At 41.0% G+C, this 144,179-nt stretch overlaps 2 protein-coding genes across 3 annotated transcripts; both read left to right on the top strand.

Moving 5' to 3' along the window:
- The first annotated feature begins 39,525 nt into the window (after positions 1 to 39,525).
- Positions 39,526 to 116,430, top strand: Kpna3 (karyopherin subunit alpha 3). Of its 2 annotated transcripts, none has more exons than XM_021657986.2 (17): positions 39,526 to 39,883; positions 70,176 to 70,220; positions 96,819 to 96,908; positions 97,092 to 97,121; positions 97,209 to 97,261; positions 97,386 to 97,481; positions 101,427 to 101,512; positions 103,874 to 103,960; positions 104,321 to 104,490; positions 105,483 to 105,527; positions 107,641 to 107,772; positions 108,864 to 108,992; positions 110,724 to 110,828; positions 110,925 to 110,996; positions 111,154 to 111,316; positions 113,385 to 113,479; positions 113,896 to 116,430. In XM_021657986.2, the coding sequence occupies exons 1-17, from the start codon at positions 39,815 to 39,817 to the stop codon at positions 113,992 to 113,994; spliced, it is 1,566 nt and encodes a 521-aa protein (XP_021513661.1). In that variant the 5' UTR covers positions 39,526 to 39,814; the 3' UTR covers positions 113,995 to 116,430. The 2 variants fall into 2 exon arrangements, with proteins under 2 accessions (XP_021513661.1, XP_021513660.1); XM_021657985.2 differs by lacking the exon at positions 39,526 to 39,883 and adding an exon at positions 64,399 to 64,502.
- A 4,584-nt stretch (positions 116,431 to 121,014) lies between these two features.
- Positions 121,015 to 141,700, top strand: Ebpl (EBP like). The gene is made up of 4 exons (XM_021657984.2): positions 121,015 to 121,235; positions 136,460 to 136,529; positions 140,206 to 140,344; positions 141,055 to 141,700. Exons 1-4 carry the CDS (start codon positions 121,065 to 121,067, stop codon positions 141,293 to 141,295), a joined length of 621 nt encoding a protein of 206 aa, XP_021513659.1. The 5' UTR covers positions 121,015 to 121,064; the 3' UTR covers positions 141,296 to 141,700.
- The last annotated feature ends 2,479 nt before the right edge of the window (positions 141,701 to 144,179 follow it).

The following is a 144,179-nucleotide window of genomic DNA, read 5'->3' as shown; positions in this document are numbered from 1 at the left end:
GTTAGTCCCATCAGTGGACCTGGTCACCAGGACGCTTCCTTCAGAGGTGAGATCATAAAAGATAAATACAAGTTGGTCAGTTTGTGCAGGGAACATTTCAGGCAGAGAAAACAGCTTGAGCAAATTCTAACAGGAGACAAAAAGGGTAGAACCTGAGGGAAACTTTACCGTGGTCTTAGTATAATACAATGGTGTATGGGGTCGGGGGTGGGGAAGAGTCTTTTCCCTCTTCTTGGAGCCACCTGTAATCTCACATAGAAAGAGCTAGAACACAAATGGGGAAAAAGGAGATAATCTTGAGATTTAGAGACTAGAGGAGAGGAGCAAATGCCAAGCTGAGGGCCCACAACTGCCCAGCTTCTGCCTTTGTCACACAAGGCTGCGAGATCTGTGGTGGTGAAGGAGATTACCTTTTCACTCATGTAGCCAGGAAGTTGATTGCATGTGTGAAACTCTTGACTTCTCAATGCAGGCCATCAACCGAAACAAACTGTGTATGCTCAGTCCAGCCCCTGGGATGCCAGCTGGCACCCTCAGCTTGACCTGCTCAGGCCCCTCTGGTGTATGACAGCATTTTTTTCTCCTCTCTTCTCTGAACCAACACCTTCCAGTGGGGGCCAGGCTGTGGGGGTGGGAATAGTGGGGACAAAGCTGGATGTGGAAGGGTTAAAAGGTTGGGAACAGTTCTCTTCAAAAGCTTTGATTTCATGCAGGTTAATACCACTGTTGACTCTGTGCCAGAATTTCCAATGACAGATTCTGAGTGCAAAAAGGGTGACCACAGCTCCTTGAGAGGGCCAAGTGCTAGGTGGGTGAACGAACTAGTTACTGTAATACTTAAGCATGTTTTTATCTTGTAGCTGGATTTGTGATTGCTTCCATAGCACTCTCGTACCACTGAGTTTAATTTCAATGCTTTTCCCTCAAATCTCTTGACTTGTAGCATTGACAAAACCCATATTTATTGGGAAAAATTTGCATTTGTTAAATTGCTTGTGGTAAAAAATATTTGTTCACTTAAAATGATTGCCACTGTGGTGTTTTCTAGAAAGTTGTATTTGCTCAAGCCTTGCCATTACTTTGTGCTCAATATGACTCACTGATTTAGTAGAAAGAAATTGAGCCAATATGGAGACCTTACAGTGTCTCATTTGATTACAAAGTATCTGAAAGCCTTTCTTCCACACAGAGGTAACTTTCCAGAGGAAAGAAAGTTGGTGGTTTCAGTAACTTACCTTTAAATCACAAACTAAACTCAGTATAAGGTAGTTTTTGCAGCCTTGGGGAAGAAAAGATTGCTGGAGAAGAAGTAAGAGAGGTTCCCAACATCATGTAAACTGGTGATACACATACCCTGGCAACATGCCTGTCATTCCAACACTTGGGAGTGAGGGTGGAGGTTTGGGTATTCATAGTCATCCTAAACTACATAGTGAGTTTGAGAATAGCCTGGGCTACATGAAGCTCTTGCTCAAAACACACAAGCACACATGTAGTTTTGGGTTCTTTAAAAACTCAATTATACCCTAAAGAAGCTAAGCAAGAAGGAGGACCCTGGGTAAGATGCTCAATCCTCATTCAGAAAGGCAAATGGGATGAGCATAGGAAGAGGGAGAAAACAGGGAACAGGATAGGAACCTACCACAGAGGGACTCTGAAAGGCTCTACCCAGCAGGGTATCAAAGCAGAGGCTGAGACTCGTAGCCAAACTTTGGTCAGAGTGCAGGGAATCTTATGAAAGAAGGAGGAGATAGAAAGACCTGGAGTGCCACAAGGTGACCGACAGAACCAAAACAATCTGGGCACAGGGGTCTTTTCTGAGACTGATACTCCAAACAAGGACCATGCATGGCGATAACCTAGAACCCCTGCACAGATGTAGGCCATGGCAGCTCAGTGTCCAAATGGGTTCCCCAGTAATGGGAACAGGGATTGTCTCAGACATGAACTCTGTGGCTGGCTCTTTGATCACCTCCCCCTGAGGTGGAGGAGGGGTGGGGAGCAGCCTGACCAGGCCACAGAGGAAGACAATGAAGCCAGTCCTGATGAGACCTGATAGACTAGTGTCAGATGAAAGGGGAGGAGGATCTTCCCTATCAGTGGACTGGGGGAGGGGCATAGGAGGAGAGAAAGGAGGCAGGGCAGAATTGGGAAGGGATGAGGGAGGGACTACAGCTGAGATACAAAGTGGATAAATTGTAATAAATAAAAATATCAAAAAAACTCAGTTATGCTATGTGATCAGGTTTTGTTTTTATCCTACATGTGGGATTTTAGTTTGTCCTTTAGTTTGTCTATAGCTGATAATTGCCTGTGTAGGGATGTGGTTTTTGCCAGTTGGAGTTAGTTGAATTCTGAGGACCCTGAGGGGTATAACTCTGTGAGCCCAGAGAGAGAACAGGTGGTGGCTTGGAGGAGGCAGAAGGAGAAAATGCTTTGAGAACACTTTGAAGAAAGAAGACTGCTTGCTGTGTTTGCTGGTTACCTGGACTGCTGGATATCCTGATGACTGAGATTGGTATTGCCCCCCAAAAACCCAATGACCCTACCCAGCCAGAAGAAGTAAAGAGGGCTATATCCCCTTTCATTTCCAACCTTCTTTCTCTCCTACCTACAGATGGGGGGTTGGAAGGCAGGTAGAGGCTTTAGGAACCCAAAATAAAGTAGAGTTTAAAAATAGTGTCTACTCACACACATAAGGAAGGAGCATGAAGCAGAGTCATTGGGAACACTATGTCAAGGGCACATGGGAGACCCAAACAACTCTACGCATGCCTCACATTCTCCTGGCCCGTCTTGTGCGTGTGTGTGTGTGTGTGTGTGTGTGTGTGTGTGTGTGTGTGGTGTGTTTTGAGACAGGATTTCTCTGTGTAGCCTTGGCTGTCCTGGACTTGCTTTGTAGACCAGGCTGGCCTCAAAAACACAGAGATCTGCCTGTCTCTGCCTCCCTAAGTGCTAGGATTACAGCATGCATGCCTGGCTTTCCTGGCAAGAAAGAAAAATTCTAGCATTGCTATGGCAACCAATTATGCTGATACCCTGTTAAGTAGCCATTTCTTCAAAGAGAAAATTTTCTCCTTGAATTTCCGGGCTCAAAGGAGCCTAACAGGTTTACGTAAGTAGTAATAACAGCTGGGAGAGGGGTTCTGATCCATAAGCAAGCCTGCAAGTTGTACGGGGAGCTCAGGGACACAGTTTTTCTCAGTTGTCACCATGCTGTGGTGGCCTCTTCATTAATCGAGTCATAAACACTCCCATAACTGACCTCAGCAAATTCACTCATTCATTAAGCTAGAGTTGGATGGAATAATTTCTTCAGTCTGTTGTTGGTGCCCTGTCTGGAGTATATAGATACTGGTTCATACCTGCCCTGGAAAAGACATGCAACATACCTCATCAGTTCCTTCCTTTGGCTGCACACTTAATTTTTAGATTCTGCAGAGCCACTCAGAGATTCATGAAACCTTGGAAATACTTGGAAGTTACTGCTCTGTCATGGTTTGGATAGGAAATGTCCTTCCCTAAAGGCTCATGTGTTGAAGGCTTTGTCCTAGCTGGTGGCAATCTTGAGTGGTAAGAGGATCCTGAGGGAACTGAGCTTATAGCTGAAGAGAAGTAATTCACTAGGGACAGAACTTTGAAAGACAAATCTTGTCCATAGACTTTATTTTCTCTCTTGCCTTCTAGCTATTACTGCCTCACTCTAGGCCCAAGAGGTCCAGTTAGCATCCCACCGGGAATATAAGTAGCACCCTATAATTTAAACAGAGAATTTATTTCAAAAAATAGTTACTTATATGATAGAAGATGTGGATCCCACCAAGGTCAGATAAAGCACAGCTACAAGTGAGTGACATCTCTAGGCAGTAGACACAAGGACAGAGGTGACATCACCAGAGTCTAAAGAATGAGTTACATGTTGGAATCAGAATTCAACTGTAAAACAAAAGCTGGAGCCAGGGCAGGAGTGTGTGTGTGTGTGTGTGTGTGTGTGTGTGTGTGCCTGTGTGTGTATGTGTGTGTGTCTGTGAGTGCATGTGTATCTCTGTGTGTGTGTGGGGAGGGTGTCTGTGTATCTGTGTGTGCACATATGAACGCTGCCTTCATGCCTGCCAGTGCCTCCGCTGGCTGAATCCAGTCATCCATTGGTGGGGCTTTTCAGGGATCAGCATTTGTGGTAGGGCACAGAGCAGAGGGAGGGAAAGGAAGGCTGATGGGTAGCATGGAAGCAGGTATAGGGAAAGGAAGCAGAAGAAGCCAAGGTGGCACAGCGGAGGATAGCTTTGAGTTTTAAAATAGGTTTTGTAAGATGTAAAGAGCCTTTCCAGTGACAACACACACTTCATCAGCTGACAAAGCCGCAGCAATCATGAGCATATATAGTGCTTGGATCTTAGTTTTTATGTTACTCTTTGAAAAAAGAAGAAGACGAAGAAAAAAAAAAGAGAAGAGAGGAGAGGGTAAAAAGGGCTTCTTGGGGAAATTGTTAATTTTTTAAGGTCTTCTCAGGAAATATGCAAGATAGGCTGGTACATCCCCATAATGGTTTGATTATGTCAGAAGGACACAGGAGCCACTGGAAGAGCTCTAGTGGCCAGCGAGAAAAAAACTTTGAGCAATAAAATCAATAAAGTAGTGGGGAATAAGGCAGAGAGTCGCACCAGAATGCGCAGTGTGCCCCTCTGGCCTAGGCAGACACACATTCACCACATGCACATATGCCACACTCACACACTTACTTGCCAACACATATACATTTAAAATATTTTTAAAAGCAAAGCATAAAATAAACACTTTAAGAAATATCAATGCCCTTAAGTACAAAAACAAAACAAAACAAAACAAATTGTCATAGACAAGAAGAGCATCGGGGGACATGACAGCAAATGCAGTGTGGCTCCAGGAATAAAAGCCAAGACATTAGGTAACAGTCACACAAAGCTGAGTACAATACAGATGCCAGTGAAAAATAATACACAAATATCACCTCACTGTCCCAAATGTACCATGCCATGTCAGGAATTAAAAATGCAAGATATGGTGTCATATGCTTTGAATCCCAGCACCAGGGAGGCAGAGACAGACAGAACTCTGTGAGTTTAAGGCCAGCCTGGTCTATGCAGTGAGTTCCAGGACATCCAAGAATACACAGTGAGACCCTCTTTCAAAAATCAAACAAAATATAAGAAGCTGGCATGATGGCATATGTCTCAAATGCCAGCATTTGTGAGATGAGTCAAGAGGATGGCCTAGAGTTCAAGGTCAGCCTGGGCTATATAATGAGTTCTATATATTCTCACTATTGCTATTTAGAGTAACTTCAGCTTGGCAGTTTTGGCTTAGGCTATTCACAAAGCCTGAGGAACATGCCACAAAATCACCAAAACAGCAGTAATGAGAATAGAATGAGAAAAATGAAAATGAGTCAACACAAGGAACTAATACTTTTGGACACCGTATATCATTATCCTAACATGTCATGAATAAATGGATGCACATAGCAATAACCAAAGTTTGTTAAGAGAATGGATGCTCTTAAGACAAATAATTGGTCTGACACGTAACAAAGAAGTCTTAACCTTGATGGTTCTACCAGAGCATAGACAGACACACCTAACTGTGGCTCAAGAGCGCGCCACCCGGGTACAAGTAGTATACATTCAGGAATACTGGAAAAGTAATAATGCTGCTGCAGTGGTGAGTGTTAATTGTCAATGACAGAATCTAGAAATACCTGAAAGAGAAGCCTCTGGGCAAGCCTGGGAGGGGTCATGTTGACTCTGTGGGAAGGTCCATCTTAGCTGTGTGAGATCATCCCCTAGCAGGGGAACGCCACCTAACGTCTTTCATTATTAGTTTCCAGTTTAGAGTCTGGGAACTTACTTTGAAAATGTCCCATGAGGGTTTCCCTTTGATGAAATGTGGCTGGGGGGTGGGCAGGGGTCACCTTGTTGTAAGATCTCTGTCCTATAATCACAGGGCTGGTCTTGTTATGTGAGGGTCACCAAAGACAATCTCCATCTGAGAGAGGGCTGGACACTGTCTTCATGTTATTAGATTAGCTTAAAAGATCATACGATTTAGTAAAAAGGGGAAGAAGAGACAAATCTTTCTTGTAGAATTCCAGACAGTTACGTAGGCATTTTGCACTATGGACACAGAGTAACTCCTACCCTCTAAGTGTACACTGTACAGTGACCTCTTTCCAGTGAGTGTGGAAGAGGGTAGAGATAACTTTTGTAGGCTTGCTTTTTATCTATGTTATTTGGGTTTCTCATACCTCTACCTCCCTACCAACCTCCCCAACACTAGGTAGGAGAGAAAGAAGATTAGAAGGGAAAGGGGATGTGGACCTCTTTAGACTTAGTTCCTTGGGGCAATTCCAATCATTGTAGTCAGTCCAGCTAGCAGTCAAACTGACAAGCTGACAAGCAAACCAGCAAAAAGCAAATGCAACAGCAGCCTTCTTCCTCCTCGGACTCTTCTTCCTCTCAGTGCTCTGGCATCTATACCCTCCCAAAGTCTTCACAATTAGACTATCTGCAGCTGGCAAAGATCACGCCCCTCTCTGAGCAATCACAGTTAACAGCTGTGGACAAACTAAAAATAGCTCTTTATCGCACGCTTGGGATTAAAACAAAAACATATTTACATATCATAACTGAGATTTTAAATAAACCAAAACTTCCATTACAAACTTTACTGTGGAGAAATCCGACTAACACCACCTAGGCACACACCCAAGGCCAGTGTCAACAGTCACAAGTCACATTTGTATGTACATTTGCTAGGCTGTGGTAGAAATAGCATTTTGAATCTGTGACCTTCTCTCACCAACCCCGTAAGTCCTGCCTAAACATAAGACGATTTCCAAAGGACTACCAGCAGAGAACTACTCTGCCAAAGACCTAACTATCTAACCAAGTGCATCTCAAAACTGCCCTATCAAAACAAGCACAGTCTAAGAAACTTAAACATCCAGGAGAAACCAAGTGACAAGAAGATTAAGTGTAACGTCTTCTAGGTAGAGGCTGGCAAGTTGGCTCAGTAGTTAAGAGCATTTGTTGTTCTTGCAAGGGACCCAGGTCTGATTCCCAGTACCCACATGGAGGCTTGCCACTTCCTCACCACCAAGCCTCACCAGGCATGCATGTGGTGCACAGACATACATGCAGGCAAAGTACTCATGTGAGTAAAATAGATCTAAAACAGAAAGCTAAACAAAACAAAACAAACAAAAAATAATATCTTGTAGAGGCCAGAGAGATGGCTCAGTGGTTAGAGCACTGGCTGCTCTACTAGAGGACCTGGGTTCAATTCCCAGCAACCACTTGGCATCTCACAACTGTCTGTAACTCCAGTTCCAGGGACTCTGACACCCTCACACAGACATACATGCATGCAAAACACCAACACACATAAAATAAAAATAAATTATATATGTACTTTAAAAAATGTAATGTCTTCTAGACCAGAAAAGAAGCGTGACCATTAGTGTTGATTGTCAACTTGACAACAAACCTCTGGACATATCTGAGAGATTAGGATAGCCTCTGTGCACGTCTGTGAAGGGTTATCTTGGAAAGACCCTAAAAATAGGCAGCATAATTCCCTATACTGGGCTTCTGGGCTGCATAGAAAAGAGAAAGTTATCTGGACAAATGTTTCCTGACAGAAGACGCCATGTAACCAGTGGCCTCAAGTTTCTGCTGCCATAACTCTGCCAAAGCAAACCCTTCCTTTCACAAGTTGTTTTTGTCAGGTACAAGACTAAGGAAGTCTGCACCAAGCAGAGATCTCAATCATGATGATCAACTCTGGTTTACTAAGTATAAATACAGCCTGTTTGTATGAGGTAATCACAGAGCCAGCTAGATGAGGCTGTCTGGGGACTCTCTCTTCTATCTTTGCAATTTTCCTAAATTGAAAATCTAAATTATAAATCTAAAACTGTCTTTAAAGTAAAGTTAGCAAGATGGTTCAATGGGTAAAGGTTCTGTAAATGCCAAGTAAATGCAGTAAATGCCAAGCCTGCTGATCCCAGAACCCACACGGTGGAAGCAGACAGCCACCTCTTGAAAGTTGTGTATAACAACAGCCACCAAGCAAATCCAGAGAACCATAAAGACATACTTTAAAAACCTGTACTCCCCCATATTGGAAAATCTAAAGTAATGGATACTTTTATTGATAGGTAACAATTAACTGAGCTAAATCAAGATCAAATAATTAATTTGAATAGACCTATAATTTCTAATGAAATAGAAATAGTTTATTAAAGTCTCCCAACTGGAAAAAAAAAAAAAAAAAGCCCAGGGCCACATGGCTTTAGCACAGAATTCTACTATACTTTCAATGAAGTTAATGCCAAAACTACTAAAATTATTCCACAAAATAGAAACAGAAAGAATATTGCCAAGTTCCTTTTGTGAGGCCAACAGTTACTCTGATATGAAAACCATATAAAGACTCAACAAAGAAAGAGACCAATTTTCCTTATTAATATGATGCAAAAATACCCAATAAAATGCTTGCAAACTAAATCCAAGAACACATCAAAAAGATCATCCACACGGCTGGGATACAGAGTTAATAAAATGTAACTGATAAGAAAAAAATAAAATAAAAAAAAAGATCACCCATCATAATCAAGTAGGCTTCATCCCAGAGAAGCAGGGATGGTTCAATATACGAAAATCAGTAAATGCAATCCACTATATAAACAAAATGAAAGAAAAAAAACACATGATGATCTCAGTAAATGCAGAAAAGGCCTTTGGCAAAATTCAGCACCCCTTCATGGTAAAAGTCCTGGAAAGATTAGGGATACAAGGACCATACCTCAACATAATAAAGGTAATATATAGCAAGCCTATTGCCAACATCAAATTAAATGGAGAGGAACTCAAAGCAATTCCACTAAAATCAGAGTCCACTCTTCATACCTATTCAATATATTATTTGAAGTCTTAGCTAGAGCAATAAGACAACAGGAGAAGATCAAGGGGATACAAGTTGGAAAGGAAGAAGACAAAGTATCTTTGTTTGTAGATGATGTGATACTACATTATGAGTGACCCTAAAAATTCCACCAGGGGAACTTGTATAGCTGATAAACACTTTCAGCAAAGCAGCTGAATACAAAATTAATTCATAAATATCAGTAGCTCTCATATATACAAATGACAAATGGACTGAGAAAGAAATCAGGGAAACAATTGCTTTCACAAATAATATAAAATATCTTGGGGTGACTGTAATCAAGTAAATGAAAAATTGGTATGATGAAAACTCTAAGTCTTTGGGAAGATATCAGAAGATAGAAAGATCTCCCATGCTCATGGATTGGTAAGATTAACAGTAAAAATAGCCATCCTATCAAAAGCAATCGACAGATTCAATGCAATCTCCATGAAAATTCCAACACAATTCTTCATAGACTTTGAAAGGACAATTCTCAGCTTCATATGGAAAAAAAAAAGACCTAGGATTCCAGCTGGTCTCTGCTTACTATGTGGGCTCTTCTTTTCCCACCCTTTATCCCCCAGGTTTCACCCCCTATTACTAGATAAAAGAGAAAGAAGAATAGAGGGGAGGGAGAGAAACAGAAATCCTTAAATCTAATTTCATTCTTGCTGTTTCTTCTTGGAGCGTGACTACCAACAAACTGCGAACAATGCCTCTGAACAGCCCCTACTGGAGCTCTAGCTTTACACCCTCTGGCAAGCTTCTAGAATTTCAAACATCACACAATCACAGAAATCAGCAGCTTGAAAACCACGCCTCTGCTAGAGCACAAGGCAAATCATAGTCAGCTGCTGCAGACAGTCCAAAGCAGCCCCATATCTGCATACCTGGGATTAAAACGAAACCATGTTCTTATAACATTTTTGTATTTTTTAAAGAAAACAAAATTCAGGGCTGGAGAGATGGCTCAGCAGTTAAGAGCATTGGCTGCTCTTCCAGAGTCCTGAGTTCAATTCCCAGAAACCACATGGTGGCTCCCAGCCATATATAATGAGATCTAGTACCCTGTTCTGGCATGCAGGCAGAACACTGTATACATAATAAATAAATAAACCTTTAAAAAATTCCAGAATTATCACTCCAAAAGATTCTAAACAATAAAAGAACTACTGGAGGTCTCACCATTCCTGATTTCAAGCTGCACTACAGAAATATAGTAATAAAAATAAACACATGGTATTGGCATAAAAACAGAAACATGTATAGATGCATGAACTTTTTATTTAAAAAAGCCAGAAATATACACAATAATAATGATAATAAATACATGGTATTGGCATAAAAACAGACACTATCGATCAATAGATAAATTTCTCAGAAAATTGGGAAATCTACTTCAGGATCCAGCTATACCACTCTTGGGCATACACCCAAAGGACTCTATCCTACCACAAGGAAACTTGCTCAACCACTTTCATTGATGCTCTATTCATAACAGCCAGAAACTGAAAAAAAATCTAGCTGTCCCTCAACAGAAGAATAAAGAAAATGTGGTACATTTACACAATGGAGTATTAGTTAAAAAAAAAAAAAGATATCATGAAATTTGCAGGCAAACGGATGGAACTAGGAAAAAAGTCATCCTGAGTGAGGTAATCCATATCCAGAAAGAGAAATATGGTATGTATTTGCTCATATGTGGATATTAGCCATTAAATAAATGATAATCTACCTAACAAACTAGACTCAGAGAGGGAATAGAAGAAGGGACTGGGGTGAGGCATATGTATATCCCTGAGAAGAGGAAATAGACTGGGACAAGTGGTGATGGAAACAGGATAATCAGGTGGGGAGGAAGGAGAGTTGGGTTGAGGGAAGGAATGTAGAGAAAGACAGCTGGAATTGAGGGGTATTTGAGGGATGATATGGAAACCCAGTGCCTTGGAAACTACCTAAAATATGTGAAGGCGATCCTTATGAAGTCTAATAAAGAGGCTATGGAGTCTCAGCTGGCCATCTTTTGTCACCAATGAGGCTTTTGGTACCAGGAATGTGTTCCATATATTTGAGTTGTTGGCCAAGGGAGTCCCATTAAAATCCCTAAACAAACCAGGATGTTGGTAAGACAAAGGGTTGCTCTCCTCAAACTGACAGTGGGGCCCCATTGCCAAGGACAACACCCCATAACTCATTGAACATGGAGAAGTTGAGCTGGTGCCCATATGGAGCTGTCAGCCCTACATCTAGTGTCTTTGATGCAGGCTACCAAAAAGGAAATATAAACACCAACCCAGTCACAGAAACTTTGATTTACAATCTGTCCCACCTGCAAAATATGCTTGGGCAGTGGTGGCACAAGGGCTTGTGCGGGTAGCCAACCATTGTCTGATTTGACTTAACTCTCTCCCCACAAGACAGAACTGATACCCAACACTACTTGTGTGACCAAGAACAAGAGTCTAGATAGCATAGAGACCTAGGGTAAAACCAAACACTATTGGTCTAAAAAAGGAAAGTATCAATAAAATGACCCATAATGATATTTTGTTATACTCATAGATCATCATCTTACCCAGTCACCATCATAGAGGCTTCCTTCTGCAGCAGATGGGAACAGAATGCAGAGACCCACAGCCAGACAATGTGCAGAGGTTGGGGGTGGGGGTGTCAGTCCTTGGAACACACAGCCCTAAATGGGATGTCACCATCAAATCACTCCCCACAGAGCTCAGGGAAACCCTCGGAAGTAGACATGGAAAGACTGTAAGAGTCAGAGCGGATGGAGGACACCAAGAGAACAAGGCTCTCTGAATCAATGAAGCAAGGCTCATGTGAACTCACAGAGACTGAAGCAATAAGCTCAGGGCCCACACTGGTCTGTACCAGGTCTTCTGCACATATATTATTGTTTTCAGCTAGCATTTTTATGAGACTTACTCAAAAGTCCCATAAAAATGGGTCTCAGATTTTTGTGCCTGTTCTTGGGGCTCTTTTTCTTATGTTGGGTTGCCTTGTCCAGCCTCAATGTAATGGTTTTTGCTTTATCTTATTACATTTTTATTTTGTTCTGTTTGGTTTTGGTTGTTATGTCTTAGAACTCTGTTCTCTTCTTTTCTTTTTTTTTTTTTGTTTTTGTTTTTGTTTTTGAGACAGGGTTTCTCTGTGTAGCCTTGCCTGTACTGGGCTCACCCTGTAGACAGGGCTGGCCTCAAACACTCACAGAGATCTGCCTGCCTCCATCCCACTGCATACTGGGATTACAGGCTTAACCCTGTTCTTTTCTAAAGAAAGACAGAAAGGGAGTGGATCTGGAGGGGAGAGAAGGTGGGAGGAACTGGTAGGAATAGAGGCAGGGGAAACTGTAATCCAGATATATGTATGAAAAAAAATCTACTTTCAATAAAAGGCAAACAATGAAAATGAGAGAGAGGTCTTATGCCCTGCACAGGCGTGTTGTAGTGCTGTGTGCATCAAACCCTACCCCCAAAATCAATAGATAAATGCAGTGAAATGTTTTATTTTAAATATTTAAAAACTTACTTTTATTTTTTAAAGAAAATGTTCACTTAAGAAGAAAAACTAATTTTTTAAAATAATAGCTGTCCCACTGCAAAATAAGTTTACAACCAGTCAATGGGAGAGAATGCAATTTCTCTGCAGGTTCAGCTGGGGAAGGGGAACCACTTTAGTTTAGCTGCTGAGGAATTCTTCCTGGGGACGGGGGAATTTGAAGATCCTCTTAAGGCCTGACTGAGAAGATGGAAATCAGATTATGGTAGCTGTGATTATTTTAATGAGGACAGCTTCTATAGATTCATATATTTGAACACATTGGCGGAAATGTTTCAGGAAGATTAAGAAGTATATCTTTGTTGCAGGAGGTGTGCCACCGGGACAGGGCTTCCATGTTTTAAAAGCCCACACTTTTAAAAGCTGTCTCTTTGCTATCTGCTTGCACATCAAGATGTGCACTCTCAGCTTTTCCTGCTGGCGTGCCTTTGCTCTGCCATCATGCACTCTAACCCTCTAAAAATGTAAGCTCCATTCTAGCACATTCTTTTATAAGTTGCCTCAGCTATATTGTTTTGTTGCAGCAATATAAAAGTAACTAAGACAGCAGCACAGCCTATAATCCAAGAACTCAGGATGCTGAGGCAGGAGAACTCAGAGGCCACCTTTCCTAGAGAGTGAGACACTGTCTCAGTATAACAAAGCCACCAAAAATTGAGTCTCCCACTCCCCACCCCTTAGTTTGGGTCCCTGTAGTTTTGCAGCCCTTATGCTCAAGGGGCAAGGGATAGACTAAAAGAGCAATTTGTCTGAACCCACCCATATCCACCTGTTAACCATTTGGCCTTCTACATTTCCTTTAAGCTATGCCCCTTGGTTCTGTTATAGAGAGGCTGGGGTGATCAAGAGTTGGGGACAATGGGATATAGCATGAATATGAGGCATAAGGCTTAATGAAGGAAGGGTACCAACTGCCAGAGCGGAAGAGGGACAAAATGTAGGGGAGGGTCAGGCCTGGCTATGAGGGCCAGGGGTTCCTGAGGGTACATCCCCAGCCCAAACAGCCTTACTCCATTGAAGCCCATCCTGTGTCGCCTGTCTTTAGCTCCAAGGTAGGCAACATGTGAGAGGTGGCTGCCCAGACTGAAGGCATGCCTCTTACTCCCAAAGACGGGAGTCTCTGCCATGGTGAGAGTATTCCCTGCAGATCGAAGAGACCATACTCTGCTCACTCTAGGCCAAGTCAGAAAGTCACCTGCCAGAACCAAAGGCCAGCAAAATCACCCCAGAAAAACATTGTCCTGGATTTGTTATATTGTTTGTGCTTTGCTTTAAAAGAAATTGATGTGTAGATGGGAATTCATTTTGATAGATAATAGAAAAACGTACTGCCTTCTGTCCAGTGGTCTGTGTGTGGTCCAGCCAGCAGCATGGGAGGCAGCTGCTCAATATTCTGCCTGACAATGCCTGCTGTTGTAAGGGTTCCTGCTGGCCTTTTCCTCAGCCTCCTTAACCTACTGGGGTCCAGGGCATTTGAATGAGCTAGTACTCTCTATGTGATGCTTTGAGACAGGGTCTCTCACTGAACTTGGAGCTGACTAATTCAGCTAGCCAGGCTGGCCAGGAAGCCTCAGTGGTCTTCCTCCCCTTCTCTCTCCTCCAAGCTCCAGGGTTACAGATGTATGTGGCTGTACATGGCTTTTTATTAGGTGCTGGAGGTCCAAACTCAGATCCTCATGTTAGCATGTCTAACACTTTGCCAAACTGAGCCATGTAATCCCCTCCCTCCTTGACCTTTGAGTATTTAAATTTAGTCATGTTTCCTGACTTAGGGGGTTTTTATAGGATATGGCTGTTTGCCAAAGGAATTGAAAAACAGTGGGCTTAGGTCATCGTAGTCATGCTATCCATTCTATGTTATATGCTGTGGTAGGCCCTAATGATGTGTCTTTGAATAAAATGACAAAAATCTCTGCTCCACCAAGGTAAACAAAACACAAAACAACACCAAGAAACAAGCGAGCTGCACAGCATGCACGTGTACTTTGTGCACTGGGTTATTTTCTTGTGACTAAGTTAAGAGAGGAAGGTAGGTTCACACTGCCTCACCGCTGAAGAAGGGACACTGTCCCTGGTGGCAGAGAAGGCGTGGCAGAGGCAGTTGAGGTAGCTGATCACATTGCATTTGCTGCCATTAAACTGAGAAGCTAAACAGAAATGCTGTTGTTTGGCTCAGAGTGTCATTTTTATTCATTTCAGGGCCCCGGCTCACGCAATGGCACCAATCTATATTCAAAGTGGGTTTTCTATGCCTAGACAAAATGTTCTGGAAGACCCTCACACGGACATGCCTAGAGATGTGGTCCCTCAGTGACTGCAAATCCAGTCAGATTGATAATAGTGATTAAGCTGCCATGATGGGTAACCTCCACAGAGAAAACTGGGAAGGGAAGGCGGGAAGAGGAGATTGGAGGGCAGGAGTTCTGTTGACATTATTGGCTAGGGTGCCCCACCAGACAGGTGGTATTCAGATAACGACCTGAAGCCTGTGAGAAACTGAGCCGGCTGTATCTAGGGACAGAGGAAACCGATGGGAGAGTTGCCTTCTGTGTTCTTTAGAAGGGCAGAACAAGCAGAGACAGGACCCACAGTACGGTGGAAAAGGAGGAGCAGGAGATGAGACCAGACAGGCCAGTTCCTCCTGGGAGCAGTAGCTACCCCATCACCAGCCTGTGCTCAAAATGTCATTCATCACTCAAGGGAAACAGGGCTTCCTTGGGTAATCAGAGATTATAGTGCTTCAGCAAGAATGGACACTTTTGTCCTACTGAAAAGCGAGGATGCTTTACAGCATCCAGCTGTCTCCAGAAGCCTTCAGTTAGGAGCCAATGGAAAGAGACTCCCACTGTTCAAAGATGGAATAATTTGAGCATCTGCAAAGGATCGAAATAAATCAAATATGTTAAAATCCGTGAGTTTATAATTATATCGGGGGAAAAACCCTCTCATAGGTCACCTTTACAGGTTGCTAGGGAACCAACTCATTTCCCTGAAAACCAACTTAAAAAGGGAAAGAAACAAGCATTTGTCTTTTCTACATGAGCGGTATTTTGGGGTAGCTAAACTGTTGTTGCGGGAAAGGTCTTCTTTTAGAAACAGTGCAGCTAGCAGATGAAGGAGGAATGGGAGGGGGACGAGGAGGCCATGATTCTGCCATCATAGCAGCAACGGAGCAGAGAGATGTCAATAGCAAACAAAATCACAACATGCTGACAGTGGCTCTATGCTGGGTGGATCAAGCTGGCAAGACCTAAGCCCACTGACTGACTTTAACATCACAAAGGCGAGACAAACAAATATGTGCTTCTGATGGGACACATCGGAAGGTCAGACTGCCACCATCTCTGAAGTGGAAAATCAAACCTAATGGATCAAAGTTCTAGACCTAATTGAACATTTCAGGAAATATAGGGCTTAGATAAATGTGTTGAGTGGCATCATAGGGTTGCAATCAGCAAAATCTAGAATGTGGAAACTCAACAGGACAAATGACCCAGTTTCTTCAACAAATAAATTAGAAAGAAAAGGAAAAGGAGCCAGGAAAGCTTGCAATGAAAAGAGACCCAGGTGACATGATTAGCAGCCTGCAGCGAGTGTGGATCGAACTAAAAAAAAAAAAAAAAAAGACAAGGGAGATGGCTCAGTAAAAAGTGTGGCTCACAAATACAAGGGCCTAAATTCCATCCCCAGCACCCATGGAAAAAGTGGAGTGTGGCAGTGTGGCAGTAAGCCCAGTGCTGTGAGGGAGGACACAGCCTGGGGGGCTTGGTGATCAGCTAGCTAACCAATCACCAAATTCCAGGTTCAGTGAAAGACCCTGTCTCAAAAATAATAAAAAACAGGGAAATTTTTATACATTAACTGGGTATTTGTAATATTAAGGCAGTCTTTGGCATGATAATGATATTGTGGTGATGTTTCTAGCATAGTCCTTGGTCTTAGAGATACCATTCCAAAGTATGTGTGAAAGAAATGAAATGACACCTTCTCAAAATGCTCCAGTGAGGCGACGGGGGGGGGGGGGAGAGTAAGGGTTGGGAGGGATGGGAGAAGCAGGGTTTCCATAGCTGATAACTGTTGAAGTTAGTGACAGCTGGAAACATTATTTTTTTCTATTTTGTACATAACTGAAATGTTGCATAAATGTAAAGTTAGCAAAAAGAAATAGTAGCAGGTGGAAGGAGTCAACAGTACACAGGAATCAGAGAGAAAGCTTTCCTATGACAAATCACAGAAATGGTCCTTGTCTTCCAACTTTGGGGTTTAGCAGATAGGTCATCTTTTACTACTACAGCTGGCTTTTCTCTTGGTAGCTTTTAATTGAAGGTAGATGCTACAAGAACAGTTTTAGGAAAGGTAGTATTTCTTCCATAGGCAGAAAGCTGAGCTGCATGGATTTGTCTTAGAGTCTGATTTGTTCAAGTGTAAGTGAATTCTTCAGGTCTCTTCTCAATGACCAAGTGTTGTCTGATAACACTTTTCCTGGAGACATTCTACACATACATCTACTTGCTTCAGATGGGGAGCCCACGACAGACCAAGGTATGGATATCACTAAATTCCCACTTGATGAAACAGTAAGTTTTACTGGGGTTACTTACAGAAGTGTGGGGGAGGGGTTACTTACTGGAGCAGAAATGACTCGAAGACAGCTTCATCACCAAAGCCCGCCCCAGCATGGGTGACAACTCACAAAAGCTGGGAACCTGGAGCACACTGCACAGCCTGCAGGCAGTTCAGCAGGTTGGAGAATTTCTTTTCCAAGTGACTCAGTTGATCTAAACCTCTTTTGGGCAAATTGGCTGGTTTCTGTTTGCTTTTTCCAGGCTGACTGGACTCAGAGTCTTCTTTGCATCTTGGCTTGTCTGAGAGTGACTCTCACCCCCTTCATTACTTACTCTGGGAGGGTAAGACCTAGTGAATCTCATCAGTTTCAGGGACCTTCTGGAGCTATTTTGAGTCCTATATATCTCTGCTCACAGAGCATCCCTGCAGGATGGAATGTTTCAGCCACAGAGGTAAATGTTACATCCTGCCAAGGCGTTGGATGAAGCCATGAGACAGTCATTCAGGGCTTCTGTGTCATTCTTCTCCTTCCTGTCTGTACTGCCTGATTGTGTGTCAGCTTGACACATGCTACAGTTATCAGGGAGAAAGAAGCTTCAGTTGAGGAAATGCCTCCACAAGAGCCAGCTATAAGGCATTTTCTCAATTTGTGGTAATGGAGGAGGGCCCAGCCCATGGTGAGTGGTGCCATCCCTGAGCTGGCCATCTTGGGTTCTATAAGAAAGAAGGATGGGCTGGCATGGTGGAGCATACCGGTAATCCCAGCTCTCAGGGTGGCAGAGGCAAGTGGAACTCTGTGAGTCCAAGGCCAGCCTGATCTACAAAGTGAGACCAGGACAGCCAAGGCTATATAAAGAAACCCTGTCTTGAAAAAAAGGAAGGAAGGAAGGAAGGAAGGAAGGAAGGAAGGAAGGAAGGAAGGAAGGAAAAAAGCAAGCCATGGAGAACAAGCCAGTTAGCAGCACCCCTCCATGGCCTCTGCATCAGCTCCTGCCTCCAGGTTCCTACCCTGCTTGAGTTCTTTTCCTGACTTCCTTGAGTGGAGTGATGAACTGAATAAACCCCTTCCTCTCCAACTTGTTTTTTGGTCTTGGTATTTCATTGCAGCGATAGAAGCCCTACTTAAAACATTCGTCTAGCTTCCTGACTGGATATCTCTTCTTTCCAGGAGCAGCTACTTGCACAGACAGGTAAGCTGTCCATAGTACAATCCCAGAGGACTGTAGGATGGCACCTCCTGGATTTGCGTAGCCCAGCAGCACCCAACAGGAGCCCGGTCTTTTTGTGCCATGTCTGTGTTTGGACCCCCTCAGTCCTCATTAAGGCAAGACCCTGGCTTTAGTCCCTGGTAAGATTAGTGGAAAACAATGGTTTTCAACGGCAGGTCTTCAAATTTGTCTTGTGTTTCTAAAACTGTTTTCTTTAATAGCGGAATTTCGATATTAGAATATGTTGACAAACCACTTGCAAAATTCAGAAATTTAACAAAACGAAAAATTCATTCCTGGTCTAGTATATGAAAAGAATGGGCCTGTGTTCCCTTGTACTTTGGGGTTCCTTCCGTCTAGCACCTTTATTACCACTTGAAGTCTATCACCGGCTGTGGAAAACAGGACACCTGAGTGACCTCTTATCACTGGCTGCCACAGTCCATCTATGAAGGCAAGAAAAGGAGCAGGTGCCACGATGCCGACCAGCTGTCAGCTGCCCTCAGCTGCCTCCAAGTGTGGACAATGCTTATTCCATGAGGCACAACAAGGCTCTGCTTGGGAGCCTTAGCACCAGCAGCTGGAACCCCTGACTGTCTGAAAAGCAAGGTGCTCTAATATTGATAGGAAGTGTTCCCCACAAAGGCTGATATATTAAGGACAGGTGCTGCTGTTTGGGGAGAACGGGAAGCTTTAGGGGATAAGATGTAGACAGAAGAAGCAGGTCAGTCAGTGAGGATCTTTGGGGATACCTGCTAGCCTTCTCCAGCCTGCTTTCTGTTCACCATAACGTGAACAGGCTGTTTCACCCCATGCCCCTGCTATGAGAGCTTTCCTAGTTGTATAGGGCCAGGAGACCATGCACAACAAGCTCTGAAACGACAGCCCTTCTTCTGTTGAGTTGTTTCTTTGGGGTGTTTTTCATGGATTGGAGGTCTTTCTGGCACCTCTGCATCTCTGTGAAATTAGATTACTTCCTCTCCCACCATGTGGTGTTGTTCTCAGAATCAAGTTATCTGGACAGGGAGGAAGTGGGCTTGTCCTTTCAACTAATTAGCGGTCCAAGGAATTTTCATCTGAGGGAGGGAATCCTCACATGTTCACCAAATTTTGGCAAGTCCCTGGAAATCATACATATAATATAATATAATATAATATAATATAATATAATATAATATAATATAATATAATATTGTTTGTTTGTATACAATTTTCTGGAAAAATGATCCACCATTTGACACATGTAAAGAATCCAGGAAACATCTTTTTTAAAAACTCACAATGAGCATTGCAATAGTCTGGGCTCTCCAGAGGAGCAGAGCTAGGCATATTGGAAGAATTGTCTCACATGGGTAGAAAGACCGGCAAGTCCCTCAGAGTGGGCCAGCAGTACGGAGACCCAGGAAGAGCCAATGCTGCTGTCCAAACTCAGAGGCCACCAGACTGGAAAACTCCCTTTCCCAGGGATGGTAGGTCAATCTGAGTTTTTCCTAAGCCTTGGGCTGACTGAGCAAGATGCCCTCATTAGGGAGGACTGGATATGTGCTTATTCTAGTCTACCAACTTAAACATCAGTCCCATCCAGATAACTTCACAGAGACATTCAGAATATGGTTGGCCATGCATTTGGATAGTCTAGCTAAGTTGGTATAAAACCATGTCTTAGAACCATTCATGCAAACAGGTAGAGATTAAAAACTACCATTTTAAGGAAATTTCACCTCTCCCATGTCCCCAGAACATCTTCATCACTTGCAGGGGCTCTAAGTCAGGTCCCCCCTCCCTAGCTTGTTTACCCTTGTGATATGTAGATGAAATTAAATCACTTTCTTCTTGTAACTTTCTTGCATCCCACACTGATATAATTGGGGCAAGGATTCTTAACACAGCTTTAGTAAATGTTAATATTAAAGCATTATAAGTCTCTGGATGGTGAGGTCTACCCACGGCCCTCTGTGCTCCACTTCCTCTGTGCACCACACCCCCCAATTCCCAGGCCTGTGCCATTTTTCCAGACCCACCCTGATCTGAGGGCCCAGAGACTAGGACAGATAAGGGAACAGCAGGAAAACCAAAGGATTGCAGCCATCTGGAACCACAGTCTCTACCTACAACCCCAGAGACCTACTAACATCAGAGATTACAAGGCCTGCTAATACCAGAGTCAACCAAATGGCTAGAGGTCAGTGCAAGAATACAAGCAACAAAACCCAGGGCCATATGACACCATAGAAACCCAGCTATCCTGCCACAGCAAGCCCTGAGGATACTATCACACCAGAAGAACAAGAAAATGACCTTAAATCTAAGTTATGAAAACAATAGAATCCTTAAAAGAAGAAAACAAACCCCTCAATGAAATTCAGAAAAATACAAACAGGTGAAGAAATTCAATAAGTCACTTAAAGAAATACAGGAAAGTACAACCAAACAAAAGAAGGAAATAATAAAACTGTCCAGTACCTAACAATAGAAATAGAAGCAATAAAGAAAACGCAAGCTGAGGCAATCCTGGAGATGGAAAACCCAGGGGAGAGAACAAGCATCAATAACAGAAGAGATGGATGAAAGAGAGAATCTCAGATGTAGAAGACATGATTACAGAAATCAATACATCAGTCAAAGAAAATGTTAAATCTAAAAAGTTCCTGACACAAACACACAAGTAATCTGGGACAATATGAAAAGACCAAACCTAAGAATAATAGGAATAAAAGAAGGAGAAGACTCCAAGCTCCAAGGCCCAGAAAAATATTTTCAGCAAAATCATAGAAGAAAACTTCCCCAACCTAAAGAAAGAGATGCCTATGAACATATAGGAAACCTACAGAGTACCAAACAGATTGGACCAGAAAAAAAAATTCTCCTGTCACATAATAATCAAAACACTAAATGTACAGAACAAAGAAAGAATATTGAAAGCTGCAAGAAAAAAAATGCCAAGTCACATATAAAGGCAGACCTATCAGAATTACAAATTACACCTTTTCTGACTTCTCACCAGAAACTCTAAAAGGAAGAAGGCCTTGGGCAGATGTCTTGCCAAGAGATATCTTACTAAGAGGCCACAGATGTAAGCCCTGACTACTGTACCCAGCAAAACTTTTAATCGCCATACATGGAGAAAACAAGATATAACAAATTTAAACAATACCTATCCACAAATCCAGCCCTACAGAAGATACTACAGGGAAAACTCCAACTGCAGGAGGCTAGTCACACCCAGGAAAATACAGGAAATAAATAACCCCACAGCAGAAAAACCAAAAGAGGGGAAGCAACACACACACACACACACACACACACACACACCTACCACTAACATAAAAACAACAGGAATTAACTACTACTGGTCATTAATATCTCTCAATATCAATGGCCTCAACTCTCCAGTAAAAAGACAGAGACTAACAGAATGGATGCAAAAATAGGGTCCATCATTCTGCTGCATACAAGAAACATACCTCAGCAATGAAGGCAATCATTACCTCAGAGTAAAGGGCTAGAAAAAGGGTTTTCAAGCAAACTGACTCAAGAAGCAAGCTGGGTAGCCATTCTAATATCTCGTAAAAAAGACTTTCAACCAAAAATAATCGAAAGAGATGGGGAAGGACACTTCATACTCATCAAAGGAAAAATGCACCAAGATGGTGTCTCAATTCTGAATGTCTACACCCCAAATGCAAGGACACCTACATTCGTAAAAGAAACATTACCAAAGTTTAAATCACACATCGAACCCCATATGTTAAAGTGGGAGAAAGACTTCAACACTCCATTCTCACTGATAGACAGATCATCGCGACAGAAATTAAATGGAGAAATAAAGTAACTAACAGACATCATGAATCAAATGGACCTAACAGCTATCTACAGAACATTCCATGCAAACAAAAATTAATATACATTCTTCTCAGCACCTCATGGAACCTTCTTTAAAAGTGACCACATACTCTGACACAAAGCAAACCTCAACAAATACAAGAAAATTGAAGTGACACCTTGTATTCTATCAGATCACCATGGATTAGAGCTAGACTTCAACAACAACAGAACAACAACTCTCTTTTTTATTGACAACTAGGTCAAGGAGGAAATAAAGGAAGAAATGAAAGACATTCTAGAATTCAATGAAAATGAAGGCACAACATACCCAAGCTTATGAGACACAATGAAAGCAATGCTAAGAGGAAAATTCATAGCACAAAAATAGAGAGCACTCATACTAGCAAGTTAACAGCTCACTTGAAAGCTCTAGAAAAAGATGAAGAAGCCTACACACTCAAGAGGAGTTGACAGCAGGAAATAACCAAATTCAGGGTTGAAATTAATAACCTAGAAACAAAGAGAGCAATACAAAGAACCAACAAACTAAGAGCTGGTTCTTTCAGAAAATCAACTAGATAGACAAACCCCTAGCCAAACTAAATGAAAGAAAGAGGGAAAGTATCCAAATTAGTAAAATCAGAAATGAAAAAGAGATATAACAACAGACACTGAGGAAATCCAAAGAATCACTAGATCACACTTCAAAAACCTGTAAGCCACAAAATTGGAAAATCTAAATGAAATGGATGATTTTCTTGATAGATACCACTTACCAAAGTTAAATCAAGATCAGTTTAACAATTTAAATAGAGCTATAACTCCTAAGGAAATAGAAGCAGTCATCAAACGCCTCCCAAACAAAAAGAGCCCTGGGCCAAATGGTTTTAGCATAGAATTCAACCAGACTTTCAAAGAACAATACTTTTCAAACTATTCCATAAAATATAAACAGAAGGAACATTGCCAAACTCATTCTATGAGGCCACAGTCACCCTGATACCTAAATCACACAAAGATCCAACAAAGAAAAAGAATTCCAGACCAATTATGAACATTGATGCAAAAATACTCAACACAATACTTGCTAACTGAATCCAGGAACACGTAAAAAAAGTCATCCACCATGATCAAGTAGTCTTCATCCAAGAAATGTAGGGATAGTTCAACAAATGATAATCAATCAACGTAATCCACCATATCAACAAACTGAAAGACAGAATTACGTGATATCTCATTAGATGCTCAAAAGACATTCGACAAAATCTAACCCCTTCATGTTTAAAATCTTGGAGAGATCAGGTATTCAAGGCACTTACCTAAACACAAAAGCTATATACAGCAAGCCAATAGCCAACATCAGGTTAAATGGAGAGAAACTTAAAGCATTCCCACTAACATTAGGAACAAAACAGGCTGCCCACTCTCATTATATCTCTTCAATATAGTGCTTGAAGTTCTATTTAGAGCAATAAGACAAGTAAAGGAGATCAAGGAGATACAAATTGGAAGGGAAGAAGTCAAAGTATCACCATTTGCACATGGTATGATAGTATACATGAGTGACCCCTAAGATTCTACCAGAGAACTCCTACAACTGATAAACACCTTCAGTAAAGTATCTGGACACAAAATTAATTAAAAAAAGTCAGTAATCCTCTTTTATACAAGGAACAAAAGGACTGAGGAAGAAATTAGAGAAACAACACCCATCACAATAGCCATAAATAAGATAAAATATCTGGGTGTAACTCTAGCCAAGCAAGTAAAAGACCTATATGACAAGAACTTCAAGTCTTTGAAGAAAGAAATCAAAGAAGATTTTAGAAGATGGAAAGATCTCCCATCTCATGGATTGTGGATCAGTAGGATTAAACAGTAAAAACGACCATCCTGCCAAAAGTCATCTACAGATTCAGTGCAATTCCCATCAAAATCCAACATAATTCTTTAAAATCTGAGAAGAGCAGCCATTAACTTCATATGGAAAAATAAAAGACCCAGGATAGCTAAAACAATTCTGTACAATAAAAGAACTTCTGGCAGTATCAACATTCCTGATTTAAAGCTATACTACAGAGCAATAGTAATAAAAACTGCAAGATATTGGCATAGAAACAGACAGATTGATCAACAGAACCAAACTGAAGTCCCAGAAATAATCCACACTCCTACAGGCACTTGATTTTTCAATAAAGAAGCCAAAATCACACAATGGAAAAACAGAAAGTATCTTCAACAAAATGGTGCTGTTCTAACTTGATGTCTGCCTGTAGAAAAATGCAAATAGACCCATATTTATCACCCTGTACGAAACTCAAGTCCAAGTGGGACAAAACCTTGACATAAAGCCAGAGACTCTAAATCTATTAGAAGACAATGTGGGGGAAAGTCTGGAACACATTGGCATAGAAGACAACTTCCTGAACAGACCATCAACAGCACAGGCTCTGAGAGCAACAATAAATGGGAACATGAAACTGAGAAGCTTCTGCAATGCACGGGCACTGTCAGTAGAACAAAATGGTAGACTATAGACGGGAAAAGATTTTCACCAGACAGAGGGCTAATATTCAAAATATACAAAGAACATAAGAAATTAAACATCAACAAATCAAAAATCCAATTTAAAAATGGGGTACAGAGCTAAACTGAGAATTCACAACATAGGAATCTTGAATGGACAAGAGCACTTAAAGAAATGTTCAATGTCCTTAGTCATCAGAGAAATGCAAATTAAAACAACCCCAAGATTCCATCTTACACCAATCAGAATGGCTAAGATCAAAAACTCAAGTGATAACACATGCTGGCAAGGATGTGGAGAAAGAGGAACATTTCTCCATTGTTGGTGGGAGTGCAAACTTGTACAACCACTGTGGAAATTAGTCTGATGCTTTCTCAGAAAACTAGAATAGCCATACTTTAAGATACAGCTATACCAAACCTAGGCATACACATGAAAGATGCTCCATCATACAACAAGGACATTTGCTCATCTATGTGCATAGCAGCTTCATTCTTAACAGCCAGAAACTGGTAACAAGCTAGTAGTCCCTCAACCAAAGAAACTGATACATTTATACAATGGAATACTACTCGGCTATTATAAGTAAGGAAATCATGAAATTTGCAGGCAAATGTCTGGAACTAGAAAAGATCATCCTGAAAGAAACACATGGTATGTACTCATTTGTAAGTGGATATTAGACCTATAGTACAGGATAACCATACTACAATCCACAGACACAAAGAAGCTAAGTAACAAGAAAGGCACAAGGGACGGTGCCAGAATGTCACTCAGAAAGGGAAATCGAAGAGAAAGCAGAAGTGGATGAAGAAAGGGAACTGGAAAGGAGATTGAATGGGGAGGGAAACAAAGGTGGGATCAGATGTGGGGAGAATAGGGGTGGGAGGTGACAGGGCTTAAACAAGAAGGGAAATTGAAGGGGTGGCCATCTCTTTATCAAGCTGGAGGCCTGTGACAGGGTATGCTCCTGGGATTTGGGTGTGACTCTAGCCAAGACTCCCAATGGGGGGGGGAGGTGACATAAAAACTGAAGTCACCACCTCCTAGCCAGTCAAGACTAGTGAAGGGAGGGGAAACAACAACTCACTGACAAAAGCTTTGATCCAAAAATTATCCTGCCTACAAGAAATGCAGGGATAAAGAGGGAACAGAGATTGAGGCAATGTCCAACCAATGATTGGCCTAACCTGAGACCCACCCCATGGTAGAGAGCCAGCCCCTGACATTATTAGTGATGCTCTGCTATGCTTGAAGACAGGGAGGCTCCAGCCAGCAGTGGATGGAGACAGATGCTGGGACTTGCAGCCAAACATGGGGAGGAGCTCCAGGGATCCTGTGGAAAGATAGAAGGACCTGGAGTGGACAGGAACCTCACAAGAAGACCAACAGAGACAACTGACCCAGTCCCATGGGGGCATAAAGAGACCTAGACATCAACTAAGGAGCATGCATGGTCTGGAACTAGGCCCCTGCACATATGTGACTGATGGGCATCTTGGTCTTCATATGGGTTGCCTGGAGAGTTGAGTGGGGGTGCTGTTTCTAAGATGGACTCTATTGCCTGCTTTTGGATCACTTCCTTCCCTGGCCTCAGTGGAGGAGGATATGCTCAGTCCTGATGTGAATTTATGTGCTGGGGAAGGACGATATGGGTAGAGGGGAGCTCCTCTTTTCTAGGGGGAAAGAGAGAGGGGAAAGGAGAGTAAGGGAGAGGGGGAACTGGGAGAGAGGTGGAAGGGGCACCCTTGGAATGTAAATAAACTGAAATAAAATAAAAATTTTAAAAGGTCTCTGGGTAATTTTAGAAATTTACAAATAGCTCAGAAATGTTCTTTACTCAAAACTTTGTCTTACCTTGAACAAACAGTGCAATTGGCAAAACGCTATTGTGGCATGTTCATACTAAGGCCTGTTTCTAGTATTCATCCTGAAGGATTTCCCCAACAGACGAACTCAGTAGACCTCACAGCTTGCACCTCATGGCTTTGCAACTCTCTGCAGTGAGGAAACTGCTGTGGGCTCAGGCCACAGTGTGAGCGCACCGCTCTGCTGTAACCCACTAACATTAAATCACCAGGTTGGCCTCTGACATAATCTGATTGGCCTGCTCTTTGATCACCTCCCCCTGGAGGGGAGCAGCCTTACCAGGCCATAGTAGAGGACAATGCAGCCACTTTTGATGTGAACTGATAGACTAAGATCAGAAAGGAGAGGAGAACCTCCCCTATCAGTGGACTTGGGGAGTCGCATGCATGCAGAGGGAGGAGGGAGGGTGGGATTGGGAGGGGAGGAGAGAAGAGTTTATGGGGGGATGCAGAATGAATAAAGTGTAATTGATGAAAAATTAATAAAAAAAAAATCACCAGGTTGGCCTGGAGTCACAAGTTTCCCTGTCCAGACCACCACCTAACTTGGAATTCCCATGCTTTCTCTGAGAACACTCATGCACAGAAGTCAGAGGCACAGAAGTCAGAGACAGCTTCCTCCTCCTGGTTATTTTGAAGCCTTTGAGTTCTGCTGTGCCCTATCTCTTTCCTGGTTTTGTCCTCATTTCCCTTTACTTCACATACATGAAGGCTGATGGTTTAGAGTTGAAGATCTTCCCTCTCCTCCTTTAAACAGGATGATTTGACCTCTGCAGGAAAAGGCTTTCTGCCCAGCATCCTGCAGTGGCCTCTGCCAAGTTGTCCCGGCCACACCTCACCGCTGCTAAACAGACTGGCAACACTGCGTTAATATCAAATGAGATTTTGCAGGTTGTATCTCACTGTGTTCAGTAGTATTCCTGAACCTGGCGGTGCAACGGCCAAACAGCAGTTTTTCCTCAGGTCCTGGTCCTCACACCTGACTCCGGAGCCTGTGACGAATGTGATACTGCTGCTTGCCAACACCTGCTTTCTTGTTTGACCACAGACTTCCCCAAGCTTCATGCAAAAGAAATCAGTAGATTATATTGAGCTATAAAGAAAAATTAAATTACAAACTTTGCAGATCAATGGATAGAACAAGAACAGATTGTATCGAGTGAGGTAACCTAGACCCAGAAAGACAACACTAAGTGTTCTTCCTCATCGGAAGTTCCTAGCTCCAAATCTTCAGATAGGGTACATATCCTGGAGTAGCTACTGAAACTAGGGAAGTAACGAGGGATCATTGCTGGGACAGTAGGGTGGGGAGGACAATAGCAGCGTACAAGTTACCTGATCAGGGATATGAGACAAAAGGGGGGTTCTAATTAGGGATTGGAGGAGGATAAAAACAGGAGGGAAGAGGGTGAAATACGTTAAGGATGTCTGAAAAAGTCGTAAGAAATAGTACCATTAACTATCTTAAAAAAGCCTAAAATAAAAATAATTCTATGTATAAATATACACACATAATTTAAATGAACTTTTCTCATCTGGGCTGACAATGCTTCCTTCAAGAGACATAGAGCAGCTAAAACAAAAACAAAAACAAACAAACAAACAAAACAACAAACTTCGACATCAGGCATGAGAAGCCTTCTTTTGAATTGTTGGTCAGGGTTTTCCAAGAGACTCCCCCAAACTACAAGTTATTGGTATTGCCCTTAATGACCAGCATGGCACAATAACTCTAAGGGTGTGGTAGTGGCATGCATACCTTGGGGGTAACCAATAGCTCTCTAATTGGACTTAAGGTCTGCCCAACAAGAGGGAAACCATGACCAGTGCTGGAAACCTAGCTAATTAGCTAGTGAAGTCATGCATTCTGGAAGAGAACCCACATCCCCACTTTACTAAACAAACACAATCCCTAACATCCTATAAACATTTGTCCTTATTCCCACAAATAAGTGTAAGCCTTGTCAGGGAAATGTCTCTTTGCAACAGAGACTACTACAGAAAACCACAACTAACCAAAATGCAGAGTCCAGTCTCAATAGCTATATCTACAAAACTACTTCTGTACCTAAGGCTCAGGGAACATTTTGGAAGAGGGGACAGAAAGATTGAAAGAGCCAGAAGATGAGAAAGATTGCTGTGAGTTCCTGTTTTCTAGTAATGTCAGAAGTTATGCCCATACATTCTTATCACTGTGGTTGCCTAAACATGAGCTGAACAAGGACAACAGATATGCTAATATGGATGGGTGAAGAGCCCATAAGGCCTCAACCCTACACAAAGAACTATAAGCAACTAAGGGATGCTGAGAGTGAGAGAAAGACAGTCTTCCCCAAGAAAGAGCACACCAATTGGTTATCCAATACCAAATGGTCAGCACTGCAAACATACAGTAACATTCATACAGACTGAATAGGTAGATTGTATTTCTGTATTTAAGAATATGTATGTCTGTACACATACATATATGTATGTAACAACAATTAAGGAAAAGAGAGGCTTTGAATTTGAAAGAGAACAAAGAGGAGTATATGGGAAGGTTTGGAGGGATGAAAAAGGAAGGGAAAAATGATGTGATTATATTCCAATTTTAAAAAGTAAAGAAGGCTGGGCATAGTGGTGCACACCTTTAATCCCAGCACTCTGGGGGGCAGAGGCAGGCAGATTTCTGTAAGTACAAGGCCAGCCTGATCTACAAAGTGAGTCCAGGAATCAAAGGCTACAACTGAGAAACCCTGTCTCAAAAATAAATAAATAAATAAGTAAAGAAAAATATTTTTTAAAAATGAAGTTAATTTAAGAAATTAGTAGATTAAATTAAAGCCTGATTAAAAAAAAAAAAGACAATTGCTTCAGCCCAAAATCACTCTTTTACTGTCTACAGCATGTCCTTCTGGTGTGTCTGACTGTTAGGGCCCCCAGGATCTTTCTCTGCGGAGGGCAGGAAGATGCCAGGGAAAGGGTTGTACTGAGCAGCAAGGGCCTCAAATTCACTGTGCATCAGTTTCCCAGGGGACCCTGTGCCTAGAAGGTTGGTATTTGCGTAACTGTGAGCAGGGCTCTATGAACTGGAGTTTCTACCTGGCAATGCTGCCTGGACAGCTCCAGTGGCCAGTGGACTATGTCGATCGTTTCCATGTTCCAGTGAAGTTACAGAGAATCCAGTCCAGTGAGCAGAGTAGGGTGGCATATACTTCCTAATCTGTTTCCTTCACTAATACATTATTACAGCTCAAATGCTAGACACACCAAATTAAAAAAATATATATATTTTATTTTATTTTTGTGTGAAAGTATGTATCTATACCATGTGCATTCCTGGTAGAGGTCAGAAGAAGGAACAGAACATAATTAATGTAAGCTTTAAATTACATAATATATGTAAGTTACTATATTATCTGAAATAACATACATCAAGCCATGAGCAACCACTGCTTCATAAAACAGGCTCAAAAAAATACTGAAACTGCCATTCCCCAACCCCCAAACCATCTTAAGAGGCAATATTCCAAGCCCCTCCCCTTATCCCTTACCCTGCCTTATCTGATGGAGTTTCTGAATTCCTGCTAGCTCTTTCATCATGACTCAGGATTCTTGTTTTGAACCTGTGTGACTGCGCTGTCCACAAACTTAAGATGACCTAATGTGGGGCTTTCCTGATATCTACCCTCTTGCCCCTAGCATGCCCACAGCCTCTGGTCACATGCTCATAATAGCACTTAACACATCGAGGCAAAAATATTTGTTTATCAAACCCTTTGGCCTGAGACCCCTTGCTGTGGCAGGTATCTGCTGCAGAGGGACACCGTCTATGTCCTCCTTGATGGCTTCATAACCAACGCTTGACATTTTATGCTAATTCATCCAGACAGACATGGGCATGTGTCTGCTGCTGAGTGCTGAAAGTGCTGATCTATTTTAGCTTTCCAAGACAGCCAAGGACACAAATTGCATTCCTCTTTAGGCCTGAGGATGAGTTTTAGTTACCACAAGGTCGGGAAAGTATCCCCTTTCTGGTGTAGTTTCAGCCCATTCTTTTTTCTTTTGGCCATTGATAAGGTTGGTTTGTTTTAATTGCAGGGTCATTGAATCCAGGCAGCCTGTGTACAAATAGTCATCTACAATCTACTAGGTGTGTGTGTGTGTGTGTGTGTGTGTGTGTGTGTGTGTGTGTGTTGTGTTTGCAGATGAGTGTGTATGAACATATGGAGACCAGATGTTAGCATATGATGTCTTCCTAAATTACTCTCCACTTCATTTTTGAGACCGATTCTCTTACTGAATTTGGGCCTTCTTGATTCCACTAGACTAGCTGGCCATCAGCTCCAGGAATCCTCTTGCCTTCACCTCCCTCCCCAGCTCTGGGATTATAGGTACATCACTGTGCCAGGCATTTGGTGGTGTTGTTTGTTTTTATTGTTTTGTTTCCTTAATGTGGGTTTTGAGGGGTAAATTCAGGTCCTCATGCTTGTGCACCAAGCACTGTCTAGCTGTTCAGAGTTCATTATTTGGTTGGTTTTTGTTTTTAAGACAGAAACTAGGTAGCCTTGGCTGGCCTGGAACTCTCTATGTAGATTAGGCTGACCTCAAATCACAGAGATCCACCTGCCTTTGTTTCCTTAGTGCTGGGGTTAAAGACGTGCAACACCAGAGCCAGGACTCCTTAATACCTTAACACTTCAAGTACCTCTGCTCCATGGGTCTTCTGTATGGGATAATTCTCAGCCCAATAGATTGCTCTAGTTCATCTCTGATGCCATGATAAAAAATCTTGACAAGAAGCAGCATAATGCAGGCAGGTGCCTTCCTCTCTCTTCTATTGCTGTGAAAAGACATAATGGCCATAGAAACTCTTACTAAAGAAATCTTTTAATTGAAAGCTTGCTTACAGTTTCAGAAGGTGAATTGGTGATCATCATAGCACATGATCATCATGCTGGGGAACATTGTGGCATGTGGGCTGCCATGATGCCAGAGAAGTAGCTGAGAGTTACATCTTGATCCACTGGCAGCCGGCAGAGAGCAGGCCTAGTGACTCGTCTCTTCGAACAAAGCCACACCTCCTAATCCTCCCAGGCAGCTTATGGACCAGAGACCAAGCATGCAAGTATGTGAGCCTATGAGGGTCAACCAACCTCACTCAGAACACTCCAAAGGGCTTATATGGCTCGTAATTCCAGGTTACCGTACATTATTTTGGAGGCATTAAGGCAGGAACTTAAACCCCCAGCCACACCACATCCATAGTCAACAGCGAAGCTTGAATAAACACATCTTTGCTTGCTTGCTCTTGGCTCTCTTTTACATTTTTATATTGTTCAGGACCTCTGTCTAGGGAAAGGTGCTGCCACAGTGGGTTAGGCCTTACAACATCAATTATCAGTCAAGACACTCTCCCCGTAGACATGCCCAAAAGCCAACCTGATCTAGATAATTCCTCATTAAGGCTCTCTTAGGTTGTGTCAAGTTGAAGGTAAAATTCACCAATACACAGACTATATGTGCAGAAATGGTGGGAAAGGCATTTCTGGGTCTCCTATTAGGAAAGAGTGCTGGTATCTTCTGCCTTGATCCCACAGGAGTTGCAGGAAGGGATGGATTCTATGAAGCCTTCCTGAAAAATTCTGTTGGTTGCTATTGACCTACCTTGAAGAGCATGTCTGAATGACAGATGGACATTTTCCCTTGCAGAGCGTAGAAGTCTGTAGCTGCTCCATGTGGTAGAGAGTGACAGTTCATATTTATGCTTTGAATGTGGGCACTGAACTAGAGGCATTATTTTTGGAAAGTTATGAAAACTCTAGAATGTGGGCCCTAGCTGGCAGATATTTGCCACAAGAGGAAGGTGTTTGAAGGTTATCTTTAGCCCCTAGATACTGTCTTTCTTGCTGCTTCCTGATGTATAGATACGTGAAGAGCTTCTGCCACAGGCTCCATTGGCTCTAAACTGGGCTATCCCACCCTTCCCTGCAAAGATCCACTAAAATCCACTGAAACTGTGATCCTAATCAGTCTTCTATCACGTATTTTGGTCACAGCAGGCAAAAGTGTCTATTATTATTCCCTTTCCAGCAGGTATTCTCTCTTCAACTTTCATCCTTCTGGCCAGAACCCAATTCTCCACCCTAGAACTAAACAATGCCATAATAATAATTACATTATTATTATTATTATTATTTTTATTTTTATTATTATTTTATGAGCATGTAGCCCAACTCCAGTTGATGAATTTATATGTACAACTTTTGTAATGTTTCTGGGAAAGATTTTTCTGTGTTGGGAAGGGGGTTAAGGAGACATGTAGTCCTTCCTCCCTTTAGATGTATGTATATGTGAACATAATTTTTATAGCTATGACAATACTCCTGTGATCATGAGGAACAACTCTAAGGATAAGAACTGGCTGGAGAAAGTGTACTGGTTAGTTTTTGTCAACTTGACACAAGTTATAATCATCTGGGAAGAAGGAATCTCAGCTGAGAAATCACCTTCATCAACTGTCCTACAGGCAAGTCTCTCTGCCTCTGTTTCTGAATTTCTTCCTGTGCTGGCTAGTTTTATGTCAATTCGACACAAGCTAGAGTTATCAGAACAGAAGGAAACTCAAGTGAGAAAATGTCTCCATAAGATACAACTGTAAGGCATTTTCTTAATCAGTGATTGATGGGGGAGGGCCCAGCCTATTTTGGGTGGTACCATCCCTGGGTTTGTGGTCCTAAGTTCTATTAGAAAGGAGGCTGAGCAAGGCAAAATGAGCAAGCCAGTAAGTAGCACCACTCCATGGACTCTGCAGCAGCAGAGTTTGAATTCTTCTTCTGGCTTTCTTCAGTGATGGACTACAACGTTAAAGTGTAAGCCAAATAAACCCTTTCCTCTCCGAGTTGCTTTGGTCACAGTGTTTCAACACAACAATAGTAACCCTCACTAAGACACTCTCTTTATGTGTGCATGTCTTGGTCCAGGATGTGTTGCTTAAAGTTTGGTATGTTGGAACAAAATTTTAATGCTAGCAACTAGGGAGGCATTTCTTCAATTAATATATCTTCTTCTCAGGTGACTCCTATGTTGTGGCAAGCTGGCAATAAAAACTAACCAGGCTGGTATGTGTCTGCTTGCTTTCCTTTCTACCACAAACATTTTGTGTCTTGGGGTTGGGGAGGAAATCCTCCCGTAGCCATCTTGAATATGAAAATACACAGAAACAGAAGCAAAGCCTTGACTCAGGGGATGGCAGACCATCTACATGTGACTTTAGCAGTTCTATGAGCTTCTTATCATGAGCGTTAGGTCACTTATGATTTCTCTTGTTTGTTTGCTTGAGGTGGGGACCATCATAAGGGTTGATTGGATCTGCCCTTCTTTTGGTGCTGGCTACTGGCATTCTCAAATAGAGTGTGTCCTGCTTCTGGGCATGCTAGTTGAGCACTTGATCCACAGTGTTCTTACCCTTCCCTCCCAGCTTTTGATGCTGATCTGAAGGAATGGATAAGTTGACAGATAACTTATATGGGTTTTCTTTCTGAGCTAAATGTGAGTGGGAGGTGGGGGGGCAGTGGTATGAGTTTTTGCCTCAGTGCTCTGAAAATCAAACCTAGACAGCTGACAGATTTCCTCTATGTGAGTACAGATATTTGCTAAACATGTTCCAGAATTAAATGTCAGGAATGTTTAGGGAGTCAAGAATCTTCTGGGTCAATTAACGGACTTAAGCATGGAATCTAAAGCTTCTCTGAGACAATTCATTTTCCTCTCATAGAAGAAAGAAACAAAAGTTTGTAGATACTCTATTATCATTCAATTAATCAACTCATTAACCTTAAAAAAAAAAAAAGCAGTCTTGTACCACAGCATAGCCTGGCCCCAAAGTCATGATCTTTCTGCCTCCACTACCAGGGAGTGGGATTGCAGCCATGTACCACCATGCCCAATTTGTAAGACATTTTAAATGTAATTTAGTGTGTGTGTGTCCAACAGAGTCTGCTGAACAGCGAGGGTCTGAAGATAAGGTTCATGTCTAATTTGAATCTCAACAGTTTCATATAGAATACCTTTTATTTATTCTTTATGTGTATAAACAATGAATCTTTATCTATCGTAGCAACTCTCCCCCCTTACTGCCTGCAAGCACCCCCAATACCTCACCCTGCTTCATGTCTTCTCTGTCTCTCTTTAAAACAAAACAAGACACTGAATCTGGTTGCTGCCTCCTTTTGGAATGTTGGCTTGATCTTGTACAGGTAGCCACAGCTGCAGTGAGTTCATGGGTATAGTGATCATATCATGTCCAGAAGGCAGCATTTCGAAGAAGTTTTCAACATCTAGCTCTTAAAAATTTCTTCTCCTTATCTTCAGTGTTCCATTTAGGTATGAACACTCAACAGTCATTTACTCTTAGCACTTGGACCAGTAATGAGTCTTTGCATTATTTGCTAATCACTGAAGAGAGAAGCTGTACTGGCAAAGGCCAAGGACAGCCACTAGTTTATATGTATAAATATAAATATGTAGAAGGCACTTTGACAACATGTCCATCTAGCAAGACAACACTAGTATGTTTTCCTCTGGGGCCTTTGACCAGATTCATGTGCCAAGTACCTGTAGGGCAAGCAGAGAGTCTGTGAGAACGTCCACAGCTCTGCTGCCCAGCATGGCGGACGAAATAATATGGAGGATAGTGAGCACTTGAGATGAATGGAGGATCTTTGAGGAAAAATTTAATCTTAGCTAATTTAAACATATTTAGCCATAGGTAGATAATAGCTGCCCTTGGAGACTGCATAGATGGTCCCACTTCCTGGTTTTTAACTGATCTGACATGAGGCATATCTGACCAAAGAGGGAAGAGTAGCCAGAGAAAAAAAGTAACATTTTATCCTCATCAAAGTCATTTAAGCTGCATAATTTAAAAGGAGATGGGCCTCAAAGTTAGATGTTAGGCAGGCAAAACTACAGAATAACCTTCATTATCTATTTTACTTAGTGATTATCAATATGTTGGTGATATTAATTGCAGAGTACATAATGCTTGGAAAAAAGCAAAATGTGCATAGCACTGTTCTTTTAGTTCTTTAGGTAGCCTCCCACATGGAAGGAAAGAAATAAGTTTATAGTGAAAAGAGTTAAGCAGCCTCTTTTTTTTGGTTTTCATACTCAAATAAGTTAAGCAAACAAATACACTATAAAGAAATGTTATCAAGAGCAGTTTCTGGACAAGAGTGAGGCAGGAGAGTAGGGGAGAGTTATTAGCAGTGAGAAGTACCAGGTCTTGTAGATGGTTATTTTCCAGAGTTGAAGAACTCCAGGTGTTGGGGGTTAAATGTGGTAGAAACCTGGTTAAGTTAAGGATGGTAAGAGACACTGGGACCAGGGTACCTTTCGTGCAGATGCTGCAGTCATCAAGGATAATGACAAAGAATAAAAACAAGCAAGTTAAACCTGAGCAAGAAGGGACCCTGCTATGGAATCTGTTTTTCCATGACATTTCTTTAATTCTCTTTGGTGGCAGCCCTCTCCATGGGAGAGGGATTATACAGCTCTAGAGCAGTCTTTGCTTTACCAGGGCCCTAGGATTTCTTGCTCAAATAGTCAACCCTGTTCTTAGAGTCTTCCTGTTCTTAGAGTCTTCCAATTCTATGTCCTGTGCCTGAGTAGTGCTCAAACAATGAGATGATGTGTTAGTTTTTTTTTTTTTTTTTTTAATCACCTTTACAAATACCCAAGAGAGGAAAATCTTATTTTGGCTCATGTTTTCAGGAGCCATTCGTGGGCCTGAAAAGAGGCTGCTAGAGTATGTGAGGGGGCAAATCACTTCACCTTAGGCTAGACAGAAAGGGAGAGAGGGATGGAGGAGGAGGACCAGGGGGTGGAGACACCAAGGATATGACATGTTGTTTAGTCATAGCCCCAGTAACCCATTTCCTTCAAGTGAGTTACACTTTCCAGTACTACCATCATCGAACAGTTTATTAAACATTCAAATTCATCACTGTACTGATTCACTCATGAAGTCACTATAATACAACCACTTGCCAAATGTCACCAGGCTAGGGGTGAGGTACCTCACATTCAAACCATAGCAGGGTACAGGGATTGTAGTTAGAGCTTTGGGAGTGAGTGAACAGGACTAGCACATGTGGATGGGACTTACACACATTCTTAAAGTCTATTCCATTGTAGGATGCACCCAAGATGGAAGAAAGGAGAACTCTTCTTGTCATTATGACCAAACCACTTATAGGGAGAAAACAAAATTGGTTCATAATTTCAGAGACTTCAGTCCTCAGCCACTTGGCACCATGAGCCTGTCCAAAGCATCATGGTATCCATGGAGTGTGTGATGAGAAAGAGCTTTTCTCATGACAGCACTCAGGAAACAGAAAAAATGGGAAATGCAGGTGCTGGGTGGCCTTTCTTCTCCTTCTTCTTCCTCCTCCTCCTCTTCTTCCTCCTTCTCCTCTTCTTCCTCCTCCTCCTCCTTCTTACTCTTTCCCTCCTGGGACCCCCAGCAGCAGGATGTTGCCATCAGTTCAGTCTGTCTCTTTCCTTCTCAGTTAAGTCTCTCTGGACAAACTCTCCCAGGCACACTCAGAGGTGTGCCTTACCAATTTCCTAGGTGATTCTAAGTCCAGGTTAGTTGACAATGAAGATAAAACGCCCACAGCAAACATTGTTTTTGGGCCGCTCATTGGGCCAGCATCCAGGTCTTTTGCAGTTACAGTCTGAAACAGGGTTTTAAGAAGTCAGTTAACTTAAATTTAAACCCAGATTTCTAGGTAATTATAAGGAAGTACATTTGTCAGTTTCTGGAGTTATATTTTTAATTTAAGCTTGTTAGCCTGTTTCATGGTCTTTAAGCACTTAAACATGACTTTCATTTCATCCTGCTGGCTGGGAGTCCCAGGAGGGAAAGGGCTGTTTCTTGGAGACTCACAAACATTAGGGGCCTGAGGAATTGGCATGTTAGAAAGGTCATTTTCCATGATCCTGGAGCCTCTGTGTCAATGTCTGCCATGCTTTTCGTCTCATTGCTTGCTTTATCACGCGTCTCTTCTGGCAAAGAAGAAGTGGGATGGGGGGGGGGGGGAACAATCATGCTGTTCTATTTACCCGGGATTCTAGCATTAGTGCAATGCCTGACACCTAGAAAGAACTGGCTGAATATGTCCTCATTGTCCGATGCTACTTGAAGAAAGTGGCAGAGAGCATCAGGTGATCTCACAAAAGAATACCTGCCAAATTACAAAGGAAACTAGCAAAAGCACGCATTTTTCTTCCAGTCAACTAAGGCAATCAAGAGAGGCAAACAAAAAGTTCTACCACTGAAGATTGAGCCATTATATTTATGTTAAGTGATAGTTGAGGGTTTGTTTGTTTTGCTTTGCTTTTGTTTTTGTCTCCTTCAAATTAATGGTTAGACCAGGATCAAAGTTTGAAGTCCAATGAAAAACGTGAATTAATTTATTTTAAAAATAGAAAGAAAAAAAGGGGAAGTGGAAGAAGTTAAGGAACAAAATTAAAATAGTTTTTTTTAAATAAAAAAAAACAGAAAAAAAAGAATGCAGCTTTATATTTTCGCAAAGAAAGTACTTCTGGCATCAGTAGAACATACAGCAATAGGGCAAACATGGTCTAAATCCCTTACATAGGCCTGTATTTATCAACTGGCCACAACCAGTCACTCACGAAACAAATGCAGGGGATAGCTTAGCCACCAAAAGCCTTTCAGTTCCTAACGAATGACTTCGGCTTCTTTTAGGTTCCTTTTTTTGAAGATTATCTTAACTGAATTCTTTATGGTATATTTCTACCAAACTCTGACTTGGCTCATTTGGGATATATGTAGTATAACACCTACCCGAGCTTTTATCTACATACAATTCTTGTAGTTTGAATAGGCTTGGCCTGGAGAGACTTACCTGTTTGAATGATTGGTCCATAGGGATTGGCACTATTAGGACATATGGCCTTGCTAAAGGAAGTGTGTTGCTCTGGGGGCAGGCCTTGAGGTCTTGTTCGCAATAGCTAGGCCCTCCTGCTGCTTCTTGTCTGAGAACCCAAGATGTGGTACTCTCAGCTGCTTTCCCAGCACAATGTTTGCCTTTATGCTGCCATACTTCCCGCCACGATGGTAATGGACTAAACCTCTGAACTGTAAGCCAGCCCCAATTAAATGCTTTCCTTTTATAAGAGTTGTCTTCACAGCAACAGAAACCCTAAGATAATTCTGATATGCAACAATCTCATATATAAACAAATAAACTCTACAGTTTGCGGTAGCAAAACCAAACAACCCAACCAACAAAAACAACAAAAATTGTTCCAACATGATGCTAAAGGGTTAGATTGTGTGTCAAGAAGGACTAAGAGGCGTAGTGTCACAGATAAAGTAGGGCTGCCAAAGTTTAGGTTGTACAAGGATGCTTGGGAGAAATCAGGGGCTGCTAGCACGCTATGTTTGCTCTTTTTTTTTTCCGATGAAAACTTACTAGGTACTGTTTTGATCTGAGAGATTCTCGAGATCAACAAAGTCTCTGCTCTCATTGAGCTTAACAGCGGCGCAGGAAGCAAGCATAAACACACATACATCACATTCACATCTATCTGTGGAGTGGAAACAAACGTGCTATTTATAAAACCTAAGCAGAGCAAGAGAACAGGGTTTGAGAGTGGCTGCTATTTGAGGAGACCCAGAAGGGCAAAGCAAGTGTGGCCTTCTTTTTCTAATTTTCCAAGCTGTAGGGAGCAAGGTGCGCTCCCCAGAAGCTCCGCCTGTCGCTCCGGATAGGCCGTAAGGTGCCATCTCCAGAGAAGTCCCGCCCACAACCCCGCCCGGAGGTGGGGCTTCGAGCCCGCGCTCAGTCAGCGCTGCGCCGAAAGCGCGCGCACAGCCGTCCCGGCATGCTTCTCGTCCTCCCACGGCGTGGATCTGACCCGCGCCAGGCATGCTGGGAAGTGTAGTTTCCGCGCTCCGCTCCGCTTTACGGGTGGCGGTAAAAGCTGCTAGGTCGGGCTTCATTTCTAGCACATGACTAGTGGCCGTGGGGAGGTCCCACGGAGGGGTGAGGGCAGGGTCACCGTGACAGCCGGCAAGCCACAGCCTCGGTGTCCCCCGGCGCGCGCCGCTCCTCAGCGCCGCCCCCGCGCCGTGGCCACCTCGCGCTCCAGGCGTCACGGAGCGCGCGCTCCTCCCCCTCCGTCCCCTCCCGCTCGACTCGCCGCCGCCGCCGCCGCCGCCGCCGCAGGAGCCGCCGCCGCCGCCGCCGCCGCCGGAGCCGCGCGCAGCCATGGCCGAGAATCCCGGCTTGGAGAACCACCGCATCAAGAGCTTCAAGAACAAGGGCCGTGATGTGGAGGCGAGTGTGCTCCGCAGCTGGCCGGGCCGGGCGGCTGAGAGGGAGGGGCGGGGGCCCGCGGCCGCTGGCCCTCGCCGGCTGGCGGTCAGTCGGAGTTGGCCGCCGCCTCGGGGCGCCGCGGCCCGGGCTGCAGCCGCTCTCTGAGCGGCTAGCGCGGGCTTCGGGGGCCGCTGGGCGCTCGGCCCCGCCGCGCGGGCGCGGCCTGGTGTAGGAGGGAAATGGATGTGGAGCCGAGGCGGGGTCCGCGGGCCGCGCGGGAGAAGGACCGGGATGCTGCCGCCCCGCGTGCCGACCGCACTGCCGGAGCCCGGCCGTCGCTCGTGTCCGCAAGCCGCTGCAGCCTCCCGCGCTGCCGCACATGGAGCCTCGGTCCCCGCGCCTACCTTGTGCGAGCCGGGCCGGGGCGGGCGGTGGCAGCCCTCAGAGGGGGGTGGGGACCAGCCGGGTAACTGACTTGTTTGAGGGTGGTGGATGGGGGAGGGTAGGATGCGCCAAGACCATTTTCTTACGTTCCAGTGCTGTCCTTTTGACCAGTCTTCTGAGCTTTTGCAGCTCATGCCCCTCTGACTGCTGGCACTGGAAGAGAGCTAAAGGTGGACAATAGTTTACCATCCATTGTGTTGCAGCTTTAGACAAGAGGTTGTGCAGACCGCTGATCTTAGGATTTTTTTTTTTTTAAGCTCATCTTGGAAGTGTGAATAATAGGAAAATAATTTCTTTGACCTGTTTTTGGAGAAATAAATTGGATACATAGATTCCTGTGTCCTTGTGTATGCCGCATGCCACCAAGCTGGTAGATTTTCCGAGTGGTTGCAAAACTGTAAACATTCATTGTGGTCACTCAGTTCACTGCTATTCAGCATGTTGCCATTGTCTCATTAAGGTGACATTAGCAGCCACTGTTTGCAAACTCTGCTTATTGAGGTAGCGCTAGAGGTCTCTCTGCTCATACTAAAACCAATGAAGTGTAACAGCTCAAACTTAACTGGGACTCCAGATCTGGATTCGATAGGGGAATAGTTTTAAGTCCATACCCGCTTCTCTATTCTCATAGTAGTTAATAGGGTTTGTATAGTCCTATAATTTTTGGTAAGAGGCTACAGGGTTTGGTTTGGTAGAGAGGCAGATGAAGTTGGGCCATTTCTCAGAGCTACAAAATTATGAATTGGGAAAAACCTGGGGGAATATCTGTGGAATTCCCATTTGAGTGGAGACTGCAGGTTCTCTCTCTGTGTCCTGATCACATTTAAGATTTTTTTTTTTTTGAGAACTACTTCTAAACAGTAGTGAAACCTTGTAACTGGAATAGCCCCCGGCCTCTTGTGTTTTTGGTAAGACTTAGTTTTGATCTTTTTGCACCAATAATTTTTCTGAGAGAGTGTGTGTGTGTTCCACCAGTAATCTCTCATGTTTTTTGTTTTGTTTTCTTTTTTGCAGTGAGACAGTTTCTCACTGCAAGGCAGGCTGGTTAAGCACACAGAATAATCCTCCTGCCTCAGCTCCCAAGTGCTAAGATTGCAGGCATGGGCCACCATACCCAGTCCCACCAGTAATTTTTTCTTGAGTTTGTCTTTTATTACTGTAAGCAAAACTTGAATAGTTTGTGTACATTCTTTCCCCTTCTGGATGTTGGTGTTTTTGTCATGATTCACTTTGAATATTGTGTCCTGTTTGTTTAATGATACCTAGTGAGGACTTTCACATGTAATAGAGCCACAGCAGATACTTCTGCTTATTTAAAGGTAACCAGTGGCTTGTGGGCACATGAAAAAGACAATGTTATTGCTAAGCCATTCTGCTGGATTTTGTTCACAACTGTACATTTTTAAATATATGTCAGTATAACTAGGACATGAGATAAGGCATTCAAATGGTAGTTCTGTATGGCAGACACTATACTATAACAAGAGATTGATACTTCATTTAATCCTTATGAGTTAGGTGTGGTATTGTCCTTACTTTACTAGGGAAAAAAAAAGTACTTTGACACAGAATCTCAGCATTTATGTAATGTATTGGTCATGTATGAGCATTCATTTGCTAAAGCAACTATTAAGTGCTTGTAGTGCTTGGCCTTGCTCATTCAAAAAAGCCTAAGAAGATTCAGTCTGTACCTTGAGCTTACAGCCTGTGTAAGAAAACCCTACTCCGGGTCAGGGGAGTTGTCTTCCAAACAATGATGAGATCTGGTTGATTCCTAATGGGTAAATGGGAATGAGTCAGTAATCCCAGCACTTAGGCCATGGAGTCAGGAAGTTAGGAGTTCAAGGTCATCCTGGGCTATATGACACCTTGCCTCAAAAAATAATTGGATGAAGTGAAAGGGAATTAACTGGGGAAGGGAAAGGGCAGGAGAGGTGGGAGGCATTTGAAATTTGAGGATCACTAACTGAAAAGTTCCTAGAAATGCAATAGGACTTTTTACTGAGGGATTGGGAAGGGGTGCCAGAAATTTCCCTGAAGGGTAACCTGGGATCAGGTCTAATCTAGGGTACTTATTGTGGGTTTAGACAGAACTAAGACATGGTGCCGTATCAAATTTAGTTTTTCTCATGAAAAGCTGTGTTGCATTTGAGTCATACTGCACTTCGGCTCTGTAATTAAGTTGTGGTTATTAGGGTGTTTGATATTGTTTCTTTCCTACAAATAGTGTAGACAAAAGAAAACATTTAAATTATGCAGCCAGCTGACCAACAAGAAAAATAAGGTAACACTGTGAGGGTGAGTAGAAAGAGAGTTGCTTCCGTCTTAGAGCCTTCTGACTTCAAAAGGGGGCTTTGGAGAGACAAAATAAAGTGGTAGATCTTACAGGAAATATGTATCAAATTGAGATGGGGAGGTGAGAAATTAGTGAATAAATCCACAGGTGCAAGAGAGACCTGATTACATTAGGGAGCAAACTGGAGACTTGCAGATGGCCTCTGTTGGTCCGCCTTGTGGCAGTGTCCCTTGGAAGGTTTTACGTAGTAAGGACATCTCAAATTTATTTAGTGTTATGAGAAGTGTCTGCAAGAAGGGATTTTCCAAAAATGGATACTGGACATAACAGTTATAACTTGAAATTAGGACTTGATGATTCTCCTCTTTTTTTCTTCCTCTTAATCTTCCTCCTCTTTTTCATCCTTTTTTGTGTAAAGGTCACAAAGATAAAGTGAGCCTGAGTGTACAGGTGGAGGTAGGCAAGGGGCTAAATTATCATTGATAGTAAGTTGAAGCTTAGGTAAGGGAATCATATTTTTATACCTGAAAAGACAAGTAAAGAGGAAATGGGTGTGAATTTATGTCTCAGTACTAGACAATTTCAGGTAAGGCATTGATCCTTAAGCTTTTTTAAAAAGAAAGTTGTTTTCTCTTTTCAGATATAGGAAAGTGTGCAAAACAAAATGATTCTAAAATAGGTGTTCAGGTAACTGGAACCCAAGTTAACCTTGTCTTGTTTATGTGGGTATGCATAACCTCAAGAATATGGTGTTTTGTTTGTTTTTTGTTTCTTAAGACATGATTTCTCTGTGTAGCCTTGGCTGTCTTGTAGCTAACTCTATAGAATAGGCTGGCCTTGAATTGGGATTAAAGGTGTACGCCGCCACCATCTGGCTGACTTTTTAATTGTCTATTTTTGTGCATGTGCCACATTATACTGATAGGAGTCAGAGGACAGCTTTTAGGAATTGGTTCTTTTCTTCCATGGGTAGCAATCACATTTAGGTTGCCAAGATTGTGGCAGATACCCACTGAGCTACCTGGATGGCTTGGATATGACTTTTTTCTTTCATTAATAAATAATAACAAATTAAACTGGTGGTTTGAATGAGAATGGTATAACTGTTAAGAAAGGGTTTAGAGGCCCTGATGGAGTTGGAAGTGTGTCACTGTGTCGCTTGGTGGGCTTCAAGGTTTCAAAAGCCCACATCAGACTTCGTTACATTTTCTTTCTTCTGCCTGCAACTTGGGAATCAGATGTGAACTCTCAGCTACTCTTTCAGTGCCTGCCTGCCTCTGCCCTCTTGTCTGTGATGGTCATGGTCTAACTTTCTGCAACTGTAAGCAAGCCCCCAATTAAAAGCTTTCTTCTATAAATTGCTTTGCTCATGATGTGTCATCACAGCAGTAGAACAGCAACTTTAAGACAGAAACCTGAATACTTAATGTGTGTTTATGATGATAAGTACTTTATATGGATTATTTATTTGTCCATGGCCATCCTGTGAAAGCAGGCACTATTACAGTTTCTCTTTGCTGTGGATGAAACCTGAGGCCTACCACTCATCAATAGCTTTAAGTCACAGCATTGTAAGGGACTGAGCCTGGGCTTATGTCCTAGAACTGTGACTCTAAACCAGAGCTCTTGCCCACTCTGCTCACTCCATTGAAGGGAGGGCAGCTTGACATGAGTGAGGCATGCCTGAGGGCATGCCAGGAGAGTAGTGAAGAAATGTCAACTATAGCATAAAATTCTTATTTCAGTGCTTTAAAACATTCCTAATAAACTATGTACAATTTTTCATTGAATTTATTTGCCCCCCCTTTTTTTTCCACTCCTGCAGTTTCATTCTTATTAGCAGAGAGTTGATTTTACCAAAAAAGAAAAAAAAAAAAAGATAACCGATATTGTTGGGTTAACAAACACTGGAACATTTATCACTTAGATTTAGTACCAAGGATAAAACACATTTTTAGTTTGCAAATCAGTTAACATTTCCAAGATTGTTTATTTTCTTTATCTTTATACATTCTATTGGTAAGTGGCTCTCTAATTTCCTGCAAGCAGTTCTGTTGTATGCATACCCCTGGCTGTCTTTTGAGTTGGGCTCACTCTTATAAACTAATCACTTAGACTCCTTCATGTACCTCTATAATCAATAAGATTATGATTCTGCCATATGGTCATTCTAATTAAAACACTCTTTAGAAGATCCCTATATGGTCTTTGATGGCTGACCTATGTTCTGTACTATCACTTGCTACTTTCATACTTTGCTAAGTGAATTTCTTTTCACTTGTTTGGGATAGAATGCTATGATGTTCAACAGTCTACATGTATAGTTTTAAAGTATGGGCTCTATTGAGATGCCCAGTAAGGGTAGAGAGACCTTGTAGTACCACAACCATTTAGTGATTGGTTGGTAAAATTTCATACATACTTTTTGAGAAAAGGGACAAGATAATTTACTTTTTAAAACTATGTATTTAGGGATGAAAAATAAAATATTATTGAAGGATTTTTATATACGCTTTTAAAAAAGATTTAAAAAATTTAAAAAGATTGTCTGTGCGCATGTTTGTGTGTTTGTGTGTACATAAGTGCAGATGCCCTCAAAATCCATAGAAGGGCATTGGATGCCCTGGAGTTAAGAGTTATATAGGTTGTTGCAAACTGTCTCACATGGGTACTGGAAACTGAACTGTCATCCTCCGCAAAAACAGAGCCTTTAACCAGGGAGCCAGATCTTCAGGCTCTTATTTTGAGATAATAATAATCAAACCCAGTCTTTTGCTGTAATGTACCTTTATAAGGTGAACAAACTCATACTTGAATGTGAGCTAGAAGAAAGATGAATATAAAATTCATTCTAGTTTGTTTATTTTTACTAGCACATTGATACTTAGCTTTTCTAAACAATAGCAATTGGATACAAAGTGTTTTTGGCATTCACCCATTTTTTTTTTTTTAGCTCTGTTTAACCACATTTAGTGCCTTGAAGGTACTTATTGCTCTTACCTTCCTGATACTTTTCCTCTTACTAAATTTGCAGAATGTGACTTTTTTTCAGGAATCTCTATGTCATATGTCAGGCACTAGTTTTTTTTTTTTTTTTTTTTTTTTTTTTTAATTTCCTGCTGGGGCATAGGCTTTTCCTAGTCCCTTCACGCTTGTATTTGGTTGGCTTTGCTAACTCTACTGCCTATTCATTGAGTGTAGGTATGTGTTGGGATTTTGCCTGTGAGTCTTCCTCTATGAAGAAGTTTTCTTGTTCACACCAGCAGTTCCTTTAGCTGTAACCGTGTCTTCGCTGAGGAGGGGAGTGGGTGAAGAGCATGAGTGAAATCTATTTTAGTCATCTGCTGGAGGGGTTCACACGGGCACCTCAGCAACTTCTCATCCTCAGTGAGTGTTAGAGCCATGTTCTGCCTTTGTGTTCACATTGCCCTAGCTGTGACTATTTTTGAAACCCTAGAGTCTGCTTGGACTCCTTCCTCACCTTCACCTTCAGTCAGATGCCAGTCAGTGTAGTTTCAATCTCTGCAGTGTCTGGATTTTAGCCTCGCCTATTTATTTTAACTCTATTTCCCTGTACTTGAAGCCTTATTGCCTGTCACCTGGCAGTATAAAAATTTCCCTCAAAAGTGGTACCTTGGATCTTTCAGCAAGCTGATGCTTTTTTTCACTACTACCCCCTCCTCTTTCATCCTGTTAAACTCTACAAAACTGAACTTATATGCTTATACATAATCTGGAATCCTGCTCTCCTGGCTTTGCTAGGGCTGTTTCTATTCTCAGGGCTGTCTTGCTGACTGAAATATCCTTCTCTGCCTCCTGTTGATTGGCTAATTCCTACCTCTTAAATACTGTAGATCAAGGTACTTTTCTTTGCTCCTGAGAGAATCTTTGTAATTGTAGTAGTGGTAATGTATTGAATTGTGTTTTGTCTGTTCTCCCAACTGAGGTTGGGAGGTTTTTTGAGGGCACCGACTCTAGATCTTTAATGTCTGCATCACAATATGGTTGGGACAAAGCAAACACTAAAATAGTCTAATGATTACACCCATACTAGATATCACTGGTACCGTCATTTCCCCAAAGTGTTGTGTATATATGTGTATGTATTTAATTAATGTTATGCATGTGGGTGTTTTTCTTTCATGTATGTTAGTGTACCAAGTGCATGCCTTCAGACAACCAACAAAGGCAAGGCATAGTACATTTTTAAACTGAGACTGTTGATCCTGTACTGTCTTTCTCTTTTACTTTGAAAATAAAATCCAAACATTTTACTGTGACAGGCAAAGTGTTAGGAGATTAAGGCTGTGTTTAGTGGATTAAGATTCATATGGAGGCTGGCTTATTTTCATTATATATAATCCCCTTCAAGGTTCATTCATATTATAGCATGTATAAACTTTTTCTTCCTTTATAAAATTCCATTGTATATGTGTACTGCATTTTGTCGGTTCCAGTGATTATCATCCTGTGGGTCATGATCTCTTTTGGGATTGTTGAATGACCTTTTCACAGGGGTGGCCCAAGACTGTTGGAAAACAGATATTTACATCACAATTCATAACAGTAGCAAGAATACATTTATGAAGGGGCAACAAAATAATTTTATGGTTGGGGGTCAGCACAGCATGAGGAAATGTATGAAAGAGTCACAACATTAGGAAGGTTGAGAACCACAGGTCTGTTTATTCTCTCAGTGAATACTTGGTTATCACCTATGTTTTGGATGTTGTCTGCCCACAGTTTTATTTATATATTTTTGCCTTTTTTGTTTTAGGTAGCGTCCTCATGTATCTACCCAGGTTGGCTTTGAACTGGTTTTATAGCCAAGGATGACCTTGAATTCCTGGTATTCCTGTAGGTACTACTGTGTCCAGTGCTGGGTATCAAACCCAGCATGCTGGGCAAGTACTTTGCCAACTGAGCTATATTCTCAGCCTTACTGGTTTTGTTGTTTTTGATTTTTGTTTTGTTTTGTTCTGTTTTTTGAAACAAAGCTTTGTTGTGTAGCCCAGGCAGGCCTAGAACTTTGTGATACTCCTCCTGGTAGTGCTAGTATTACAAATGTGTACACCCTTGTATTTTCCTACTATTTAAAAGTGTCCTTAATTGGTTAAAAAAAAAATCAGGTCAGTGTTCTTACATTGCAATGCACCACGGGAAATTTTCGCTTTTGTGGTTCAAAACGAGTGTCAGCAGTTTCATATGGCTGAGCCTGATACAAGGTCCTGCACACAGAAATGTCTTTCCTGTGTGATGTAGTTTAATTTGTTCTTTATGCACCATCTTTAGGGTCTTGTATAAACTGGACATTAAATTTACAGGGTTGATCAGCTTCGGATTAAATTTGTGACAAGACTTACATGAATCACATTGGCCTTCAAACTCCCTATGTAGCTAAGGCTGGCCTTAGACTTCTGATCCTCCTGCCCCTGTTTCCTGAGTGTAGGATTACAGGTGTTTACCAGCACTCCCAGTTCAGCATTTTTTTCCCACGTGGGGGGTTTATTAAGGGAAGGGGGAAGGGAAGGGAGAAGGGGTCACAGAGACTGTCTCTGGGCAGGGCAGGAGAAAGAGAGAGAGCCTCTCTTATAAAGTTACCCAGGGCATGCACAGGTGGTCTGTAGGTGGCGTCACAGATGCCCAATATCTGCTTTGTCAGGTCCCTTGGGTATGGCCGTAGAGATGTCAGCATTCTTTTAATCAAAAATTTTAATTGATGCAATGTGTTTTAGAATATATGCTGAAGATATTATTTGATCAGAGGTCACAAATATGAAAGTTACTGTATTTGTTGAAATGAATTTAGTTATTTTGGTTAGTTATAACATAGTGGACAACTCTTGAAGGAGAAAAAAGTAACTTTTGCTATCAAGTAAAGGAGTTACAAAGTATGTTTCTAGAAAGCCTAGCTTCAGAATCAGTGGTATTGTCTTGTGTAACTGGCACCATTGCTTAAACAAGGTTTGGCTTCCATGTCAGTTCTTTTATCTTGAAGGGAAGGGGATAGTAAAGTTGTAAGACTGATGTAACTGTCCTTCTGTGGTTTTGCCATAGCCTCACCGTGTCATGGATAATATGGAATCAGTTATCTTGAAAGAAAGATTAAAAGGCTGAAAATATGATCCCCCGCCCCCAAATCTATGGCGTTTCGGTAAGACCAATGCTGAGCATGATTTTAGTGTGGAGCTTGCCAGGCTGTAACATCGACCTTTGCAAGGCGCTGTCAGAGCAGAGAAAGGGAATGACTGAACTGTCTTGGAATTCCTTGTCTACCAAGTTTTCTTTTCTTTAGAATGCCATGTTTTTAAAATGTCTTATGTCATCTGCCCTCTTACGATATAATTTCTTTTTCTTGGTTCTTATGGATATTAGGGTTTCCTTTTTATAAGTAATGCCCTGGGTTTCTTAGATGAGTTTTTTATTATTATTATTATTATTCTTTGAGGCTTTTGTTCATCACTTTTGGGGGGACTGAATTTGCTATTCTTTCTGATATTGTCAGCATGTTTTTCTGTAGTAGCCTTTTCTTTTTTCTATTTGATTCACAGACTGTAGTGATTAGAAAACAGATTTAATAACATTGAATGTTTTCCTGTGTTCCAGGAAGGGAGTTTGATCATAAAGTTTGTAAATATGAGGGATTGGAGAGATGGCCAGTGTAAGAAGCACTGGCTGCCATTCCGGAGGACCTCAGTGTGATTCCCTGTACCCACATAGGGTCTCTCAAGTCTTAGTAACTTCACATGTAAGGAGTCTGGTGCCCTCTTCTGATCTCTTCAGGCACTGCATGCATGTGGTGCTCAGATACATGCAGGCAAAACAATGCACATAAAATAAAAATGAATTAAAAAAAAAGAACTATGAAAAAAAATTTTCGATGTAGGGAGTTTTAGCAGGGAGACTTTGCTAGGCTTATGCTTAATAATTCAGTGTCATGTGCTAAGTTCCTAATTGCAGTGTGCTGTTGGAGTGTAGACAAAGACGATGCTTGACCATATCTGAGGAAATGGAGTAGGTTGTGCTTGAAACAGTTCTGGAAGGATAGCCTTTAAGGCTTAGCATTTGCAAACAGTTGAAACAGTGGCCTTACATTTATTATACCTTTTTGGTAACAATACTTTGATTTGGCCTTTGGAAGCTACTTTCCTGTCATTGAATGTCTCTTGGTAGGTTGTGTGTGTGTGTGTGTGTGTGTGTGTGTGTGTTTCTGTGTGTTTTGAGAAGGTGCTGTTAGGTAGCTTTGACTGAGCTTAATCTTGTGATCCTCTTTCCTTCACCTCCCACAATATGGGATTAGAGGTGTTTACCACCATTACTAGCTTTGTTCTTGGTGGGATTTTTTTTTCAGTCTGGGTGCTCCTGTCTCTTTTGTTTAATTAAAGTGCCTCACCTTTTTCACCTAACACAAATTAGACCAATCAAGCTCTGTTCCTTGTGTTTCTATCTTTTTAAGAAAATTGGAAAGCTTTATTTATTTGGGGTAGAGTGTGTTTTTTTGTGTGTTGTTAGCACATCATATGTTGAAAATCCTACAGTACACTTGCATTGTGTACTCCTGATGAAGTGAACAGCACTGGACAGTAGTAGGGCACATGGAAAGACAGTTTGCAGGAGTTCGTTCTCTCTTTTCACCAGACAGGTGAAACATATGGTCAAGCATTGCCTTTGTATATACTGGGGTTGCCATGCCTTGTGGCAAGTGATTTTACTCATTCAGTCACCTGGCTGATCCTAGGTATTTAAAATTTGAGCGGGACCTCTCTTGGAGGTCTTGTTAAGGAAGCTGTGCTTTAGTTCCTGCCATGTACATCTATGGGGACTGCTTTCATTCCTGTGTTTTAATAGTCTTCAGAGTATCTTAGTTCTGGAGACTGCTCTGTATCTTCCTAGTATATTCTTCTGCCTCCATGCCTTTGCTTTTTTCCTTGCTAAGTTAACTCAGATTTGTTTGTAATATTCTTAGGTGATCAGCTGTCTTGCTTTGTGTGGAATTGAAGGACATAGCACTGAATGTTAACAACTTAACAAGTTATTTCACTTGAAATGAGTTAGTGTAAAGACGGTTTTGGAATCTAAATATCCCTATAGAAGTATCAGTATGCTAGTGAAAATGTGTGCTGAAGTAGCTTTCTGTGGTTCTTCCACTTAGCCCTTAGCTGTTTGAATTCTGAACAGAGTTTGAGGGAGAAACCATGGAAGATAACGATTACAAGTAATTATGGAACACTTAATTGTGAGCAGAACACTCAGTTTGTATGAATACTCTTAATTGTCACAAGTGTTCTGTTGCATGGATAAGGAAAATGAAATAGGTAAATTGCTTAAGAATGTGAAACTAAGAAGGGACAAAACCAGCATTTAGTTCCAGATTTAAGGAGGGACAGCCTACCCCTTTAATATCTCTCCTACTCTGCCTCAGGGTTCTTGCTTGAAGAAAAAAGATTAGTACAGGGACTGTAGAAAGCAAAGAAATACTTTAATGGAAATGTGTTCTCAGTACTCTGGGCCCTAAGGGAAAGCAACTATATAAGCTGGCCTGGGCAAGTCAGGGAAGGCTTCATGAAGACGATTGTGCTCAAGTTCAAGACAGCTAAACACAGGTGTGTCAGTTGGTGGTAAGTGTTGGGTGGGCCTGGAAGAGGCAACATGGTATATTTAGGGAACTAAAATAAGGGAGTATTTCTTAAATGTGGTATGGTTAGAAAGTTGAGTAGGATAGGTAGGGACTAGATGCTAGACTGTGGAAACCCTCTTCTCCTGGGTAATAAGTAGAGAGATTTGTGTATACTGTTCTTTGGTGCTACTGTTGTTTTGTGTGTTGGTGGTGGTGAGAGCAAAAAGACACATTGTGAGTAATATAGTTAGAAATCCCTTAGAATTTTATGGAATGCCTACACTTGAAATATCATTGGCATTGGGACTTAAAAGGAGAAAACATTATTAGGACTATTTATTTGGTGTACTTTACATTGTAGAACAGGTTGACAGGCTTTTTCTGTAAAGAGCCATAATCTTTGAAGCCTAGATAATTTACATCTACATCTGTTGTGGCCGCTCAACTCTGCCTCGAACACAAAAGGAACAGTAGACAGTTGTTAAGTGACTAGGTATTTTGCTCTGTTTATACAGCTGTGCTTATAAAATAAGGTGGTGACCAGAAGTGAGACTTCACAAGTAGTTAAAGCACTGAGAGAATGGTTAAGATGATAATGTAAGGGCCAGGGAGATGGCCTAGCACAGCGGTTCTCAACCTGTGGATTGCAGCTCCCTTAGGAGTTGCATATCAGGTATCCTGCATATCAGGTGTTTACATTATGGCTCATAGCAGTAGCAAAATTACAGTTATGAAGTAGCAATGAAATAATGTTATGGTTGAGGGTCACCACACACAACGAACTCTATTAATAATAAAGGGCCACAGCATTAAGATGGTTGAGAACCATTGGCTTAGCCTTGTTGCCAAGCCTAATGACCTGAGTTCAATTACCTGGATCTCTTTTGTAAATAAATAAATGTAATTTTTTAAAGAGGATGATAATGTTGATGGGGACTTTAATAATAGTGAAGGAAAAAGGACACGGAAAGGAAAGAGCCTCCAGGGTGTACCATTTTAAACGACTAAGGGGAAATGTAGCTGAAGAATGGGTCTGTTGGAAGTTTAGCTGCAATTCAGAGATGCAGAACATTATTAGGGCAAAGAGCTCCCTGGAAGGGAGTTGTTGGAAGGCCACTGCGTTGGAGGAGATGTCTGATGAGCATTGAAAGTATAAGCCAATTGCTTGGCACTTCTGGACCAGTCAGAAATGGAAAACTGGGAGAGTGGTGGTGGCAGGGTGCTATGTGCTGCCAGGGAGCTGAACTAGTTTAGTTTGACCTTACTTTAAATACCTAGTGGTAATGGGAAGGAGCAGCCATGGTAAAAAAAAAGAGTAGGGTTTTTCTTCTCATTTGTTTAGAGTGGTAGGATTTATTGCAGGTTAAACTGAAGAAATAAATACAGAAAGAAGCAAGGACAGGACTAGAAAAGGATTGAAAGAGCCTATGATCAGGAGGAACTGTGGGTGGGACATGAAGGGTTCAGATCCTAAAGGGGCCCCACGTGGAAAGACTATGCATAAAGACAGGAACATCCTCTATATAGCAGGGAGGTAACTACTTAGTCCGATGGCTTCTATTGTCTTTCTTTGACAACATTATTTCTGGAGCAGGGCTTATAAATTTCCAAGGCGTATGCTATGTAAAATAGGTATAGAAATAAATATTTATTGATAGTCATAAAGAAATTTAAGTCAGTTCTTTGGTATAAATGCAATACCATATTGTAAAGACAAAGTAATTTTGCATATTAATGAGGTAGATCATCAATGCTGAGAGTAACACTTGACATAAATAATGTAGCATAAAATGGTAGAAGTATGTTTAAAGCTGTTCAGAAACTGTTGGAAAATTTAAATCCTGAGCCAAAATCATTTGAAGCCTTGTTAGGGAACACAGACCAGCAGTTCATTCAGCAATTTTCAATTAAAAAAAAAAAAAAGGCAGGTTTATTTCTTTATTTATTTCTGCATGTCTATGCAGGTCAGAGAACAGCTTACTGAAGTGTGGGTCCTGGGATCAGACTCGGGTCAGGCTTGGCAGTAAATGCCTTTACTTAGTGAGCTGTCTCACTGGCCCCTCAAACAGCAATTTTGTTTTCTGATTTATTTTTTTATTTTTTGTTTGTTCCATTTTGTTTCTGTATTTTGAGATAAAGTTTCTCTGTGTAGCCTGGGGTATGCTGTGAAATCTGCCTGTCTCTGCTTCTGGGTGCTAGGATTAAAGGCGTGCACCACCACTATTTGGCTTGGATTTAATTTTTAATTCAAAAATTTTTTATGTATATGAATGTTTTGCCCAAATTTTGCACTATGTGTACCTGGTACCTGCAGAGGTGAGAAGGAGGTATTGGATTCCAGGGACTAGAATAATAGACAGTTGTGAGCTGCCATGTGGGTGCTGTGTCCTCTGCAAGAGCAACAAGTTCTCTTACCACTGAGCAACCTCTTCAGCCCCTTTTCTGTTTCTCTACAAGAGCAGAAGCCATGCATAAACTCTACAGTTTATAACATAGAATGCTCTGGAATCTGAGCCAAGCGTGTTTCAGGCACTTAATATTTCATGGAGTGTGTTACAAAGTGCATACATGTTTTGAACTAAGGGTGCAATAAAATCATGATTTGACATGGCTGAGCAAGCCTAGAAACACCTTGTACTTTTAAAAACATTTTTAGTTAATTTTTTATTGTTGGACATTTGAAAGCCTTTTATCATTGCTTATATTTCCTGTTACCTGAGAAAAATTCAGGTACAAGACTTCATATAGGGTCCCAACCCACAATTTAAAAAGCTGGGCTGTGTGTAGAGAATGTTTTAAAAGAAGATGTTTGAAGGAAAAAGGTTTTGGGGAATGCAACATAGGACCTCACTAGAATGAGGGGTTTAGCTGAAGTAAATGCAGAAGCTGTTTTTTTGACTTACAATATTTCAGTTTTCTAATTTATAGTTTTTCAACTTTCTGACAATTTGAAAATATACATACTTCAATATTTAAAGTTAATCTTCTTCAGCTGATGATATGTGGTTGCTCTGCCATACTGCCCTGGGCTAGCTGCGCTTAATACCTTTGCACTGAGCTGCTGTCACACATGATGGTTTTGCCCAGATAACAGTTGTAGTTTGAGGGTTGCTTGTACTATTGTGCTATTTTTCTATGTTGTTATAAACTTACGACAGTTATATTTTATTTCACTTATATAGCTAGAAGTGTAAACCAAATTCAAAGTGTATATTTCATATTTAGTTGAATTACTAAAAAAAAAAGGACCTAGAAACATTGATAGTTTAATGGTTCCAACCTCTCTTTTCTTTTGTCACAAAGGTGAAACTTAGGCCTAGAGAAAAGGTTGTCACCCACTTAACCAGTTGGCAGCGTTGTTCCTAGTTGCAGAAAAGCAGAAGTCAATTTTGCTTTTTGAAACTTTCAAAGAAATAAAAAAAAAACTAATCTTCCATGTACATTTTAAAACAATTATAGTTTGTAACTATTTTATTTCTAACTACCTACTTCGAACACATTTCCCTGGTGATTTTGAAACACAAACTGTTCTTGTATTCCACACAGACACACACAGATATATATATATCTATATATATATGCATGTATGTGAAATATAATTTTGCGTGTGTGTGTGTATATATATATTCTCACATGTATGGAGATCAGAGGTCATCTTTTGGAAGTCTTTTCTCTGGTCACCTTGTATGATTTAGGGATTGACATGAGACTTGTGGGCAAGTGCTTTTACCTGCTGATTTATCTTGTCTCGACTACCTAAAAAGTATAGTGCAACAATACAGCAGAAACCAGTCAGTTAAAAAGTGATAGATTTGAATAGGTCATTCCCATGGAAATGGCCAACAAGCACACACACACACACACACACACACACACACACACACACGATCATGAATGTTATTACCAACTAGCAAATAAAAAAACAGCAGCACAGTAGGATAATAGTGAGCTTTAGGAAGATGTAGAAATTAGAACTTTCATACACTTGTAGCAGGATTGTTAACCATTTAGGAAAAGCTTTTTCAAGGTGTTAATCAGAGTGTTGACCCAAGATTTTATTTCTGTTTATATCTAAAAGCTAGGAAAGTGTCATTTTCTGTCTAGCGGGGGGAGGGTAGGTGGGTGGTCCATTCTTTGTTTGGAGGGGCTGCAAACCTGGGGTGTGGGGTGGGGAGTTGGGGAGCTGGGTAGTCCCCAGGATGCTACTGTCATCTGATTTTCCCAGAGCCACTATTGCGGGGTGTGGCACAAGGGCTGCTGGTTTCCACCAGGCTGACTGCCATGCTGGAAGCCCAGGCTTCAGGACAGGAATGAGGTTCTGGGTCTCTCCCAGGAAACCCACAATGGCTAGAACACTTTAAGGAGAGGCCTGTGTGCTAGGCTAGGGTGTGGAAAGTTTTCTACAGAGTGTTACAGTTAGTTAGCTCTATTAGAATGAGATTGATAGAAGTGCACCCAGCCCATCGTGGGTGGTGCCATCCCTGGGCTATGGTCCTAAGTTCTATAACAAAGCAGGCCGAGCAAGCCAGTAATCATTGCCTCTCCATGGCCTCTGTATAAGCTCCTGTCTCTAGATTCCCATCCCATTCCCTGCCCTGACTTCCTTCGGTGATAGACTACAGTGCAGAAATGTAAGACAAACAAACAAAAATTTCCCTCCCCAACCTGCCTTTTGGTCATGGTGTCACTGCAAAAGTAACCCTAACTAAGACAACAGATAATAGAGGCATTTCAGTTTTATGAAGTCAAAGTAGTGTATGGAGTTCTGATTCTAACTGATTATATTTTCCCAAAGTTACCAAAATATATTTCTTTAAAATGTTGTAATGCACTGGAGGATTAAAAAGCATGTTTAACCTTGAGTGGGTCCTATTCTTAAAAAACAAACGGTTATTTGGTGAAATTATAAATTGGTGGGGTTTTGTCTAGGAGTTCCTTACAGAGTACACAGTATTACTGGCTTGAACTATAAAACTAGAGACAGAACAGTGGAAATCCTGAGAAGAGTGTACTGGGAAGGGAGCAAGTCCAACTGTGTATGTGTAAGACCCACCAAATCTTATCAACCTGCCATACTGTGTGAGAGTGAAGCTGGGTCAGCATATGTGTACACAGCATGAATGCCAGGGCTGTTAGTGGTAGCATATTCCAAAAGAGTAAGTTGCAGATAGCCATCTCTAATGAGGAAACCTAACATGAAAAGCCAGTGTGGGCATTTAGTGACTGCTGTAGATATTTGATTGCCCTAAAGAAGACAAACACTGATTCAATAGACCATAAGAAGGCACAGCAGAATATCTGTTTGGACTGTAGTTATTTTTCATAAAACTAAGGCAGGATGTTAGACTGTGAGAAACAAGTAAGATCAGCACTTACTAGTCAGTGCTGAGGCTTGAACCCACAGCCTCATTCATGGTGACAAACTGCTAACAACTGAGCTGTCTCCAGCCCAAAGCAGCATTTTTCTATATTCTCTATTTCTTTGCCTCTTTTGAGGCACAGTCTCAAAAGAGTGTAGTCTAGGCTGGCCTGGAATTTACTGTGTAGACCAGAATAATCTCGAACTTTTAAGAGATTAACCTGTCTTCTAAGTGCTAGGATTAAAGGCATGTGCCACCACACAATGCCTCCAGCATTTTCAATGTAAGGTACAAGAGGTATGAAACTAAGACATATTGTGATGCTGGCTAGTGTAAATAAACCTAGCATCCTGCAAGTTGGATAAAGCATAGTATGTACAATTATATAAAGTACATTAACACTTATGACAAATAGATACATTACTGGTCTATAAATTTATTTTCTCATTGTGTCAAGTTGACATAAAAACTAGCCAGTATACTTTGTGAGGTCAACATCACAGTAGCTACCTTGGCAGTAGATGACAGAATTTTTTTTTGTCCCTTTTATTATGGAGTGAGCATCAGATATGTGCTACGTTATTATGTGTTGCATTATTATATCATCAGAATATTATGCATTTTTTAAAATTTAGGTTCTATATCCTTTGCCTTTTGGTCTAATTACTTCTAGGGGCTAAACGTCTCAATTTTTGCATAATCTCATTAGCACAAGCAGAGGACACAGGCTATACCAGGCTCATAAATCAAAATCGGAAACACACAAAAAAATTAAACCTAAAAAATATGCAGGCACTGAAACTGAAATAGATCAGGCAGGTGGGCTAAAAATTAAAAATAAAACCACTAAGACCAAATGCTTAATGGACAGAAGAAATGGGGTCTAAAATTGGAAATGTAAGTTGTAGAGGGGACAATAAACATTGATAACTACCTACTTTGTAAAAGTGACATGTGCTGTTATTAATGTTTAACACTTCTCAGAAACACTTTTTAGATAGTGTAATATCCCACTTTTGTTACTTACAGATAGGGCAAAATAGATGAGATGAGAGAAAAATGATGAGTTCAATTTGAAATATCAAGGGATTTGTGGCCATTTCTGGGTGATGGTCTGGGAGGTAGTTTAGTTAGCTCAGTAGAAAACTATGGACCTAAATTTCTTAGGTTGTTGGACTTGTAGAGTACTCCAAAATATGTTTACATAAATAGCACTTTATATAAAGGAAGCTGCACTTGAAGGGATGATTCAAGTGTGGATTTCAGAAGACCTGAAATCTTCTCTGTATTTATAAATCTGAAGAGCCCCCAAAGTAGATTCTTGGTTTTATGACATGGAGACTGTTAAAGGATACAAGGTTTCTTTATGTAGTGATAGGAATGTCCTGAAATTTATTGTGGTGGCAATTCAACTCAGCAAAGTACTAACCAGCACTAAATTTAGGTATTTTAATGGATGATTTATATGGTATATGAATTATATTTCAAAGGAATTAAAGTTTTCATATTTTGACATTGATTAAACTCTAGAGACAAATGTTTTTATTTATTAGAAAATTATCTAAATGTTTCCTAACATGGGTTGTTTATAAACTGCCTGGAAAATTTATGTATAACTGCACAATTCAGAAGTCATCAGGAAACATCCACATAGTCCATGATTATTGGGATGTAGATGGTATGTAGATAATCTGGAATGGATTTTTAGGGCCTATAGGCTTTGGATACAATTTAGGGAAGAACAACCTGGATGGATAGAGGAGAAAAACCAAAAGGGAAGAAAGTCAGGTGTGTGGTATTAATAAAAGTTAAGGAAATGAAAACTAATGAGTGAATGATTTGAACACAGTTCTGCAGACATGCAACCCAAGTAAGCATTATGTTCCTCATGCAAGGTTGCTTGCTGAGATCTTAGCAAGAATAGTGCCAGTGGAATTTTTGGGAATAGTGAAATAAAAGGCAGTGTAGGTATGGTTTTGTAAACAGTTTGACTAACAAGGACAGTAATCAGAAAATTGGAGAAAAATTATGTTTTTAATGAAAGAAATTGGGGTGTACTTAGGATGATGGGGGATACAGATGTCAAAGGAGAAGGGGTAACTGATAAGGCAACAATAGAGGGTATTAGATTTGGAGGATTGCTTTCTGTTTTGGTAGGAGGAAAGAAAACAGGATGTTTGGGAAGGAGAATGGGGAGGAGATTTAGGGTGCCTGATAGGAAGTTAGTTGAAGTAATTGCCATATCTGTTTGCTCAAAATGAGGCTTTGAGGCTACAGAGATGGCCCATTGGTTAGAAGCACTTGCTGTTCTTGCAGAAGACCATAGTTTAGTACCCTGCACTCACACTGAGTGGCTTTTATAACTAGCTGTTTTAGGGATATCTAATACCTTTGGCCTCTCCAGGCACCTGTACCCATCAATGAACATACCTCCCACACACATGTCACATATACACACAATTAAAAATAAATCTTAAGAGAGTCATAGGCTTCTGCTATGAAGGAGGAGGATAGAAGAAAGGAACTTGAGAAAAGTGGCTTTTGTGCAAAATTGAATCAAGAAAGTGCAAAGATTTCCCGACAGTGAACGTTAGGAGTTTAACTGAGGCTAAAGACCTAGAAGTTGTAACACTTAATGGAAATGGAGTAATTTCTTTTTTAATTGAGGTACTTAGCAGCCCAGCTTTTGGAGTTAGAATGGAAATAATCCAGCACCAACTTTTTGCCATAGCAACAAGATAGAAGTACAGAATTAGAGGTACTGATGTATGGAAACTGTAAAAGAGGCAGACAGGACACATCTGATAGACTGGGAGGAACTCAGTAAGGGAGTCAGGTAATCTTTACCTTCGTAGGCCGATTTGCCACATGGCTAATTAACAGGAAATTGACAACACCTTAAATATTATTTAGAGAAGTTCAGTGCTGCTTCTAAGGACAGGGATTTTACAAAGTCAACAGTGTTCAGTAGTGTTTAGTAGAAAATTACCCATTTAATGTCAACTGTTGAACACACCAGTTTGCGAATGAAATACAAAATATGCAAAATTCATTGTCATTGGAATGACACTCTTTAGGTCATTTTTTTCTGTTGTGTTTTTAAATAGCATCTTACTGTGGCCTCAGACTTGCAGCAGTCGCGTGGAATTACAGAGCGTGGGTTTTGAGACAAGGTTTCACTCTGTAGTTCAGTCTGGCTTTGAACTTGTGATCCTTCTGCCTCTGCCTTCCTGAGTGCTGGATTAAAGGCTTGTACCACCATTCCCAGCCTATAGCTGGTTTTTGAGGAAAAACATTGCCACAGACTCGAGTCATAGTAAAATTAAAATTTCAGGGGAAGAGTGGAAGTCTGTGTCTGGCCAGCCTCTTGAACAGGCTGTTTGAATAGTTGTTGAGGACACCAGTAATAAAATCAGGATTTGATCAGAAAAGAAAACTAAGCTAAGCCACTTGACAGTACTTCCTGCATATAAGGGAGATGGTGTCAGAAATGAGAGTGAACACAAGATGTTGGTAGATAGTGTTGAAGTGTGTGGGGATAGAAGACACATTGGCCATGACAGGTGGAATGTTGGGAGCATAAGTTGTGACCACTACAATGATTATAGCTAATATTTATTGGAAGCTTTCAGCATGCCACAGGCACTGCTTCTGTTAGGAACTTTTGCTATAACCTGATTGATAGGTCTTAGGAACCTTATGAGATACTTTCTTGGGCAAAGAAATGGAAGGGAAGGGGAAGAAAGGGGGGAGAGATGGAGAGAGACAGAGGGAGATACACCCCTGTAGCGTTCCCCAAATACTAAAGCTTATACATGTGGGAGATCAAGGGTTACTGACCCAGGCTGACTCCAGAGCAGATAATGTTATCCTAGGGCAGTGCATTAATGTGTTTGTCTAGTACATGTACACTTAGTCTGTTGAATAATTTGTTTGGTTTTTCTTAGTGGAAAACTTCAGTAGGATTTTGATGATCTGTAATTTGGTGATGACTATGTTACGTATTTTGTGTGTTAACCTGGAGCAGCAGTTATATGTGTGGTTCCTTAAATAGCAATAAAAGCATCTTTACTTGAGATCATTTTTATTTTGCTTTTTAAATCCTTATTGTTTTTAAATTTCATGAACTTTATGATAAAAAACTTTCAAATAAAAACATTACACATGGAAAATTACCAGAACAAAGTCTTATACAACGAAATGAACAGTTATAATAGACATTTGCAATGGGATCTGTGGAGCTTCACATTAAATTTTATACTTCCAGTACTGGATATATTTTATGTATTTATCTACTTTGTTTGATTTGTTTTGGGTACTAAGATATTTTTTAAAATAAAGGTTTTTTTTGTTTGTTTGTTTTTGTTTTTGTTTTTATAGTGCCCCAGACTTGGTGCTTGAGAAACAGTCTGGATTGGAGCCAGTAGTCTGTTTTAGTAAGCCATAGGATTCTGGGATAGACTAAAGTGTAGCATAGGAAGGTAACACTGGAGAAGCGTATCAGTGGGGGTTTGTTGTTGTTTGTTTGTTTAGGACTATACTCTGAATTTAATTATTTTTATTTTATTTTTTTATTCCATTCACTTTACATCCTTGTTTAAGCCCCATCCTTCCTCCCCTCTCATTCCCATCCTCCCTTCAATCCCCCTCCCATTTTCCTCAGAAAAGTGGAGCTTCCTTTCCCATCCTGCCCAGCTCATCAAGTTGCATTAGGACTGAGCAAGTCCCCTGTGGCCTTAAGACAGTCCCTCCAAGGAGAAGTGATCAAAAAGCTGGCAAGTGAGATGGTCTGATGCAGTCCCCACTTCCCTTACTAGAGGACCCATCTGAATTGAATTATAATGCATGCCTGCTACTGTTACTTTGTATTTTGATGCCTGTAAGTTGTTGTTGTTACTGGGTAAAAGCATAAGTGGGTCACAATTCTTTATGCATTTGTTTTGGGGACCTTTTGGTACTGGGTGTTGAGCCCAGGGCAATTGCATGTGCTAGGTAAGTGCTCTCTACCACTGAACTTTTCCAACCTAGCCCATGGCAAAGTGTTTAATACAAAATATATGGTGGTATGTTAGTAGTGCTAATTTTTTTCCCTTTAAACATTTAAAAACTTCATACACAAAAATGGGTAGCATAGACAAAATTCTTGAAGTATGCACCTTTAATCCCAGCACTTGGGAGGCAGAAGTAGCCAGATCTCTGTGAGTATGAAGACAGCCTATTTACAGAGTGAGTTCCAGGGCAGCCAAGGCTACCCAGAAAAACCCTGTCTTGATAGATAGATAGATAGATAGATAGATAGATAGATAGATAGGTAGAGATAGATAAGTTGAGTAGATTTTTATAAATCCAATACCTAATTTCAAAACTAGAACCAATAAGCTAGTTGTATTTTCCTCTCTTGTCCTATAGCTACTCCCTTTCAAAGGTAAATAACCATCAGAGCAGAGGTTCTAGGTTATCGAATGGTAATGAATGGTTTGTACATGGTAAGCAAGTGCTCTACCACTGAGCTGAAGCACTAGATGTCCTTTTAAAAATTAGCCATCCTATGGGCAGCATCTCAGATGAATGTACATTTTTCAGATAGGTTTTATGGTCATTGTCTCCCTTCTTTGGAGAATTGATTATTTAACATATCTGTAATACTTTAATCGTGTCACTTGTCTTTTTATTACTAAGTGGTGGTAGCTGTAAAGATCCATTATCTCTTTTAGTTACAGGTCTCTTAAGATTTATTTGATATGCAAACCTCAATATAGGAGTGTGGGATGTAAATCTTTGGTGAGGTATATAATATCAGATTCTGTTTGTGATATTAGAAATCACTAGTAATCATTGCCTGGACCCTTCAGTTTACTTAGTTGTGATGTCATTGGAATTCTGTCATTTCTTCTTTGTTACAATTCTGAATTTGAAGATAGCATGTTCTTTTGGGAGGTTAATGCCTCATTGCATTATGGCTTTCATTGCTCTTCAGAAGTAGCTTTGTCATGAATATGCCCTGAAACATGAATGTCTACTTGGTGACAGTCTTTAATGGGCTTCAGCACAGTATAGCACAGCACAATCGTTTCCTACAATCGTTTCCTACTGCTGGAGAAAGTATACAAAGCCAAACTGAATCGGGAAATTATTTTGGATGGGAGCTGTGTTCACAGTCAGAGAAGGAAGACCTGGGTTAAAGTTGGCCCATCCTTTGGCTTTCTGTTCCACATGGACACTCCGCTTACTGGCTGGTGCTCACCGGTGTTGATTACAGTTTTTCTCATGCAGTTTACCAGTGTGGATGCTGCTGTCCTTATACAGGTACCTTGGCAGTTCAGTTACTATAAATGCACAGCCACCTGGAAAAAAATGAAATTGGTGCCCACTGTAGCACTGAGAATAATTAGTGCTTTACTAGCTACCTGGCCATACCTTAAGCTAATAAATTGATGACCAGATTTCATACCACAAGGATTGTATATGAGATTAATTACTTTGAAGTCTGTTTTTAAATAGTTTTCCTATACCATGACAAAGTACTTCAGATAATGAACTTCCAGAAGGAAAGAGTTATTTAGCTTATGATTTCAGAGTTGAAGTTCATGGCCATTTGGGCCTGTGGCAACACAATATACCATAGTGAGGATATATAATAGAGGGAGACCTGTTCATTCATGGCAGCGAATAAGCAAAGAATCGTTACAGAGAGTAATAGTCATACTTTCCCCCACTAGACTTTGCTTGTTAAGACTTCTAACTTGCAGTAATATTACAGGCTGTGGTCCTTTGGGGAACACTTACCCAAAGCATGCCAATAGCCTGAAGCCCTTAAATCTCATGACCTGTTACACACATGGTTGCTGGCTCAGAACATGTTCCATAGTATAGTTGTATCACAGTTTAAGCTGTGGAAGATAATTGGTTTGCTGCCAAGCTTTGACTAATAGTAATAAAGCTGTCGTAAACATAGGAATACAGGTTTCTTGTGAAAATAAAGTTGATTCTACTAGAATGCTTAGAAGTTCAGTTTCCGGGTCCGGTGGTAGTTACATGTTTAATGTCAAAATGCTTTTGAATTATTGTTCTGTTTTATATTTCCCAACAATGTATGAAACTTCTTCATCTTGCCAACATCAGGAGTCATCACAAGCTTTTCTGTCTGGCCATAGGACAGTCCCAGGGATTTTGATAGGAATTGTTTTATGAACTTATATGAGTATGGGAAGAACTGACTTCTTCACCATGTTGAGTCTACTGATAATGTGAACATTAGATGCTTCTCCATATATATAATTTCACTGGATTCATTTTAAAATAAAGTTGCTATGTGTGTAAGCATGTGAAAGAGCAGAGGAGGGGAGAGGGAATTGTGCACAGGTTTGGGGGTCAGAAGACAAACTTGGCTTTTCTTAACATCGTACATGTTAATATTTCTGAGAAAGGTGCATGCCTGGTGTTTATGGCCCAACTTTGTCAGGCTTAGCATATAAACATCTACCTTTGGGTGCAGGAATGTGTTTTTATTGCCATTTAAAACGTATTTCTGTGAGTCTCCAGTAAGTTGTTACTTGTACAATCCTGGTTATGTAAACTTTTTAAAGGTTAAAATTCTGCATCTTAAACTTCACTGTCTATATTTTTATTGCTAATGTGGAGGTGTATTTTTATATTTCTGTTTTTTCATTTTGTGACCTCATTGAGCTTAGTTAGATCCAGAAACTTTTGATAGGTTCTTTGGGCTTTTCTATATAGCTGCAAATAGAGACTGTTTTGGTTTTTTTTTCTGTTGTTGCATTATGATTTATGTGTGTTTACTTCCTTTTCTTACCTTATCTTACTGCCAAAAAGTCCTGCATTATAATATTAAGAACTGTGAAAGTGAAATCTTTTGTCTTGTTCTCAGTCTTAGGAGGAAAATATTCACACTTGTGCTCTCAGGTATGTTAATAGCCTTTTTGCCTTTTGTTTGAAGTTCTCCTTTTGCTATTTTTCTGAAGGATTTCATTATGAGTGGGGTCAGCAGTTTTGTTTTTGTTTTGTTTTTTTAAGGCAGGGTTTTGATCTTAGCCGGGGCGGGCCTAGAACTCCTAGAGAGTAGTGTGCTGATTCCATAGAATTGCTGGGATTGAAGGTGTGTGCCACTATGCTGACTGGGAATAGCATTTTGTCAAATACTTGATCTTTTTGTTAATTTATGGTTCACAATGATTAGTTTTCAAATACAGAACCAGTCTTGGATTCTAGAATAAAGTTTATTTGGTGATAGTATATATGTATTTTTTTTGTACAGTATGTCCCTCTATGCCTGTAGGAACTGTTCTAAGATCTTTACTGATGCCTGAAACCATGGATAGTATTATGCTTTGTATATAACTTACTTTACCCCTATATAGATGTACTGATGATTTGAGTTTAACTTAATATGAACAATAAGAGATTAACAATAGCTAAAAACAATTATGGCAATGTGTTATAATAACTTTTATGTGACTGATCTCTTTCCCAACATACCTAATATTGTACTTATTCCTGTGGTGATGATTTGAGGTGCTGGTTTATTGCCTACATGATGAGAGTAGATGAAGTGAGGTAAGGTCAGTGAAGGCCATTGGGCATTTTGATAGAGCATTGGGATACAGTACAGTGCCACAGCAGTTAATGTGATGGCTAACATGGTGTTAAGTAATTACCAAACAGGGATGATTTGTGTGATAGGCGTGATGGTGGCATTTGATCATGCTGCGGAGAGTGGTGTAGAATACATGCATTTGTGTAGGCAGGTATGTGTTTAGTGGCATATGAGTAAGAGCCAGAGGAGGATTTAACATGCACTGCTCTTCACTGTCTGCTTGAAGCAGAGTCATCAAACCTGAAACTTGTCATTTCAGCTAGCGTGGCTATTAAGTTGGCTGGGCCTAGCCTATCTCCACCTCCTAATGCTGGAGCTTCAACATGCCATGGCCATTCCCAGGATGGATGTGTGTGTCTGTGTCGGGAGTGAGATCTGGGGTTTTAATTTCAAGTCCTCATGCTTATGCAGCCAACACTCTTACCCACTGACCCATCATCTTAGACCCATTTAATATTTTTAGACTGTAGTTGACAGTGGGTAACTAAATACTTGAAAAGTAAAACTCTTGCTATGGAAGAACTACTGTATATTGAATATTATTTGGTGATTTTATTTTATTTTATTTTTTGCTAAGAGTTTTCACATCTGTACCCATAGGAAATACTGGCTTGCAATATTCTTGATACTACCTTGTCTTTTTTTTTTTTTTTTAAAGATGTGGCTAACTAATGTTACTTTTTTCTCTCCTAGACATCAGAAAATTTAAAATACAGATTCAATTCCTTTGTTTTTGTTAACTTTCTCCATTGGTTAAGACATAGTTTGTTTTTCAGAAGCTCACTCAGTTCATATAAATTAAAAAATTTACGTGTGTTTCCAGTTGTTCCTTATTCTTGTGATGTAACAGACTGTAGTCTTTCTGCCTTCTTGATTTCCAGTGTAAGTAGTTTGTGTCCTCCTTTGTTTTTGCTTTTGGTTTTTATTTTTTCTTCTTGTATTTTATCAGCTATGCTGATTTTGCTTTCAGAGAGAGCTGTATTTCATTGTTCTGCCTTTTTTTCCCCTTCAATTTTATCAATTTTTTTCCTATAATTGTTTTTCATTTTATGTATGGGTGTTTTGTCTGTGTGTCTGTCTGTGGCACCAACAAATACCAGGAAGGGGCATTAGATCCCTTGGAACTGGAGTTACAGTCAGCTGTAAGCCCCAATCTGGGTGCTGAGAATTAAATCTGGGTCCTTTGCAAGAACAAGTTCTCTTAACCACTGGGCCATATTGCCTGCCCTCAACAGTTTCTCTTCTTTGTTACTTCCTCTTTGTTTTGCTTCTCCTTCCCCTCCAGAGTCTGCCAGCTCTTGTTTAAGGGGGGGAGGGGATCAAGTATTTTAAAACTCATCTTTGTCTTTAAATCTGAAGGAGTCATTTGTAATATATAACTGAGTCATTTTTAAAGTTCATTCTGTTGATTTCTGACTTGTTTGGAAAGTTAGTGACAAACTGGATTTAGCAGTCACATGAGATTGTTGGGGACATTTCATACTCAAACCATAACATTCTGCTAGTTGGCTCCTCATAGACTTATGGTGAAATTAACTTTCAGTCTACAGTGACAAAAGGGAGAAATGGAGACATGGCATGCAAAGACAAAAGGACTGAATCCTGAGGGCAAATAAAAAGCCCAGCAGCTCCATCTTTGGCATCTGAGACTTTTGTGGGCCTCACTGGGCTTTGGGTGGCCCCACTCTACAGCTCTGTTCCCTGCAACACTTGTAGCCTCTCTTGGACCAGCTTTCCTTTGTAGATATCCTGTGTCTCTGACATTTCAGCATGTTGGAGTTGTCATGTAATTTAGGATTTACCTTAGATTTATACAGTGGCCTTACAGATTCTCCCTGTAGTGAATCTAACCCTGCCACACATTGCCTGACCTCTTCTGAAATGTTGGCATAAGTCTTTATGACCCTTGAACCCTTGTATTTTTCATGCCTGCAAAATTGGTACCATATAGATTCTGCTACCAAGTACTGCTGTTGGAGGTGTAGCCAAGGCCTTCTTGGACCATGGTTGTAGTGGCGACATGTCTTCAAAGCTAAACTCAGGCAGTATACTTCTTTAGGCAGCCATTTTTTGAGCAGAGAACTTTTTTTTTTTAATTTTTCATCAATTACACTTTATTCATTCTGCATCCCCCCATAAGTCCCTCCCTTCTCCCCTCCCAATCCCACCCTCCCTCCTCCCTCTGCATTCATGCCACTCCCCAAGTCCACTGATAGGGGAGGTTCTCCTCTCCTTTCTGATCTTAGTCTATCAGTTCACATCAAAAGTGGCTGCATTGTCCTCTACTATGGCCTGGTAAGGCTGCTCCCCCCCAGGGGGAGGTGATCAAAGAGCAGGCCAATCAGATTATGTCAGAGGCAGTCCCTCTTCACATTAGTATGTAACCCAATTGGACTCTGAACTGCCCTGGACTACATCTGTGCAGGGCTTCTGGGTTATCTCTATGAATAGTCCTTGGTTGGAGTATGAGTCTCTGGAAAGTTCCCTGTGTTCAAATTTTCTGGTTCTGTGAGCAGAGAACTCTTTTTTTTTTTTTTTTCTATACAATTTTTTTTTTCAATGCAGATTATTCAGGAACCTTGAACAATCATCTGACCCTGGGGAAAGCCAGCCCACAGCTTAAATAGCCTCTGGGTAGCCAACCCCAGCGTGCCACGTGGGCAATGCAGATAGGTCCACATACATGGAAGCAAGCCAGATCTTCAGCCTTAGCCAAATGTGGAATTGTTCGTGACAGTGAGCACTCACCATTGGGAAGGTGGAAGGTGGAAACCAGCTCCATCTTTAAGGCGCAGCATTCCGCAGCTCTCTACAGTTCCCCCTTTTTGTTTTAGACGCATCAGGCAAGAGTAGAGGTCTGATCTCCGATACCTTTTCTCAGAGGCGGGACCTGGGGTATCAACGGGTCGAAAGCGGCTGACCCTGAGTGCAGGAGCAGAGAACTCTTACAGACATATTCTTGTTTTCCAGTCACTCTGCTTAGAAGTTAAATTTTTTCCAACAGATCTTCAGTTTTATAATGTGGAACCTTTGATAGATGGGATCTCTTCATTAAGGCACCATGGGTTTGTAGGTACCTTCAGAAACCAGAAGAGGGTGTGGCATTTCTTGGATCTAGAGTTAACAGGTGGTTGTGAGCATGCTAGAACTAAACTTCAACCTCTTGAAATTCAGCAAACACTCTGGACCCATGAGCCAACTCTTAAGGCTGAGAAAAAGTCATGTTTATTGTGTCAGTATAATGTACAGTTTCATCTTTATTGCCCTAATCTCCTTAACACGTATAGTATCTTTGTCATATCTCTATCACTATAAATTTAACACCCCTTTCCTCATCAAATTCTTTTCCATTACTTCTGCTCTGTTTTCTTCTCATATTGTTGCTGTAAACCAGGCTAAAGCAGTGAGCACCATTTATGAAATAGCCTGAATACAATGCTAGGATGTCTTGAAAATTTCTTCTCTAAACAGATGACTTTGATACCTTTGAATTTAGCCTCTCTAAAATTTCCAGATCACAGGCAGAATGTAGCCTTTTTATTTTTATTTTATTTGTTTTATTTTGCCAGACTGTAACATGAATAGCCCAGTTCCTGTAGAATCTTTGTTCCCCTATGGAACTTGATGAATACAGAAATATTGTCTATTTCTGTTGGCATTCTAGTTTCTAATTTCCCAGGCTCCTAACAGAATGCCTGATTGTTCTTTAGTGTCAATTTCTAAATTCTGTTACATTCCTCCTGCAGACTAATTCCAACAGCCTGTTTATACCATATGAATTGTTAAAGTAACAATGATCAAGTACCTCAAAGAAGTAGAAGTGGTCAGAATTTATTTTGAATCATGGATTGAGGAAAAGCATGGTAGCAGAAGCATGTGGCAGCTACTCACAAATGACAAAGATGTAATCAGAAAGCAAATTGTGTGTTACTTTAAAATGTGAGTAGTTAAGAGATAGAATTCATTGGTTATAAGCCTCATCTGACTGACTTAAGCAACACTGTAGTTTACTTGAAGAATGAGGTAGCTTATGGATGAGGATATAGACATTGTTGATTCTTGTTGCTTAGGACCCAAAGTTATTACAGATGCTCATTTTGCTTTGTTACTTGCCAGGAGATAAGATAGGAGAAAGTGAGGCAATTTAGATTTCCTGTACAAAATATGCAGAAGAGAGGATATAACTCTACACACACACACACACACACACACACAACCACCACCACCACCAAAATAATAATAATAATAATAATAATAATAATAAAATAAACAAAAAACCTGGTGCAAAAGCCAAAAACCACTGTCAGCTTTTTAGCTAATTATAGTTAATTATTTAAAAGGAATTGGTCAGGTAGATGCAGGGGTGTGTGCTTGTGATCTTAGCACTTGGAAGGAGGCTGAAGTAGGAGGAGTTTGAATTCAAGACCTGTGTAGTGATACCTTGTCTCAAAAACAAACAATAAATATAAATACATGAGTCGGCTCTTAATTTTATATATCTTTCTTTCTTTATTTTTGTTTTTTCAAGACAGGGTTTCTCTGTGTAGCCTTGGCTGTCCTGGACTTGCTTTGTAGACCAGGCTGGCCTTGAACTCACAGAAATCAGCCTATCTCTGTCTCCCCAAGTGCTGGGATGACAGGGATGCAGCACCACGCCTGTCTTAGTTTTAATTGTAAATTTAAGACTAAATTGGGGGGCGGCTCAGTACTTAAGAGATTGGATCCAGATTCAATTCCTAGCACTCAGACAGTAGCTCACCCCCTTCTGTAACTCTAGTCCTAGGCAATCCAATGCCTTTTTCTGACTTCCATGGGGACTGAATGTTTGTTGAACACAGACATACATTCAGGCAAACACATATATATATAATGAAACCTCAAAAAGTTGTTAGAAAAGATTAAGTTGGTTCTAAAGAGACATCAGTTTGCATATTAGCAGTATTAATATTTTTATACTAAAGTTATTTTATTTTTCTTTTTAGACAATGCGAAGACACAGAAATGAAGTGACAGTTGAGCTCCGGAAGGTAAGGGGAATATCATTTAAGGAAACCATTATGACACTATTCTGGCTAGGGATGTGACACCTCACTCCTGTGATCTCAGCTCTTGGGAGGTAGAGGCAGGAAGATTGAGTTCAGGGTCATCTATAATCACTAGGTGAAAAATGACAAAGTATTAACTGTTATGCTGTAGTATGTTTGAGTGTAAGTGTTCAATGAATAATACTTTGTAAATTGAGGTTAGCTTAAAGCTTGTTACTGGTATTTCCCACTTTGATATATTATATTAAACTTACCTGTTCCTGGTGATCAGGCAAGTAAGTTAATAGAGAAGTTAAGGTCTTACTTTAAGAAACCACTAAAATGACTTGTTTGGCTAATCAGATTCGGTATTTATTTCAATTGGTTGTTTGACTTCTTAAAATACTTCTTTTAAAAAATATTCTATGCTGTGGGCCAGTGAGGTGGCTCAGCAAGTAAAGGCACTTGCCACAAGTCTGACAATCTTAGTTTGATCCCCAGAACCCATATGTGGAAAGAGAGAACTAGCTCCCATAGCTTGTTTGACCTCTACACATAGTACCTGAGCACTATGGCATGTACACATACCCTCTACTCACAAATACAATACTCAAGTGGATGTGGTAGTTCACGGCTGTGATTCCAGTACTGAGAAGTTTGAGACAGAATTGCCATAAGTTCAATACTAGCCTGAGTTTGTGGGACACCTGTCTCAGAAAACCCCCAAACAGAATAAAACAACTGTCTTATTCAGTGTTCTATGCTGTGAAGGGACACCATGATCATGAAAACTCTTAAAAGAGAAAGCATTTAATTGAAGCTGGCTTACAGTTCAGAGAGTCATCAAGGGAGGAAGCATGCACACAAAGCAGATAAGGTGCTGGAGAACCCAACAGTTCTACATCCAATCTGGAAGCAGCAGGTAGAAGAGAGAGCCAGTGGGCCAGGCTTGGGCTTTTCAAACCACAAAGACCACCCCCAGTGAGACATTTCTTCCACTGAAGCCACACCTACTCCAAGTAGGCCACAAGTCCTAATCCTTTCAAACAGTTGCCACTCTCTAAGCATTCACATATATGAGCCTACAGAGGACATTCAGACCACAACAACCTTGCCTGGTACTTTCTCTACATTTGCAAAATAGACAAGAAAAATCATAAGATATTGGTTAGTTTGGGCATAGCGTGTTACAAAGCATGTTACTACTGATTAAATGACCAAATACATTAGGAATGAGAGGAATTACCACATTTTGATAAAGAACACCACAAATTTCATACTTAATGGTGAAAGACTGAAAGTTTTCCCCTAAGATTTGGAGGTAAGTCAAGAGGATCCATTCTTTGTTGTTCATTTTTATACTGTTGGAAATTATAGTCCATGCCAGAAGAGAAGGAAGGAAGGGATAGCTTTGTTTGTGGCAAGATTGTTTGTATGGGAAAATCCTATTCATTGTGAAGCTTCTGGAACTGAGAATGTAGATCAGTTGGAAGTGGAGTGCTTAGTAGCATGTGAAAAGCCTCTTATTCTATGCCAGCACCACATTAACCTGTCATGATGGTACATACCAGTCATCCTAGCACTTACACACAGGAGGATCAGGAATTCAAAGCCTTTCTCTGCTACATAACAGGTTTAAGGTCCAGCCTGGGAATATATAACACCATATCTTTAAAAATAACAACAATAATAATAATGTTAGAAGGTCTAGACATCTAGACTGTAAATGGATTTAGTAAGCATAAAAGTTTAGTTCATAAAAATCATAGCATGATAACAACATGCAGAAGCAAAATTAAAAACAATAATTTTTGTAGTTACTCTGCAAGATGGCATAGTGAGTAAAGGCATTTGTTGGCAAGTCTGATGGCTCAGGTGTTTTCTTCAGAACACACATGGTGGAAAGAGAAAACCAACTCCTGTGAATTTTCTTTTCACCTCCACACATGTACTGGAGCACACACACATAAATACAAAATAAAAACATGTATAATATCTGTATACTGAAAACTATGAAATGTTAATGATAGCAGCATTTCAGTTACTAATACAGTTAAATATACAATATTTATAGATGGGAGACCTCAGTATAGTAGAGATGCTATCCCATATTGATCTATTGGTTTCATACATTTTCTATTTAAAAATCTTAGCAAGAATTTTTTTTTTTTTCAATGCAGTTTATTCAGGAACATTGAACAATCCTCGGACCCCGGGGAAAGCCAGCCCACAGCTTAAATAGCCTCTGGGTAGCCAACCCAGGCGTGCCACGGGGGCAATGCAGATAGGTCCACATACATGGAAGCAAGCCAGATCCTCAGCCTTAGCCAAATGTGGAATTGTTCATGACAGAGAGCACTCACCATCGGGAAGGTGGAAGGCGGAAACCAGCTCCATCTTTAAGGCATAGCATTCCGCAGCTCTCTACAGTTCCCCCTTTTTGTTTTAGATGCATCAGGCAAGAGTAGAGGTCTGATCTCTGATATTAGAAATAAATTGGGACTTTGTACAGATGTTCATTTAGGTGTCATCCACCCAAAGAGCATCAGACCCGTCCGATACCTTTTTCTCAGAGGCGGGGCCTGGGGCATCAACCCGCATGCAATCAGACATGCTCTTCTCTGGGTCCATAGCGGCTGACCCTGAGTGCAGTGCTTAGCCTCGCATCCTGAGCGTATCATTTTAGCTTTTTATGGTATCCAACCATGCTTGGGGAGAATGTCCTGCTTCAATGGCTGTAAAGGCCTGAATGATCATGGCTGCATCACACTGCTGTGAGACTCTAATCTTGCATATATACCACAGGCAAACCAAGGAGACCAACACCAGAAGGCCTGCTAACACTCCCATGCCCGCCCATTCCTTCAGATGATTCATGGCTGCAGCAATCCATGTTGATAATCCTGTGGCTAGTCCTGCGTCCACTCCGGTAGAATTTACTGTGACAATGGCCACTCTCAGCTGCTCCATCGTAGTATCGAATTCTCCAGTCCAATTACCTAAAATATAGCTCGACAATTGTTTAGACAGATTTGCAGCACAGGAAAAATTCTCATGTTGTATGCTAGTGACACAAAGTCCAGCATACTTTCATTGACAGCCAGGTTGAGCGATTTGCCATAGGGTATCAATTTGCTCCTGCACGAGGTCAATCCTCTGATTGAACACCATCAAGCTTCCTTTTAGTTGAGCATTAATTCCTTTATGTACAACTAAGGCATGAGCTACATTGGCTAAATGATTATTCAGGGTCTGAGCAGTCTGCCCAGTATGACTCATGGCTAATGCCCTGGTGGTAGCTCCAACAGCCGCCAATGAGATGGTAGTAACAGTGGTGGCTGTAGTTCCAAGATCCCTTTTCTGTCTGAAGAGAGTCATAGCGTGAGGGGCATCAATGGGCACAGGCACACAGTGAGGCATGCGAGTAAGCAGGGCATACCTAAATTTACTAGCATTCCAGCATTGGGCAAAAAAGCAAGTATCATTACCACAATTACTTGGCTCTATCTGGCTAATAATGAATAAAAATGGGGGATATAGACAAACAGGTGTGGGCTTATAGGAAATATTATGAGAAGCCTTAACCCCTCGTTGGAACATCCTGCGTCAGTTCTAGAACTAGCAGTGGTGGTGTCTGAGGTCTGAGTAGGTTCAGGAGACCATTGCCCCCAGGGGCGAGACGTGCTCCATGCCAATTGACTAACTCCATGTTTTCCTCCAATTTTGAAAGTCATTTAAGGTTCTTAAATTATTTTTTCCCTTTTTTCTTAAATTTTTCATCAATTACACTTTATTCATTCTGCATCCCCCCATAAGCCCCTCCCTCCCCTCCCAATCCCACCCTCCCTCCTCCCTCTGCTTGCATGCCACTCCCCAAGTCCACTAATAGGGGAGGTTCTCCTCTCCTTTCTGATCTTAGTCTGTCAGTTCACATCAAAAGTGGCTGTATTGTCCTCTACTGTGGCCTGGTAAGGCTGCTCCCCCCCCCAGAGGGAGGTGATCAAAGAGCAGGCCAATCAGATTATGTCAGAGGCAGTCCCTCTTCACATTAGTATGTAACCCAATTGGACTCTGACATGCCCTGGGCTATATCTGTGCAGGGGTTCTAGGTTATCTCCATGAATAGTCCTTGGTTGGAGTATGAGTCTCTGGGAAGTTCCCTATGTTCAAATTTTCTTGTTCTGTTGCTCTCCTTGTGGAGACCCTGTCCTCTCCAGTTCTTACTGTTTCCCAGTTCTTACCTAAAATTCCGTTCACCTGCCCAACAGTTGCCCATCCGGCTCAGCATCTGCTTTGATAGTCTGAAGGGCAGAGGCTTTCAGAGGCCCTCTGGTTGGTTCCTAGGTTGTTTCCTGTTTTCTTCTTCTTCTGATGTCCATCCTCTTTGCCTTTCTGGATGGGGATTGGACGTTTTAGTTAGGGTCCTCTCTCTTGATTAGTTTCTTTAGATGCACAGGTTTTAGTGGGTTTGTCCTATGTTGTATGTCTATATGAGTGAGTATATACCATGTGTGTCTTTTTGCTTCTGGGACAACTCACTCAGGATGATCCTTTCCAGATCCCACCATTTACCTGCAAATTTCATGATTTCCTTATTTTTCATTGCTGAGTAATATTCCATTGTGTAGATGTACCACAATTTCTGCATCCATTCTTCAGTTGAGGGGCATCTGGGTTGTTTCCAGCTTCTGGCTATTACAAATAAAACTGTATTACAAATACAAACATGGTTGAGCAAATGTCCTTTCTGTGTACTTGAGCCTCTTTTGGATATATGCCCAGTAGTGGTATGGCTGGATCTTGAGGAAGCGCTATTCCTAGTTGTCTGAGAAAGCGCCAGATTGATTTCCAGAGTGGTTGTACAAGTTTACATTCCCACCAGCAGTGGAGAAGGGTTCCCCTTTCTCCACAACCTCTCCAGCATGTGTTGTCACTTGAGTTTTTGATCTTGGCCATTCTGATGGGTGTAAGGTGAAATCTCAGGGTTGTTTTGATTTGCATTTCCCTAATGGCTAGTGAGGTTGAGCATTTCTTTAAGTGCTTCTCTGCCATTCGGTATTCCTCTACAGAGAATTCTCTGTTTAGCTCTGTTCCCCATTTTTTAAGTGGATTACTTGGTTTGCTGCTTTTCAGCTTCTTTAGTTCTTTATATATACTGGATATGAGTCCTCTGTCAGATAAAGGGTTGGTGAAGATTCTTTCCCAATCTGTATGTGGTCGCTTTGTTTTGATGACGGTGTCCTTTGCTTTACAGAAGCTTTTCAGTTTCATGAGGTCCCATTTATTGGTTGTTGCTCTTAGAGCCTGTGCTGTTGGTGTTCTGTTCAGGAAGTTTTCCCCTGTACCAATGAGTTCTAGGTTATTTCCCACTTTTTTTTCAAGCCGATTTAATGTGTCTGGTTTTATGTTGAGGTCTTTGATCCACTTGGACTTCAGTTTTGTGCAGGGTGACAAGTATGGATCTATTTTCATTTTTCTACATGTAGACATCCAGTTAGACCAGCACCATTTGTTGAAGATGCTATCTTTTTTCCATTGTATGGTTTTGGCGTCTTTGTCAAAGATCAGGTGTCCATAAGTGTGTGGGTTTATTTCTGGGTCCTCTGTTCGGTTCCATTGATCCACCATACTGTTTCTATGCCAGTACCATGCAGTTCTTAAAACTGTTGCTCTATAGTACAACTTAAGATCAGGGATGGAGATACCTCCAGAAGATCTTTTATTGTAGAGGATTGTTTTAGCAATTCTGGGTTTCTTGTTATTCCATATGAAGTTGAGAATTTTCCTTTCCAGGTCTGTAAAGAATTGTGTTGGTAATTTGATGGGCATTGCATTGAATCTGTAGATTGCTTTTGGTAAGATGGCCATTTTTACTATGTTAATCCTACCAAGCCATGAGCATGGGAGATCTTTCCATCTTCTCATATCTTCTTCTAATTCTTTCTTCAGAGATTTGAAATTTTTTTCATACAAGTCTTTGACTTCCTTGGTTAGGGTTACTCCGAGGTACCTTATGTCATTTGTGGCTATTGTGAAGGGTGTTGTTTCCTTAATTTCTTTCTCAGCCCTTTTGTCTTTTGTATACAGGAGGGCTCCTGATTTTTTTGAGTTAATTTTGTATCCTGCCACTTTGCTGAAGGTGTTTATCAGCTGTAGGAGTTCCCTGGTAGAGTTTTTGGGGTCACTCACGTATACTATCATATCATCTGCAAATAGTGATAATTTGACTTCTTCCTTTCCAATTTGTATCCCCTTGATCTCCTTCAACTGTCTTATTGCTCTAGCAAGGACTTCCAACACTATGTTGAAGAGATATGGAGAGAGTGGGCAGCCTTGTCTTGTCCCTGATTTCAGTGGGATTGCTTTAAGTTTCTCTCCATTCAGTTTGATGTTGGCTATAGGCTTGCTGTATATCGCCTTTACTATGTTTAGATATGTGCCTTGTATCCCTGATCTCTCCAAGACTTTAAACATGAATGGATGTTGGATTTTGTCAAAGGCTTTTTCAGCATCTAGGGAGATTATCATGTGGTTTTTTTCTTTCAGTTTGTTAATATGGTGGATCACATTGATGGATTTCTGTATATTGAACCACCCCTGCATACCTGGGATGAAGCCTACTTGGTCATAGTGGATAATATCTTTGATGTGTTCTTGGATTCGGTTTGCAAGTATTTTATTAAGTATTTTTGCATCAATGTTCATAAGGGAGATTGGCCGGAAATTCTCTTTCTTTGTTGAGTCTTTGTGAGGTTTAGGTACCAAGGTGACTGTGGCTTCATAGAATGAATTTGGTAATATTCCTTCTGTTTCTATTTTGTGGAATAGTTTGAAGAGAATTGGTGTTAGCTCTTCTTTGAAGGTCTGGTAGAATTCTGCGCTGAAGCCATCTGGTCCTGGGCTTTTTTTGGATGGGAGACTTTTGATGACCGCTTCTATTTCTTTGGGGGATATAGGTCTATTTAGTTGATTTACCTGGTCCTGGTTCAGCTTTGGTAAGTCAAATCGATCAAGAAAATTGTCCATTTCATTTAGATTTTCAAATTTTGTGGCATATAGACTTTTGAAGTAAGTCCTAATGATTGTTTGGATTTCCTCAGTGTCTGTAGTTATATCCCCCTTTTCATTTCTGATTTTGTTGATTTGGGTGGTGTCTCTCTGCCTTTTAGTTAGCCTGGCTAAGGGTTTGTCGATCTTGTTGATTTTTCTCAAAGAACCAGCTCTTGGTTTCATTGATTCTTTGAATTGTTTTATTTGTTTCCAATTGATTGATTTCAGCCCTGAGTTTGATTATTTCCAGCCGTCTACTCCTTCTTGGTGTGTCTGCTTCTTCTTTTTCTAGAGTTTTTAAGTGAGCCATTAGGGTGCTTGAATGAGCTGTCTCGAATTTCTTCTTGAAGGCACTTAGTGCTATGAACTTTCCTCTTAGCACTGCTTTCATTGTGTCCCACAAGTTCGGGTATGTTGTGTCTTCATTTTCATTGATTTCTAGAAAGACTTTAATTTCTTTCTTTATTTCTTCCCTGACCCAGCTGTCATTTAGTAACAAGTTGTTCAGTTTCCATGTGTGTGTAGGCTTTTTGTTATTTCTGTTATTGTTGAGGTCCAGCTTTATTCCATGGTGATCAGACAAGATACATGGGATTATTTCAATCTTCTTGTATCTGTTGAGGCTCGCTTTGTGACCCACTATGTGGTCTATTTTGGAGAAGGTTCCATGAGGTGCTGAGAAGAAGGTAAATTCTTTTGTGTTTGGGTGTAAAGTTCTGTAAATGTCTGTTAGGTCCATTTGATTCATGACCTCTGTCAGAGACATTGTTTCTTTGTTTAATTTCTGTTTGGTTGACCTGTCCTTTGTTGAGAGTGGGGTGTTGAAGTCTCCCACTATTAATGTGTGTGGATCTATATGTGCTTTAAATTTTATCAATGTTTCTTTCACAAATGTGGGTGCCCTTGTATTTGGGGCATAGATGTTCAGGATTGTGATGTCTTCCTGGTGGAATTTTCCCTTGATGAGTATGAAGTGTCCTTCCCCATCTCTTTTGATTAATTTTGGTTGAAAGTCTATTTTATCAGATATTAGAATGGCTACTCCTGCTTGCTTCTTGGGTCCGTTTGCTTGGAAAGTCATCTTCCAACCCTTTACCCTCAGGTAATGTCTATCTTTGTGTCTTAGGTGTGTTTCTTGTATGCAACAGATTGCTGGGTTTTGTTTACGTATCCATTCTGTTAATCTGTGTCTTTTTATTGGAGAGTTGAGTCCATTGATGTTGAGAGAGATTAATGACCAGTGGCTGTTAGATCTCTTGATTTTGATGTTGGCTGTGGTCATCAGGTTGTGTGCTTGGTTGCTTTTTGTTTTACTGAAGTGAGGTTATTTATTTCCTGTGTTTTCTTGAATGTAGCTAGCTTTCTTGGGTTGTATTTTCCCTTCCAGTGTCTTCTGTAATGCTGGATTTGTTTGTAGGTATTGTTGAAATTTGTTTTTGTCATTGAATATCTTGTTTTCTCCATCTATGAGGACTGAGAGTTTTGCTGGGTATAGTAGCCTGGGCTGACATCTGTGTCCTCTTAGGGTCTGCATGATATCCGTCCAGGCCCTTCTTGCTTTCATAGTCTCTGTTGAAAAGTCAGGTGTGATTCTAATGGGTTTGCCATTATATGTTACTTGGCCTTTTTCCCTTGCAGCTTTTAGTATTTTTTCTTTGTTCTGTATACTTACTGTTTTGATTATTATGTGGCGGGAGGATTTTCTTTTCTGGTCAAATTTGTTGGATGTTCTGTAGGCCTCATGTATTCTAATTGGCCTCTCCTTTAGCTTGGGGAAATTTTCTTCAATGATTTTGTTGAAAATATTTTCTGGGCCTTGGAGAAGGGAGTCTTCTTTTTCCTCTATACCTATTATTCTTAGGTTTTGTCTTTTCATATTGTCTTGCATTTCTTGGACGGTCTGTGTCAGGAATTTTTCGGATTTAACATTTTCTTTGACAGATACATCGATTTCTTCCATTGTATCTTCTACACCTGAGATTCTTTCTTCCATCTCTTTTTGTCTGTTGGTTATGCTTACCTCTGTAGTTCCTGTTTTCTTCCCTAGATTCTTCCTTTCCATTATTTCTTCCATTTGTGTTTTCTTTAATTTTTCCAATTCTATCTTCAGGTCTTGAGTTGTTTTGTTTACTTCCTTCACCTGTCTGATTGTACTTTCCTGATTTTCTTTTAGTTCTTCAACTCTGTTTCTATCATTTCATTCAGTGTTTTAAGCATTTCCTTTCTAAAGGCCATAAACTGTTTGGCTGCAGCTTCCTCTATTTCTTTACGGATGGCAATATTCTGTTTGAGTTTATCTTCCTCCATGTCTTTACGAATCTTATTTGTTTCCTCTGTTATCATCCTCATGAGCATACTTGTTAGGTCATCTTCTTGGATTTCAGTTATGGTGGGGTGTCCAGGGCTACTTGCCCCTGGGTAACTGGGTTCTGGAGATGCCATATTGCTCTGTCTTTTGTTGCTTGAGCTTTTACGCTGGCCTCTACCCATTGTGTTATCTTAGGAGTTTGGGGTTATTTTCTGGTTGTTCCTGGGGATCCTGTGGTGGAGAGAATCCCCTTTGCAGAAAGCTGGTTTTTCCTGAAGGATGTCTTCTCAGCTTTTTGGTTATAGTCCCTGGATGGCTGGTGTTTTTTCAGGAGTTGCTCACCTCAGGGATATAGACCTGAGTGGTAACTGTGGTCTTTGTTAGTCGAGAGGGTTCTCCTCTCACCCAGGGAAGTCCTGAGGGCAGCTGCCCTGTTTCTGGGTTTCTTGTTGCAAATTTAATGATCAGCTGCTGTGACCCAGTTGGACATCAGGCGCGCCTCAACTGTTTGTGCTTGTGTCTGGAGCACAGCTGAGTGCTGGCGCCTCGGCCCCACTAGACTGCTAGACTTCTTCTAGGGAAGGATTGGGTGATTTAGATCAGTACAGTTTCCTTCCTTCCCCGTGGATTCTCTGGAGACACGGACTCCTAGTGTCTTTTTTTGCCCTGGTGCACACTGCTCAGTGTCCGCCAGCTGGCTGGCCACAGAAATTTGCCTGTGCCTGGAGCACAGCTGTGTGATGGTGGTTCAGTCTCTGCCAGCTGTCTGGTGCGCAGAAACTGCCTGTGTCTGCCTTCGCGGCTTTTGGGAGCCTGAGAGGCTCCCTAAGATGGGTAATTTTCCGGGGACCTTTTCAGGTTGGGGGTGAGCTGAGTGCTCTGAGATCAGACCCGCCGTTTCTATCTCCGGCGGCGAATCAGGCGCGCAGGCAGGCAAGGCTCTGTGCTGGAACCTGGGTCCCCGGCTCTGGCTCCGGGCTGGCTCCTGGGGTGCCCGTGGAACCCGCCCGAGTCTTTTCCAGGGGATGTCTGGGTGACCTAAGGCCGGTCCCAATCGTTTCCTGTACCCTGGGGTTATCTCTCGATTGAAAATTCCAGTCTTTGATAGTGTGGTGCCCAAGGTTCAGTCTGGGACTGTGACCAGAGACACTGGCTTGTGGCTCTGGGCTGGGGCTGGGGCTGGGGCTGGTGGCCGGCAGCCAAGCCTCTAGTGGAACAGGGATCTCTTCCGCGGATTAGCCGGGTGAGTTAAAAGCTGATTGAATCCCCCACCGTGGGGTATCCTCTCACCTGGGAAACACAATGACTGTGTTTTATGGCCGAGAGTTCTGATTGCTGTTCACTGTGCTGATCCTGCTGTGCTGCTGCTCAGAATGAGAGTCCTCCCGGCGCCGCCATCTTGCCCCTCGATTAGCGAGAATTTTTGAAGACATAAAAGCTTATTTTAAAATATATTCTACGATAGCCAAAAAGAAAAATGCTTTGCTCAGTGTAGAACCTTAGAGCATATAATGGTAAAAACTCAGAAATAGACCCAAATTCAGAAGCAGGGCCCTAAGATTGCTTGCTTGCTTATTTACGGTTTTAATTGTTTTTATGACTTGAACCTATGTAGCACATGTTAAGCCTCTACCACCAAGCTGTAGCCTTAGTCCCCAGCTGATTTTTGGTAACAGTACAAAACCATTTCACTAGAAGAAAGATACCCTTTTTATTAAGAAGCATCAAACAGTTGAACATCCATACAGTACCTCAGGAAGCTGGAGAAATGGCTTAGTGGTTAAGAGCACTGGCTGCTCTTCCAGAGGGTCTTGAGTCCCAGCACCCACAAGGTGGCTCACAACCATCTGTAACTCCAGTCTAAGAGTATCTAATGCCCTCTTCTGGCCTCTGTGGGAACCAGACACATAACACAGATGTGCATGCAAGCAAAACAGCTATACACATAATAATACATTAAAAAAAAAAAGAGTATCTGAACCCAAACTTCATACTATATGCAAAAAAATACTCACATAATAGATTTAAACATGAAACACAAAAGCATTAAACTTGTAGGAAAAAAAAGAAAACGTGAAGGAAATGTTCAGAGTTTAGGACCAGACCTATACTTAAGAATGAGCTATAAAACCATAATCTATAAAGAAAGGAGCTGTGGTTGAGTATCTCTGGCCTTCCTATCCACACCTTCTCCTAACCCAACAGATTAGCCTATTTCTGCCATTCAGTACCCCAGCCTAGCCCTTTACCCAGCCAGAACTACCATTTCCTTTTCCAGGATCCAGCCAGGTGAGTCTACCTGAATTCCCTGGTCAGTCTGGCCTCACCTGCCTATGCTACACTGATCCCCAACCCATAGGCTCTTTCAACACCACATCCAACTTTGCAACCTACACTGTAGGCATGGACCAGGGCACGTCTTATACACCAGCCCAGTTCCCTCATTTTGTCTAATTTGATTTTACCCAAGTCATTTCTGACCTCTAGGCCCAACCTGCCCATACATCCTCTTTTCTGCCCCAACATTTTCTATCCATATTAGATTCAGAACTAACAAAAAAGTTCACATGCTCATTGTAAAAATATCAACATGGCAGATCAAGCCATCTTTTCTTCAAAACTTACCAGTCCCATAGAAATGTTTGCCAATGAGAATTACCTAGATGAAGCCAGGACATAGATTTTAAAGAATGATCAGAAGCTTTATCAGAAAGTTAGAGCAGTTTAACAACGATTCAAAGAAACAGCTCAATAAAATTAAGGAGAAAAACTTCAGGAAAATAAATGCTTGAGTGATGCTCACGGAAGCACAAATACAATCCTTATGGAAATGACAAAGACAGTCCAAAACTGGAGGATGCAATATTCAATAAGGAGATCAAAATATTAAAGAGTACTCAAGCTGAGATGACAGTGGAATTGAAAAAACTTAATAACTCAACTAGGAAACTCAAGGAAAGCCTAAAAATACAATGAATCAAGCAGAAGAAAGAATCAGGACTTGTAGAAGATAGGATATCAGGAATGGTAGATAAAGTAGAGGATCTAAATCAAGTAAGGAATTAAAAAAATTTAAAAGAACCAAAGGAAATATTGGGACAATCAGGAAATGTAGGAAAAATTAAGTCTCTGAATCAGAGTTGTAGATGAGGGAGAAGAATCAATTCAAAGTTTATGATATAGAATAGAACTTTAACAAAATCATGGACAAAAACTTGCCCAAACTGAGGAAAGATACATCCATAAAGACACAATAAGCACGCAGAACCCCAACTAGACAAGATCAGTAATGGAAATCACTGTGGCATATTATATTTAAAACACTATATACACAGAACAAAGAAAGTATATTGAAAGCTAAAAGAGAAAAACATAACACAAGTCACACATAAAGAAAAACCCATCAGGATAACAGCTGGTTTCTCAGCAGAAACTTTGAAAACCAGAAGAGCCTGGAGCTCTTTCCAGTCCTAAAAGACCGTGTTGACTATCCAGACTAATATAACCAGCGAAACTATCTGCCATAAGTTGAAGGAAAAAGAAAATTCTTTTATGATATAAAAATCCTAAAAAGATTTGAAAATACAGGAAACAATACTAGGGGTGAAGAGAGGAACACAGCAGAGAGACTGGAAAGATACAAAACCATATTATTAAAACAAAAAGTACTACTGAGAACAGGAAAAACACCAAAAATCAACAATACAATGACCATAATTAACATACATATTGTAGTGATAACTTTTACATATCACTCAGCTCCCTTTTAAAAGACACAGGTGTTCCCTGAAGCTAAACAACAAGGAAGACCCTAGGGAAAATGCTTAATCCTCATTCAGAAGGGCAGACAGGATAGACATCAGAAATAGGAGAGGACGGGGAAAAGGACAGGAGCCTTCCACAGAGGACCTCTGAAAGACTACCCACTTGGGTATCAGAGATACTGGCCAAACTTTGGGCAGAGTGCCAGAATCCTTATGGAAGAACAGGGAGATAGAAGGGCCTGGAGGGGACAGGAGCTCCACAAGGAGAACAACAGAACCAAAATACCTGGGCCCAGGGGGTCCTGTAGAGACTGATACCCCAACTAAGGGCCATGCATGGAGAGGATCTAGACCTCCTTTTCAAAGGAAGCCCATTGGCTGCTCAGTTTCCTAGTAGGCTCCCTGGTAAGGGGTAGAGGGGGGCTGTCTCTGACGTGAACTCAGTGTCACTCTCAGATCACCTTCCACTGGGGGTGGCAGCCTTACCAGGCCACAGAGGAGTATGCAGCTGGCCTTGATGAGACCTGATCAGCTAGAGTCAGATAGAAGGGGAGGAGGTCCTCCCTTATCAGGAGACTGGGGAAAGTGCATAGGGGAGGGGAGAGAGGGTGGGTGGTACTGGGAGGAAACAAGGGAGAGGGCTGCAGAAGGGATACAAAATGAATAAATTATAATAAATAAATATATAAATAAAATTAAATAAAAAAAAGACAGGCTGAATAAATGGATAAAGAAACAAAATCCCATCCATCTGTTGTTACACATCTTGGCCTTAAAGGTAGGCATAGCCTTACATTAAAAGGATAGACAACAGTACCAATCAGATGGGACCATTTAGCAGGCAGATGTCTGTGTCCTAATGACTAACAAAATAGACTTCAAGTTAAAACTAATCAGAAGAGATAAATCACCTACTGGATTTACAGGCATAATTTAACATCATAATTTAATAGTGATGTCATCAATAGGTGATTTTAGTACCCCACTTTTTCCCATAGACAGGTCATCTGGACAGAATAAACAGAAAAATCAGAATTAATTGACACTGTTCAGCCCAGTTCATGAACCTCAAGAGACCAGGAATAAACAGACTCCACTGTAAATACATGAGATTCTTTTTATTGTAAATTACAAGCTGCAGCTTGGGCCCACACACCCCACCGCCGAAGCAGTGGGAGCCGAGAGTGCCGTGTCCAGGTTAGTTGGATGATTTAAAGATTCTGGTCCATCCCAGCATGCCCAAGGCAGGGGCAGTTTCTGCCTGGCAAGCATCTATTGGTCAAAATGCTACATTTTGAATTGATTGGCTATAGCAAGGTTCCCAGACCATTAATGATCTGGTGTTCCTCCCTAGGGGGGGGGGGTGGGCCAGTTTCCTAGCAACTGTATGTCTAGTGGGTGGGGAAAGAATGCAGTGAGGTGGCCCTTCCCCTCAGGGCATTACTGTACTACTTTACCTGCCTAGTTCAGGCCTTAATAATAGCTGCTAATTTTTAATCTTTTGGTCTGTCAACACCATACATTAAGTGGACTTAAAACAGAGAAATCTACACAAAAACCAAAAATACACATTCTAATAAAGGACTAATTCTAATTAAGTGGACTTAATACAGAGAAATCTACACAAAAACCAAAAATACACATCTCTAATAAAGGCACAAACTCATGGATATTAAGATGCTCATTGAATGATGAATAGGTCAGTGAAGAAATGAAAAAAGAATTTTTTGTAGCTAAATGAAAAAGTAAACAACACAATCTCAGGGTCACACTGAAAGTACTCTTATATAGATAGTTTATAGTTCTAAGTTTCAGCATTAGTTTCAGTATTAAGAAATTAGAGCCAGGCGTTGTGACATATTCCTGTAATTCCAGCACTCGGAGGCAGAGGCAGGCGGATATCTGTGAATTCAAGGCCAGACTATTCTTCAGAGTGAGTCCAGAACAACCAGGGCTACACAAAGAAACTCTGTCTGGAAAAACAAAACAAATAAAAAAGAAATCGGAAAAAACACAAATAAATGACTTAATGATGCAGGTCACAGATGTGGAAAAACAAGAACAAACCAAATCCAAAACCAGTCTAAAAATTAGAGCAGAAATTAATACATGTAATAGAAACAAAGAATCAACAAATCTAAGAGCTGATCCTTTGAAAAGATAATAAGATTGACAGACCCTTGCCTTAACTAACCAAAAGTAATAGAGGACCCAGATTAACGGAATCAGAAAGGAACAAGGAAACAATACAACAGATACCAAAGAAATTCAGAATATTATAAGGGAATACTTTAAAAACTTGTATTTCATTAAGTTAGAAAACCTAAAAGACATGGTTAAATCTCAAGACTCAGCCAAACCACTGAAATTAAGCCAAGAAGTCAGCAACCTAGACAGACCCATAACAGATGAGGAGTAATAATATAAAGCCAGTTTAAAACAAACAAACAAACAAACAAAAGAACCCAAAGCAAGCAAACAAACAAACAAAAAAAAACCAAAAACAGTCCAGGGCCAGATGGAGTCACAGCAGAATGCTACTACATTTTCAATGAATATCTCCAGCCAGTCTTAAGCTTAATAGTCTTAAGCTATTCGAAAGAATAGAAACAGAAGGAGCACTCTCAAACTCCTTCTCAGAAGCCAGTATTACTCTAATACTCAAACCAGGCAGCCTTGATCACCATAGATTTAAAAATAATGAACTAAGCTTTTTCCTTTCATTCCCTGGGAACTCTCAGATACCAATACCCAACCCTTCATTACCCCATGCCTTTGTGTTAACCCCCAATACCCAAAGGCTTTCTCTGTCTGGGAATCTGCTGGGCGCAGTGGCCTAGGAATCAAGTAGGCAGTCTTTGTTCTCCTTCCTATTCTCCCTTTCCAGCTCTCTAGTCTCATCCCCAGCCCTGTAGCAAACCACTTAAGGGTGCTATGATCCTTCTTTTGCCTCCATTTCCTTGGAACTCTATAGAACTTAGTAGTGGACTCAGCCTTCCTCCCTTACCTCATCCCTTTGTGTCAGCCAGCATATCTGGAGGCACTCTCTACTATGATGGTCCTTACATCAGGTAGGTGATCTGTACTCTTCTTCCTGTCCTCCATTCAAAAAATTTCAATCTCATCCCCAACCCTGTAGGAGACAGCGTATAAGGGTTATTCTTCCCTTTCTGACCCCACTCCTAGAGATCTCCAACAAACCTCATAGCCTAACTAGCTGTCCTCCCTGTGGACCCTTTCAGATCCCTTCCCCACTTCTATCTCATCATTTCTTTCTTTTAGCCCCTGATACCTAGAAGCATGTTCTACCCAGAACACCCATTGGCTACACCTGTCAGGGACTTGTATTATTTCTTTCCAGGCAACCCATAGCTACCACATGATCCTAAGATCTAGAGAGGGAATTGATAATGGAACGCCCACCCAACAAAGACAAGACCAGATAGATACAAATACCTAGAATCATAGTCATCCAGAACTCAAGATGCCTAGACATCAGTGCAGAAACTCACACATTAATGGCCAAGACAATATTCTACTACCAGAACCCAGTAACCCCATTACAGTGGGCCCTGAGAAATGCAGTATAGCCGAAGCACAAAACTAGGGCTTCAAAATAGCAATTTATGGACATGTTCAAGGATGTTAAAGCAGATATTAATAAATTCTTCAGTGAACTCTGAAAGCACAGTGAAATGAAATAATGGAATCAATTCAAGGCATGAAAGTACAAATGAGGAACAATAAAGAAAACCAAAACTGGGATAAAACTAGCAATGTAAAATTTAGGAAGTCAAACAAAAAATCTCACAGTTAAATCTTAAAAGAGTACAAGAAAATTGAAGAGAGGGTAGAATTTCAGGCGTTGGAGATAGAATAGAAGGATTGGATACCTCAGTTGAAGAAATTGTTAAATGTTTTTACATCCAGAAAATCTGGGGCATTATAAACAGATCAAATCTACAAATAATAGGAATAAAAAATGGAAAAGGAACCCAGGTTAAAGGCACATAAAATATTTTTAACAAAATCATAGAGAAATTTTTTCTAAACCAAAGCAGGTCCCTGTCAAGTTAACAGAAGCATATAGCACAACAAATAGAATGGAATACTAAAATCTGCAAGGGGAAAAGACTAAGTAACATACAAAGGCAAACCTGTTACAGTAACACTTAACTTCTCAGTGGAGACTCTAAAAGCCAGATGCTCCTAGAAGGATATTCTACAAACTCTTAAGATACTATAGATGCCTGCCCAGACTACTATGTGTGTATAGCATGCAGTCGTAAATGAAATGCTACTACAGCTAAAATCACATTGACCCTCACACAGTGACCAAAGGACAACTCATCTAGACAATAACTAAACAGGAGTAATAGAGCCAAATGATATCATAAATCAAATGGACTTAGCAGGTGTTTACAGAACATTTCATCCAGATACAAAGGAGTATAGCTTTTCAGTGGCTCATGGACCTTTCTCCAACATTGATCACATGCTTAAGTCACAAATCAAGTTTAAAAAAAAAAAACAAAACTGAATAACATTGTTACATCCAGTCTGACCACCAAGGTTTAAAGGTGGATATTAACAACAGAAACATTAAAACTGGATCAAGAGAGAAATTATTTAAAAAAAACAAACAAAACAAAACTTTAGAATTGAATGAAAAAGAAAACATTCCTGAACCAAAAGTAATAGATGTCATGAAATAAACTCAGAGCTGAAATCAATAAAATAGAAACAAAAACCTTGCAAAAAAAAATCAATGAAGAATTGACTTTTTGAGAAAATTAGAGCTGAAAAGGAGGAAAAACAACAAAAACAAAGGAAATACAGAGTTATGATATACTTAAAAGAACGTATTCCACAGTTAGAAAACCTAAAAGATATGGATAAAAATTTTCGTGCATAGCACCTACCAAAGTCAAATCCAGCTCAGATAAGCAACTTTGACTTATAAGCCCTCGTGAAATAGGAGCAGAAATTCAAGTCTCCTAACCAAAAACAAGCCCAGGGCCAGATGAGTGCAAAATTCTACCAAATATTTCAAAGAATAATTAGCACCAATACTCCTAATTATTCCACAAAATAGGAAAAAGAAGGAGCATTGCCTTTTGTTTGTTTTTACCTAAACTCTTGGCCATCCTGAGCAGGTGGGGAGGTGTCCAGGAAACCCACAATTCCAAGGCTTGGGAAGGTATCCTAGCTCTAGGGTGGGGCATTGTCCCAAGGGAAGGGTATCCTTAGACATGGGAGCCCAGGAACCACCCAGCTCTGAGAGGACTCCTTAGCAGAGATGTTGCAGCTCCTAGGGGAGGGCATCCCCAACACCTGGGGAGCTTAGGAGCCTCAACTCCTTTTTCCTTCTTCTCTTCTGGAGTTCTTCCAAGTCACACCAGGCAGTAAATCTCTTAAAGGAGGTTTATTGGAGGGATCAATCCAGGGGAGGAGGAAAGAATCCAGGAGTGGCTGCCTCTGCTCCCAGGAGAAGACAGCAGTGAATGGAGCAGTTTTTTAATAGGATTTTTAGGGGTGGAGCTTTCTAGGGCAGAAATTATCAGATTGAGGATTGGTGGGATTTCAAGTCCTGGGTTTGAGGGAAATTGAGGGATTGGTGGGTTTTTGTTCAGCTTTTTCACCTAAAATTAGCATAAATCTGGGAGGAGTCCTACTGAGGTGCTAGAAATTCCTGTTGACTGTTAAGAGTCTGGAATTGCCAGTTTGACAGTTAGAGAGGTTTGGGGGAGGGGCTAATTAACTCATGCTTCAAGGGCTTTACAGTCTTGAACTCTCAGCTAAACAAAACCACTTTCCTTAACTAAACTAAATTTATACTAAGGGGTCAGATTCCTAGTCCCAGTCTCTGGCTGGCAGTGTCAGCCTCAGAGGAATGGCTGGTTTATACATTGCTGCCATAAAGTTGGTGGGAGCTCACAGACTAGCTCCAGTTGGACATGCTTCCCTCCCCTTGAGTTGCTAGCAGCAGCAGCAGCCATAACTGAGGCCTCAGGTGCTGCTGGCTTCAGCTTATCAGTTTCTACAGGCATCTGATCTCCGGTGCCAGGGCTGTAGAGATTTAGCCTCAGCCACTCTGGAGTTCTGAGGTTGCTATCTGGAGGTGTAGAGGCCGGCAGCACCTCTTTCAGGGGCCACAGGGTCTGGTACCTTAGGGGAGCTGAAGGGCTAAAGAGGGGGTACTCAGGGAAAGATGCAGGGATATCCTAGAGGCAACCTGGGCTCGTTGCTGAAGCTTCTCAGCAGGGTCCCAGACACTTTCCTGCAACATATTCATATACAAAGTGTACAAAGTATGCAAAGTAAACAAAGGCAGTCTGGCAGGCCAGTAGCCAACATAAACCATATAAAGTCCCAACAAAGAATTACAGATCAGTTTCTGTTATGAACATAGATGTAAAAATTTTGCATAAAATATTTGCAGATCAAATCCAAAAATACATCATTAAGGTCATCTACCATGATCAAGTATGCTTCAACCCAGAGATATAGTGATGGTTCAATATACATAAATCAATATATGTAATCCACCGTACAAATAGATTGGAAGAAAAACTACATGATCACCTCATTTAGATGCAGAAAAGGGGGTTGACAAAACCCAACATCTGTCATGATTAAATTCCTGGAGACTAGAGATGTAAGGGACATGCCTTAACATAATAAAGGTGATTTAGAGTAAGCCAACATCAACCTGAAGTCTTCCATTAAAATCAGGAAAAACTCAAGGTTGTCCATCCTTTCTATTCCTATTCAAAATAGACAACAGAAAGATATCAAGGGGATTCAAATATGAAAAAAAGTCCAAGAATCTGTCTATTCAGATGATATGATTGTATACATAAATGACCCTAAAACCTGACAAAAAAAAAAAAAAACTTCTACAGCTGATAAATACTTTCAGCAAATACATACAAAAACTAACACACTTATCAGTAGCCTTTCAACATACAAATGACAAATAGAAGCCAGGCGTGGTGGTGCATGCCTTTAATCCCAGCACTCAGGGAAGCAGAAACAGGCAGATTACTAAATTCGAAGCCAGTCTGGTCTACAAAGCGAGTTCAGTCCAGGACAGCTAAGGCAGAGAAACCCTGTTTTGGAAAAAACATTTTAAAAACAAATTTAAAAAAATGGCAAATTGACTGAGAAATAAATCAGAGACAATACTTTTCACAATAGTTTCAAATTTTTTGTTTTGTTTTGGGGCATAACTAACCAGGTGGAAGAGTTATATAATAAAAACTTTAAGACGTTAAAGAAAGAAGTGGGGAGACTGGAATGGGAAGATCAAATGTGGGGAAGGTACCAGGGTAAAGGAAGAGAATGGGAGAGGGGCTGCTAAACTAAGAACAGTTTGAGGTGTTATATGGAAAACTACTACAGTAGAAGCTTCTTAACGTGCATTTATGAATGAAACCTAAATGGTATCACTAAGTAACAGGGGATACAAAACTCCAACTAGACAATTCTTGGAACCAAATGAATCCTCCTTTGCCGGGAATGGGTTACATCTAATTGAGTTGTTGGGGAAAGGGGACCAAACAACCCATGCCATTTCCAAGGCTATTGGTTGTGCTCTACAAACTGATGGTGAGGCCCTGTTACTAAAGGCAACACCTGCTTAACTCATTGAACACGCAGGAATAGAGCTGGTCCCTATCTAGAACCTTCATCCCTATGGTACTGGAAAGTACTCTGTACGTTACCAGAGGAGAAAGGTATATACCAGCCCGACTGTAAACCTTCAGTCTACAACAGTGACCTGCCTGAATGACGCACTGGTGTAACAGTGACACAAAAGTTGTGGGAGTAACCAACCACTATGTGAGGGAATTTGAGGCCTACTCCATGAGATGGAGCCCATGCTCATTGTCAAGGTGGCCAAAAATATGATAGGCTGTGGACCCAGGGGAATATCAAATACCACTGTTCTGCTAAAGGAATGCGACAATAAAATGGCTCCTAATGACATTCTTCTGTTCCTTCATCAGCCATGATTAGAGAAATTGGTAGTAATTGGCAATAAATTCAGAAACCCACAACTGGACAGTTAACTGCTAGCAAAGAAAACCTTAATTTTCTCCAGAGGATTCCACAGGGTGTAGAAACCACACTTAGTGGCAGGCCCCATGCCCAGCAGTAGATGGCCAACACAAAATAAACTCATTGGCATTCTTTTGGGTGGTGTTTTGTCTCAAAATGCTTTGCCTAGCCTTCCACCTGCCTCCTTACAGATATTTTTCTTATATACTGTAGTTCTCTATTTTGTGTGGTTCTCCTTTCCTTGGGTGCCTAGATTCAGCTGGGGTCCTGGAACTAGCTTCCAGAAGGAGAATGGGGTAGGGGTGTGCAGGGGGCAGTTCCATTTCTCTCTGGGGCAGCTAGAGTGCTTTAGGGTGAGGATGGGGTGCACTAAGCCAGGGTGTGGAAAAGATTTTTCACAGTGTTACAGTTTAGCATGAGATCTCTGGTGACAGTGGAAGCACAGGCATTCCAAAGCCTATGGCAATACCAGAGTGTTACAGCTCTTGGTTAAGCTGCTGTGCTAAGCACAGCAGAAGTGCAGGCCAAAGCCCATGCCTGGTTGGCTTGCAGCCAAGACTCAGACCTAATGAGGCCCAGGCTCAGTGGGCTGGAGGGCAGGCCCACTGAGACGGGGCTCAGCAAAGGATAAATGACAAATCTTAGACAGTCTTGAAGTGAGAAAGCATGTGCCTTTATTCATGTGAAATCAAGGGTGATATAAACCCTGGGCAGAGGAAGGCATTTTGGGGATGAATGTGTTTGATTAGTAGGGGGTCAGGGATAATTTCTGGTCCTATCACAAGAAGGAAAATACAGTACTCAATTATCCAGTGTGTGGGGGGGTGTCTCGAAGCACAATTGAAAGTCACTTGCTGGACTAAGATCCTTTGGCAAGATGGGGCATTTCTAGGAATTTCTAATGCTTGCTAGAGTAATTTCCTTATCAGGGAAGGTTCTGGCCTGTAATCTGCCTGAGGACTATGTGATGCTCCTTATAAAACCTATAACCACCCAGGGGAAACTCTTGGAACCCCCTGACAAAAGGGATCGATCATTATAGACAGGCTGCAAATAGATGGCTATCAACTTTCTCCATCAGAGCCCCACAATTTTGTGTTTGAATGGACTATCTGTACAAATATGTATGTCTCTGAATTTATGTTTTTCTCTTCCTTCCTTCTCTTCTCTCCCCTCCCCTCCCATCTTTTCTCTCCTCTCCTCCCCTCCCCTCTTCTTCTCTTTTGTGTGAGATGGTCTCTGAATATCGCTGGGTATCATAGAACTCAGTGTGTAGACCAGGCTGGCCTGGAACTTAGAGATCTGCCTGCCTTAGCCTCCAGAGTGCCTAGTTACTACCTCTTGGTTACTGATAACCTAAAAAGATCACATGATTCCTGGGAGAAATGGTCATTCAGGGGTTGAGAATGTGGAAGTACAGATAAGCCTAAAAAATTATTTGAGTGTTTATACAAGGCCATTTTCTTTAATGTCAGTGCAGTTAACAGAAATTAGTAAGTTAGACTTGGTGATATATTTTTATAATCGTACTCTTAGAGAGCAGGAAGATCACCACAAATGTGAGCCTAGTCTGTTGTACACAGTGAGTTCTGGGCTAGCTGGGGCTATGTAGAGAGACTATCTGAAAAACATTAGTAACAACAAAAACAAAGAAAAAAACATTAGTGAATAAGATAGAAAAACTTGTTGATTGTGAAAGTTTTTTAAAAACTCCTAAATATAATTTGAGCATCAACAAGATCTCATCTCACATCAGAACCTCAGAACATGAGAATGTTAGTGGTGCTATATTTTTAAAAGTTAAGGCACGCCGAATTAACAAATATGAGGAATTCTAAAATTTTAGTTCTCAGATTCTAAATTCTGTCAATTTAAATACAGCATAGATTTAACAAAGTGAGTGTACCAGTTGAAATAAGTGCTTTAAAACAGTAGTCATTTTATTTATTGTCTGACCTGAGAGTGGTTGCTTGCATATGACTTCAGTATATTTGGGGTTAGTAATTAATGATGTGGGGTTATCTGTGTATGTCTGGATGTTGGCTGAGACCTTGCCTGTTCTCCACATAACCTAGTCCTCTGCTGTTCAGTGTTGACATTGGTTTCAGCAGGAGAGGATGGTCTCCACCAGCTAAGTATTTTCAAGCTTTTTTGTTTAACGTTCTATTGACAAGGCAAGTTGCACAGCTCCACCTCTGGTCAGTACAGGATACACTACTTACTACAGGTGTGGAAATGGGAAGGGAGATGCCATTTAGCAACAAACCACCCACACTTCAGTGAAATGGGCAGTTTGGGTGTGAATTACCATCTTCTGATTCAGGAAGATAGGAAAAACCTGGTGAGTCCTAAAACTAGTCAGTAACAAAAAACTTCTGTAGTTTTCCCATCTTTTTTTTTTTTTTTTTTGCAAGACAAAAATAGTATTCTTATAGGTGATTACCAGCAGACATTCAAAGAAGCAGGTAATTCCAGTTTATTAGCTGATTTCAAATTAAGAAAAGAGAGCACACTTTGCAGTTCTTTTTATGAAACAAGAAAAAAAAAACATCACCAGATGAGACATCCACAGAAGATGCTAGTTAGCCAGTTCTACATGGGGAAAGAGAAGAAGAAAAATCCTAAATGAAATCTTAGTAACCTGAGTCTAATAATTTATACTTTATAAATTGTGTGTTTAGGAATTAAAAGGGTAGTTTAACATTGAAAGATGGGTTATTTTATCACAATTGCAGAGAAAAATGGGAAATTGATTAAAAAAGAACATAATTTAATGAAACTATTCATTTGTGATTGAAAACAAAATGTAACAACTTAGGAATAGAAAGCTTCTTTCTGCCCAATGTGGTGTCCCATACCTTTATCTTGGCACTGGGAAAGCAGAGACAGGTGCATCTTGGTGAGTCTTGTAGGGTTAGGCCAGTCAGGGCAATCTGTTGAGACATTGTTCCCCAAAATTTAAAAAAAAAATAGCAAGGATATTCTATCTACCTAGTTAAAGGTATACCTACCAAAGCAGATACATGGTTATATATGACGACCAAGTGCTGTCCTAAGATTGGGTAGTATATGTTTATGCTGGAAGAGAAGGAGTAATGATGATTTCTGAAAGACTTTGGAAGCTTAACTTTTCAGGTACTAAGAAGCCAGAGTAAACCAGGATGGAACTAGAAGGGATCAGCGTAAGGGTAGTTTGGGGAATGTGTGTTTGTGTGTGTGTGTGTGTGTGTGTGAACCTGAAGCTTTGGGGAAAGGGGGTTATTTCATCTTCTAGTTTGTAGTCAGTCAGCAACTGAAGCAGAAACATTGGAGGAGTAATGTTTACTTACTGGCTTGTGCCTTGTGTGACTTGCTCATCCTGCTTTCTTAGAGCCCCCAATATCAGCAGCCTAGGGATAGCATTGCTAGCAATGACCTGGATCCTCTGAAATCAAACATCAGGCAAGACTTGCCTCCAGACAGATCTTATGGAGGGATTATTTTGTTAACTGAGAGTCTCTAGCTTGTGTTGAGTTGACAGAAAATCGATCCAGGGTGATAGTTGTGCTGAAAGTTGTTTAAACTTCCAAAATGAATAAGCCAACTTTTTGGAAACAATTTCAGATTTGTAGTTTGAAAGTTAAAGTTGTAAGAATAATACAAAAAATTCTGTACACTCTTGTGGCACCCAGCTTCCTTGGATTGTTAACATTTTTCCACATTTACTTTGTTTCCTTTTTAATTTATATATTATGCACATATTTTTCTTTTAACCAGATACAGCAAACAATACAGTTTCCTATTGCCTTTAGTATATCAGCTCGTATTTCATAAAAGGAAATTTATGCAACAGTGCATCAACATAATGTAGGATTATATCATCTAATCAGTAGATTCAAACTCAGAATTTGCAAATTGTAAGTCAAAGATCCTATCCAAGATAGGCCCTGCCTTTTGTTGTGGAACTGTTCTCCAGGCTTTCTCATTTTTAGTGACTGCATGTTTGAAGCGTATGTCCCTCCACCCCCCATGATAGATTAGGGTTTTAGGTTTTGTCTGATTTTCCACAAGTTATTTTCTTTGGTTTAGTCAGGAATAATGCCAAATAATGCAGGGATATTGTTTTCCCCTGCATTAGACCAGGAACCACACAGAATTAGTTTTTCCTTTACTGCTGGTGATACATGTTGTTATTTGAACAAGAATGCCTTCTGAAGGCTATGTGTTTGGCTTAGTAGTAGAGTGCTTTGCTCAGCATGTGCAAAGCCCCAGGTTCAGTCCCTAGTAACCAGCTCACACCAAATAAAAACCAAAGAACGTCATCCACCATTTTCTTTTTGCTATATGTTAGTACATAAGTACCTATTGTATGTGAAGCCACTTGAGGTATATAAATATCAGTGGTTTTGCCATTTGTGAAATATTGTAGCTTAAAAGATAACTAGTGTTGGTTGTCTGTGTAGTTATTAAGGAAGAGTATGTTATAAAAATGGGAATAAGCTAATGACTAAATAGACACCATTGTGTTTAAATGTGCCAGCCTGTACACAGAACAAAAGTTGATGTAATGCACACATGTCTGTAGTTTCAATTTTCTCTTTGATCCTAATTTTGCCAGCCTCTTTAATAACTTTGTTGTAATCAAATACATTCACATTGAGCCCTAGACGTATATTCAGATTTTAAGTTGAGAATTTAGGTGCTATAAAATATAATATGGGAAGAATTCTTGTTTGTAAAATTCAGGTAGCATGAGTTTAATCTGGGCTGGCAAGATGGTCAGACAGTAAATGTGCAGCTACTGGAGGCACAAGCCTGACCACCTGAAGCCAGTAGAGTGTAGAAGTGAGAACAGTCCCCCAAATATATGCACGGAGCGTGTTGTGGCTCATACCCCCAATAATAATGATATTGATAATAGCAGTAGTACTGGTATAGTTGTAGTAGTAGTGGCAGTGATGATAGTTACAGTGGTATAATGTAGTATATAGCTATGGTAGTAGTAATAATAGTGTAGTAGTATGTTAGTAATAGTATAGTTACAGTAATAGTAGTGGTAGGAGTATAGTAGTAGGAATAGTAGGTAAGTAAAAGTTTAGTCTGAACTTGCACTGACTAAATGACATTAATAAATTTTTATTCCTTGACCTCCAACTTGCAGAGAGGCATTGATATTTATCCTGAAGCTCTGTTGCCTTTGTAGTAAGTTGCTCCGGGCAGCTGTTAGCAGTGGGTGGGTTCTTGATTCATGCGTAGACCATACCCTAGGGAAACTCTCACAGTGTTGGTCACAACAGCTGGTGCTCGATGAATTGGGGGTGAGAGTGACCCACAAGCAATGGAGTTAGACCAGTTCACTGCTGATTCTGACACCAAAGACAGTTTCATTAATAACAGCCTTCATGAGCTCTTAAGCATTTATCAATTACCTTACAGAACAAAAGAGACGAACACTTACTGAAAAAAAGAAATGTTCCCCAAGAAGAAAGCTTAGAAGATTCAGATGTTGATGCTGATTTTAAAGCAGTAAGTTACCCATGTTTTTATAATGTGCCTTTGTTATATTTTTGTTATAACCAGGGGAACAGTATTTTAAATTTAGGTAAAAATTGATAATGATAATTACAAGGCATTTTAATTCATAACCAGATAGACGAATAAGTAGTTTTGTTAATATTCTCTACTGAACTGTTTTTCTTTCTTTTTAAGCAAAATGTAACATTAGAAGCTATATTGCAGGTATGTTGTTAATTTATTCATTATGAAATATTTTGAAATAGTTTTTATTTATTTTTTAATGTCTGAAATCCACACTTGTTGTTGCAGAATGCCACAAGTGATAATCCAGTAGTCCAGTTGAGTGCTGTCCAGGCAGCAAGGTAAGAGCTAATCTGTATCTCCCTTAGGTGCCATAGCTAACCATGTAGAAGCGGGGTAGTATAGTATATTTATGTTCATAGTTTGGAAGCCATAACAATCAACTTTTACTTTTATTTTTTACAGGAAACTATTATCCAGTGACAGAAATCCACCAATTGATGACCTAATAAAATCCGGGATTTTACCAATTCTAGTTAAATGTCTAGAAAGAGATGATAAGTAAGTTTGTACTTGCCTCCTCACTTTTCAGTTAACTTAAAATTTAAAATTGATATTTTACCAAAGGGTTCAATGGTATTTTGCGTTTGCTAAGTTTGGATTTGTTTTATTTTTGAGGTACTATAGCTCAAACCTAGGGCTGAAGCATTCAAAGCAAGTGCTCTGCCATTGAGTTATATTCCTAGCCCTATGCTTTTTAAGTTATTGTACATTTCCATATAAGTTTCTTACTCTGTGATAGTATTTAAACATTACAAGTAGTATTTGAGTCACTGTTTGCCTATGAGTCTATATATAGATTAGCCTCATGACAAGTCAGCATGACTGGTTTCCAGAAGCATGTGACTCTTTCTGACGCTGGGACTAGTCCAGCTGGTCACTGATCCTCTGGGTAGTCTCTATCTAAGAGCACTCCAGCCTTGGTTAGCTGTCCCATATTCTTTGAATGCGCTCTCTGCTTACCCAAAGAGAAGGAGCAGGTCATCCTTGGCATCTTGGGGAGCTTCTGTCCCTATTCCATTCTGCCCCTATTTCCATTTGTGTATAGACATTTCTCAGCACTGTGCATTAAACTTCATCAGTTTGAATTAACTTTGGTTTGAAGCCCAAAACTCTTAAAAATGAGTACTATTTGTACATCTAGAACATACAGAGTTAAACCTGATATTTTGCTAAATATCCATGAAATATTTAGTTGATTAAATAAATATAGTGGGTGCGTAAATGTTGCCACTAAGGGCTTTTTTTATTTAAAGAATACCTTGTGCTTCCACAGGAGCTTTAGTTCTCCCTCTACCTCTAGGCCTAACTGTGTCTGTTAATGCATTCAAGATCACCTCAGCAAACACTAAATGCACTGATGGTGCATTAAGGAATAAAAACAAAGCCACTTTCTTTTAGATTAATTTGACCAAGAGTAAGCCTGAATTTTAAATTTCCATTGCTTTCCCTCTGTCTTTCATCTGTGCACTGTGGTTACTTGGCCTATCTGTAATCTGCCTGTTGTGTGTGTCTCATTTGCTCCTGTTGCCTGTCTGGTGTATATGTGTCTGAATCTATCCATGTTCTTGTGTCCGTCCCTAACAAAGGGCTTTGCTCTGTATTGATAAAACAGCACAAAACACAGGCATTGGAAAGGGGATGAGGAATTCTCTACAGAAATCATCAACAGGTTTACAAAGGAAGAAGTAACTTTACTGTTCCCAGCTGACCCCAGCAAATAGCACTAAAAGCACATTACCAAGCTGTGTCCACAAGTTGTTTCCAATATTTGTGGTGGATGTTAGTTGTATAACGTTGCTTCCATCCTGTTAGATATTTTCATCAAGTGATTATCACAACACATGTGATACACACACACACACACAGACACGCGTGTGCGCGCAATTCTGGGTCAGGGCCATGGAAGAATATATAATCTAAAATTAAAGTTATGCATTAGCTTAGTTTGTAAATGATGATTGCATGGAAAATCCAAGGCATAGTAAGATAATGTGTTGTTCTCGTAAGGTGAGTTAAATTTAAATGGGCTAAGCACACAGTAGGGAAGCAGGCTAAGTACATAGCCTTAAGTGATCCTAAGGGGTATTATTAACTTTGCTGTGAGTCTGGAAAGTCTCTTTGGGATCAAAATATATTTACTATACTTAACACCTTAAAAACTGCCATATAGTCTCCAGAGCAGGGTTCATTTGAGTAAAGATAAATGTTATTCCATCTGTTTAAAAGATTAAGTTCCATCTTACATTCACCAGTAAGACTCTTTTTTGTTCTCTGTCTGTTCCTGTCTGTTCATTCCAGTCTTTGGCATAGATTTATTTGTGTGGATGTTTCTGAAACAAAACATAGGACAAAGTGTAAACAACTTAACCAATAGTTTCAGAACCATCACCCAAGGTATGGCATAAATGGAAAATTGCCAGTGCTTTAAACAGTTTCTCATGGAAAGCTGTGTTAAGGTGCAAAAGCTCATGTTAGCCTTGAGAGCTATATAGACCCTGGTCTAAATCTAGACTTGGTGTTGAACAGAACCCAACTGGTTTTTGAGCCTCAGGCATTCCATCTGTAAAAACTAGGTGATTATGAGGAAATGTACATAATTTATACAACATATTCTTTATTGTTTGTTTACTGCATTTGGCTGTTTTTATATCTTAACCTCTTTTTTTTTTTAACATGACTTTTTAGAAAACATCCTTGGCCTTGCAGTTTTATTTTTTGTATCTTCCCATTTCTCCATTCATAGCCGCCATTTCCAATATTTTGTCAAAACTCCTTAATAGCTTATTAACACTTCCCACCTCCAGTCTGTGGAAGTATATATCATTTGTCACTTCCTATTTCACCATCCTTTACATGTCTCATAACCCCCAGTATGCCTTTCTTGCCTCTCATCCCCTGCCTTCTGCAAGATTGATCATGTCAGTTCTCATCTACTCCATTTTTTATTTGCTCTTTCTGACATGTAATGTGAATTTTCCATTTGTACTGCTACTAAATTTGATCATTTGTTTTCCTTACTTTTTTCAGTGCTTACATATATCTTTTTCTTACTCCCTGGTTTTCTGTTCATTTTAGTTTTTGCTGATGATATGCCTTCCTACTCCAGTGTTCTTTCTGACAGTATATTCATCTATCTATGTTACTCCTTTTTAACAGATTTCTTCTATACTAGTCATAACCCCTTTTATCCAATTTACACGCCATTGACTCCAGTTCCTACCCTCCCACCCCTCCACCAGATCCTGATACAGGGCAGGCAGTTATTCTGACACGGGACTATGTCTCCAGCCATTACTTTTGCTTTTGAGATGTGGTCTTTGAATTTGCTCTGTGGCCCAGGCAGTCCTTCGCTTGCTTTTTATCTAAAATTTCAGGCCTGCACCTGGCTTTATTTCTTTCTTATTTTTTTCATTACTTTTTCTTTCTTCTGTCTTTCTTTTTTTTCTGTCTTTTGTTCTCTTTCCCTTCCTACTTCCCTCCCTTCCTCCATCCCTCCCTTTTCTTCTCCCTCTCCCTGTCTTCTCTCTCCCTCTTCCTCCCTGTCTGTCCATCTGTCTTTTTCTGGAGACAGCGTCCTCACTGTATAGCCCTGGCTGTCCTGGAACTTACTATATAGATCAGGCTATCCTTCAACTCATGAAGACATATCTACCTTCTTCTCTTGGCCTCCCAAATGCTGGGATTAAAAGTGTGTGTTACCATACCTGGCTTTACGCCTCTTCTTAGTAGAATAAATTCCAAGTTTTGAAGCACAGAATTTGAAATAGACTGTGCTTCTATCCTCCAACATTTGTGTATAGCTTCATTTTTGTGCATCTTTAACTTCAGCTTTCTTGTTCTGTTTATCATTCATACATATTATTTTACCTATGATATCCTTTTTAATATAGATTGTCAGTGCCTACCATTTAAAGTCCAGTTTAGGAAAGCAAATTCACTTTTTACTTTTTTTGTTAGGTCCATCCTGTCTCAAAACATATGCTTTGTCTGCAGAGTTACTCAAGCTTATAATAGCTAGTGTGTAATGTAACCCAGATGGTATAGTGTACTCTGGTGGGTCCCAGTTTTAAGACTAGTCTAGAGGCTACAGGTGGGATTAAAGTGAGATTGTGTGAGCAGTGGCTAGTGCAGTGACAGTGGGTTACTCTGTAAATGCAAGGAATATTCAGGGTGTAAAATTGTCATGACTCTTTCAGTAGTTGTCTTTAGGCAAGGAGAAGTCAAGATATGTGTTTGGCTAAGTGCTGCACCTGTCAGTTGACATAAAGAATACAGGTCTGTAGTGACTGGCTCTGAGAAGCATTCAGATGGTGAAGTAGATATGTCCAGTGGTGATGGATATATTTAGCAACATAAAATTCAAGGACCAAGTAAGATGGTTGAGGCTTATAAGTTAAGGTGGTAGTTACATGTCTAAAAGACTTTTTTTTTTTTTTTAAACAGTCCTTCATTACAGTTTGAAGCTGCTTGGGCACTAACTAATATAGCATCAGGAACTTCTGCACAGACTCAAGCTGTTGTACAGTCTAGTAAGTTGAATCTTTTGTTTTAAATTATTTATAGTTTTTTTATGCTAAAGACTGAATTTTATAGAATATTTCAAAGTTACAGTATACATTTTTATTTACTTTAATTTTTTAATCATTTTTGTATTATTAAACTGTTAGAAACAATTCTAATTTTGGAACCAAAAAGAGAACAGACTTTTATCTTTGGGCATAAAGACCATCCCCTAATAACAGGATTTTGAATGTCTTATTTTTAATACCTTCTGAGTGTGCTGAGTATCTTAGTCCTTTCATTATGGCATATACTTATTTCGGTGAGAGGGCTGATGGAGAGGGTCTTGCTGTGTAACCAGGTCTGTTCTTTGAGCTTTCTGTGTAGTTCCATCCTGACATTAAACTCAGAATACTTCTGCTTCAGCATCCTGAGTGCTGGAATTACAGGTGTGTATTGCACCTGGCTCACATATACTGCTTAAATTTTTTTTTTAATTTTTTTAACTGTGGGACAGGTCCTCACTATGTAGCCTTTGCTGACCTGAAACTTGTAATGTAGACTATAGACTGACCTTAAACTCACAGAGATCAGCCTGCTTCTGCCTCCTGAGGGCTGGTGTTAAAGATATGTATCCCACACCTTGCTTATTTCAAGATGAGTTACTATGATTTTGTGGCTGTAGTTACCACAGCTACTAGAAACTTTCAGTTTGATGTTACTTGTAGTTGTGAACAAGCTTTTAGTAGAAACTAGGAGGTAAGGTTAACTACAGCATTTTATTTTCATTGCTTCTATTGTAAAGAGAATTTATCAGTGATGGAAATACAAAATGCTTTGAATATTGTTTTTTAAAAAGTTACACTTGAGTGTACCATATGTCCCAGTTCTATTCCTAGATGCAATGGGAAAGAAAGCATGCATCATCCACTGGCTGATAGATGAATGCTCACAGGAGCATCAGTCATAGTCTCTCAGTTCATTATTAATGGGTTCATAAAATGTATGGATTTTATTTAACAGTCTAGAAAAGCATTGAGTGGCATAATGGGTGAACTTGAAAGTCACAGAATGAAAGAAGTCATACATTAAAAAAAAGATCACATGCAGTATGATTTAATCTCTCTGAAATGTCCAGAATATATAAATCGGTAAATAGGTTGCCTGAGTTTTGGGTACTGAATAACAGAAGAGTAAGTAGATAGTGATTGCCAGAGCTGTTTAACAGGTGATGAACGTGTCAAGCTAGATTTAGTGACTGTAGTTCTGCAAAAGAGCTAAAATTTAGTATTTTGCAGTGATACAGTCTGTGAAAGTAAGAATTACTTGTTTTAAAAAAAGGCCAGGTAAAGTATCTAGGTATTATACAGGTAGAGCTAAATATCCTAGAATAGCACAGAGTAGAAGTTTAAGAAAAAGTGAACTTCTGTTGTGGTTGTATATAAGGTATAGGTATAATGACAGAGTAAGAAAATTAGGGGTGGGGACTGGAGAGATGGCACAGAGGTTAAGAGCACTGGATGCTATTCTAGAGGTCCTGAGTTCAAGTCCCAGAACCACACAGTGGTTCACAACCATCTATAATGAGATCGGGTGCCCTCTTCTGGCATACAAGTGTACATGCAGACAGAACATTGCATAGATAACAAATAAATAATAAAATTTAGGGACTAGGGAAATGGATCCACAGTTTCCATTCCCAGCACACATGGTAGCTCACAGCCAACTCTAATTCTAGGAAATCAGATACCTCGTCTGGCCTCCACAGACTTTTGTTGCACAGACATATATATAAGCAAAACACCCATACATATTTTTTAAAAAGAATACAGTATATGATTACTTTAAATTATTTAGTTAATCTCAGCCAGGCATGGTGGCACTTGCCTGTAATTCTAGCACTCGGGCGGCAGAGGCAGGTGAAGCTCTGTGAGTATGAGGCTAGCCTGGTCTACAGAGCGAGTCCAGGACTACCAAGGGTACACAGAGAAACCCTGTCTCAAAAGCAAACAAACAAACAAACAAAATTCTATCTTAAACAGAAAATTTCTGCAATGTAAATTATTTAGTAAATCTTATGATTAATTGGTTCTGGTTAATGTATTATGTTCGGCATAGGAACTTTAAAAAAAATCAGTTATAGGGAAGATTTTGTTTTGCCTTTTGTTTTTTTATTTTGTTTGTTTTAAGTTGATGGCATGGTGGCTTGCTTTAGGTTGTTTTGATGCTGTATTGTTAACAAGCCAAAATACTGAAATTAGTTGTTTTTATGTATTCATGCAATGACCTGTAATTGGGCAACTATAGTGTGTATCTGATTGTTGCATATTTTATTAACTTATGTTGAAATCAGTGAATACATTAGATAACCCAATTTTCCTTACATACAGATGCAGTTCCACTTTTTCTGCGACTCCTCCATTCCCCACATCAGAATGTTTGTGAACAAGCAGTGTGGGCTTTGGGAAACATTATAGGTGAGTTGAATTTAGGTTTGAAAAGGCTTTAGTTGAGAATCTTAAATTAACTTTTTTCCCACATTGGCATAGCCATTACACACTATGTTTCCTCTGAATTTCATGTGAGTTGACTGTATTCATAAGCTCTTCTAAGATAGTACTTCAGTGTAAAAGGTATGAAGAGATATATAATTTATGTCAGTGGTGCTTAAATTTGTGTTTCCCAAATCGGAATTGTGGGAAGCAACAATGCTTGATGTCTGACTGATGGTGAGGAAACATAGAGCATCAGTGTCCCGACATGAGCCATTGCACACATTCCAGACTTTCTCATCCTGACTGTAATTTTTTTTTTAAATACAATTTTCATTTCTGTAGGTGATGGTCCTCAATGTAGAGATTATGTCATATCACTGGGAGTTGTCAAACCTCTTCTGTCCTTCATCAATCCCTCCATTCCCATCACCTTCCTTCGGAACGTCACATGGGTCATTGTCAATCTCTGCAGGAATAAAGACCCCCCACCGCCTATGGAGACAGTTCAGGAGGTAAATGCAGAATTATAAAGGCGAGATGGTTTCTTTCCCTGTTTATGCTTTAGGTATTTGTGCACAGGGAATATGATGAGCATTTACTGATTTTGTTGAAAGAATGAAGGTTCTTCTACTTTTAAGTATAACACACCATATGTCAAAGTTGAGTGTTGTTTAGTAGCAGAAAGAATGTCAGTCCATTCTAATGCTTAATTTTAATGACTAATGACTGTTTTCATGAAGAGAAAACAAATTCAAATAAGAAAGAAGAAAAACAATTTTTCTGTACTGCCTTATGGATTTACTGCTAAGAAATATGCAAATTGAACTTGCATTCTATTGATACCTAACAAAGGTGATATTCTTAGAAATACTTTATACTTTGAATTTTAAAAAAATTCTATAAAACCTTTATTCTGGACATGTAGAGAGTGAGTGACTCTGTATCTTTATGATCTGTGTCTTTAACCAGTGTCTGTACCTTTGTTATGGCACTGATACTTAGTATGAGTCCCTAGTAGCCATTTTTTGTTTGTTCTAGATTTGTAAAAAGATCTAGTAGGCCCAGGGTCAAGAAACAAACCTTAATACCTTGCACTGGCTGTAATTTTCTTGACTAAAGCTATTGTTTTATTCAAGCAGGTTAATGATTGAAAATTTAGACAATGATAACTGTGGACAGTAATTTCTCTGAGTTATCAATAATGTATAACTGTGTGCTAACATCTCCATTCTGCTCATTTTATGTCATGAATGGTATTTCTGGAAATAATTTACTTTCTTTTAAGGAACATTAGTCTCTGTCAGATTTATTTGGGTCTTTTAATTAGACATTTGAAATGTGCTTTTTGGTTTTTCAGATTAAATTTATTAACTTTCATTCATCTAATAGATGTTTAAAAAATTTCACATTGTGTTTTAAGTAATTGCTGCTCTTTGTGTCAAAATTTGCTTTTACAAAGACATGTCCAGCAACTCTAGTATTACTATTTATCTTCTTTCTACAGATTTTGCCAGCTTTATGTGTCCTCATATACCATACAGACATAAATGTGAGTAGTCTCAGTTTGGGATTTGCCTCCTGATGGGATGAGAAGCATTTTTTTTTCTTTTTTTAATGAGTGCTGGAATATAGTTTTTCTGTGTCTATCTGTCTCTCTGGTTGTAGAGTAAGTTTAAATCAGATAGATGTAATTTTTGTTTTTAATCTTTCTGTCAGTAGAGATGCAGATTTCTTGATCCATGGAGTGATTAAGGACAGCATTCTTTTTGTGATTTCACTTAACAAAGTCATCTACAGTCTTAAAATGTTGAATGAAAAATGGCAGAAAAATTATTAATATATTTCAAATAATTTTATAGTATAAGGCTGTAATTGCTGTTTATCATTAATTATTGTTAACCTTTTAATCTGCCTAATTTGTATATTGAACTGTCACAGATAGGTATGTATAAAAAAAAACATTGTAACCAGTTGGTAGTGGCACACATATTTAATCTCGGCACTGATGAGGCAGAGACAGGCAGATTTGTGAGTTCGAGGCCAACTTGGTCTACAGAGCAAGTTTTAGGACTACCATGCTACACAGAGAAACTCTGTCTTGAACCCCCCCCCACTCTCCGTGAAAAGAACACACACACACACACACACACACACACACACATCTAATATATATTCATGCATCCATGTAGGGTCTTAGAACTTGTCCCCACAAATTTAGAGGGGACTGCTGTAGTGTTTTTAAAAATACTAATATTTATAAAATTCTAAAATTTTATAAGCCACTCTTTGTTGAAGGTCTCATCATGCTGCCTATGCACTGTCTCTTCTAATGCTTTGTTCTGGTAGCCACTTGTATACTTAAATCTTTTTAAATGCCTTTGCTTTTCTCCTTGTTCCTGTGTGCTGGTCAGTGAAGTTAATTTGTGTGTGTTTCATCTCTCTTTTTGTACCTGTAGCTTAAGTCATTTGCCTTTGTGGTGGCATTTTCCACTTCTATGCCCATTTTTCTTCAACTCTACTTTTCTTCTGTAATAAAAAGCTTCAGTATCTTATTTGTTTGTAGCTAAGCTTGTTAACACTATATAATGAAAATAACAGAATAATGTTACAGTTTTTAGTTAGATTTCGGTAAATGCAGCTCATTAATAAGGAATCTTCAAATGTAAATACCCCAGAAATGTCTGTAAGCCTGCTGATCACAACTGTTTCTAAATATTACCTTACTTTGGAAGGTATTAGCAAACATTTGATTTAAAACTCAAGAATTTTCCAAAATTAAGCCATAATTAATAAAAGTATTCTGTATTCACACTAAAACAGTTTTAGTAAAACTTTTCTTTCCAAAGTAATAGTAAAGGAAAGAAGGCATTTTGTAATATGCCCAAGCAGAACATACCACCACATCTTAGTCCATTCTAACACAGAATCCCTACCCCCTTGTCTCTTAAAAAGCACACCTGCAAGGCCCATAGCTGCTGTTTTCTGCCTGACTTCCCTCTTATCCCACCTCTCAAGGAAGATTTCTCTGTGAAGATAGGTGTTTGGGTATGGTTATTGGGGTGTAGGAGTGAGCACTCTACTGTGTGCAGGTCCCTTCACTGAACATGCTTAAAAACCAGTGAAACAGATACATGATTATCATTGGGGTCTTCTAGACTTGACGCAGCACAATGTTTGACCTAATGCTGTAAATGAAATAGATCACAATTACTTTGGTACTTAATTTTTGGCCCTGGGGAAATTTTTCTGCTTGCTTAATATTCTATGTATTATTATTATTATTATTATTTTTATGTGTTATGCATACGTATGAACTCTGCACCTGTATGGAGGTCAGAGGATGACTTTGTTTAGTTGATTGTTTCCTGCCATCTTTATGTGGCTTTCAGTGATTGAACTCAGCTCACCAGGCTAGCTTGCAAGCTCTTTGCTTGTGAAGCTGTCTTGCTAGCTTTTTTTTCTTTCCTTTTTTTTTTTTTTTTTTTTTTAATCTATCTGGTACATAAAGTCAGAAACTGGAAAAGAAGCATCCCAGACTTCTGTCTCATGTTTCTGAAGGGTGCCCTCAGGTAAGCACTTAGAGAGATAGGGTTTATATAACAGAGGAGTGTTTTTCTGCTACAACTACTGGAACATCTTTTTCCTGTTTTTACTTCCTGTAGATTCTTGTAGACACTGTTTGGGCTCTGTCATACTTGACAGATGGAGGAAATGAGCAGATACAGATGGTTATTGATTCAGGGGTTGTACCATTCCTCGTGCCCCTTCTGAGCCACCAGGAAGTGAAAGTTCAAGTAAGTATTTTCATTTTTTCTCATATTAATTTTATGACCAACTTTCTATAACCAGCCTTCAGTTAAGTCCAACAGCATGTACTTCAGGATTGTTGTAGCTCATCTCCTAAACCCATTTGTTTATTTGCCTAAATCTTCAGCGTTTCACTTACATCAGCCATTAAACATAGATCTGCATGTGTTCTATTGTCATTTGAACCGGACAGAAATAAAACTGATGATCTCTACAAATTCCTTTTTTTCCAGTACCGTGTTGGGAGACAGTATGGTGCATGGCTGATACCTGTGTTCTCCTTCATCCCCTTCTGCTGTGTTGTTAGGTTCCTCTTTCATCCTCTTCTTTTTGATGCACTGGCTCTTCCTTCATATGCTTCTATTACAGGACCTTTTTTCCTCACTGAAGTCTCTAGTCTGCCTCTCCTTTAATGTCCCCAATGCATACCTTTTGACTCTGCTCTGACTAGGAGTGGTTGTTGTTAGTTCTGCTCATCATGTTTCTCTGCCAGTGTTTTCTACCAATAAATGATGACCCAGGATGACATTACATATATTAAATGCAAGACTATATATTAAATGAGAAAAGCAAATCATGCTGATTCAGGATGGTACTAGAGTCTATTATGCCATCTTAGTAGTGAATAATAACAAGTGTTTTAAAGATGGGACTTTATGATTTTTAGTTTTCACTATCTAAAAAACTTTTTAGCAAAAATTTACATGAGTTTTTTTTTTTTTTTTTGTGGAGTTCCATAACTTTCCACAAGAAATTATTGTTTAAGAGTCATTGCTTGGAGCAAGGTGTGATCCCGCATACCTTTAGTCCCAGCACTCGGGAGGCATAAGCCGGTGGATCTCTTTGAGTTCAAGGCCAGCCAAGACTTCCAAGAGAGTGCAGGACAGCCAGAGACATATGGAGAAACCCTGTCTCAAAAAACAAACAAAAAATCGCTACTTGGTTTCCTTATGGCTTTGTTGTAGGGATGAAATAAATGTTGATGATTTGTTCCTTACATTCTCTCAGAGTTATGAAAAATACAGAGAAACAACACTTTGATTATAAATATTCTTAAAGCCTGTTCTTCCATCCCTAGACTGCAGCACTCAGAGCAGTCGGGAACATAGTGACGGGCACTGACGAACAGACCCAGGTGGTTCTCAACTGTGACGTCCTCTCCCACTTCCCAAACCTCTTGTCTCACCCAAAAGAGAAGATAAATAAGGTAAAGGCCTTGCTATTTTGTCTTCTGTCTGTGACTGTCTCCTTATCGCTGCTATGATATGTTTTCTCAGTCAGAGTCAACGGCACTCAAGATGAGAATAGTTTTAAGTGAATCTTTTATAAAATTGTTTTCACTTCTGTTTTAGTCTTACTCTCATCACAGAATAATGAATATTTCAGGCTGTTTATGTTTTAATAGGTTGAGCAATATCAGTAATCATTAAATTAGTAACCAGTAAGCAAAAAAATACGTATAAAATCTCCCACTAAAATAACTGGCATTTACAAAATAAACAGATAATTTAATAATAATTATTAAATTATTAAATTTAATAATAATTATTAAATTATTATAAATTAAAAAATAAATAATTATCTGTTTATTTTGTAAATGTCAGTTATTCTAATTTCTATTATTATTATTATTATCTATTATTATTATTCTAATAGTCTATTCTAATTTGAATAGACTAGGGTGTCACACCTCCTTTCAAAGATCATAGAAATACATTCCTTTGAAAGTTTTGAATATATATACACATTTATTATTAAAGAATAATAGATAATGAAGTAGTTTTAAAAGTTCATTCATATAATAGAATGTATTAGAACTATGTGTGCACATGTTTATGCGTGTGAGGGTGAAAGACCGGGATCAGCATCAGGCACCTTCCTCAGTTGCTCTCTACATTATACTTTTGAAAATTACTTTGATTATTTTACTTCCATGTATGCGTGGGTGGGTGTGCATATGAATGCAGATACCTGTGAAGGCTGGCGGCGGCAGCCCTCTTTGTACTGAAGGCACAGGTGCTCATAAGTGGCCCAGTAGCTACTAGAAGCTGAAGTCTGGTTTTAGACAGGAACCGTGCATGCTCTTTACCATGAAGCCATCTCTCCAGCACCCTCACCTTGTATTTTGAAGCAGCGTTTCTTGCTGAACACTACAGGTCCTTTTGTCTCTGCCTCCTACAGATACATGCCACTGAGCCTAGTTTGTACATGGAAGCTGGAGAGCCAGTCATACAAGGAGGGGTTCCTGCTTGTATGGCAAACACTCTATCAACTGAGCCCCTCCTAAGCTCTGCTTTTATGGCTTTTAAGTCATTCTGTTGGATGTATATACCATGTTTTTCTCATTTACTTGTTGAATGACACTGGACTTATTTTCACCATGAGGCTATTGTGAATATGTTAAAGAAGACATTGACATGTTGGTAACTGCTAAAGCCTTGCTTTAGTGTCTTTTTGAAAATTTGGAAATTTTATTCTTCAGGCCTGCCTTTCAAAAGAAGCTAATATAACTCTGTGGCTAAAGATTTGGGGCTCTTTTATTTGCTGTTGTGTCATTTCTACTTAGAATAATGCATAGCTTAATAGTAGGCTTACAGATTATTAAATAAATACTGGGTTATGTGGACACACAAGTATTATGAATGGAAGCTCCCTTGCTTTTTATTTAAATGGGAAGTCTGACCTGGCTAAATAGCAGGTAAAAATGCTTGCTATGTAAGCCTGACAACCTGAGTTGGATCTCTGGAATCACAAGATGGAGAGAACCAAATCTGAGTTTGAAATCCTCTGACCTACACATCTGCACCATGTCATGCATGTGCATGTACCTTTGCTTATATACAAACACCAAACTCACATAAAATGATAGTAAGTAACTAAAAAGGGAGGTCTTAAATGTAGTTTTTCCAATAAAAGTGGCCCACATTTTGTCCTACAGGAAGCAGTATGGTTCCTTTCCAACATTACAGCAGGCAATCAGCAGCAAGTTCAAGCTGTAATAGATGCTGGGTTAATCCCTATGATTATTCATCAGCTTGCAAAGGTTGGTCATGTTATGAATTCATTATTAACTTAATTTATTGCAAGCTAGATGATTTTGATAAAGAATTTATTTTGTGAATTTGTTTTTACTCTTCAGGGGGACTTTGGAACACAAAAGGAAGCTGCTTGGGCAATTAGCAACTTAACGATAAGTGGCAGAAAAGATCAAGTGAGTTTGAAAAAAATTTAAGTTGTTACCTTTACTAATTTCAGCAAGGCCATTTTTGTCTTGTTTTTAGAAGTTACTGAAGGTTTTCATCTCTGTACTGTTTAGAGGGAAAAGATAATTATATACATAAAAATATTTCTTCTCTTGTATCGTCTAGGTGGAGTACCTCGTACAACAGAATGTAATACCACCATTCTGTAACTTACTGTCCGTAAAAGATTCTCAAGTGGTTCAGGTGGTTCTAGATGGTCTGAAAAACATCCTGATAATGGCTGGTGATGAAGCAAGCACAATAGCTGAAATAATAGAAGAATGTGGAGGTTAGTACTTGAACATTGGAGCTCTAAAATAATACTAGTTTCTCTGACCTCAGAGGGACTAGTACAGTATATCTATATATGTATACATGTGTGTGTGTGTGTGTGTGTGTGTGTAATGCATGCACTGTGTGTGCACGTGCGATGCTGGAACTTTACTCCACATGCATGTGCATGCTAATAAGACTTTACTCCTAGTAAAGTCCTCATGGCTGGGTGCAGCAAGAGAGAATAAATCAAAGAGAGATTCAGGAACAAATTCAATGCTCTGCAATAACTTATTGTTGTAAGATGAAACTAAGGAGAGTTCTACAAAAGTTTTACAACCCTTCTAAGAGCCAGATTCCCAGTTCTGAACCTTCAGTAGGCCCCACTTCTTTGCTAATGGTTCTTAAAGCCCTCCAGCAGCTATGCAAAGAGCAGAGCACAGCATTCCTCTTGATGTCACGGTGTACAGGAGCATGTTAAAGGCCTTGTGGACTACAAGACTAGGAAAAAGCTTGTTTAACCTAGCACTTCTCAAACTCTGGACAGCAAAAACATTTTTTCTTGTTACACATATTTCCATGGGACTGGTGGACCCTACTTTGGGAAGTTGCCCAACTATATGCATCCTGTTTGAATTCTGTAAGTTGGAGAGGATTGCTATAGAAGCATGTTGAAGTTAATAGGGCAGAATTTACTAAATACGGTCATTTCTGGTAAGGACATATTGAAACATGTATTTAAACATTGTGTTTTAAAAAGGTACCTGTTGAATATGTACTAAAGTGTCCAGACATTAAGAAGTTTTTTTATGCTAGGCGTGGTGACGCAAACCTTTAATCCCAGCATTCCCCGAGGCAGAGGCAGGTGGATCTCTGTGAGTTCCAGGACAGCCTAGTCTACAAAGTGAGTCCGAAACAGACAGCCAAGGATACACAAAGAAACCCTGCCTGAAAAAGCAAAAACAAAAACGGAAGTTTTTTGTACTATACTTTAATGCTTTGTTTGTTTTCATTTTTGTTAACTATATGGATAGTTTACCAAGCTTACACTTAGAGAAAATAAATGCAATAGCCATCACAGATCAGTAAAAACAAAGGTATCATGGAGGTTATCTTACTATGAATTCATGCTCATACTTATGTTAAGATAGCTTGTATTTAAGATATTAGTCCGGCTTATAACTTAACCTAGAAATTTGAATAAGTTCGAAAATTCTTTCTCTTTAGTGTTTAAAACTATGTTGTTCTGTTATAATATCTTGCATCTTATAAAGCATTTTGCATTTATTATTGTTGATACCTATTTTTCCATTTTTCTGATTTGTATATTATGTTTTAAAAATCAACTTTCAACACGTTTTTAAAAAAGATATCTTCAGATTGAATACTAAGATTTAAAACTTGTACATCTGGTACATGAAGTATATGGCACATTAGAAATATAAAAGATACTCTGAATTGAGCCCGAGTGTGTACACCTATGTGCAGTACTTAATAAAGCAAGAGGATTGCAAGTTCAAGTCCGACTTGACTACCTAGGCCTTGTTTCGTAAAACTGGAACAGACACCAGTGATTAGTGTTCTGAAACTTGCTTTGTCTGCTCCTTAAACCTATACGACATAACCTATTCATTTTTTCAGATACAGTGTTTTTTTATGTAAAGCTTCCATTAAGTTCTAAAAACTTAAATTTCACAGTCATGTGAAATAACATTTAGAAAACAGTAGAAGATAAAAGATACTATATGAGCTATTATGACTAAAATGAAACATTCTGGAAGGTTTTCAGGTCTTGTACTGGCACCAACTTGTCATGCATCCAGAAACAAACTCCATCCCATCTCTGTCAGATGGAATGTTTTGGTAGTTGTTTATTTTCGGGTTTTGCTGTTACTTCAGAGACTAGGGGAATCTCAAATATTTTTAAGGAGAAAGGAATTAATGGGCTGCTGGTTAAGTTATTATCTCCTTTTTTAGACTGCCATCTTCGAGAGAAGATAGAGCATATTCTGAGGTTCATAGAGTATTTCTATAATTAGATTGTGCAGATTAATAGCACCTTAATTATTTTCATATTTTGGCAGGTTTGGAGAAAATTGAAGTTTTGCAGCAACATGAAAATGAAGATATATATAAATTAGCATTTGAAATCATAGATCAGTATTTCTCTGGTGATGATGTAAGTAAATAGTAAAATACAGATGTCTGAATGTAGATTGAAACTTTTGTATATAATGGCCATTTACCAAAAGTTTTCCCATTATTAATGTGCATTGAGTTTGTACTGTTTTTTAGTTAGATACTCCATTAATGACTTTTCTTAAATACTTAATCCAGAACTTCAGTGTAAGGAAAGTTATAAAACCATTCATGTTACATTTTAAATCTGTTAACTAGGAAGAAAAAAATAATTGTAGAAATGGTGTTCAGAGAGGTTAAGTACATCTACAGATACAGGAACCTAACAGGCAGTTTTTTAAAATGCATATTTAATTGTATTTGTTTAATTTCTCTACAACATGGTTACTGATTTACCTCGGTATTTTAGCTAGTACAGTAAAGCATTCATTCAGAATTTTTCCTTTATTTTTATAGATTGATGAAGATCCTAGCCTCATTCCTGAAGCAACACAAGGCGGTACTTACAATTTTGACCCAACAGCCAACCTTCAAACAAAAGAATTTAATTTCTAAGGTCAATTAAGTGCAGCATCTTTCGTTCAATATGAAACACCACCAGATGGCCACCAAGCGATAAGACAGCAAGCAACAGAAGGCTCCCAGCACTCTTGCCTCTTCGTTTTGATGCTTCTAAAGCAAGCCACGTCTCAGTCATTTTGCAGTTGCCAAAAGTCACTCTCACATGGACTGTAAATGCATATGCATGATTTCCTAAACTGTTTTAGAATTCTCCTTAACCATCTCAACTACCCTATTTTTTCCATGTTCCCTGGTGCCACATGCTGACAACTGCAGTCTCCAGTTAGCATATTCCATAGTGGTGGTGTATCAGCTGCCCACTGATACTCCTTTGGAAAAAGGTGCGCTGTGGATCAAGACACTTTGGTATGATGCATATTCATGTTGGAAGACTACAGAGGTGCAGTGTGACCTGAGCCTCCATCATTGTCCTCCACAAACATATTTTCATATTCTTATGTGGAAGAATTAAAGTACAAACCAAATGATTTTCATTGGTGAAACTGACACGAAAAAAAGTAACTTAGAAACAAGAAACTTGGTTGTTGATTAAAAAGATAAGTTTTTTAAAACTGTACTTTACCTACCATTAATTGATGTGTTTATTATCTGCCTCAGAAGCCAGGGTTGGAGGAAGAGCTTTAGATATCAATGGTAATACTTTCGCCATTATACTTAATTTTTGAGAACAGCAAATCCTGTTTGACCACTCACTTCAGCCTGTGTGTTCCTGCTGTTTTGAATAATCAAATGCTGTGCATGGTCTCTACCTGAGCTGCAACCTGTTACAGACTTGAACTTCTGTTAAGTTGAAAGCAAGAGTCCCTGACTTAAAAAAAAAATACGTAAATAAGTCAAAACAAGAATGGAAAAGATCTAAAATATTCATTAGTGATGTTTTAAGACAAAGTCTTGCTTTCAGCTTCCAGGGGTTAATTTTATTTTTTGGTTTAATTTGATAATTGGATATGGTTGATTTATATTGGGTTTAAACTGTGGAGCTTTCATGTTTACTGTAATTTAGTCTTAAGACATTTTTTACTTAGTAACCAGTACTTTTGATAATGTGGTGGCAACAAACCAGCAACTATTTAGAAGTGTTACAAGACTTCATTCTTGAGTATTGGGACTCATTCAGATCCCACTCAGAGCATCTGCACATATTAAAAGATAAAACCAAGGATCTGTGTAGAGGAATGATCTGCAGTTATTTAACTCAGCCTGATTTGCAGTGATCTTTAGCTCTGCAAAATCTGGTATTACTATGTAGAGTCATTGCTTTTGGCAAATTGTCTGACCCAGTTATTAGTGAATGAATATGGATTTGAAATTTTTTAAACTAATTTGTGCTGTCACAGAAATGGTTTTGTTGCTCTTGTTCACTGGGTATAATTTCCCAATGCATTGATGTGAAGGGATAGAAATCTAAACTAAGCTAGTTTTCAGATGGGGGGTGTATTTACTGTGATGAAGATGAGACAGATGCCATCAGAGCTTTGTGAATCAGCTGGGGTGTTTTCACTGATAAACAGCACATGCAGGTGTGCTTCATTACAAATATGTGTATTCGCCAAGGAGGAGCCACTTTAAAGAGTGAGTGTTGTCTTGTATCTACAATGGATACAAGCGTATGTTTAAACTGCAAGATTTTTACTTGCTAGAGAATCTGTTTTAATATAGTGGTTTGGCCTCTGATTATTTATAGGTTTTATAAATTTTAGAATCAATTTCTCTTTAAGGTGGCTCAGATTTTTCAACTCTTGTGCACATAAAATTGAGTTGAAGTTCATTGTGCCTTTTTTCTTTACCCAAATTTTGAGTTAAAGCTTCATATGGTAACTGCATCCTGTTCAAACACTTGTCTAAATTTTGAAACCGTGTAGTGTTCACTAAAAGTAGGAATAACAAAGTCAGAATGAATTAAGGTCACAAACTTTGGTGAAACCCTTAAAGTCCAAATTTTCTTGATATTGTGAATTATCCCCCTTTCAGTTTAGCTTCTTCTGGACTCTCCCTACTTAACTGACAGTTACCTTCTAAAATTTGCACACATTAAGATTAAAATTGGGCCTCTACTGTGATGATTCCTATTTCCTTGAGTCTTAAGTGCAAACTAACCTTTAAGTAACGTTACTGTCAAGTAGTGCAGACTCATGTGCATCTGCTTGATTTGGTTTGCTGTGACCTTACCAGTTTTGAATTGGAATCACACCATTTCGTAGATAAAGGAAACTGAGTGTATTGCTGCACTTTTAAGTTTTCAAAACAGTGTTTTAAAATTGCATTGTTTTTATTTTTATTTTTTAAAAAACTCAGTTTAAAAAAGACTAAAATGTTCTTTCAAAAGAGGCATCTAAACGTGTTCCTAATTTTGTATATGGGCTTAGGTTTTGTAACCAATAAAAAAAGCTGCTATCAAATATGATAAAACATTGAAGACTTATTTCTGAAAATAATTGTTTAGGTTTGTTTTTGTGTGGTTAAATATAAGTTTGGAATTAGCTGGAGATGCCAGCCACGGCATGAAATGAAGCAGCCATTCAGACTTTAAGGTCTGCCTAATCTTTGAAAGCATGTAATTGTAACAGAAATTAGTAATTGAAGTAAACCTGAAAGCCTTTGCTTTCAACGTGGGCCTGTAGCTTTGAGTGAAATCTTGGATTAATTGGAAGAGCAAAGGAACAGCCAGACTTTTGAGTATGGAAATAATTCTTCTGTATACTGCCACTTCAAATTACTTTTTAGAAAAAAGTCATTGTAGCCGTGTGTGGTGGCCCACGCTTTTAATCCCAGCACGCTGGAGGCAGAGCCAGGGGTTCTCTATGAGTTTGAGGCCAGCTTGGTCTACAAAGCAGTTTCTAGGACAGCCAGAGTAGTTATATAGAGAATCCCTGTCTTGAAAAAACAAAAACCAAAGTAATAGTAGTAGTCATTTAGCCAGATGGCAGTGGTGCAAGCCTTTACTTTTAGTACTTGAGAGGCAGAGGCAGGTAGATATCTGTGAGTTCTAGGCCAGCCAAGTCTACACAGAGAACCCTGTCTCAAAAAGTGAACAAAGAAGTGTTTAAGAAATCAATGCATTGTTTCCCTCAGATGTGCACCCTTTTTCGGGCGTTCATCGCTGCAGGTAAGCTAAGTATCTGAATTCGGGTGGCATTGTTCTCTCCAGTTGACATTGACATTTATGTGGCAGTTTAATGACAAAATCAGGTTTTTGAGGCAGCCATTTTAAGGGGTAGGACTATCAGGCATCTTCCTGTCTGCATAACTTTTTAACACTCTTTTTGACGTATGATTGGGTTTTTAACCCTCTGGAAAACTTTACCACTGTGGTGGGGGAGAGTATAATTTCTATTTGTTAAGCTGATTCTTAAAGATAACTGATCAAGAAAGTGCTCATGGACATTGAAGCTTGAAAGGAGATTTTTCATGTAAGCAAAAGACTGGGACAGGATGACTCTCAGAAGTGTACATAGAAGAGGGTTATTTGGGAAAAGGGATGTGGGATACAGTCTGTCCCCATGGTTGATTTGTTCAACAGATACCGCAAATCATTGGCCTATTTCTAGGTGTTGAGTAATCGACTGTTCTGCAGGCCATTTCCTGTGTACTGTAAGATGGTTAGCTTCATCTGTGAGTTGTGCTCACTAGATTGTAGTAGAATCTCATCCTCTTCCAGTCCAGACAGCTGAACACTCCTATACAAATTCTCAATGTCTGCTGGGGGCCCAGACTTCATCAGCATACACCATACACCTAAATCCACTCCTGTAGAAAAGGCCCGGCTGAGGCAGTGCACTCCCGTTTGCTGTGTGAACTGTAGGCTATTCTCAGTGCTTTTTGGCAATTTTAGTTGAGTTAATGTTGGCCCCAAAAGTGAGAGTATAGTTTTGAAAATGTTTTCATGTTCATCACATCCTAAGGCACATGAGAAATTCTTTCCCTCAGAAAGCTTACAAGTTTATTAAGCAATGCAGGAGAGAAGTAGAGAGCTTAAGGAGTAATCTCTGTGTCCTGAGTACAAATTCTAGAACTGTTAAATAAAGCAGTACCATTGCTAAGAAACCGTATCAAGAAGTCTCTGCAGGGAGTTTGTTCTTCAATGCTTTACCCTAAAAAATTACCATCCAGTGATGGTGCTCAAAGACATGAGACTTTGTAAAGTTGTAAGTAATGTCTTCCTGGGGTAGCCATTTTACCAGTTTTATGTAACTGTAAACCTAAGTGTGTTACAGAGCATGCATTGACATTTATGTGGCAGTTTAATGACAAAATCAGGTTTTTGAGGCAGCCATTTTAAGGGATAGGACTATCAGGCATCTTCCTGTCTGCATAAGTTTCATTTTATCTCAGTCCAGTTTTCCTTGAAACTGTCAGTTTTCCTCTGTGTCTTGTCATTGTCTTTTTTTATGAATAGTTTTGACTAAGCCTTTAGAACCATTAAAATTTTTATTGAGCATCCGTTGCCAGATATTATGTTAGGGCATAGGAGAAATGTCAGGAACGGGCATGCTCAGAAAAGTGCTGGTGCTAATGAGTGTTTCCTAAGCGTCAGTTATGCTATTGGTACTGTGTAGTCCTGTTGACCTGGTGAAGAAGCATCCTTTAGGTTGTATTTTCTCCAAACCATGAAGCTGATGGTGCTGCAAAAGCAGGGATTAATTGGGCAGGTTGGTTGAAAAGCCTGGAGGTGTTAAAAGTATTTATGCAGGCATTGTGGGAAGCATAGAAGGGAGTGAAAGGCTATGATCAAAGACTAGTGGAGAGAAGGATGAATACAGCTAAGGAGAGACTGAAAGCTAGGGGCAGATGCCAGCCTGGTAGTCACCCATAGTATTTTGGCATTCTGTGAGCAATGGGAAATTGGTGCACAAGAAGCATGATAGAAGACTGGTATTTGGAGCTGGAGTCTTCGATGGCTCAGAGTTAAGCACACTTACTACCCTTGCAAAAGACATGGTTTGTTTGCCAGAACTCAAATGCCAGTTTATAGCTGTTCATAACTCCATGTCCAGTGGATTCAGTGCCCTTTTCTGGCCTCCCAGAGTGACAAGACAGATACCTAACCCACTCACATAGATGCATGCAAGATATTCATACAGAAAAAGGCTAATGTGTAATAAGGACAACTGGTAAGGTTATTAGTCACGATAGAGGGTGTAACACGCAGGTCAAAGATGAAGTGCATGGCAACTAAACAAACTAGGTTGGTGATGCCTGAGACGTAGAGGCTGGGTACAGTGAAGTATTGAGGCAGATGGGTTTCTGGGTGATTTTAAATCTGAGAGAATGGAATTAACATGAGACACCGGGAAGAATCACACCTAGATACGCAAAGTCAGCTAGGCTGGTTTGAAACATCAGAAGAACTGATTAGGAAGTCATCAGAAGGAGCTATTGCAGTGTGGTGGTGAAGGCAGAGCCAGAAAGTATGAAAGAGCAGGGGCAGGGTGTCTAACGAAGACTTAATCTATTAATTTTTTTTTTTTTTACACCATGTACATATGTATGTGAGTGCTATGGTGTGGGATCCCTTGAAGCAGGAGTTACAGGTGGCTGATGAGGTGGGAACTGAGCTTAGACCCTCTGAAAAGGCAGAAGCCATCTCTTGAGCCCCATCATCTAAGCTTTTCATCTAGTGGAGGACAGCTTAGTTAGCAAGAGCATACTGCTTTTCTTGTTGCTGTGATAAAAGTACATGCACAGAGGCAATCAGAGAGAAGGGGGTTGCTTTAGCTCCCAGTTGGTGGGTACGGACCATAATGTTAGGGCAGTCATGGATGGTGGCAGGAGCGGGTGGCATCTAGGGACATTCATCCACAGAAGGCCTTGCTTTGCTTCTCTCCTTCAGCCCAGGACCCACCCTATGGGATAAGTCCACAGGTAAGGCATGCCTGCCCATCTTAACTAACCTAATCTAGAGAACCCTTCATAGGCATGCTTGGAGGGCAGTCTTAGCTCCTTTTGGATTGTGCCAAATTCACAAAAAGAATTGAGAAATGTGGTGGAGAAATACACTGTAGTTTTGTGTTACCGGACTGGCAGGATTGGCTCTGCGCCCTTAGTCAGCAGTTCTTGGCTTGGACAGTTGTTATATGCCAGGTCTGGTAATAGGTGCCAAGGATCCCACACCAAACAGGCCAGTCACAGCCCCTGCTCTTCTGCAGTTATATTCTACAGTAAGGGAGCGAAGAGATGATTCCTGCAGGTGTTATCTGCCACAAATAACATAGGAGTGACTGAGGGAAGTGTTTTGAACTTGTACCAGCAATCTTTTCCATGTCGGTAAGGTGCACGTAACAAAATTCATCCTAGCCAACCATAGCTCAGCAGTTCTCAGTGTGTTACACTGCCATGAAGCCAACCTGCAGAAATATCTGTTACAAAGTTGGAATTGCGTTAAACAACTGCCTTTCCCTTTCCCAGAATCTACCCCCAACCCCGCAGACTCGAAACCTAGGAATCTAGTGCTTGTTAGGCAAATGCTGTGCTTATGAGCACGTCCCCAGAGAGGAAAACAGTATTTGACTTTGGAAAGTTAGTATTACAAGTAGGGTCAATCAACTGCGTAGGATTTAAAAGCCCCGAGGTGTGGGGCCATGGTAAGCCTGCCTGTGCTCGCTACCTTCAGGCGGTCAAGGGAGGAGGATAACCGTGAATTCGACCAGCATGGGCTTCGTACTGATTCCCATTTTAGCCTGAGCTACATGGCTAGGCAGTCTCAAACGCGAGACAATGGTTGAAAGGTCCGTAATAACTATGGAGATCTTTGCTTGGACCTCCGTGGCAAGACTTGCTAAGCCTCTTTAGAACCATTTGTCTCAAAATTTACCATCTCCAGGCAAAATTCTCACCGTCTGGACTTCACTTTGTGGCGTAACCTTTTGAACCTTGTCATAGATTTTCGGAGGTAGCTAAACCTGTAATGCATCCGGACAGAAACTGGCAGACAGGCCGGCCAGCCAGCCTATGCCCGCCAGGCCCTGGGAGGCCCGCCCACAGGAAGCCCCGCCCACAGGAGGCTAGCTGCCAACTACCGGCTCGCCAGGGTGAGCTGCAGAACCATGGGCGAGCCCTGGCCGCTGAGTCCTGCGGCCTGCTCTTCGTTTTTTCTGTGCTCGGCTCTGCTGGCCGCGGGATGCGCCCTGGGTCTGCGCCTGGGCCGTGGGCGGAGCGCGGTAGAGCGTGCTGTGCTCGCCTGGCTCTGCTACGACACGCTGGTACACTTCGTGCTGGTAAGTGTCACCGCCCGCCGCGGTATCCATCAGGGAGAGAAGGGCTGGAGGCCTGCGGAGGGGAGAACGTAGCCTTTCCACTGGCTGACTCCCCAGTTCAAACCAAGCGCCCTGCTGGTGCTGCCTAGTCTTCTAGAATATGTATCCCCTGAGGATTGCTGCAGGACTCTCTCCTCCCTCTCTCCCTCACGTCCGCCCGCCCTCCTCATCTTGGTTTAACTTTTGTGGGTCAGACATATCTACAAATCCATTTCTTGTAGGTTTCCTAATTTTGTAGAGTATTATTTTTAAGATATGCCCACACAATATTCTTTGATGTCTGTTATCTTCCTTTTCATCTTTAATTTTATTAATTTAGATCTTCTATCTTTTTATTATTTTGGCAAAGGGTTTGTCAATCATGTTAATCTTTTCTAAGAATCAATTTTCTGTTTTGATTTTTTGGTTGTTGTTGTTGTTATTGTTCTTTTTATTAATTTCTGCCCTGGTTTTAATTCCGTCTCCTCTCCTACTGTTTTGAATTTTGGCTTATTCCTATTTTTTTCAGACTCTTGAGGTGCATCATTAAGTTATTTATTCAAGCTATTTCTGACTTTCCTTTTTTTATAATATAGGCACTAAGAGCTATAGTTTTCCCTCTTAGGACTGTTTTCATTTCATCTCACAAGCTTTGGCATGTTGTGCTCCCATTTTCATTTAATTCTGAGATCTTTTAATTTCTTTTCTTGATTTATTCAACTGCCTATTTATTATTCAATAATTTGTTGTTTAATCTTCTTTAGTGTGTGTATTTTTGATCTAATGCACTCAAGAATCAGGCAGAATGCAACCAGATTCTATGCCAGACTGTTAGGCCCTCTAGCCCAGTTCTCAGTAGAGGTCTTTTTCTCCTCTTGAATCTCTTGAGCCAGGTTTCCATTGTCTTCATTTTTCTCAGTATCCTTAACTTCCAAACTTTTACCGGAATGTCCTGCTAAACTTTTCTTAGAACATTCTAGGGCTTTTCTAACCCAAAGTTTCAAACTGTTCACATTATTAAAATTTAATTCCAAAGGCCCAAGAACAGTCATGTTTACCAAGATTCTGTTTAGTTACTTAAGTTATTGCTGCAGCCAAATCCCAATCAAAGAAATGTGAGAAAGGAAAGGTTTGCTCAGACTCATGGTGAAGGGGCTGTATTCCATTGTGGCGGGGAAGATGTGACAAGAGCAGGAGGCAGCTGCACACAGGGTCTACAGTCAGGAAGGAGGAAGCAGTTGGTCACCTCGGGTCCCAGCAGTGGGCTTTCCACAGTGCATGGCTGCATGTGTGAATTTTTTGCCTTGGCCCCTGACTTTCTCCTGTCAGTGCGGGCGGGGTGGGTGCAGGGCTTCCTGCAGCCTGAGCACAACTTTCTGAAGAAGGCCAGAAGCTGAGGCAGTAGGTTCCTGCCTAGGTATGGGGAAGTCTAACAGAGGTCAGACAAGGAAGCTGTGGGTGATCTGGGTAGGCTCTGTGGGTGGAGGGAATATGAGGTGTGGGGTGTAGTGGGAAGGATTTGCAGAAGGGCCGTGTGGCTGATATTGTGACATATACCATGTTTTGGATTTTGGCCATTCATTCAGGCTTATAACTCCCTTTGCTTTTACTATTTCCTAATGACTGGAACAATCAGGGCTTTTGCCTTGTCCCCAAAGCAGCTTGGGAATGGCTTCAGAGCAGGAAAGAAAAACATGAGAAAAATGAGAAATTATAGTGGTGGGGCCCTGAGGCCCCAGAAGCAATGTCTATCTTTCTGACCTTCTGCCCTCTGTCCACAGGCTCCTTTTTCTCTTCATGGCATAAATTAGAAAATAGAGATTCTCTTCTCTAAGCTGGGCCAGAGAAGCCAAGTGAGCATACCTACTGTTGCCTGGCCTCTCTGTCTTGAAGCTGACCATCAAGCTCTGGTCTGGCCTCTGCCTCTGATAGCAGATGAGAGCTCTGGTTCAAAAAGGAAGTGAGAAGAGAGGCCAGGACAAGTCTACAGATAGGCCTCGCTGGGTGTCACCAGTTGCCACTGGTTTTCTGTGCTTCATTTCCACCTGTGCTATGAAGTCCCCATGAGCTAAAAACTTAGTTGACAGAATGCTTCCCTGTCATGCATGAAGCCCTGAGCTCATCCCCCATACCACCTAGAAACCAGATGTGATAGTGTATACCTGGAGTCCCAGTGCTGAGGAGACTTTGTGAGTGAGTGTGAGTGTTCACCTTCACAAAGCCTGGAATCACATGGGAGAGGAGCCTTTGGGCATGAATGTAAGGAATTGTCTAATGTGGGGGGAATGATGTGGGAGGCAGGTCTCAATTGTGGGCATGACCTGGGCTGTGTATGGGACTGACAGGTAAGGTGGGACTGAAAGGTTAGTATGGGGTTGAGGACTGAGTGTGAGGTTGAGGGGTGATGTGGAACTGAGGGGTGAGAATGGGATTGAAGGATGCGGGTGAGAAGCAACAGAAGCAAGAGAAAAGAGCAGCAGAGTTGGAGAAAAGAGCAGCAGAGTTGGAGGAGTACAGGAGTGAGGTAGAGCAAAGACAGAAAAGGGCTAAGTCTGTTGGAGTTGGGAGGTGTGAGCAAGAGGAAAAGGGAAGGGTGAGGACAAGCACAAAGTGGAGAGAGCCTTGCTGTCTGCTTGGCACCCACCTATCCCGGGGATTGACTCAGATCTCACCTCTTGTCCTTTGATCAGAGTCCATGGTTTTCGTAACTAGTATATATATATTCATGCAGTGCTCTGTTTAGACTTGTTCTTTGGGATAAAGGACACTTGTCACAGGGAGCCTGGGTTTGGTTCATTTGCAGTGTGTATACTCCTTAAAGTCTGTCTGTGTGCTTAGGTTTTACATTTTAAAGTTGCCACCAGCAGCTGTCTCTCACATGCTGCTGGAATGTTAGTCTAAACTTTGTTAGACTGAACTTTGTTCTTCTACCCATTGATAAATGATTGGCTCCCTAGGTTGCCTTTTTACTCAGTCTGTCACTGGCGTCTGTCTCCCCTGAACTTTTCTGTCACTGCCATCTTTTTCCCGTTTAGATAGCAAGGTCTAATAAATGACTCTGCCTGCCTTATGGTATTGGGCGGCCTGGTGGGTGCAAGGCTTTGGCTGTAAAGCACAGCTGCTAAGTTGCCAGCTCCAAGCACTCAGTGATTCGGTCAGTTTTTATTGTCTAGCCTGGCAGCCCTTTGGCCAACTAGAATTCAGCTGTCTCCAACATCATGAACAAGACTGTGTCACCTAGCAATGGCTCTCTGCTGTCAAGTATCAGAATGCTGTCCTTTTAATGCACAAATACTTTGGGTGTCCTGTGCTGTCCTAGACAGACACAGTGCGTGGCCCTGGTCCTCTTAGAGCTTACGAAGTAGCAGAGTTTGTGAACAGTGACTAGTAGTGCTACTCACTGAGTGACACTCATGAAAAATCTCTCATAGGTAAATGTTAAGAAAATCTTAGTTTCTCCCTCCAAAATAGCTTACATGTCCCTCTGGTAGGAAAAACAGCATGGGTTTCTATTTTCACACTGGTTGCTGGGAGGCTTAGACCCACACTGAAACTCCCAACAGCAGAAGGTGTCTGCACAGATGGTTCTCTTGGACCTCTGAGCTAGATCCACTCCCCTGACCTCTGCTATCACAACCATTTTAAAACTCATTTCAGTCTTTTTGCTGACCCAAAATCCCCCCCCCTTTTTTTTAATTTGAGGCAGGATCTCACTATGTAGTCCTGGTTGGCCTAGAACTTGCTATATAGGGCAGCCTGGCCTTGGACTCACAGGGCTCTACCTGCCTCTGCCTCCTGAGTGCTGGGACCAAATGGATACACCTCATATCTAGCCTTTTTTATACAACGAAGTTTGAGTTCTTCAGAAATGTTGCTTGCTCTGCTGGGTGTGGTGCCAATCTGCAATCTGAGCATGTGGGAAGCTGAAGCATAAGGATCAGAGGTTCAAGGCCATCCTTCTGCTACATAGCAAGTTCGAGGCTACTCTGGGCTACATGAAACCCTGTCTCTGCAAAAATAAACAAGCTAGAAAGATGGCTCAGCAATTAAGAGCACTTGTTGAGCTGACAACCCAGGTTCAATTCTCAGCACCCACATGGCAGCTCACAACCATTTTAACTCCAGTTTGAAAGGATTCGATGCCTTCTCTTAGCTTCTCTGTGCACCAGGCACGTGGTATACAGACATGCGGTGTACAGACATGCAGGCAAAACACCATAGACGTAAAGATAAAATAATGGCTTTTACTGTTTTTTTTTTTTTGTCTTAGAAATTTATAATTACATCATTACCACCTTCCCTTTCCTGCCTTCAAACCATCCCATATATCCAATTCATGGTCTCTTTTTTTATTAGCTGTTGTTACATGCATGTCTGTACACATACATACATATATATTACTAAATACATTTACTTGTGTGTATGATTTTAGGGCTGACCACTTGGTGTGTGCTCTTTCCTGGGGAAGGCGATTTCTCCCCCTCTCAGCATTTTTCAGTTGCCTGATCTTTGTGTGGGGTTGAGGCTGTGTGGGCTTTCCCTGTCCACATAAGCATGTCCTTGTATTTAATAAATCTCATGGTTAGGTAGTCATACTGATGAGACTGTAGGTACAGCTTCTGACATTCCTAGGAGACACATCTTCACAGGAAGAAAACACACAAACAACAACAAAGCAAACAGTAGTATCCCTGTGGTTTTGTTTTCAGACATGGTAGGCCCTGGCTCTAGCCAGCTGTGCAGCCCAGGTTAGCTTCAAACTCATTTGCTCCTGCCTCAGCCTGTGTGCTGTTTATAGGCCATTCCACAACATGCAGCTTCACAAACTTGTAATGCCACAAAGTGTTTTTCATCTGTCTTTCGTAATGGAAACAATATGAATGAAATATCTCAATCCCTCTTTGATTCTTCATAACGTTAAACCAAATTTATTTTATTCATTTCGTTTTATTATTGTGTGCATGAGCACGCTTGTGCTCATGCTGATTGGATCTTAGCGAGCCATGACTTCTTTTTCTTTGTTATTATATTCATTCATTCATTCATTCATTCATTCATTCATTCATTATTTGGAAGGGTGTGTGCATGCCACAGTGTGCAGATGAGGGTCAGAGGACAGTGTGCAAGAGTGAGTTCTCTTCTTTCACCATGAGAACCAAGGGAGCAGACTATTCAGGCTTGGCAGCAAATGCATTTACCCACTCAGCCACCTCCCTGGATACCTATGACGTCTTCCCCCTGCTTCTCAGTCTCTATTGCAGAGGGTGAAAATGTCATTGACCCACTAATTCTTACAGGTGGCTGCTTCCATATGGCAGCCAGTCTGGGATTTACCGCCTCTAAAGTTGGTATGTTCTATTCCCGTCTCTGGTCCTATCATCCGTAGCCAAAGGTGTGGCCTCCCATAGCTGTTGTGGTTTGACTGAGATTAGCCCCATAGGCTCATATATTTGAATATTTGGTCCTCAGTTGGTAGAACTGTTTAGAAAGGATTAGGAGGTGTGGCCTTGTTGGAGGTGTGTCACTGGAGGCTTTTAGGTTTCAAAAACCCACATCATTTTCAGTTAGTTCTCTGTCTGCCTTGTGCTTATGGGTCCAGATGTAATCTCTCAGCTACTGCTCAGGCACCATGCCTGTCTGCTGCCATGCCCCCCACCATGAGGGACATAGACTTAACCCTCTGGAACTGCAAACCCCCAAATTAAATGCTTTCTTTTATAAGTTGCCTTGGTCATGTTGTTTTGTCATGGCAATAGAAAAGGAACTGGGTCATGAGCTGTCATACTACAACTTGGGTGTGCTCATGGCAGGTATAGCATACACCACATAGATGTGTGTCAGGAGCACCAGGTGCTGCACAGACAGTGATAGCAGGGGCCTGCTAAGATGGCTTAGCAGGTAAAGGCACCTGCTACCAAGCTTGAAGACTGAGTTTAATCCCCAGGACCCACATGGTAGAAGGAGATAATCACCTTCCACAAATTGCCCTCTGACTTCCCCAGGTGTACTGTGGCACACATGCAGAGAACAAATAATTAAATGTAATGAACAAAGAAGGGGATAGCAGCTGGCTATAAGGAATAGTCAAGTTCCTAGTGGGCCCATTGGCTCTGGAAACAAAAATATTCCTGACTGCCCATACAGACACAGGGTCCCTTCATTTGCTTGACAGCATTCAGTCAGCACCACCTCCCCTGGCCGGAGCAGCACTCTTTGCAGAAGTCCTTGTGATGTGAAGTTGCAGTCGGCCTCTGATGGCTTCTCATCACCCAGGATGCCTTGGTAATCAAGGGCAGTGAGGGCCTGTGCTTGAAGGTTGCTAGCTGTCACTCTTGTCATCCTCCCCTTCTGCCTGCTGCAGCTTCCTCTTTAAACACAGGGTCAGCTGGGTTTAGTGGGATATACATTCAGTCCCAACACTTGGGAAGCAGGGGCAGATGGATCTCTGTGAGTTCAAGGCCAGCCTGGTCTACATAGTGAGTTCCAAGATAGTCAGAGCTACAAAGTGAGACCCTGTATTGAAATAAAAAACCAAAACATAAAATAAACCCAGAGTGGGTACTCTCTAGGGGTGGAGGGAAGATTGTGATACGAGGTGTGGGGTACAACAGAGGTACACTTGAATCCCTACGCTGCCCTCCCCCACTAGGAAGTCACAGGCAGGAGCCTCCCACAGTAAACCCTTCCTGTCATGAGGAAGAGAAGGAAGGATGGAACGTCCTGCCTCAGTTTCCTTATCCATTGTCTTAGTTTGCTGCTGTGTTACTCTGACAGAAAGCAGAAGGAGAGGAAATGGCTTATTTCACCTTCTGCCTCCAGGCCACAGGCCATCATTCAGGCAAGTAAAGCAGGAACAAAAAGTAAGAACCATGGTGGAAGGCTGCTTTGCTAACTCACACGGGGACACGTGGTCAGCTAGCTTTCCTAGACAGCGTCCCCACCTTCCTGGCAGGATGGCGCCTCCTGCTTATTGCTGGGCTTTTTCCACATCAGTCACCAGTCAAGACAATGCCTTACAGGCATGTTCACAGGCCAAACTTATCTGGGCAGTTCCTCCTTTAGATGACTAAGGGCTCCATCATGTAGATAGTTGGAGCTAACTAGCTCATTCAGGAAGTTGTTCTCGTCAGAGGGTTGCTGTGAACCCAGGAGTGCTGTGGCTCACACTTAAAATCTCAGTGCTTGGCTGAGACAGGAAGATTTGGAGAGGCTAACTCCAGCCACAAGTCAAAACACTGCCTCTAAACAACAAACTGTTATAAGAATTAAATACCATCTGTGATTACAGTGTTTCTCGAACTTGATCATGCACACAAATCACCCTGGGGTTGACTGAGAGTCTGCCTGGTGACAAGCTCCCAGATGATTCCCAGATTCTTGGAGCAGGGCTGCAAGGACATAGGGTGCCTGGCACTTCTCCAGCCTCAAAGATTGCAGTGCCCTCTGCCTGCATCCCTCAACAACTCCCCTCTGCCCTTTTTATTCTGTTCTTGCACCAGACAGCCATAAGCTCCATGTCCAGTCACAGTGAGCCCCAAGGCTTGGCCCCTAGTCCTTAACCTGAGAACAGCTGTCTCAGCAGAAATGAGGATTTCCCTCCAATGGACAGATGTTCTCACGACCTAAATCCAGTGCTAAGCTGAGTGTCGTGGGTACAGCAGAACTAGTGTGAGTGGCGCTGTAGCTCCACAGGAACTATTACGATCCACTGGGAATGCCACATGACATCCCTCTGCTGGAGCTGGGAATGGCTACATCAAAGGAGGGTGATCACATCAGCAGAGAGAGGCAGCTGCCAGTGGACCTACCCAAAGTCAGCAGAGCCTGGGAGGAGGGCTGCCTAGCAGTGCAGGCTGTTGCCACGACAGGGAAAACCCCAGCATGGTTAGACTGAGACACATGGGTCAGACCAGAAACTAGTAATGTGTGTCAGCAGGGTTCACTCTCACATGGGTCCACTCTCACCTCTCCTCAATCGACACTCTCAATACTCAGGGCTACATTGTTTTCTGAGTCTTCATTCAAATACTTTAAAAGCAAAAAGTCCAAAATGCATTTACATAGAAATTAGCCTAATTTTGTGTTACTTGTTTTTTATAATTTCTGTAAAGCCATTTCCCCCTGCTAATTGTCTCTTTGAAGATTGAAATGAGTATATGCATCATTTCCTGTAAAATTGTTTTTTAATCCTAGATCACAGTAGCTTGGTCAGGGAAATTCTCTAGAAATCTATAAAATACATTGTTAAACCCCACAAGTCTGGAATACCTGAAGAGAAAAGTGAAATGGGACGTCATGATTTCATCTGCCCTGTACATGGTCATTTTTAAAGTGACTTTGCTAGCTGCTCCGTTAGATGGAGTTAGCTCACTCCTGTTGTAACCTTGCAATAGGAAATATTTTATTTTTCAGGCCAAATATCTTGATAATCCAGAACCTTCATTTTTTTTTTTAAATAAGCAAATTTGGAATAAATGTCTTGGTAACTTTCTCCAGACCTTATTAGACACAAAGGGAAAACTTGTCTACCATGTACCATCGAGAGTCAGAGACAGGATGAACATTTCCACACATGGGCACGTATGGGGAGTAGGAAGTGAATGTATATTACTGGCATGGCTGTGTCGAGGACTCCAATGCCCCAGGCCCATGGCAAAGTCCTCCCTGGTCAGGCTCAGGGAATTAGCACAGCCTTCCTGTGGTCCATGTGTGAATGTTGACGGAGTGTGCAGAAAGCATCATCCTCCCGGATGTGAGTGGCTGTTCTTTCTTCAATCCCTCATTGCTCCAGTCCTGCTTATAGGACTAAGCTGTGCAGGGTGTGGTGGGCATGGGTGATATGGTCTGGTTTGGTTTGGGTTCTGTTTTTCTCCCTTTGGGAGTTTCACACACTATATTTTTATAATATTCTTTCCTGTCCCCCAAGTCCTCCCGTATCCTCCAGCCCCCAACTCTACCCACTCAACTTGATGTGCCTTCTCCCTGGGGTTTTATAGATGGTAACATGGAATGCTTTTCTCCTTCAGTAGTGTGCATTTTGCACACTAGCTAGTTGGGCACCAGCTACATTTCTTCGTGTCCTGTGCCGTAAGTATGTGGCGTCTCCTGAATAAGACCTTACTATAAGGTTGCAGGTGGTGGCCAACAGCACTGGCAGTGGCCTGTAGAGCTTGATGACTCTATGAGTCCCTTTTGGCCATTTCTACTACTAGGTTTTTATGTGGTAGCATATGATGTCTTATTGGGATATTGTCTTCTGCATTATATGTTGACTCCATTTAAATTTCTTTTATATATTTATGTTTTAGGAAGCTTCTACAGTAGTAATTTTTCATTTGGAGTTCTCATAATTATTACCATTTGTATCTCATTATTATTACTGCATGTACCAAGGTGCTTGTTTTGAAGTCTGAGGACAACTTTGTGGGCCTGGTTCTCTTTCTGTTTTTTTTTTTTTTTTTCAATGCAGTTTATTCAGGAACATTGAACAATCCTCGGACCCTGGGGAAAGCCAGCCCACAGCTTAAATAGCCTCTGGGTAGCCAACCCAGGCGTGCCACGGGGGCAATGCAGATAGGTCCACATACATGGAAGCAAGCCAGATCCTCGGCCTTAGCCAAATGTGGAGTTGTTCATGACAGAGAGCACTCACCATCGGGAAGGTGGAAGGCAGAAACCAGCTCCATCTTTAAGGCATAGCATTCCGCAGCTCTCTACAGTTCCCCCTTTTTGTTTTAGACGCATCCGGCAAGAGTAGAGGTCTGATCTCTGATATTAGAAATAAATTGGGACTTTGTACAGATATTCATTTAGGTGTCATCCACCCAAAGAGCATCAGCCCCCTCCGATACCTTTTTCTCAGAGGTGGGACCTGGGGCATCAACCCGCTCTTTCTGTTTTGATTTGGTTCTGGGAATAAAAAAGGTCACCCAGCTCATTCAGAAAGCGCCTTGACCTGGTAAGTCGTTCTGTCAGCCTGATTTCTGGGACAGGCTGTATTATGTAGTGCAGGCTGGCCAGGAGTTGGCGATCCTCCTGCCTGCCTCAGCCTCCCAGGTGCTTTTTCTGCACGCATGCCTACACACAGAAGAAGGTGTCAGATCTCATTATAGATGGTTGTAACCCACCATGTGGTTGCTGGGAATTGAACTCAGGACCTCTGGAAGAGCAACCAGTGCTCTTAACCTCTGACCTTCTCTCCAGCCTGTTTTTAGTATGCTAGCTATACCAACTGATGTGATAGAGAATTTCAGTGTAGGTTGGATCTCCTTATCCCTGATGGCTAAAGGTGCTGAAAATTTCTTCATGAGTATGGCCCTTTGTACTTTCTTTGAAAAATGTTCAACTCATTTGCCCACTTGCTGATTGATTCATTGACTTGTTTTTGTTGTTGTTGTTGGTTGGTTGGATTTGGTTTTGGTGTTAAATTTGTGTTTAGTCTTGTGGTTATTTTTAAGTTCTCCATATACCCTGGATATTAATCTGGAAGGGTGAATATGGGCCATGTGTAACTGTCTGTTGGTTATGAGAAGGTCCATGTAAAAATTCATGCTTCAAAGCCTAAAGAAACTTAAAAGGGTAAGAGAAAATGAACTTTATGGTTCCTTAACACAGAGTGAATTCATGTCAGGAACACTGTAGGTTTCTTTTAACAGACAGTGTTGACCACTGGGAAATAACACTAGATGGTTTCTGTTGTAGTTCCTGCATGGTTAGAGCAGACTTGGTTCAGGATCCCCCAGGAATCTTTAGAAGCAGGGTCACTGGTCTTCTGAGTCTTGCCAAATTTATCATGTGGTCATTGGGATAACTGCTGCAGTGGGACTGTGTCTATTTATTTGTGTTTCTTCCAGGTTCTTTCAGGGTCAGAATAGGCCAGGCTCAAGTCACAGAATCTTCCAGAGATACCATCTGGAAGATTGTAACATCTAATGGGAAGTTTTTGGATCATTGGATAGCGTAGCTCTCATGGGACCTTCTTGACAGTTCATGCAAGAGGATTGCTATAGAAGGACCACGCCTGGTTTGAGATGTGATTCTTTTTCACATACAGCCCACCATTCTCCATCCACCATAGGCCAAGCCATCTGAAATGGTGCACTGAATAACTTTTTTTTTTTCTGAAGTCAGCCCTTCTCAGATGTGCTGCTGTGGTAATGAAAAGCTGGCTAATGGGTTGGGGACCAAGTGTGTGGTTGCACGGAAGGGTTGCCAGCCCTTAGAGTTGCTTTGAGGTAATAGGCGGGCCTATGGCTCTTACTGTAACTCTGAGGGAAGGCCCACAGTTACTAATAGTCTGAATTCTTTGTGAAGAGAAAAGTCAGGTGTCTGTGGATCTGCTTTGTTGCCTCTTTCAGACCAGATGCAAGGCTCCAGCTATTTCATCCCGAGTGTCAATTTGATTAGATTGAGAAAGGCCTGGGGATCAGCAAAACAGGCCTCTGGGTGAGAGGTTTACAGAAGGAATTGACTGAGGGTGAAAGACCCAGCCTGCTTGTGGGTAGCTCCATCCAGTAGATGGAGCCCAGATGATTAGAGAGGGAAAGAAGCAAGGAGGAAAGCTCAGCCGTCCTCTTCCTGAACTTCCGGACACCCTGGTGGGAGCTTCCTTCCTCGCCCAGTTAAACTAGTAACTCAGGAACCATGAGCCCATTCACTCTTTCATGTTAATGTCTGGCATTTTGTCACAGTAGTGAGACGTTAGCACAGACCTGTGTCCCTCTGAAAACCCATCTTACCACCAGAATAAGAGTTGCTGTTGAGACAGCGCCAATCTACACTGACCCATCAGACCTCCCCCATGTCAGCAGCTCCACACAAGTGTAGCCTCCATGTAGCCAGTGGTCAGCCCTTACCGTGCCTCTGCACCCATTCCAAGTCTGCTATGGAAAAGCAACAAACCCACAAAAACAGTGATTGCACAGTCAGGAGATGCAGCCTGCAGCTGTCTATGGAGCTCGCCAAGTGTGTATGGATCTCCCTAACGGAGCTTTACTAGTGGGGGACATGAGCGGAGAACAAGTCGCTGTGTAGCTGACAGACTCTGCACAGGTCTGGAGGGGCCATGGGGGGCAAGGATGCACTGGGGTGCCCAGGTCTAGACGGGGTCCTGAGCAGAGAAGATGCACTAGGGTTTTAAATAGCAAAGATAGGATTCCTGGGCAATAAGGAACTCAAGATTTGCTGAAGACCTCCTCTCCCAGTATGGGCTGGCATTTTGCTCTTATGGTAGTGACCCCTCCCTTACTTTACCAAAGGCTCTCAATTTGTCATAACTGCTTGTTCATCCTGCCTGTTACGGCCCTTCTGTGTTCTGAGTGTGTGTCCCCCAAGCCTTGCTGTTGGTACTGTGGTCTCATGGCCATATTAAGATGATGGCAACTTGAGACACAAGTTTTGTTCTGTTTCAAGGCATTCAGCCACATGGCTGAGGAAGGAGCTAATGCTCTCAAGGATGTGGAGTAGCTCTACTGAGAAGAGTTGTTTTCAAAGAGTACCCTGACTCCTGACCCCCTCTCTACTCTGGCTTCCTGTCTCACCATGTGATCTCCCTGCTTCATGCATGCTCCCATCATTGTGCTGAGCTGTAGCCAGAAGACTCTGTCAGAGCCCAAGTGGTGTTCTTGAACCTCCAGAACTGATGGTGAGCTAAATAAACCTCCTTCACAAAGCACCCAGCTTATTCGGTTACAGGAACAGAAAGCTGGCTAAGATGAGTGCCAAGCAGCAATGTGTATGCTTTTACATTAACAAAAAGTTGAAATGATTCAAAGATGGACAAGAGATAGACATCTCTGTGAAAAAAAAAATCTCCAGATGGTCAGGCAGCATATGCAGAGAGATTCAGCGTTACCAGTCATTATGGAATTGCAAGTCAAAATCCACAAGATGCCACTTTGCACCCACAAAATGACTATTCTAAAACAGCAGCAGCAATAAAAAAAAACAGATGTCACCTAGCAAGTGGAGGATTTGCTGGTAGAAGCAGCTGTAGTGGCTTCCATAGGCATTTCCCTTGGCCTCAGTGGCAACTTCATAAGATGACGGTATACTGTCACAACCTGGGTGTAGGAGTTGATATAGTCTGCTAATCTTTGGTTATTGGAGACAAGATCTCATGTATCCCAGGCTACCCTAAAACTCACCACATAGATGAGGCTGGCCCTACCATCCTGATCCTCTTGCCTCTGCCTCCTAATGCAGTGGTTCTCAACCTCCCTAATGCTGCAACCCTTTCCTACAGCTTCTCACATTGTAGTGGCCCCCAACTGTAGTTATTTTTGTTGATACTTCACACTGTGATTTTGCTACTGTTGTGAATTGTAATGTAAATATCTGTGTTTTCTGAAGATCTTGAGCAACCCCTATGAAAGGGACATTTGGCCCCCAAAGGAGTGTGACCCACAGGTTGAGAACTGCTGTCCTCATGCATTCACTACCTCACCCAGCTAGTCTACAATCATCTCTAGGCCTCTCAGTTTTACATGTGTGTGTGTGAGAGAGAGAGAGAGAGAGAGAGAGAGAGATGGTTGTGTCTGGTCTATAACTCACAGTAAAACCCACACTGACAATGAACTGTGTACAAGTATTTGTTGTCACGGCTGGCCTGAATCTCCTGTGAAGAACATGCATTTTGGACTGACTCAGACAAAGCACATTTAGTACTTAGGTGACCCAGAAAGAGTGTTACGAAAAGAGCATAAACCAGCTTCCAAGGCCATGTTAACAGAGATTGGGGTGGATAAAAAGCTGAATGACAAGCATGAGATAGCGTGAAAGTCAGAGATAGACAGTCACTAACTGTAGGATGAACCGGCTAAGTTCTGGTCCACATACAAAGCAAACTAATACAGCATGGTTTTGAGCCACTCATGTGGCGAAGAACCATCCATAGATAACTTTACAATTAAGTGACAGAGGGTAAGATACTGGACTAGTAAAGGAAAAAAAAAATCTGGGATCTACTGCAGTAAACACTACCTCCACAAGCACAATGGGAATGGCTCTTGAGTGGCTGTTCCGGTTTTTGAATCCACTCACAGAAAACAGAGAAGGCAAATGTGCGTGCAGAAGCAGGATGGGAATGTAATCTTTCTGCAGTGTCTTCCATGTTAGCGGCAAAATGGACAGAAGTTGGCTGCTGGAAGCTGGAATGAGAGTGTGGGAGGATGGGGCCCTGAGTGAGAAGATACCCCACAGATGAGTGGCCAGAGGCTTGCAGTCCATTACTGAAGTCACGCATTGGGTTAGTTCATGGAAGAATGTCAAACCTATGTCTAAGAAATTATTTTCTTCAACAACTGGTATAAAATCAGAAACATGTCTGTGTGTGTGTGTGTGTATCTGTACAAGAAGAGAGCTTCATAGAGTAAGCCCCAGATTTACTGCTGGTAGGACTGGTACAAATGAATAGTGTCACAGAGTGAACAGTGTAAAGTAGTAGGGAACCCCCAGAAGTGGGGAAACATAGCACCAAGGTGAGGAGAAGGGAGGCAGCGAGCTTTAGGGTCGTATGAAGCTGTTGTGGGGTGGTAGAGAAGAAATATACTTTATTTACTATATTGACCTATTTATTAAATTTACTATATTGACCTATAGTAAAAATTAGTCAAGGGAACCAATGTCACCTCAGACATACCAGTGAGTTCTAGCTGTCTGATTTTTGGAAGTTTAGGCAAAGAAACACTTCCATGATGGGGGAAAACTAAGATACCTGCAGACATTTTCATCACTAAATGCCAAAACAAAGCCTATAAGTGGTTAAAGCCTTCCTAAATTATGCAGCCTAGGAAGGGGCTCAACTCTGCCGTAGACATTTACTGTGTTTTATTTTTAAGGTTAAAAGAATAAATTGCTTTGAGGTTCTTCTCCAAAATTTAAGATCTTTGGAATAATCTAGAGATAAATTTTATTCTGTACAACAGTCTATTACTCTCCTAGAACAACATTTTCACTCACTTTATTTTTCTATATAAGAACACACCGCTGATTTTCTAATGCCAATTCTCAAAAAATAATATTTATTATAAGGTTTGGCCATGTTTTTCCCATTCTGGGAAAGGTGGTATGGTCCTCTAGGCCACTGGCCAAAATGTGGACAGCTTACAGGGGCAAATGGGGGCTGCTGCCATGCAGTGCCTCGTGTCTGCCATGCCACCCTGTGGTGTTGAGGCTAAATGGAGCCTGTCTCCCTTTCTGTTCTCTAGGAAGGCGCTTTTGTCTACTTGTCTATAGTAGGAAATGTTGCAGATTCCCGAGGCTTGATTGCATCTTTATGTAAGTAATTAAAAATATTTGCATTTGAAATGTCTGGGGAGATTAATTGCAAAAATGGCTGTCAATTAGCTGAGTGTCTACATCACATATTGCGTGATTCCATTTACATGTCCTGTCCAGAATAGGTGAGTCTATAGAGACAGAGAACAAATTAGTGGTTGCCTAGGGCTGGGGATGAGAATGGGGATGTGGAAGGGAAAGTGGATGACTGCTAATGGGTATGGGTTTCTCTTTTGAAATGTTCTCAGTTAGATTGTGTCTATTCAAATCTGTGAATGTACTAAAATTGGAATTGTATGCCAGGTGAATTATGTCTCAGCAAAGCTATATATTAGCCAGTGTGCATACAGCGGGGTGTGGCCCAGTGGAGGAGCACTTGTTTAACATGTGTGAGCCCCCAATGTAACACTGTAAAACAAAGAAAGCACAGAATTTAAACTGGGTGCTTCCCTCCAGATAGACACATAAAATAAATAAAGTAATCCTTTTTTTAGAAAATGAAGAGAGGTGGTGGCATGGGGTTAGTCCTGTTTCTAATGTCTAAGAATTCACTAATCTCTTTCCTCCTAAAGAACTGACATTTTATGTAAATGATTTCCCTAGATTTTGGATAGCTTAGTTGGTTCATTTTACCTCGATTATACATTTATAATTAGTGAATTTTTCTTTTCAATATTGCCTTGCTTTTCAATTACTATAGTTATATCTACACATGGCAGATGACTTGCCAAAGTCAAATGGTGTGTGTGGCCTTCCAAGGAGAGTCTTCACCTGTGTGGCCTTTCTCTCAGGATAGCCTTTCTAGAGAAATCTTAGTCACTAGTCCCAAGGGATCCTTTCTCTGGCCACCGTGAGACAAGAGCTTCCAGTTAGGCAGTAGGGTTCATTTCTAACCAGTTACACCTTCTCATAATACACAAGAGCACGTTTGAAAGGACAGAGGGGAAGGAATGTCCACTCTCTTACCCTCATCATTTGAGAGTTTGAGATCAGCATGTACTACTTTTATCAGTTAAAAAAACTAACCAGGATGCTCACTTTGGCAGCACTTACACTAAAATAGAAACCATACAGAGTGTCCAGGCCACTGTTTCAGGATCACATACAAATTCAGAAGGCATTCCATAAAAATTAATAAAATAATTAGGGGTTGGAGGGATAGATCAGTGGTTAAGAGCACTAGCTGCACTTACAGAGGACCCAAGTTCAGTTCCCAGCGCTCCTACTGGGCAGTTCACAATTGCCTATACCTCCAGTTCCAGTGCACCCAGCACACATTTGGGGTTATCTACATATGTGCGCTCTCTCTCTCTCTCTCTCTCTCTCTCTCTCTCTCTCTCTCTCTCTCTCTCTCTCTCTTTCTCCCTCCCCCCAAGTAAATCTTTTTAAAGTGATGGAATAAAAATGGCCTCTAAGTGGATGGAAGACGTTCTCGGGAAAGTCTCCCTGACTCCTGGCTTATTGTAGAGGAAACCTTCTGCGGCGGCTCTGGAAAGGTTCTTGGGTACACTGCTGTCCAGTTTTTACCTGCAGGGCTGGGGCCGCTAATGCTGCCAACACTGCCCGTGTTGTTTTCCTGAAGTCCAGGCTGCACCATCCTAGACCTTCAGCTGTCCTCAGTAAGCACATACGTTGAGGGCTTTCAGGAGGCAAAGTCAGGAATAGCTGAAGTTCAAGGCTGGCCTGGGCAATGTGACAAAAGTCTTCTCTCTAGTAAAGTGAAACAAACATTAAAAAAAAAATCACAAAATATGGTGGGTTTGTTTTGTTTTGTTTTGAGACAGGGTCTCTCAGAGATCTGCCTTCCCCTTCCTCCTGAGTTGCTGGAATTAGAGGTGTGTGCCACTATGCCCAGCCACAAAATATGTTTTAAGATTTATTAATTTTCATGTGAATGAATGTTTTTTTCTGAATGCATGCATGTGTACTGCATGCATGCTTGCTTCCACAGAAGCCAGAAGAGGTCATCAGGTCCTGTGGGACAAGAGTTCCAGATGGTTGTGAGCTGCCATGTTGATGCTGGGTGATCTGAATAGTGGCAAGGGCCTTTAGCCACTGAGCCATCCCTCCAGTCCCACAAAAGGAATTTTTAGGAAATATCTTCTTAATTTTCCACATCTAAATTACACATAGAGAATTTTTACGTAAAGAGGTATAATGCATTCAAAAAGATCATTAATTTTTAAAAATTAAGTGTGTGTGTGTGTGTGTGTGTGTGTGTGTGTGTGAACCACCTGTGGGAGGTCAGTTTTCTTCACCATGTGGGTCCTTGGGATGGAACACAGATCTGGGGCTTGGCAATAGGTTCCTTCACCCACTGAGCCATCTTTCCTACCTTTTTTTCCCCTGTTTGTTTTTATGCATGTATATTTTATTTTATTTTCCTGTTGCTGGGATAAAATGTCCTGACAAAAGTAATCTAAAGAGAAAGAGTTTGTTCCAGTTCACAGTTCAAGGGGACAGTCCATCGTGGCAGGGAAGTTGCTGTGGGATGAGTTCTCAGGAGCTGGTCCCATCACAACCCTCCTTGGGAGCAGAGAGCAGTGGGTGCGTGCATCCAAATGCTTAGTTTGCTCTCAGCTCCCATACGGTCCAGGATTACCTACCCAGGGAATGGTGCCACCCACAGTGGGCAGGCCTTCCCACATCAACTAGCGATAGCAAAACAGACCCCCCACCCACTCAAGACATGCCCAAAAGCCTATCTCCCAGGTGATCCTATATTGTGTCAAGTAGACAGTTAACACTGCCATCACATGTGAGGTGTATGTATGTGTGTGTGTAGAGGACAACCTCAGGTATCCTCAGGGGTGGCATCCATCTCCTGCCATTTGAGGTCTCTCACTGGCCTGGAACTCACCAATTAGGCTAATTTTTGAGCCAGCAAGCTTCATGTGTCCTCCTGTTCCCTTCTTACCAGTGCTGAGACTGCAAATGTGTGTTGCCAGCCTGACATTTTTACATGAGTGCCTGGGTTGAACTCAGGTCCTCCTGCTAGCAAAGCCAGAATTTTACTAACTGAGCTATCTCCCCAGGCTCTTCAACAATCATTATTAGATATTGTATTTACAAAATTTGACAATGTTGAACTAATTTAAAATCCTGCAGCTTGTAATGAAGAGTGCCAAGCATAGGGTGCACGTGCATGGATGTGTTTGGAAACTGTGTTTGGCAAGTAGAACAGCTCTTCTGTCTTATGTCAAGGGTGAGGTACACATTAGTCCCAGGCTTCCCTTTGCCCTTCACAGGCACTAGGAAGGTTGTAGGGTGGAGGGCACATATGAAGGAGATGAGGGGATCCAGGTGTGTATGAAATCCACAAAGAATCAATAAAAAGATTAGATAATAATAATGAACTAAAAAACAACAAATTCCAGAACTAAATCATTCAACCAATAAATGGCAAAATACACATTTCTGATACAGATTTTAATATAGATTGAAAGCTATATATATGGCATAAAAGTAAAAAGTTGCTATTTAGTGAAAGAGAGAGAGAGAGAGCAGTAGAAAAGGGGACTGGAAAGATAATGGATGGTGAGCATGACTAGAATACCCTGATATGGTTGTCTGAAGTCGTCATAATGTTGCTCATTAGTTTCTACACTGCCTAAAAACTTACCAACAAAAAAATGTTCACCAGTTGAGAGACGAAACATGTGTATTTTGTCTTTAGGGAAAGAATATGGCAAGGCTGACGCGAGATGGCTGTATTTTGATCCAACCATCGTGTCTTTGGAAATCCTGACTGTTGTTCTGGATGGGTTTCTGGCACTGGTCCTCATTTATGCCATAGTCAAGGAGAAATATTACAGGTAAGTCCATTCCTGTCTAGTGGGAAAGGGGAGACACCAGCTGCCCAGTGTCCGGAGTGACAGTTGGATGCGGTTGCAAGTACATTTATCCTCAAGATAAAAGCTTTATGTCGAATTTCAAGACAGGTTCAAAGTTCTTTCCTGAATTCTCACACAAGAGAGTCCTGCCAGCTTTAATTCCCTCCCTCCATCACTTTTAAAGGTAATTAGCAGTAAGCATTTTTTTTTAAATTTCTTTGACATTGCTTTGGCTCTATGGCCACAATAGCAGACACATTACAAAGTTAAATGTATGTTGTCTCAAATTTTGATAACCTTTGCATGACTGTGAGTCAGGTAGGAGTAATGACCCTTTGTCTATGTATTTCAGTTTCTCTCTACAGTACCCTTTAAGAAAACAGGCTGGTGACAAGATTCATTCCCAAGTCTCTTTTCAGGTGAGAGGTGACCTCACTAAGTCCTGCTGAGAATAGTGCAGGTACCCAGCATCCTTATGGAACACTGTTAGAACGCTCCTAGGAAGAGCAGTGTTGCTTCTGCTATGAAAGATGGCATCTTCACTGTCCAGGCTGAGTTGACCCATCCAAGAAGCACCACACAGGAGCCCACAAGTTTCTGTAGTAGAGACTGATGGTGCTGCCCTAAAGAGAAGATGCCATAATTCAGAGTCCCAGGTTGCACCTGTATCATGTCATCTCTTCTCCCCACAGGCATTTCATACAGATCTCCCTGTGCGTGTGTGAACTCTATGGTGGCTGGATGACCTTCTTCCCTGAGTGGCTTGTTGGAAGTCCCAACCTCAACACCAAGAGCTGGCTCTACTTTTGGGTCTATTTGGTGTTTTTCAATGGCCTGTGGGTTCTGATCCCAGGAGTACTACTGTGGCAGTCGTGGATAGAACTGAAGAAGGCACTTTACCAAGGGGCTGGTTTAGAGAAAAAGTGTGAGTAAACTCTCGGAACAATCCATTCTGAGGCTCTGCTCTACCCGTCAGGATTGACAACACATTTCGATCTAAGCTTCCTTTTTACAGTGTTGTTTTCAAACAGCCATTATGGATGGGTTGGAAGGTACCAAACTTTGCTGTTTGTTTTTGTTGAGTAAATGTTAATAAAAAGCGAGAAGCTGGGTGTGATTTGTTAGTGGGGTGCTTGCCCAGCATTCACAAGGCCCTGAATTGCACCCTCGACCTTACAGGAGGGTGGTGGGTAAGTTTTCACTTATAATAAGATCATATTTAATTAGACGCTCTCAGGCTCGCATACTTGTTATTCCATGTAAATAAATGAGTAGCGTGGGCCACTGTAAGGAGTAGTATAAGTTCTTACTCTAAAATAAAATAAACATTTTGCTTCAGCTTTTCTTCTTCTCAGTGGTCTCTTTGGGTTAGTGTTGTAGACCTAGAAGTAAAGGAATTGATTCTGTTTTACAGATTTTTTCAAATTTGTGGACCCAGCAGGAAACAATGGTGGCACCTGGAGTGATAGTGTACATGTGTACTTGGAAAGCCAAGGTGGATCAGGGGCTTGAGGCCAGCCTGGGTGACACAGCAATATCTTATCTCAAAACAGACAGACAAAGTGGGTAGGTGGGGTGAACTATGACAACACACAAAAATGTGGTAAAGTTTAACAATATAACTATAAAAGATTCACCTGATGTGATTTGTGTCCTGGCAGTCTGGGTGACCGCTGAGTGCAGCCCAAGCTTGGAGACTGTGCTCTGTGCCAGGGTAGGGCAGGACCATCCTACCTCAAACCCTCATCTCCAGGAAATGACTGTAGTGTTCCCTCTTACAGGTGACCAAGGGCACTCTCAGTACTACTTAACCCATCCTTCTGCAGTGCTGTTCTCTGCCCAGGAGAGCGCCCTGCACCAGGATCCCATGCTCGTGTCATGGTAGTGGACACTGTGTGTCCCACTCTCCTGCCACGTGGGCTGCTACTTGAGTTCGGCTCTCTCTTTCTTCATCTCTTATTACTCTTTGTTCAAAGGTCTCCTGCATACGAGGGAAGTGCTCTACCACTTGCTACACCCCCCGTTCTTGCTTTTTTGAGACAGGGTATCTCTGTGTAGCCCAGGCTAGCCTCAGCACCCCTGCCCCTGCCTTCCAAGTGCTGGACTGAGTCCTAAAGTTACTGTTGATCATCAGCCACTGTTGCTCCTGGGAGGTGGTGGTGGCCTATTCAGATGCTGAGTCACTGGGGATATGCTCTTCAAGGGGGTGTCAAGCCCTGCCCTTCTATTCTTTGACTAGCTGCCATGAAATAAATACTTGGCTTTTCTTTTCTTTTCTTTCTTCTTTGTTTTTTGTTTTTGTTTTTGTTTAGACAGCCTTATTCAGTGGCTCAGGCTGGCCTGGGACAAGCTATAGCCCAGGCTGACCTCAAATCCTCAAAAGTGCTGGGATCACGAGAGTCCATGCCTGGCTGAACAGCTCTGCTCTGTCACTGCGCCTGCCATGACATTCTGTGCCGCCACAGGCCGTAACAGGCGAAGCCACTGTGAACTGAAACCACCTAAACCATGAGCCAAAATAACCGTCTCCTGCTCAGGTGCTACTTCAGGTGTTTATCCCAGCAACAGAAAGCTTCCATGTGCAAGGGCTTCAGATTCTGGGTCTGCATGCCAAACTAAGTTTACACTTCTCAGGGGAGCTCGGATGGTTTGGACCATGAAAGCAAGACATTGTTCTCTCTCTCTCTCTCTCTCTCTCTCTCTCTCTCTCTCTCTCTCTCTCTCTCTTCTGTGTGTGTGTGTGTGTGTGTGTGTGTGTGTGTGTGTGTGCAGAGGTCAGCCAACTTGCTGGATTAAGTTCTGTCCACTGTGTGGGTCCCAGGAATTGAACCCCTGGCATCAGGCTTGGTGGCAGGAACCTTTACCCACTTAGCCATCTCACCAGTTCCTCAAAGGTGGCTTTCTGCTGCTTTGGAAGGCACTTGTGCAGGGGTCAGCCAGAAGACAGACTAAATGAGAGTAGTTCCAGTGGTGGCTTGTTGAGCATGCCATGCCTCCCTTGGCAGAGTTCACTCTGGTTTGGAAGTCATCCCTAAAAGCTGTACCTTGTAACCCAGAGATTTGACCCTAGACACAAACCTCACAAAATGTCTGATATGGACACCAGAAATGGCGGCTATTTTTCACCATGAATGTTTGGAAACAAAGGTTCACACTATGATGAATACATATAGTGCACTACTAAAGCCAGAGAAAATAAACCTGCTCCTTAAAACACCACAGGAGGAAAGACCATGCTGAAAGAATTCAGAGTGTATGATTTTATGTCTCAATTTCACTAACATGTAAGTGAAACTTACATGAAACATGTAAGGATCCTTGACCAGAAATGCTTAGGGACAGTGCATGGGGCTGCACAGTACACACCCTAATCTGAAAGCCTAGGATGAGCCACCTGTTAGATTAAGGCTACTCAGACTGAGCTCATGAATGGTGTTAAGAATCCAGAAAGAGGCTGCTCCTGCCTGCCATTATTAGGACTCTAAATTTCTCTTGTAAATTCCTTCCTCCCAGAAAGCCTTGAGCAGATGCCTTCATGATTCATCTAAGAATCCAGGTGGTGCCATGCCCTTGTATTTGCCTTGGCTCCACTAATTCTGAGTGGCAATAATACCTGTATTCTAAAAACAGCTTACATGTTGAGGTGTGAAAATTATAAAACCTTGCTAAGAGACCAGAATGCAAACACAAAAGTTTGTTATAATAGGTTGACTGTCAGCTCGCCAGAAATTTGAATCACCTGGGTAGGGGGCCTCACCTGAAGACTTGGCCTGATTGCCTTGACTAACATGTGAAGACCCACCCCTGAATAGCAGCA

The sequence above is a fragment of the Meriones unguiculatus genome, chromosome 9 (assembly GCF_030254825.1).
Source record: "Meriones unguiculatus strain TT.TT164.6M chromosome 9, Bangor_MerUng_6.1, whole genome shotgun sequence".
NCBI lineage: Eukaryota > Metazoa > Chordata > Mammalia > Rodentia > Muridae > Meriones > Meriones unguiculatus.
Note: the sequence above shows the minus strand (reverse complement) of the source record. Positions and strands in the feature narration are given on the sequence as shown.

Bases quoted from the DNA above. Each gene is read 5' to 3' on its own strand.
- Kpna3 (XM_021657986.2), top strand. From the start codon at position 39,815: ATGGCCGAGAATCCCGGCTTGGAGAACCACCGCATCAAGAGCTTCAAG. The intron at 39,884-70,175 runs GCGAGTGTGCTC...TTTTCTTTTTAG, and splicing joins ACAAGGGCCGTGATGTGGAG to ACAATGCGAAGACACAGAAA. The intron at 110,829-110,924 runs GTTGGTCATGTT...TTTACTCTTCAG, and splicing joins TTATTCATCAGCTTGCAAAG to GGGGACTTTGGAACACAAAA.
- Ebpl (XM_021657984.2), top strand. From the start codon at position 121,065: ATGGGCGAGCCCTGGCCGCTGAGTCCTGCGGCCTGCTCTTCGTTTTTT. The intron at 136,530-140,205 runs GTAAGTAATTAA...TTTTGTCTTTAG, and splicing joins AGGCTTGATTGCATCTTTAT to GGAAAGAATATGGCAAGGCT. The intron at 140,345-141,054 runs GTAAGTCCATTC...TTCTCCCCACAG, and splicing joins GTCAAGGAGAAATATTACAG to GCATTTCATACAGATCTCCC.